At 40.7% G+C, this 144,179-nt stretch overlaps 1 protein-coding gene and 2 long non-coding RNA genes across 14 annotated transcripts; 2 read left to right on the forward strand and 1 right to left on the reverse strand.

The window, feature by feature from the left end:
- Positions 1-29,764: 29,764 nt before the first annotated feature.
- Positions 29,765-32,153, reverse strand: LOC140524842 (uncharacterized). Its single transcript, XR_011973852.1, has 2 exons — positions 31,941-32,153; positions 29,765-31,077 (listed from the first exon to the last, which is right to left on the reverse strand). It is a non-coding gene; the product is annotated as an uncharacterized lncRNA (long non-coding RNA).
- A 143-nt stretch (positions 32,154-32,296) lies between these two features.
- LOC140524834 (golgin subfamily A member 3-like) lies at positions 32,297-103,519 on the forward strand. 12 transcript variants are annotated; one of them, XM_072639662.1, is made up of 13 exons: positions 32,299-32,602; positions 56,844-57,087; positions 61,541-61,739; positions 62,115-62,311; positions 65,259-65,377; positions 66,672-66,765; positions 92,962-93,162; positions 93,498-93,695; positions 96,683-96,799; positions 97,089-97,228; positions 98,118-98,211; positions 99,045-99,205; positions 103,157-103,519. In XM_072639662.1, exons 5-13 carry the CDS (start codon positions 65,355-65,357, stop codon positions 103,251-103,253), a joined length of 1,125 nt encoding a protein of 374 aa, XP_072495763.1. In that variant the 5' UTR covers positions 32,299-32,602; positions 56,844-57,087; positions 61,541-61,739; positions 62,115-62,311; positions 65,259-65,354; the 3' UTR covers positions 103,254-103,519. The 12 variants fall into 12 exon arrangements, with proteins under 12 accessions (XP_072495768.1, XP_072495763.1, XP_072495761.1 ...); XM_072639663.1 differs by lacking the exon at positions 32,299-32,602 and adding an exon at positions 56,115-56,408; XM_072639660.1 differs by lacking the exon at positions 56,844-57,087.
- LOC140524840 (uncharacterized) lies at positions 67,724-75,168 on the forward strand. The gene is made up of 2 exons (XR_011973850.1): positions 67,724-70,994; positions 71,637-75,168. It is a non-coding gene; the product is annotated as an uncharacterized lncRNA (long non-coding RNA).
- Positions 103,520-144,179: the final 40,660 nt, after the last annotated feature.

Here is a 144,179-nt window from a genome sequence, read left to right on the forward strand (position 1 = left end):
CCCGTCCCTGAAGCCTGGTCGTATCTGTTTCTCTCGGTGCTGTGGTCGCAGCCGCAGCAGGTCTGGACTGGGCTCCGTGTCTGCAGCGCCACGGACCTTTTGCGGGAGGTTTGCAGGTCCCTCTGTGGGTGGAGGGACTCACGTGGCTGCTGGAGATCCCGTCCCTGAAGCCCGCTCGGATCTTTTCCTCTCGGTGCCGCGGCCGCGGCAGGGCTGCACTCAGCTCCCAGTCCCGGCGCCCAGTTCGCAGCGCGAAGGACTCCCCTGGAGAGGTTTGCAGGTCTCTCCGGAACAGAAATCTCCCTTGCTCCAATGTTCCGTGGCCTCTGGGTACACAATTCGCCGTGAGTTACTTCCTTTTAGCCATTCGATGTGTTGTGGGTTCAGAGCTATGTGTATGTGTGTCTTTCTACTCCGCCATCTTGGCTCTGCCCCCCTTGGTGCAAAGATCTTTACGCATTTGGGGAGGCAGGTGCCTGCTTCCTCATTTTAAGAAGAATTTTACCCTGGCCTTTTGCTTCTGTTTGTTTAAAGACCAGCTATTTCTTGCTGCTCTTAATGAATAAACACTTGTTTGGATTTTTAGTCATGTGCTTTCCACTGGCCCTATTGTCCCAAATTCATGAATACCCACACATTTCCCAAGAAGGAGCCAAGGAAAGGTTTCTAATTGATTTCCTCTTCTGTCATAATGGATTCTACTTTCTGAGAGCTGAGGGGGGATTAATTTGCCTCGCCATCAGGGAAATGATTCATGCTGGTTAGCACCAACCCTCTTTTGGGCTTGCCTCTGGTAGCTTGTACAGAATCACAGAGCTATTAAATGTCTAAGGCAGAATTTCAACTGGCTTTAAGTCTAGTGTTTTACAGATTTTTTTATTTAAGGAGAATACTAAAGCCTTTAGCAACATCACTGAGCTAGTGAGTGAAGTAGGGCATCTGCTTGTGAGCACTTCTGTTGTACTCCTTCTGGAGATGACTGCTACAGTGACGCAGGCCCTACCACAGTAACATAGCTAGCACTTGGCACTACACCTAGCATAGGAATGAATGCTCATTTGATGATTTATGTGGTTTTTGGTTGGTTGGTTGGTTTTTGTTTTGTGAGGCAATCAGGGTGAAGTGACTTCTACAGGATCACACAACTAGTAAGTGTCAAGTGTCTGAGGCTGGATTTGAACCCAGGTCCTCCTGCCTTCAGAGCTGGTGCTTTATCTACTGTGCCCCCTAGCAACCCCAACATGGTATCACTGACAAAATTGAGCAAGGTGGCACTTAAACCGTCAAGCCAAAGGGTCCCAGACAGGCAGAAAATGTCTAACAACCAGCCATATAGGGAAAAAATGTACCAGCATTTTTGCCATTACTTTCCAGATGACTGACAAACAACAAGCCCTGATTTATAGTATTTGCTGATTTCTAAGGTGTAAATACTTAACACTGAAAATTTAACAACCAGCTCTCATGAGCCAGTTTGAGCTAGCCCCAGCACACCCCTGATCCCAAGTAGGGGAAAAATAGAAGAGACAGGGTCACAAGAACAGCACTGTTTTTGCTTTAGATCCTGTCTATGTCATCCCAGGTGGGAAGAAACTGAGATGGACTGGATGAGAGTCTATATTACTATGCTCTATGCCCTGTCCAAACATGAAAAATAATAACCTTCCAAAAACTCCACTCTGGTCCCTCCTCATGGCACGAGGGGGACCCTGGGTTCTCTATGGCCATGAACACAGAGTGCAGGATTTGGCAAATTCTGTCATACTAAAAACTGGATTTCAGAAGGGTCACAATGACGTAGTATAGACAGCTTCATTAAGTAGACCAGTAGGACCCTTGGTAATGGAAACACATGAAGAAAAATTATGTATAAACCTGTTCCTAGTCTTATGGGGGTCCCTTCTGGTTCTGCATTGATCATAGCACTTAAAAAAACTAAAGTCCCTAAAGGGTGCTAGAATCACACAAATTTTAGACCTTCTATTACCTTTACCTTAGTTCTCAATAAAAGTGAGATCCTTGCCTAGTGACCAATATGCTAGAGGAACTGAATCATAGAAGTCCTGGCATATTTGCTAAAAATGATACTAGAAGACAAAAGAGAATTGTAGCAACAGTTGATGTAGTTAGTTGATTTCCTTGAACTAGGCCTGGAGTCAGGAGGACCCAAGTTCAAATCCAACCTCAGACCCTTACTAAGTATATGATCCTGGGAAAGTCACATCACTTCTGTTTGCCTCAGTTTCCTCAACTAGGGGTAAGAACAGCACCTGCTGCCTAATGAGAAACAAGTGACATAATAAGTATAGAATGATTAGTACAGTGCTTGGCACATAGCAGATGCTAAATAAAGGCTTATTCCCTCCCTAGTCCCCTTCCTGCTCATCAAAAACATTATTTCGTGGATCACTTCTTCGTGCATTACTTAGGAGGAATATTTGCAAAGAGACAACCATGAGCATAATTATAGCTTTTTGTCATATGTTGCAAATAATTTGGGGGTAAAGAAGCTCTAACAAGAGCTCAGGAAGACCCAACATTAAATCAATATGCCCTCTAATAGGAATCAGTTAGGTGATATGGTGGATAGAGTGCTGGACCTCGAGTCAGAAAAACTTAGTTCAAATCCAGACTTACTGGAGGTATGACACTAAACAACTCACTTAACTCATGTGTGTAGCCATGCATGCCTGTCTACCTCAATGACATCCACTTCCCAGGGTTGTTCTAAAGATAAAATTTGGTATTTGTAAAGCACTTTACTAGACTTCAAGTGCTATATAAATTCTTGCTATTGTTATTATTCGATCTCTCTCTGTTCTATGCCACGAGGTAAGTGCAAAAAAAAAAAAAGTGGAAAACATGGAGGAAAGAAGAAAAGCTAAAACCTTGAAGACTATGCAGAAACTTCATGCCCATTTACCATGAATATTTTGAGAAGTGTGAGGAGACTTTGGACATAGTGAGCTTCACATAACATTTAAAAGAATGAAATATATTGTATTGTAATAGAAAGGAAATACTGGCTACTGATATGATAATAATTTTGAATGCAGGGAAAAAGAAGATTTTACAGGAAGTGTACTGAAACTCAGTTAAGCCAGATCATGGTAAGAGTATGTAAAGATTAAAAACTAGGAGAAGAGCAGACAAAAATAAATGGGAAAGACATATTAAGATTTTTATTATTAACTCTTTTCTCTGTCAATGGCAGAGGAATCACTATTTGGGGACTTTAATATCAAAATCTCCAAAGTATAACACGGGGAAGTAGAGTTCAGAGTGGACCAGGACTCTACACGGTGGAGATATATGCCAGAGTTAACACAGTTGGGAGAGAATCAGGGGATTTGAACGATGTCTGAAACATGGAATGACGCCAAATGCTTGGAAAAATCAAGAATTTTAAAATAATATCCCCCCTTGTCCCTCCACCCCACAAATTTCCAAAAGGCAACTGAGAGAATAGCAATGCTTTCCTACTGAACATACGTTCCCATGTCAACAAATATTGTATGTGAATAATATGGACACACATTCAAGGATACAGTTCCAGAGACCTGGAATGGCCTGAACAGAAGTGTGTTTTCATAGAAGGACATAGAGTAGTCTGGTTTGAGTGGAGCAAAACAGGCTTAGATGAGGAGAAGAGAATGAGATAAAGCAAGAAAAGTAAGATGATACCAGATAATTTAGGCCTTGAATGCCAGGGAGAAGACTTTGAATTTGACAGGATATACCAACATATTGAAGATTTTTGATCAGTGAAGTTAAATGGCCAGATCCATACATAAGATTATTAGTCTGGACTACACTAGAGGATATTATTGAAGATGGTATAAGAAGGAAAAAGTAGACATTGGCAAATTATCCTACAGTAGAACCGCACAGAAGTCTGTCCCATAGTTGCCTGAAAAATGCAGAAACTATAAAATCCCACTGTACTCATTATTTAAACTATGAATTATTTGATTCAAGAGGAAACTGCCCCTTTTGTTGGCTCTTCTCCAATAAGATGTCTCCTGTCACTGCTCTAAAACTCAGAGAGTCTTGTAACCACGTGGATGACTTTCTAAGAAAACTGCTTTTCACATTGAAAGAGGCTTAAAACAGAACAATGAGTGATCAGCAAAAGTCTTTGCTGCTGTCAGAAAGGATGCCCAGCTCTGAGTCCCAATGGAGGAGGGATTTCCTATAAATGCTGAGTCTTTCCAGATTTTCCTGTTTATAGATGAAATTGTACTAGTAGGTTAAAGCTCCAGAGTTTTATACTCACTCAGTAGAATTGAGAAGAATGGAGGAAAAACCAAGGGGAGAAAGAATGTGCCTTGGGTTGAGATCTGTAATTAGTTAGATCACTAAATCTTATATTTAGAGGTAAAAAGTGACCCAAGAGGCCTTCAAGTCTGACCTCATTTTCTACAGGAGGATACTGAACCTCAGAGAGGTGAAGGGAATTAGTCATGGTCACACTGCAGATAAGGGTCTGAGGTAGAATTGGTACCAAGATTTTCCTAACTCCAAGTACAGTTTCATATACAAATATGTATATTTATGTGCACATGGTGGTATATCATAAAGCTAAGTGGCATAGTGGATTGAGCACTGGACCTGGAGCCAGGAAGACCTGAGTTTAAATCCAGCCTTAGATACTCGTAAACTGTATGAGCCTGCACAAATCATACATGTGTCTGTGTGTATGTATGCATATTCAATGCATACTCAAAATCAATATAAACACATTACATGTATTATGTGTAGACATTGTATATGTGTGTATATATGTGTGTGTGTATACATATATGTGTATATATACATGTATATATATATATATAAGTATATACACACGAATATGAGTATGTTTACACACAATCTTTTTTTCAGTATTTTTCCAGTGATGATATATTGCTCTGAATCCCATGGTCTCCAAAAGAATTACATTTGAGGGTTAGCCGCAGAGCAATGGAGACCTACCTGATAGTCAGAAACAGGGTGTACTAGGCAATATGAGGAATTATGCCTAGGGGAGTAGATCACCAAAGAGTTACATGATTTGGAAAGAAGATGGGCGTAGACTGAGAGACAAGCAATGGACAATCCACACGCTCCACCTACATAACAATGTAGGAAGAAACACGGAGAGATTCCCAGCAGGTTGAGTAGAGCTCTTTTTCAGTGGAATTTATGGGAGGTCTTTCGAGAAGAGTAACATAGAATGAGAGGGCTGGGTTTGCCAGTATAACTTATATCCTATTAATTGAGCTGAATTACCCACGTTGATGAAATCATAAATCATAGAACTATCCAAGGAAGAGCAATTACCCCCCACATACATATGTGTGTGTGCATACACACATGTATACGCACATATATATATGTGCATATTATTTTTCTGTGTTATTTCAAAGTAGTTTATGTGTGTGCAGGCAAGCAAGTACTTACTAAGCACCTGATATGTTCCAGGCACTGTGCTAGGTGTGGAGAAACAAAGACAAAAATGAAATCCTACCTTCCCTCCAGAAATTTAAATCTCTAGGGGAAAGATGGCACCATATGTATATCTGTAACTATTATGTACAGAATAAATGTAATGTCATTTGGAAGACAGCACTAGCAGCTAGAAAAATCAGAAGATGCCTCATGTAGAAGGTGGCATTTAAGCCAAATTTGGAGGGAAAGAAAGATTCTACAAAGTGTGAGGTCAGGAGGCAGTGTGTCCCAGGCCTGGGGAACAGTGGAGGTTAGCATTTGAAAAGTACAAAGATGGTTGATGAAATGACTTGTGTGATCAATAAGCAAAAATACCTGTTTGAGGAGTAATCATATTCTCTTCTGAAGTTCAGATTTAATGTTGTTATCTCTGTTTTATACACGAGGAAAGGAGAACTTAGTGAGGTGCTGTGATTTGTCAAAGGGAATACAGTGAATAAGGGTTAGAACTCACACCCAGTGCATCTGACTCCAAGCAGGCTGCTCTTCCTGCTGGCGTCATTCTAAACCATCTCATCATTCTAATCACAATGCTCATTGAAGGAAGGCCATTACCAATACAAATGAGTAACCTACAAATAAGGACAAGAAGGAAAACAATAAAACCTTAGAGGGCAGAGAAGAGACACTGACCCTTTGAGAAAGAAGTTCTAAGGAATTCTCATGGATGAGAACTTTAGAGTTGTCTGCCCAGCATTTGTGACATCAGAAGAAAAGATCTTGGTCTTTTGGATAGACCCAGCTTATGTCTCTGCATTTATACAGAGACCACTGACTAATCTCTCTATTGACAGTTTCTATATGAGCTATCATCTATGTGTTTGTAGGTCCCTTGCAGCCTGTCTCCATTATGAAAGGAATAACAAGGGCCTTGTGTGGTCTTAAATCTGAGGACTCTGACTTTCAGGCTTTGGAAGTGATCCCTAAGGAGATGAGAGGAAAAGGTGAGTAGGAATACCAGCAGTGTCCTTGGATCCAGTTAGAGAGAGTGCCTCCTGCCCATATAGATATAAGAGAGCCATTGAATCCTTGGAAGGAGGGTTTTGATTTTGAGCTCCAAAATGGCAGTATTGTAATATGGAATACATGGTGTGTATGTTTGTCTTAACTACATGTGTGTATATAATGCATGTGTATATATGTGTGTGCAATTACATGTGTGTATATAATACCTGTGAATAGGTATGTCAATGCATGTGTCTATATAATACATGTATATATGTGTGTCTACATGTGTGTACGTTGTACATGTGCATATGTGTATAACTACATATCTGTATATAATACATGAGTATATGTATGTGTGTGCATGCACGTGTGGTTTGAAAGAGACAGACAAACAGAGAGAGAGTATCTTGGTAGGGCCTCACCCTGATCTCTAAGGCAAACCCAAGAAATAAGATAAAAAGAGTTTATTACCCAAAAACCCAACAGTATCGGGGGCAGTTTTTGGTGTATATATGACGTGTTTATAATGCTCCCTGTTGGCCTTCCCTCCCTGTTCAAAAAGAGTCCTCTATTGAATTACAAGTTCCTTGATGACAGGGATTGTGTTTTTCTCATTTGTAATCCCACATTTAGCACAGAGCCTGGCATACAGGAGATACATATTTAATGTTTATTGAAATGAGCTAAAGTGAAAAAGGCATGCATAAAGATATAAATATATACACACTGAAATAAATACATACATGTGTATTAACATATACATATATGTGTGTAACGTCAGTTACTTGGGATGAGTAAGCCTCAGCGACTCCATTTGAAAGCCATAGACTTTGAGTATGTAGCAGTTAATGTTCATAAGATGTCCTATGCATGTCTACTAATCTCATCTCCTCATAATTACATGTACCAATCAAAAAGATTTTTCCTTAATATACAAGTTGCTTATTGCTGTCTACAAAAAGCAGTACCAGTTTCCATAGAGCTTGGCGCACCCAATGCTGTTGTAACATCAGCATGTTAATAGCCACCTTTAGTTCCTTAAGGGGTAAGTTATGGGTAATTTCAGACACCCTGGGTCAACATGGAAGACATTTTTGTAGGGACAAGACTTATCTAGAACCATTCACCCATTGCACCCACATGTAAGGCCAGCTCTGCATGAGATACCATCATTCTATTCGGACCCTGTGCATGAAGATTTGCAGTCTTGGTCTGGAGATCTCTGCTGGGATGGAATAAATTGCCGTGGTATAAATTGTTCCCCAGGTTCCACTGATTTGACTCTGCATCAGCTCATAGGTGTCTGATCAGGGTTCTCTGAAAATATCCCTTTTGTCATTTCTAGATGTAAAATAATATTTCACTGCAGTCATTTACCATAATTTATTGAGCCATTCCTCATTTGATGATGGCCTCCTTTGTTTCTAGTTCTTTGATTCAGTGAAAAGAGTTGATACAACTATTATGTATATAAGGGTCCATTTGCTTTTCCTTTGCTCTCTTTTGGGATATGTACCTAGCAAGAGTATCCTTAAGAGTATGTATACTTCAGCGAATCTACAACTGTTTTTCAACCTAATCACCTTTTGCCTTTTAATGTATTTTTAAAATAGTTTTTAATTGATATCTTCTGCGTCAGACTGTAAGTTCCTTCAGAACAGGGATCATGTTTGGGACTTTCTATGTATATTCAGGCGTTAGTACAGTTTCTGGTACATAACCAGTGTGCTTCATATATGCTTATTGATTTGACTGATTTTTACATTAGTTAGATTTTCCATACATCCCTCCAGCATTCCATAATAGTTTGAGGAAAGAGAGCTATTTCCTATTTCCCTAAAAACTGGAAATCATTCCAGGGCTTGAAAGTAAGGGTAGTCTGCCTTTGGTTAAGATGGGAGGAGGGGAGAAACATATCCTGTTAGAAACCCGTCTGAGAGCCTTCTGTGATCCCTCTCAATAACAATTTTGGGGATACTATGTTTAGACAAGACACTATCCTTAGTCTCATGCTAGATGAAGGGAAAATTTATGACTATTGTACCTACAATAAGAACTTCTATAGAAATCTTTCCAGAAGCCTGTTAACATCATGTAACTTTTCTTTCAAGGCTGCTCTTGTTGTCCATTTTAAATTTAGTCTTGATATAAGTGCTGATGGAGACACAGACTACCCAGTATGATTGAATCCCGGCTTAAATAGATAGACAGCCCTAGATGTAGGAATTGTCACCCCATCAAATAGTTTTACAGGTGGAGGAGGGAAGGTAGTAAGGTGAGCAGTTCGGATCAGGGGATTTACAAAGATAGGTAAAGGGACAGACCTAGGAAATTTCTTTGGTGATATTCACATTCACACTTATGGTAGGTGTATTGAACAGACAGTCAGCTGTCAGTATGTGCGAGGTGATGGTCATGCAAAGGTGAAAAAATAGACAGTTCTCAATTACACAGACTTTCTTAAAGCAGAGGGATAAGACACATTCTTAATGACCTTAGTGCAACATCGAATGTGATAAGTGAGCTGGAGACATCAGAGTTGTTCATAGGTAATTCCTTCGTCACCCCCAGAAATTTTCATGAACTGTAAGGAATGATAAGGATAGTATCTTGTATTTATTAAAGGTTGTGAATGTCTCCTCGAAATACTTTGATGTGAATTATGTAATTTCATCCCCGTCAATGACAAAAGAGATATTTTTAGAGAAACCTGACCAGATCTAATGCAGAGTGAAGTGAGCAGAACCTAGAGAACTATTTATACCATTGCAACAACAGGATAAATAAAAAATAACTCCGAAATACTTAAGATTTGTGAATAGATAAGGCCAATGTTATCTACATCAGACTGTAAATTCCTCAAAGATTATACAGAGTAAAAGCAGTATTATCAACTCTGAAAGATGTAGCTACTCTGATCAATACAATAACCCAAGGAAATTCCAGAGGACTTATGATAAAAATCCTATTCACCTCTAAAGAGAGATCTGGTGAAGTCTGAGTGCAGATTTAAGGGATTTTTAAAATTTCCTTTACATTTCTTGTTTTTATCTTTTTTTGAAACATGGCTAATATGGAAATGTGCTTTACATGATTTAATATGTGTAATTGATATTGTATTGCTTGCTTTCTCAATGGGTGAGCTAGGAAAAGGAGGGAAAGAATTTGGAACACACTTTACAAAAAAGAATGTAAAAAATAAAGAAAAAATTAGTAAAAACACATATTCTCCTGTAAGACAGAGGTTGTCTTTTTGCTCTTTTGTATCCGCAGTACTTAGCACAATGCCTGAGACAAAGTAGGCATTTAACAAATGATTGTTGACAGAGGATTGCTTGATTTATAGGAGAAGCAGAATAGTATAATGGATGGAACACAGGACTTGGAGTTAAGAAGCCTGGGGTTAAAGTCTCATCTGAGAAATTTACTAGCAGTGTTGAACCTGAGAAATTTAATCCCTCTGGGCATCAACTTCTTCATCTGTAAAGCGAGCATGTTCCACTAGTCTCCATCTGACAGATAAGAAGGCTGATGGACAGAGAAGTAATGTTATTTTCCCAAGGTCACACAATATCAGGAAAAAGGCTAGAACCCAGGTTTTTGGACTAAAAATCTTATTGCCTTCCAAAGAATTCCTATAGTGTTCTTTTATGGACTGCCATGAACTTCACTCTGTTAAAACTCAGATCCTGTGATGTCCTGAAAGATGAATATTTGATTTTCTTTTTCTTTCTTTTGTAAATTGGATTGTGACAGATTCACCTTTGTGCAACTGGAAGACAGGGGAGAAGTCAAGCAGGAGATGCCCCAGATTGGAGAAATGCTCTTTGGTCTGACTGCTCAGTGCCCAGAGGAACCTGAATCTTATGACTGTTACTATGGTCACGGAGGAAGGGGAAACCCAATTGATCCTGTGAATAGGTATGGGGGATAATAGCTGTGTGATATGGATGTCGTGTAAGCACACAGTAGTGGCACAAGGTCAACTGGCATAGGTTCATTACAATGAAGCCCTGACTCATGAAGATAGTGAGGATCACGAATACTTGTAGAATAGAGCTCCATAGCTTTGTGTGTGTATGTGTGTGTGTCTGTGTGTGTGTGTGTGTGTGCATGCGAGAGAGAGAAAGAGAGAGAGAGTGAGTGAGAGAGAGAGAGAGAGAGAGAGAGAGAGATGGGCTCTGTGGAAGTCTGGTGACACCTATGCACCCCTTCTCAGAATAGTGTTTTTGAATACATGAAATAAATTACAAAGTGCTATAAGGAAAGCCAATTATATTGAATTATGTGTATATATATATATATCCTATCCAAGTCCACAGGCCCCTGAAATCTATTCATAGCCGTCTTGGGGATTTCTATATTCTTTGTTAAAATCCTCTGCTATGAGTGATCCTAAGCTTGTCTTATCACCAAAGCCCATCGTGAAGTACTAGGATATCCACTAGACTTATTTACAAATGTGGGCAAAGGAATATTCATGTTCTAAACGATCTCTGTTTATATAGAACTAGATAGTTGCAAAGTATGTGAAGAAAATAATGTGAGAAGTGATCAAATCCCGCATGTCCAAGTCCTTCTGTCCCTTCCCCAAATTATGTCTGCCCCTCCTCTGTCCTGCTTCTTTGTTTTCAAGATTATCTTCCATTTAGACTACATATGAATTGTACGTACATAATAATTTACTGCTTATCTCTCCCATTTTAATGTGAGCACCTGGAGAGCAATGACTATGTTTTTGCCTTTCCTTTTATCGCAAGTGCTTCTATGTTGCCTCCTTGTCGATGTCAGACTACTCCTGTTCTCTGCTGGATAAAAAAGGAGAAACAAAGAGAACAAAACAACCTTATTTTGAACTTATTGGGACGACAAAGTTGTTGTTCAGTCATTTTCAGTCATGTCTGATGCTTCTTGATCATATTTAGGGTTTTCTTGACAAAGATACAGAAACAGATAGTCATTTCCTTTTCTAGATCATTTTAAGATGAAGAAACTGAAGCAAGCAGGGTTAAGTATCTTCAGGGTTAACTGAACAAATTGGCTGAAAATCACACAGCTGGTGAAAGTCTGAGGCCGTATTTGAAATCAGGTACTCCTGACTTCAGAGCTGCTACTCTCTGCACACAGTCATAAACGCTTAGAGCTGGAAGCATCTTTAATTAAATGGAGTTCATTTCACATTGATTGTCTGCTAAGTACCAGGCCCTGCACTAACCTGGGTCTTGGAGCTTGTCTAGTCCAGAAGTTTTTTAAGCCAACCTCTTCCTTTTATAGATGAAAAAATCATGGTTCAGAGACATGAACGTGACTGTCTATTTAGTGAGATTTTAAGGGTCTAGAAAGGGCCACCAATTCATCTAGGAGGTCACTTTCACATTTGATTCTTGAATTAGGTGCCCAAATGTCTCCAACTGCATCAGAACTAGGGTTATCATCTTTTATCATGCTCATTTTGTTCAGCTGTGTTCGGTACAATAACAGTCACAAATCTTATGCCTACATAGCTTGCATAGCTCAAGGTTCTCTCCTGGGTTTTCTGCCCTTTCATTGTATAGTGCCACACTGGGAACATCATCAGCCTCCATGGGTTTTAATCATCACCTCTACGCAGAAATCTCTCTCTTGCTTGGAGTCCTACATCACCAGCTGCCTACTTGGGGCATTTCAAATGTGTCATTCCACGGCCATCCGAAACTGGAAGTCTTCACTATCTGGCGCCAATCTACCTTCCCATTAATACACTTTTCTCCCTTTGACATGCTCTACATCTAGCCACACTCATCTACTGACTGCTTCCCACACTTGCCATTCCACCTACCTAGCACGTACTAGTTTCCATGATTAGAATGTTGCCCCTCCTCACCCCCAACTTTGAGTTTCCATGACTTCTTTCATGTCTCATATCCAATGCATGCTTCTGCAAGACACCTTCCTGGGCACTCCAGCTGTTAGTGCTTTCTCCATTGAGATTAAGTGTTTTTTGTTCCATATGTAACTTGTGTGCACCTGTTTTCTGAACTTGCTCTCATTAGAATTTAAGTTTTTTGGTAGAAGGAGCTGTTTTTTTACCTTACTTTGCACCCCTGTAACATAACATAGTGCTTGGCTATACGAATTGTCAGAAATGTCAGTTTGAGTACAAAGGGACACATTATCCTACTTGAACTCTGCTCAACTAACCGAACAATCATGTTGTTGGTTATATCACATTCTGTTTTAAAGTATTCAACAATTGTGGGGACACCAATAAATTTTCATTCAATATCTGCATCAGCTTATTACACAAGTTGCACACTCCTGACACAGTGAGCAGTACAGAAGAAAATGATGACAGTTTTTGTGTTTTGGTTTGGTTTGGCTTTTTTTTGGTGACCATTCTAACTTTGTTTCTGCAAAGAATTCCTTGGATGTTTCCCCTACCCCAGGGATTCATAGAATATAGTTTTAGGGATGCTATTTTGATATGCTTGGTTTACAAGAGAGCACTGTTAATACATTGCTTTTTTCCATGAAGGAGGAGCGGTAGGAGTTTATTTTTAAAGAGAAAACAAAGTTGAGTCTGAGCACTTGATACCTTTGAAAAAGAAACCTTTTGCTTTGTTGCAGGTGTTGCTTTTCACATCATTGGTGATTGGAACAAGGGAAGAAATTTCACCGTGAGTTATAGAGGAGTCCAAAATTCAAAGTGACATGTGAGAATCACAAAATACAATGTAAGTGATCCCACAGAGGCTGTTGCTCAGGTCAAGCTAGCAGGGAATCATTGAGTACAAGTTACATGTTCACATGGCCCTTCCCTCCAAATGGTTGAATAATCTGTTTAGAGATAGTAAATAAACAAAAGAAAAAATAAACACACAAAAATGTGCAAATACATTTGTGTTTCTATGTGTACATATGTATGTATAAATGTATGTATAAATACAGATGAAATAAAAATCAAGTATTTTATAAAGTAATTATGAAATAAGAGAAACATAAGAAAAATTAATATGGGAAAAGTAAATACAAGAGCCCTAACAAAACTCTAAATAATTCAAATGTGAACTATACTGAATTTTTAAAAGTTTTACCGATGCCTTTGTTTTTTACACAATTTTTCCCCACCACCCCAATCCTCCGTACAAATAACGAAATTAATTCATTTGCATGGACAAAAGTGGTCCAATAATATACGTATATTCTGCCTCCATAGTCCCTTAGATTTTTTGTCAGATGTGTTTCATTATGTACTTTCCAAGGACTGATGACTGTGACTGATCTGAGCCTGACTACCTTATCTAGGTTATGGTAATCATTGCATATGTTATTCCCCCCCAATCTATTTATTTGGCTCTGAATTTTGATCTTCAAATGGAGGCTGGATGCTCACCAACATCTTATGCTGATGGTGTTTATGCTTCACTTAGAAACAAGAGAAGATGACTCTAAACTTCCCTAATTCCATGCAATTGTTATTTTCTATGGCATTAGCTCCTACTGGGAGCACCATTTCTCAGTATATCAACCAAAGAACATTCACTGAACATCTATTTTGTCTTTTAGGCACTCTGAGGCCTATCAACAAGTATACAATGGAAGGAGGTGATATTAGATGAAGCCAATTGAAGGGAGTAGGAATGTCTAAAGTGGAGCAGAGGAGGCTTCAGTGGAGCATGAGAGCTCAAATACATGAAGGATTGTAATATTGAAGGGTTATACTTCTATACTATATATTGCTTCACCTAAGAAGATAGAGCTAAAAACAATTTTAAAAATTGCAAAGAGGCAAATTGAGTAGAAATATGAGGGAAAATTTACTAGAACGTTAAGTGGAATAAGTCACCTTCTTGGGATATAATAAATTCCCTGTCAATGGAAGCATTTGTGTCAAAATTGGATGACCACTTACTGAGGAATCTATAGAGGCAATAGGATAGACTGTTCAGGGATAGAAGGGTGCAGGCTACCTCTGTAATGCCTTCCAACTGTAAGAGTCTATTCTTCCAAGAAGGCACAGCCATTGTGCCTAAGTCATTGGTTATCTAGCAGAAGAGATAATCAACCAATAAACATTCGTTCAGTACCTGTCATGCACTTTACACAGTGCTCAACTCTGAGCATAAAAAAAAAAATAGAATGAGTCCTTTCATGAAGGGGCATACATACACAAAGAAGAAGAATTAACAATACAAGGCATCATATAATAAGGGTCGAATGAGTGGAAAAAACAGGGTTTCCCGCAGAGTAGGCACTTACTGAAGCCTTGTAGAATTGTATTCACGTGATCAAAGAAAGGAGAGATCACCTGAGATCATCCGGAAAATCTTCATGGAAGAAGTAAAATTGGAGTTGAACCTGGTCTAAAAAAATTGTCTTAGTTTCAATTAAATGACAAGGCTAAAAGCCAGGTAGGAAAAGGTGAAAAGTAAGGATCAGACTTAAAAAGTTTCGTAGGGAAAATCTTCGTGCACGAGATGGGCTCTGAGTTGACTTTTGAAAAATGGACAGGATTTACAAATGGAAAGATTTTGCGGCACTGCAATAGCATGATTTGCAAATGAAGAAGATGCAGAGTCAAGAAAGTACAAGGGGACGATCAGTGAAGAAACATGGCTAAATTAAGGGCTATATGTAAGAGAGAAAAAAGCTTGAAATGGTTGATTTATAAATACTGAAAATGAGGATCAGGTCAAAGAACTGGGAGAACAAGGGCAGGTTGGGCTGCCAGGTGAAATAATAAAAGTATGATTAATAATAATAGTTTTCATTCTTGTACCTCTTTAAAGAGAGGACAATCAGATAGAGAGAAATAAATGATACATACATACATAAATACATACATACATACATACATACATACATACATACATAAATGATAGATAGGTGGATCGATGAGAGAGAGATAGCATTTACCAATCACTCAATATGTGCCAGGTACTGTGCCAAGTTGTAGTGATACAAATACAATAAAAGAGAAGGCCTCTGCCTTCAAGGGGCTTACATTGCAATGTGTGAAGACAACACATAAACGCAGTGCTGGAAAGTGGAGGAGGGGGATGTACATCCTGGAGTAGGGGAGAGACTTTATAATTACAAAGTGCCTTCGCACTTCCTTTTCTAATCTGAGCCTAGTAATAACTCTGTGAATCTGTTATGTGATATATATATATATATATGTATATACATGCCTTCAGACATGACTATGTTCTAATAGAGAAATTGTCGTTCCTATCAGACATTAAAATTCAATAAATTCAATTAATTAACAATTTATTCAGTGCCTGTTGTGTAAAGATTACTATACCTGATTCTAGGGCAGATATAAATTATGAAAGACCAATATGCTGAGTAAGGGAGGTGATCATACTGTCTTCCCCCACACCACTCATAATACAGCTAGTGTACTGTGTCTAGTTCCCTGCATCACATAGCACAAAGAGCTCAGTTGAGTTGGGGTATGTCGAGAGAAATGTGACTAGAATGGTAAAGGAACTGAAATCCCTACTAGATGACTGGCTAAAGGAATTGGAGATGTTTAGACTGCAGTAAAGAAGACCAGATTAGAGGAAGATACAGGGATCTTCAAATCTATCAAGGGCAATCATTCAGAATAGAAATCAAAGGTTTGTTTTACTTGACTCTAGAAGGCAAAACTAGGACTAATGAGTACAATTTATAAGGAAGAATATGTTGGAAAAACATACGTTTCCTAAATATGAGGGTCATGCTTAAATGGGCTGGGAATGTTCAAGCAGAGGCTATCTGGTCACCATAGCTGCTACAGGCGCTAGCTTTGATTTCGGTAGAGGCTAGACAGGACTATCTCCAAAGTCCCTCCCAACTCCTCAGGTACTATATAATCTAGCAGAGGATTCCATTTCAACACATTATGTAATACGAAATTGTACTTGAAGAGGCATTCTACTTAACAAATTTCTCTGTATGAGGTAACGAAGTAGAAAGAGTGCTCAACTTAAAATTTGAGAAGATCTGAGTCTGAATCCTGACACTGTCAGTTTATTTGTAAGAACAGGCAAGTCATGTCACTCTCTGAGTCTCAATTTCCTTATCTTTAACATGGGGGTGATAATATCAAACTACCTGTGTCTCAAGGCTGTTATAAGGAAAGCCTTGGTAAAATGTAAAGTTTCACTATACACCCATGAATTATTCTTGGTGACAAGGACGTAACATTTTGAATTGTTCATTGTTTTGCTTTTGCTTCTTTAGGTAGAGGACAGAGTCTATGTGAGAAGCTTCTGTGCTCCTGTGATCAGACTGCTGCCAAATGTATGGCTGCTGCAACATTCAATGAAAGTCACAGGCACTGGCGTATATACAGGTGCCAGGAGAATGGAGCACTGTGTGAAGACAGTAACTCTCAATGGCCTTTGCCTCCCACTGGTTTAGTGACCAGGAGCTAAACTTTGATGAAAACAGCAGTGAAGAGTTGTTGCTTCTCTCACACGGGGTTTCAGAAGAAAGAAAAGATTTCTGGGAAACTCATTTGACAATGCTGGTTCCACACCAGGCCACAGACAAGTATTTGAGTTTCCTTCTTCAGTGAAAAACACCAAAAGTAGGTCATCTACATCTATATTATTTCAAATTTAAGCTTTTTGAAGCCTTGGATGCCTCACCTGCTGAATCATCATAATAATGACTCTGCTACATTTTCCTCCCACAGGCATGATGGAAAGATTGATCGAGAAAATAAAGAAAGTGCTGTGAAAGTTACAAGTCCTACACACATACACGTGAAACATTATTATTGCCAGACTTCTTAGAATGCAAGACCAGAGGGCTCTGGATGTACCATTTTGTCTGATTTGTACTGCATGTATTGTATCATGGGAATTAAAGAAAAATTCAAATTAATTGTGTTTTTAGAACTTCACTTTAGATGACGATGCACAAGTGCTCCTGGGGGCATATATGGGAGAGTGAGTGAGAGGATCACTACCAGAACACTTAGCCTTTGAATGCTATTCCTGGCAAAGTTGAACCAATGATAAACCTGAAGTTAGCAGTTTAGGTAAGGGAAGTTTTACTTAAGTTATACCACTTACTTTCAGGCAACTAGGTAGCACAGTGGAGAGAGTGCTGGATCTGAAGTCAGGAAATCATCTTTCTGAGTTCAAATCTGGCCTTAGATACTTATTGTGTGACCCTGGGTAAGCCACTTAACCCTGTTTGCCTCAGTTTCCTTCCTCATGTGTAAAATGAACTGGAGAAGGAAATGGCACATCATTCCCACATCTTTGCCAAGAAAACTCTAAACAGGGTCATGATGAGGCAGACACAGCTGAAAAACAATTGAACAACAAAACCCTCCACTTATATAGAAGTACACACGTGACTGAGTAACTAGTCATTTCTCAGTCCTAGAGGTAGAAATGTAATGTGGTGCACTGAGAAGAACTGAGCTGGGAGGCAGAAGACATAACTCATGGTGCAGTCACTGAGCAAATTACTATCCCTCCCTGTTCCTCCATTGAGGGAACTGGACCCTTTATTAGCTCTAACAATATACGAGTACAATTCTACTCAATTTGAGTAAGATTCACCACCAGCATCAAGAGCTTTCTTTTATGGGGTTGTCTATGAGGATCACAGTTTAGTCAGTGCAAAAAAAGATACTTCTTTAACAATAAAATACGTTCTCAACACTATGAAAAGAAATTTCAGTATATATGATTAGGCTTTTTTTGAGAGGATGAAGGCTTTCAGAGGTTTTGTGTAATTATGAACTATATGCTTCTATTTTACAACTTAAAGCCTACAAACTTTAGCTGGGAAAATTTTAAAGCTCTTATACGCTTACACCTTGGATTGGGAAAAACATATACAATCTGAAAATACAATGATTAGAATTAGAAGGTACTTCAGAGTTCATGTGGTCGGTGCCACCCTTATTTTATTCACGAGTTTTTATATATTTGGTGTTCATCCAAAATCTGCTCCAACATTCTTCATGATGGAGACCTTGTTACTTCTTAAGGCAATCTTTTTGGACCCTTTGTTGGGAAAGTCTTATCTTGAGCAAAACCTGCACCTTCACCTTCCGCGATCCCATTAATTTTGCATTCTGAGCCAAGGCATGCCATGAAGTGTAACATTAAATAACTTCCAGCACAAGGCACTCTAAGGAAACCATTTTTCTTCCATTCTCAACACTATCACTTTACTCTGCTGTCATTTGGAAACCACCAAAATACCTCGCCCACCTCCAGAAGTGCAGGACTCAAATTCTATCTAGAATTCCATTTCTTTAGATAAATGCTTTGTCAGTCTATGAAGTTAAAAAAACTTCTCATCCCTATTCCCAGCTACCAGATAAAGATTTTTAAATATTAGTCCTTTATATGTAATGGAAACATAACCTTTCTAGAGAAGAGGTGTTGAAAACTATGGAAAGAATGTGTCTACAACATGAGCTTTTTGAGGCATCTGAAAGTGATCAGAGGAGGACCAAAGCTGGAAAGAACAGTGGAGGCTTGAGGGGCTGAATATCTATGAACTGATAATTTATGAAATTATGAAATGGGGGCAGGCATATCCAGTGTTTCGGATAGCTGCCAGAAAACACCATAAGTTGACAGTGAGAAAAGAGGTGGCAATAACACTTTAATTAAACCGAGGATGGGTCAAAAAATCCTGTAAAAGCAGAGACAAATGATGAAGAGTGATACAGAGACAGATCTCATGGAAACGTATGGAGTGGAAGGATGGCAAGGGGTGTGGAGTAAGGCATAGGGAAGGGGAGAGGCAGAGAATGTCACTCATGTAACTATGGGCTAGAGTTGGCCAGCAGAGGCCTGATTCAGATGGAACAGTACTGGAGGTGAGGAAGAAGCAAGAGTTTATTTTTTGTGGAAACAGACCAACTATCTATGACAGTTTGGAGATAGTTCATGGACATATCCACATCATCTCAAAGTCATCAGCACCTCTTGGATATTCTGCTGATGTGAAACTGCAGAGTCTGGATTTTGTCTGGAATTCACATTTCCCAGCATCAAAATCTTGACATCACAACCTAGATGGTTTCCTCTGATCTAGCACATGTTACCGAGATATAAATTTTCGTTAATGTATGATATAATTTGCAAATCATGCTCCTTTGACCTTTAAGACAGTTTGTACATAACTTTCAGGCTCCTCTTTGCAACCTCATTTCCTGGTATTGTCCCTTTATAGCGGTTACCTATAAATTTACTTACTATATTGATTAGAAGGAGAGGACCAGAATAAGGTACAATTTTCACACAATCCACTTCATTTGTTGCCTAATTTTACCAAAACTGTGTCCTGCTTAAACACATTTCCAGCTGGAGCTAAGTCATTAGGAATTCAATATTCCCTAGGTTGAGGTGGCTCAATATCAGTCCTTTAAACAAGTACTTTTTTGCAAGGTATACTTAGGTATTTTGGAACAAACAGCTTGGTTACTTTGTGAAAGCTCCAATGCAATTGTAATTCTCTCTCTTCCATTCTATTTCCAGGCTTCCCAGTCTTTCTCTGAGACCCAGCTAAAATCCCATGTTCTGCAAGAAGCCTTTCTCATTACTGCTACATGTAAGTGACTTCCTTCATTCCTTATCTAATATTTCACTTGATTATATTTTGTTTGCTCATAGTTCTTTGCCTGTTGCTTGGTTATCTGAAAGTTAAAAGGTCATAGAAGGCCACTTACCTTCAGATGAGTACGACATAATTTAGAAAGTGATGGTTTGGGTGGGAAAAGAAGAAAAAGGAGGAAGGAGGGTAAGGGGAACAAAAGGGAGAGGGAAGGCTCCTGCTCCAGGGGTGGGGGAAATCATAGCTTAAAAACTAGAAATTGATCTGTAGAGAAATATTTCAATTTGCCACTTTTAGAGATGAGGAAACTGGGGCCCAGAGAAGAAACTGTCTGAAGTTAGCAAATGTTTCTTCTACCCCCAAGTCTGGTGCCGTTTCATTGGTTAGAGATTTTAGAAAAGTTAATTGAACAAGCACATTTTATATATGCTAAGTTCTCGTGATTCAAAGAAAGGCAAAAAATAGATCTTATTCTCAAGGACTTCGAATTCTAATTGGGGAAGCAACATGTTCAGAAAGAACCCAGTTTTTATGTAGTCAAACCTATGCCTAAAAGAGTCCCCACTGCGATATAGTCTATGGGAGGTCAGGTGGCCTTTGGAAAATCACTACTTTACACAAGGCAGACCATTTCAAATTTGAAGAGTTCTAACAATTATTTTTTTTCGGACTGCAAGTCCAAATTTGTCGCTGAGACTTCTACCCACTTATTTTGCTTCCACCCTCTGGAGCCATATGGAACAATGTAAATCCTTTCCCATGTGACACAGTTTTAAATGTTTAAAGACATTGTGTTCCAGTTTTGTCTTCTACAAGTTAAATATCTCCAGTTCAACTGACCTTTCATATGGTGGAATCACTACCATTTACAATCCAGTTTGCACTTCTTTAGGTGCTGTCTAACTTATTTATGGCCTTTCAAAAAAGGAGAACTCAGAATGGAACCCAATGCTCCAGATGTCATCTGACATGGGCAGAGTGCATTGGGACATCTCATTACTAAAAGCTACAATTCCCTTAACGCAGCTCAATCACATTGCCTTTTTTGATTGCCGCATCAGTGTTGACTCAGTTCGACCTTAAATTCTGTTAAAACATTTTCCCCCAAAATAATTATTACCCATGCCTACTTAACTTGTACCTGTAGAGTTGTTTATTGATGGAAAGTACAAATGGTTACAATTTTATTAAATTTGTATCCAATTTTATTTTTAAAAATCCAATCCCTATATTCTATTGTGTTAAGATCTATTTTGGATGAATATTTTTTCTTACATTTTGCTAGTTATATCACACAGTTCGAATAATCTAATAATTAGTCATATCCGTCTATGTCTTTGGGTCATTGACAAAAGTATTAAACAAACTGAGCAAAGATGCATGGGACATGGTAATAGAGAATTCTTTCCTGGTTGGCATCAGCTCATTAATCAATACTCTTTGAGGGATGTCATTAATGTTCCAAAGTCATCTAATGTCACTTCTAAACTTATCTCTGCCATCTGATTATACTATACTCTCGATCTTCTCCATCAGAACAACATGAGATAGTTTATCAAACTCTTCACCAAAATCTAGTGTGAGAGGGTATGGGTTCTTTTTGGTTGACCCATGGAGATAATGAGAGCTTATGTGGGTCTGTCTAGATTTGACTTTCAGGGAGGCAAAAGCAGATATTTCTAGAATCTCTTCCTTCCATCCTTCTCCAAGGAGTCTTTGATTCTTGTCAGGAAGGAAAGCAGGAGATTGGAGGTAGTAACTAGTCACTCTGCTCTTCTTAGAAACGGTTAAGATTTATAGTTTCTTCCTTAAATACTGAAAGTCTAGGGGAAATAATTTTTAGGCTTAAGCTACTCTTTTAAAAAAATTTATTTTGAGTTCAAAGTTTTCTCCTTCTCTTCATTCCCCTCCCCCCATTAACTGAGAAGGTAATATGATACCCATTAAAATCATGTAAAATATCTTCACATGACTTATGTTGCAAAACAGCAAGAGAAATGAAGTGAGAAGATATATGCTTCAATCTTCATTCAGAATTAATCAGTTCTCATTCTAGAGGTGAGTACCATTTCTCATCATGGGACTTTTGGAATTACCTTGGATCACTATATTAATTAGAGTAGCCAAGTCTTTCATCGTTGATTAATGTTACAACAATGCCATTACTGTGTACAGTACTGTGTAGTTCTTCTCACTTCATTTTCATCAGCTCCCAGATTTTTCTAAAACCATCGAGCTCATCATTTCTAACAGCACAATAGTATTCCATCACAGTCATATACTACAACTTGTTCAGTCATTCCCCAACTTATGAGCAGCTTCTCAATGTTCAATTTTTCACCACCTTTAGAGCAGCTACAAATGTTTTTGTATATATGAATCATTTTCCTTTTCCTTTGATCTCTTGGGGTTATAGAACTAGTACTTCTACTTCTGGGTCAAAGAATTTGATAGCTCTTTGGTCTTAATTCCAAATTGCTCTCCAAAAAGGTTGGAACATTTCATAACTCCACCAATAGTGCCATAGTGTAACTACTCTTCTACATCCCCTCTAACGTCTATTATTTTTGCTTTCTCTCATATTAGCCGGTCTGGAAAGCATCTCAGACTTGTTCTGACTTGCGTTTCTCAGATTCTTAGTGATTTAGAGCATTTTTATGACTCTTGATAGTTTTGATTTATTCTTCTGAAAACTTGTCTGTACCAACTGGATAATGGTTCCTATTTCTATAGATTGGGATCAGTTCCCCATATATTTGGGAAATGAAACTTTTATCTGAAGCAACTTGATGTCCAATATTTTCCCGTTTCCTGCTTTAACTCTAATTTGGACTAAATTAGTTTTATTTGTTTAAAATTTTATTACATGCAATCAAAATTAGCCATTTTACTTCCCTTGCTATCTATCGATTTTTTGGTCATAAAATTTTCCTTATCTGCCAGGTAACTTTGTCCCACGTTCCCCTAATTTGCGTATGATATCACCTTTGTCTTTCAACTTTTTCTCAGTACACGGTGTGAGAAATTGGTTTATGACTGGTTTCTGCCAAATTGCTTTCCAGTTTTCTCAGAACTGCTTTTTGGTCAAATAATGACTTTTTGTCCCCAAGGTTTGAATTTTTAAGTTTATCAAATTCTAGATGGCAGTGGTCATTTACCTCCCTCTATTGTGCACTTAATCTTTAACACTGTTTTACTATTGTCTTACCCAATGCTAGATTGTTTTGATGACTGTCACTTTGTAATATAGTTAAATCTACCTTCTGCCTGTATTTTCTATTGATTTCCTTGATATTCTTCACCTTTTGTTGTTCTACACAAATTTTGTTACTATTTCATCCAACACTATAAAATAACAGGGTAATTTGATTGGTATGGCACTGAAGAAATAAATGTCAGTAGAATTGTCTTTTGAGTTATATTGGTTTAGCCTGCCCACAAGCAATGAATAGTTCCCAGGTTATTTAGATCTTTTTATGTGAAAAGTGTTCTAAAATTGTATTCATATAGTTTTGTAAGTGTGTCTCTTCAAGTAGACTCCAAGTATTTTATACTGTCTGTAGTTATTTTAAATGGAATTTCTCCTTCCTCTTAATACTGCGTTTTGTTGGTAAAGTTTGGAAACGGTGATGATTTATTTGGGGTTTATTATATTTCCTGAAAATTTTCTGGAAATTTTAATTGTTTCAATTTGTTTTTTTTTGCTTGATTGTCTAGTTCTTCATTATCCACAAAGAATGACAGTTTTGTTTCCCCACTGTCCATTTTTATTCCTGCAATTTCTTTTTCTTTTATTATTATAGCTACAATTTCTATTGTAATAATGAATAGTGGTGGTGATAATGGACATCTTTGCTTCACACTTGATCTTCTTGGAAAGCCTTCTAACTTATGTCCATAACAAATGTATGCTCTTGGTTTTAGAGTGATACTACTTACCATTTTAAGAAAGGCTCCATTTATTCCTATTCTTTCTGATGTCTTTAATAGGAATGGATGTATTTTGTTAAAACCTTTTTCTGTATTCATTAGTATAACCATATGATTTTGGTTGTTTTTGTTACTTAGATGTCAACTACACTTATAGTTCTAGTGATGTAAAACCAGTTCTGCATTCCTGGTATAAATTCCACCTGATCACAGTGTTATGATCTTTGTGATATATTGCTGTAGTTTCCTTGGCGTTTTTTTTTCTTTGAATTAGGAGTTCTGGAATTTGACAGTAATATTCCTAGGAGTTTCTATCTTCATATTTCTTTCAGGAGATGATTCCTGAATTTATTTTTGATTTTCTATTTTGCCTTTTGATTCTAGGAAATCAGTATAGATTTTCCTTAAAATTTCTTGAAATGTGTCTAGGTTCTTTTTTATGGCTTTTAAAATTTCCTCCCATTGATCTACTTTTCAATTCACTTGTTTTTCCAATGAAATACTCATTTTTTCATACATTTTCATTCATTTGTCTTTATTCTGTTCCCTGATGTCTCATGGAGCCATTATCTTCTATTTGCCCAATTCTATTTTTTTTGAGGCAATTACGGTTAAGTGAATAACCTAGGGGCACAGAATTAGCAAGCGTCTCAGGCTGAATTGGAATTCAGGTCCTCCAGTCTTGAAGGCAAGAAAGTATTCTATCCACTGTACCATCTAGCTGCTCCTTAATTCTAATCTTTAATTAATCATTTTCTTCACTGAGGTTCTAAGGTTCTTTTTCCATTTGGACAATTCTACTTCTTAAAAGGTTTTTTCATCAGCCTAGTTTTGTATCTCTTTTACAATTTGCTCAATTAAGTTTTGTAAGGTATTTCACCCTCCCTCAACCCGTTATTTTCTGCTCATCTTTTACCAAAATGTTTCTCTTTTCATAATTGTCTTGCATCGCTCTCCCATTCTTACTTGGTTTTTAACATAATTTTTCTTTTGCTCTTTCTTTATCTCACTCAGAAATAATTTTTGAGCTTGTGTCTAGTCTGCATTTTTTCTTTGCGGCTTTGCTTCCAAATCTTTTTCTGCCAATGGCTTCTGAGTTTGTTATTGATTTGCCATTGCCAAAGCAGCTTTTTATGGTCAGGGTCTTTATTTGTTCTTTGCTCATTTTTCCAGCTTTTTTTTTATTGACTTTGAACGCTTTATATTAAAGTTGGGAAGTAGGAGAGCTGTCCCTAGCTCGTTTTTTCTCAATCTGCTGTTTTCACAAATAATTCTTTGTGAAAATTTAGGGTTTCCAAGGTGTTGGAATGCAGAAAGACGCAGTCAATGCTACAACCTTCAAACCAAAGATCTGACAACACCACTGCACTCCTGCATGCCACCCCCACCAATGTCAAAGACCTTTTTTCATACCTCTTAAGTAAGCTGTCCTGTTCTGAAAAAAATATCTTACCCTGAGCTTTTGTTAGCTATACTACTCCAAAATTTAATTTGAGGGATTATTTTGAAGTTTTTGGTGTGGAATGTTAGGAGAGTTCAGCAGGAATGCTTATCTTGGTTGCACCCTCCCAGCTTCACTTTGGATAACTATTCCTTAATGGGAAAGAGGGTCCCAAGCACTGTGTGTGTGTGTGCGTGTCTCTCTCTCTCTCTCTCTCTCTCTCTCTCTCTCTCTCTCTCTCTCCCTATCTCTCTCCCTCTCTCTCTCTCTCTCTCTCTCTCTCTCTTTCTCACACACACACAATGTGTAGATGTGTGCATTCACTAGTGCATGTATAGGACGATACATTTAGTTATATCTACACATACACACAGGCATATATGTATGCACATATGAACGTACATGTGTGCATACACACATATACATATCTCCAAGTTTGACCCCATTCTGACGAAATGTGTATTTCACAATGGACAAATATAGCATAGCAGATAAATCCATTTGTCCAGGTTAACAAATTGGAAATTAGAGAAAAAATATGTAGAATATATGACAATCAATATACACAGTAGATGAGTCCTCCCATTGGGATTAAAAGAATTCAGCTCAACCAAGTGAGAGAGTCTCAGATATCTCCTATTCTGCACTCTTGTGATTCCAGTCTTCATAATTTTTCGAAGATCCCTGATAGTGATCAAGCAATCATTTTTTCCTCCAGTATCTGAGGATGTGTGTGAATCAATACTTGGACTGATTAAAGACAACAAAGTGACCTTATTATCTTAGACCTCACGTTCCTAGTAGCCATTTTTGCTCTGTTTTTTTTTTTCTAATCCAAGTCATGTTCCTTGGCAGAGAAAACAGAAGCAAAATAAACATTGGAGAAACACTTCAGCCCATAGACCTCTTGCCAGTAATTGTCTCATCCATCTGGAAGAGCTGTCTTTATACCTACCTCCACTCATCCTCTTTCCTCTCACATGGCTTTAGAAACAAAAATTCTCATTTTCATGCATTTAGCTTTCGTGGGCTAACTTGCTTCTGATTAAGGTAAAAGAGGATTCTTCAGATCAGCACTTTAACTTTGAGCTCATGTGAGACTAAATCAGTCTTAGAAATTCAAAGCTAGTAATTTATAAATTACCAATTAATTTAATAAAAATGACTGTATAAAGAAACAGAACTATGGAACTATAACCATCACTATATAACTATATATAAATATGTATATTCATATATGTCTGCATACATGTATATAGATATATAGATATGTATATGTCAATATATATAGATAGGTAGATAGATATGTGTATATATATCTATATATAGAGATGTATATATGTGTGTGTATGTGTAGATACACACACACATACACACATATATACAACTGTATATATGTATGCAGTTATATGCAGGAGATCTTCCCTGTGTGAACATGATTGGTACCTGGAAAATGCCACTTCAAGCAAATCAATGGACAATATAGACCGGTATGTTTCATTGAAACAGTGGGAAAAATTTTGTTTCTGACCCTTTATTATACATTTTATTATTCTAGGACACTGGCTCTGGAGTCACATCATTTCACTCCAAATCACACCTCTGTCATTTGCTACTTAGGTGACTTTCAGCGTTAATTAACCTCCTTCGCCCTTCATTTCCTCATCATAAAATGAGGACTCAATAACTAAAAGCTGGAGGACACTAAACGATTTTTAAGGTCTCTTTCAATTCTACACTTACAATCCTGAAAAATGAATCTAAAATCTACGAACAGAAATTTATTTTATTTTATGTTTAACACAACGTTGGTGATGACTGCAACCCAGAGGTAATTCTTAGAATGAACAGAGATTAAATGTTACCAGAGAAAAAAGGGTTTCATCAATGTCCCCAAGATCTTCTTATATTCGTATCATTCGCTTCTGAAATATCTACTGACAATTAGGAAGAAAAGGACCAGACAAAGACAAAATAGGATGGTCTTGGAAATATGTCAGTCTTAAGTATGAATGGTGGCATCTAATTGTATAAGTGGTCAATCCCTGAATATATATTCATGTTACAATTTTGGTTTGCCTCATCAACTTCCAGGGGAGGCAGCGTTAACGGATCTCTGTAGCATGAAATTTTGTGTTCAGATTGTGCCAGTAAAACGCACTAGACTATTACCATCACCTTTCAATTATTTGGGCAATATTCTGTGATCATAAATAGCAAGATAATTTCTCATCTGCGGACTGGTTAAAGTTTTCTCACTGGGAGTCCCCTAAGCAGCTCCCATGAAACAAATCCAGACTCAAACAAAATGTAACCTCATAACTTGGAGGACTCAAATAATAAATACCCAAATGATGACTAACATGTATTTGTATGTATATGAATACATAGCTTTTTCTGACTAAAATAAAATAAATAATAAAGTATTTAAATAGATGTATGCATACATACACAAATATGGAATTCATTGCTTCATTACTTGGCCATGAATTTATCTATTTATAATTACTTCTAATAAATAGGTTTGTGGGGGTGTGTGTATAAAAAATGATCAATTTTATTTCCCCACATTTTGAATTAAGCACCACTGTGTGCTAGAAAGTGCACTGAATTCCAAAAGGCGTCCCTTGTTTCAATGGAGAGTGGCAGAGCCCATTAAAGGCTCTGCCCGAACCCCAGTAAGCGTTCCTTGTGCACGAGTTGAACCTCAGCTATAGGGCAAGGAGAGGGGAAAGCTCAGCAAGCTTAAGGGAAAAGAAAGCTCACCTTGACTTGGAGAGGACTTGAGATGTCAGATTATCCTCTGGAGGAGTCGCCAAAAATATGATGAGGGTCAAGAAAGGTTCAGGAAGCGCTAGAGATCCCTGTCAACCTAGTCTGGAAAGGATTCACTGGACTGAAACAATCTTAAGTCAAGTAGGCAAAACAGTTTATTATTATTACACTTTTTAGCGGGCAAGAATACTTAGGGAACCTGCCATTTAAAGGAATTATAGATAAAGTTTATACAGATTATTGTATAGTAAGATGGGTGCCAAATACGCTAACTAGGTATTCTGTGGTGTGATTAGGGAGTAGTCAGTTCTTAAAAGAACATGTACTTTAGGTATGTACTGTGTAGGTATTTTACTCAATATTTATCGGGAAATAGCCCAAGGGGGAGCTACATGGAGGTGTGGTTTTAAGTCTGAAACGTCACTAAGTCAAACGATAGTCAGGATTGATCATAAAAAATCATACTTCTGTCACCAATGTCTTCTTAGACAAGATTTATGTAAAGGAGCTCACATAAATCTAAGTTGAAGATGCATATCACTGGTCAGCGAGGAATTAATGTCGCCATGAACCAGTGCACAGCTAGTTTAGTCAGCACGCAGCTGGCTCTAAGTGATAAATTCTATAGGTGCAGCTGGCTACTATGGTAGGAAGGGAAATAACGGTTCCTGCTGGGGCAGGCTGTCCTTGAACTGGAGGGAGACTGACTGAGAGAGTGTTTTGAGGTTAGAGAGAAATGTGATTTTTAAGAGAAATGTGATTTTTAAGAGAAATGTGATTTTAGAATTGGGGTCCAAGCACATGCACCCAAGCACCCCATCATAGTCATCCACCAGTTGTAAGTCCTCACTGCGTTATTCCTGCTCTCTCAGGGGAATTTGTGGTTAGCTCCTCAACCACAGCATGAAGTCTCTGGAATATTTAGGGTCTGGTTCTTCCTGCAGGCAGGACTGATGTGGGTAGAAACAGTGCCCTGAGAGGTAAAGTAATATTGATTGACTTTGTGAAGCCCTTGGTGCCCTAAACATCTCCCCTTACCACAACCTCCCCTTATCCTGGACCATATGATTACCCATTCTCACCCCTCATCCTGGGGAAACAAAAAATTCCTGTTCCTACCCCTGATCCTGGGGAATGGGATTTCCTTACCATGTGTCCATCATAGTCCTCACCCTGTGTCTTTATCTTGCAAGACCCTAGATCTCCTACACCCACAAGGAAACCCTAAAGTCATCCTACATAAAACTGGTCCTTTTTCTAAAGCAAGGCCTTTGTTTAGCTCCTCACTAAATCTCAGCTTCTGCATCAATAAACCTCCCAATGGCTACAGAGAAGATCTAAGTGAATTCATTCACATTCTGAAGCAGTTCTCCCATCTCTCTTTCTTCAACAGGACCTGAGAGAATTCCAACACATGTTGGAATGATTACATGTAGAGGGCATGGCAGACTTTTTGATGATCTGTTTTCCTGGACAAACATTAGTCACTACAATTCAAACTGCTTCCTTTTTTCCTCTGTTCTCTAAGATGGTGTCTTCTTTTTCTTGACACCATTGCAGTCATAGTCTGTGGATTCTCCTGGTTCTGTTTACTTTGTATGAATGAGGAACAAAGAATGAATGGGAAAGCTTTTATTAGACGTTTATGAAATGAACTGGGAATACATTTAGAAAAGTAAGTCTGTCCTCAAGGAGTTTATATTTGAAGACAAAAAATAGAGGACATTCCAATTGTGAGTCAGATGGAAAGAGCTTCATTGACCTCAGGTTGCAGCATACAAAGGACCACAGGTGAGTATTTCTTAGCAATAAAAAGTTCAGAGGTTTCACTCTGGTGCTGGAGTTGCAGTTTCGCTTTTAAGCAAGGCTCCCTGACTGAGGCCAAAGTATTTGAGGCTGAACAGTGAGGAGCCAATTTCCAGGAAGGAAGGAGGGAAAAGATGGGGAGCTATGAGAAGGCTTTGGAGGATGCCTTTAGGAGGGGTTGGAAGGAAGATCAGTCATGCTGGTCACTCATGGCAGGTAGGTCCATGGTCTCTGCCTCTCATTATATATATATAATACACACACACACACACACACACACACACACACACACACACACACATCCCTCCACTGTTTAGATTGATCTGGTCCTAGTAGGTGCCATGGCTGCATTGACATTGAGGCTGAAAACCAAAATTGTTCCACCTTCATGGTAGCAGTCTTGTCCTTTGTGGAAATGGTAGCATGTGGAAAGTCTGATCTGACAACCAAGCTCTTGATCATGGATAGATCTTTCCTGTCATCACAGGATTCCCATGTGAAGACAGGAATAGCCATTTACTACCTTCAGCAGGGGGAAGCAGCTAGATGATTAAGTGAATAGAGTGCTGGGTTTTGAGTCAGGAAGACCTGAGTTCAAATGGCCTCAAACATTTACTGTGTGCCCTTGAGCAAGTCACTGAACCCAATTTGTCTAAGAGCCAACTAGGTGGCTCATGGTGTAGAGTACTGGGCCTTTAGGAGTCAGGAAGCTCTTAGGTCACATGGCCTCAGACATTTACGACCTGTGTGGCATTCTGCTCCCACAGTTCCTCATCTCCACAGAGTGGGAAGGCAAGCTTCATTTCCTAAATCTCTTGGACTAATCTCGAAGCTTAGTCATCAGAATTACAATGCTACTGTGTTTGGGCGTTTCATTTCCACTGTGATTTTCCTTTTTTGTGCTGTCCTCCTGATTATGTTCACTTAATTCAATTAGTCCACATACTTTTTCCCATCTTTCTCTGAATACCTGTCATGCACTATTCCCCTTTTGTTTTCTTTTCCATTTTTTTTCAGACCTGGGATTTTACTAGCAATTCTAGGTGTGTTAACTCCTTCCACTTGCGTAGATTCAATAACTCATCCGCAATCTTAGGGGCTTCTAGGAGAGCTGCCTCAGAACCCTGAAAGGTTAAATGACAATCCAATGGTTATACAGTTTGAATATGGCAGGGTAGAACCTGAACTCTCATTTTCCTGAACTCAAGGTTAGCCTTCTATCTACTGTGGCCTCCTGTGTCTCATCATTTTTTTCTGTGCAAATAATCTAGCACTTTCATGTAGGTATGTATTAGGTACATTTTGAAGAATTTATTTTATTGCTTTTTTCAGAAAGATATCTACCTTTTCTCGTCCAATTGCCCTACTCCTCATTGAGAAAGAAACCAAATCAAAACTCCTATTATGTGCTTGTCAAGTCAAGCAAAATAAATTTCTGCATTGGCCATGTTAAAAAAAAAATAGTCTCATTCTGTACTCTAGCCTTACTTATAATCAGCTGAACCTGACATATCTTTTCCCAAACAACTGCTGTAACTCCCTCAGCCCCCACTCTAATAAAAGCATCAATAGGGCAATTGCAGTTCTGCACAGGCTGGGCTCGAACCCAGGGCTGCCTGGTTAAGGCCAGCTCCACCCTCCCTGTGCCAGGCTCCCTGTCCCAGAGGAATCATTGCCCTGTCCTCCTGAAGGGAGAATCAGAGGAGAGAGGAACCTAGACTGCGTTTGTCCCAGGGCGTCCATCAGGCATCAGAGCACCAACATGGTGCTGGCTTTCAGTCTGGGCTTCACAGAATTATTCATGGCTGGCAGACACTTGGGAAGTTATCAAGACCGAAGTCTGCGTTGTACAGAAGAAGGAACTGGGGCTCAGAGAGGAAGTGCTTTGCCCACCTTCACAAATGGAAACAACAGAGCGGGTCCAGGATTCGACGTTCGAACCCAGTTCCTCCCAATCCACATGCCCCACCCTCCCCTTAGGTTTCACCTGGCCCCCATCGCCTTCCCCCGTCTTCTATGCATCCTGTCACAGCTCCAGGCTCCAAAGAACCTCCAGCACAGGAAGCAGCCAGCCCAGGGCTCAGCCACCCTCGCGATCTTGAGCTGTGGACCCCTCCCGCGGAGACCTAACTGACCTGGCACGTGTGCACTCGCCCAGGCTTAGCTTTACCGTTGGGCCCATGCGCGTGACTCCTGCATCTGGAGAACGCGTGCTCATTTCGGTCCCCCTCGAGGCGTTGCTAGGGCTACAGCCGTCTCTAGGATCGATTCCTTGCTGTTACTGGCTTAGGAGTCACTTCACTTGGAGCGGTTGACGTTCTTTTTGGAGAATAGGCGAGGGCCCAGAGGAGGCCAATACATCAAGGGAGAACTCCTCGTGACTTCCCCCACCCTCTCTGTGACCCCCTGCCAACATGAAGAACATTTCTAACATCTTTAGGAGGAGCGTTGTGTCCCCATCTTCCTCCTCCTCCTCCTCCCCCCGCGCAGGGACAGCGGGGTCCCACCCTTCGGCCCGGATTCTTACATCATCAGAGTCAAGGACCTCGATAAGATACACAAAGCTGCCGAGCTTGGGGATGTGAAGAAGGTGCAGGAACTGCTGCTCCACGAAAAGGCCGGAGTCGACGATCTGGATAAAAAGGGCAGGTGAGAGGGCGGTGGGGGAGAGTGAAGGGAAGGCCCCCAGGAACAGCCTCAGACACCCCCCCCTCCACGGGGGCGCCTGTGCCTCGGCTACCCCTTGGCCAAGCTCTTCCCCTCAGCATCTGGGACAGAGCAGGGTCAGGCTCTGCCTGCTGGAGAGTGGATCCCAATCGTGACCACTGGCGTCCCCTCCCCCTCCTGCCTACCCATTTTGAATGAAGGGAAACTCCTTCACTTTTTCCTTTAGCCAGCCTCCAGCTGACTTCCGCCTCCTCAGTGGTGAGGTGGGAGCAAATGCTACCCTGTTCTAGTGAAATGTTGTTTTCAGCCTTTAAGTTGTGCCTGACTCTCTGGGAAGACTTTGGGAGATTTCCCTGGCACAGATACTGGAGTGGTTTTCCATTTCCTTCTCCTGGTCCTTTTACAGATGAGCAAATTGAGGCAAATAAGGTTAAGTGACTTGCCCGGGGCCACACAACGAATATTTGCCTAAGGCTAGATTTGAAGCCAGGAATATGAGTCTCCCTGATCCAAAGCCAGCACTCCTATCCCCTGGGCCACCTAGCTGCCCCATCTGGAGAAATATGGTCACTGTATGTGGAATGTAAAAGCAACAAGGCAGAAAAGAAATTTCTGCTTTTATTAATCGCGTTCTATGTGTCAGTCACCCAGCTAATCACAACCGATAGAAAGAAATCTGGAGGCTGTCTCTGCTTGCTAGGAGGTCAGTCGAATGGAGATGGTAATCTACAAGGGAGGCTAGGAAGGAGAGGATCAGATACTTAGGAGGAGATCCGGGCAAAACTAGTGTTACAAAACGAAGACTGTAGGGAATATCAAGCAGATAAGTGTTCTAGTTTGACAAGGCTTCAAAGAGATCAAGTCGGATGAGAAATGAGAAAAGACCATTAGATTTGGCAGTTAAGGCAGCATTGGTATCTTTGGAGATTTTACAAGCCAGACTAATGTTAAAAGAAAGAGTCCAGAAAGGAAGTGGAGACACGTGTTTTCAGGAATCCTCTTAGAGCACAAATTAGGCAAAAATGCCAAGAGAAATGTGAGATGAGAGTGAGGACAGGTTGACGAAGTAAAGATGTTTTTGGGAATGGGGAAGGAGGGAAGTAGCCATTAGGCAGGGAAAGATTGAAGAAAGCAAGAATAGGAATGAGAGAGGGGCGATACGCTGGAGGAGATAAGATAGAATGCGATGAGTTGGACCTATAGAAGCATTTTCTTTTTTTTTTTTTTCTTCTTTCCTTGACTTGTCTAATAGCTTTTTTTTTTTATTTAACTTTTAACATTTATTTTCACAAAATTTTGGGTTACAAATTTTCTCGCCTTTTATCCCCTCCCCCCCAAACCCAGGCATTCTAATTGCCCCTGTGACCTATCTGCTCTCTCCTCTATCCTCCCTCCCTGCCCTTGTCTCCGTCTTCTCTTTTGTCCTGTAGGGCCAGATAGCTTTCTTGACCCCTTAACCTGTATTTCTTGTTACCCAGTGGTAAGAACATTACATTTGGTCCTAACACTTTGAGTTCCAACTTCTTTAGCCCCCTCCCTCTCCACCCCTTCCCCTTGGAAGACAGGTAATTCAATATAGGCCAAATCTGTTTAGTTTTGTGCCAGGCCTAGAGGCCTGTGGGCTACCCGAGTCTTACCTTACCTCTATCGGAGGTCTTCGGTTGGCCAAACCGGATGCTCGTATGAGAGAAAGGACGTTCCAGAGTCGAACAAGGGTTGAGCTTTATTTCAGGGTCTAGTTACAAGTGCAGGGGAATTCTTCCTTAGGAGGGAGCGAAGAATCTCCCAAGGAGGCAAAGATCTTATAATAAGAGATTGGAAGTAGAAGTGTAAGTGGGGAGAGAGGGGGAGGGGAGAGAGGAAAAGCGGAGCCTTGTTGTCCTCACACGTGGCCCCTCCGGCCAAGAGAACTTTCTGGCTTTCCTGATCCTACTTAAGCTCTCCAGCCGCATAGTTTGCATCTGAATATCGTGCTGTTAGGTGTGCCCAGGTCCGGGACAATCTCGAAGGCGGGGAGAGCTCTCTCCCATCACGTTTTTCACGGGAAGAGGCGGAAATACACGAGATAGCTCGGTTCACCTCGATTCCCAGTCGTTTCCTGGGGGGGCCTCGTGAGAACTCTAAGATTTAGAAGTTCCCACCTTTACCCGCCCGAGGCTGTCCACATGGAATTGAGCTTCCATCTCCAGCAGTTTTGCAAATGATTTCCATACTAGTTGTGTTGTATAGGACTAACTATATTTCCCTCCATCCTATCTTGTCCCCCATTACTTCTATTTTCTTATGGTCCTTTCCCTCCCCATGAGTGTCGACCTCGTATTGCATTCTCCTCCCCCTGCCCTCCCCTCCATCTTCCCCACCACCCTGCTTGTACCCCTGTCCCCCACACTCCTGTATTATGAGATAGGTTTTCCTATCAAAATAAGTGTGCATTATATTCTTTCCTTTAGTGGAATGTGATGAGAGTAGACCTCATGTTTTTCTCTTCCCTCCCCTCTTTATCCCACCACTAATAAGTCTTTTGCTTGCCTTTTTTATGAGAGATAAATTGCCCCATATAACTTCTCCCTTTCTCCTCCCAATATTTCTCTCTCACTGCTTGATTTAATTTTTTTTTAAAGATATGATCCCATCCTCTTCAATTCATTCTGTGCACTCTTTCTCTATGTATGTGTGCGTGTGTGCATGTGTGTGTGTGTACTCCCACCCAGTGCCCAGTTACTGAAATGTTTCAAGAGTTACAAATATTGTCTTTCCATGTAGGAATGTAAACAGTTCAACTTTAGTAAGTCCCTTATGACTTCTCTTTGCTGTTCACCTTTTCATGGTTCTCTTCATTCTTGTGTTACAAAGTCAAACTTTCTTTCCAGCTCTGGTCTTTTCATCAGGAAAATTTGAAAATCCTCTATTTCATTGAAAGACCATTTTTTCTCCTGAAGCATTATACTCAGTGTTGCTGGGTAGGTGATTCTTGGTTTTAGTCCTAGTTCCTTTGACTTCTGGAATATCCTATTCCATTCCCTTCGATCCCTTAATGTAGAGGGTGCTAGATCTTGTGTTATCCTGATTGTATTTCCACAATACTTGAATTGTTTCTTTCTAGCTGCTTGCAATATTTTCTCTTTCACCTGGGAATTCTGGAATTTGGCCACAATGCTCCTAGGAGTTTCTCTTTTTGGGTCTCTTTCATGCGGTGTTCTGCGGATTCCTTGAATATTTATTTTGCCCTCTGGTTCTAGAATCTCAGGGCAGTTTTCCTTGATAATTTCATGGAAGATGATGTCTAGGCTCTTCTTTTGATCATGGTTTTCAGGTAGTCCCAGAATTTTTACATTGTCTCTCCTGATTCTATTTTCCAGGTCAGTTGTTTTTCCGACAAGATATTTCACATTATCTTCCATTTTTCGAATCTGCACGCTATGTTCTGAGATATCGGTCTTTCTCATAAAGTCTTTAGCGTCCATCTGTGCCATTCCAGTTTTGAAAGATCTATTTTCTTCAGTGAGCTTTTGAATCTCCTTTTCCATTTGGTTAATTCTGCTTTTGAAAGCATTCTTCTCCTCATTGGCCCCTTGCACCTCCCTTGCCAACTGAGTTAGGCTAGTTCTCAAGGTGCCAATTTCTTCAAGATTTTTTTGGTTCTCCTTTAGCAGGGAGCTGATCTGCTTTTCATGCTTCTCCCTCATCCCTCTCATTTCTCTTCCCAGTCTTTCCCCCACCTCTCTAACTTGATTTTCAAAATTCCTCTTGAGCTCTTCCATGGCCTGAGCCCATTGGGTGGGCTGGGACACAGAATCCTCGATTTCTGTGTCTTTGCCTGATGGCAAGCTTTGTTCCTCCCCATCAGAAAGGAAGGGAGGAAGTGTCTTTTCTCCGAATAAGTACCCTTCAATAATTTTATTTCTTTTCCCTTTTCTGGGCATTCTCCCCAACCAGTGACCTGACCTCTGAATGTTCTCCTCACACCCACCTCGCCTCCTGGTCCTCCCAGCCAGCGTTTGGGGACTGAGATTCAAATGCTGCTTCCCGCCTTAGGGTTTTTGCGGGGGCAGGGCTGCTATTCAGTGTGAGAATTAAGTTCAGGTGGTCAGGGGCAGGGCCGCCTCTCTGGCTCAGTTCCCTCAGGGGGTTTATGCACAGACCTTCCACTATGGATCCAGGCTCCCGCCCGTTTGGGGAGCTCCTGTCTGTAGCCGCCTCTCAGCTTCTATCTCCTGGGGGGGCCCGGCCATGGGGGCACCCCACTCCCCTCTCGACCCGCCAAAGAGACTCTCTCACCTATCCCCGTCAGTCACCTGTTGGTGGGGGTCTTGTGCCGCCGCTGGAGATCCCGTCCCGTAGCCTGCTCGGATCTTTTCCTCACGGTGTCTCGGCCACGACAGGGCTGCCCTCTGCTCCCAGTCCCGGCGCCCAGTCCACGGCGCGAAGGACCCCCCGCGAGAGGTTTGCAGGTCTCTCCGGAACAGAAATCTCCCTTGCTCCAATATTCCGTGGTCTCTGGGTGCAGAATTCGCCCTGGGTTGGTCCCCTCTAGCCGTTCTGTGGTTTGTGGGTTCGGAGCTATGTGTATGTGCGTCTTTCTACTTCGCTATCTTGGCTCCGCCCCCTGAAGAAGCATTTTCATGTGGGATGAATGAAGGAGGAGATACTGACAGAAGGCATTTGGATGATGTTAGATGAGAAGAAGTGGGGACAGGGTGGTCTCAAGTAATAGCCTCAATTGTTTTCAGCCAAATATGAGACAAGATTTTTAGCTGAGGAGGTGCAGAGTGAAATATGGGAGCTTTGAGGAGGGATGAAAAGGTTTGGAAGAGCAGCTGTGGTAAGTGTAAGGTGACCGGTTTTTCAGGTGTAGTTTATAGAATCAGCTTCCTTACTCTCTCAGCATACCTAATATAGCTATCCGATTAAATGTGTATGTTTGAGTTTCTCATGGGGTATGGACTGGATATATGGTGTCATGCTATAGGGAACTCCCTTTGCACTGCAGGCCAGTATCTTTCAGCAAATTAGAATCTTAGATAGTTACTTAGATCCCTGAGAGGTTAAGTGACTGGCCTAGGTCACACTGCCAGTGGGAGTCAGAGGTAGTTCTTGCCAGCTCCAAGGCTTGCTTTCTCTCCCCTGTGCTGTACTGCCTTTCTGGAGTGTAATTGACGACGCAAGCAAGGGGATCTTTAAACATGAGTCACAGAAATTATCCATGGGAAAATTAAGTTCCAAGTGTATTTATAAAAGACATATATGTTTTATTTTGTCTGTGAAACATTGGAAGTCTGTGGAATCCAGGATGGGCATTTGATGGTTCCCAGCGCATTATTCATTTGCCCCAATCTACGTTTGTACATTTTCATAATTGTTGAAAATATACACAAATTATTAGATGTGTTCTTAGAAACAACGAAATGCTGTCCTGTTGTTACCATACCCCTATGTTGAATGTAATTTCCAACATTAGTCATTCATTACCTTTCAAAATTAGAAGTGATAACTATATATTGAGTTTCAATTAATATTTTTGCTTATCCTAAAAGCCAAGAAATGCCAGTATTGGCATGATCCTTGTGAACCGTTGCCTTCACAATTACAGGCCCAAAGTAGGAATGGCTGAGAGAGAACAGCCTCATAGGTTAAAGCAGCTGAGGTACTGGCTCATTGAAATGGCTGAAGTCAAAGGCTTTCATGATTGTCTGGCTATCCTCATTGACCTTGTTCTGATACATAAGCTGTGATTTGCAGACTAATATAATAACTTTTGCCCTTCCCATAAATATATATTGTTTTATTGAGATGGTTATTAAAAAGCATTTCAGCAGAGTAATGATAACGGAAATGAGTGTAGTCACCTATTTGTTTAATATACAAATGTAGTCTAAAACTGAAGAAATACAAAAACATACAACCAGTCACTGTACAGTTTGAAAAATGCTAGTCCCTTTTCAAGGTTGAGATACTTTTCACTGTGTTCAGTCGTGCTGAAAGAAGTGAACCCTAGCCCGTTGATCCTGCATGGTATGGCAACTAGATAATTATTGCCTAGTTGGAAGATTAACTGTAATTACCATGGATAGAGACATTCCCAGAATGATGAATGTTGTAATTGCTAACAGCAACTACAGGTGAAGTGAGGTTGAAAGTTGTCACAGACTTTTGTCGCCCCTGTCTTTGTGGTTATATTCTTCCCTAAAATACACAGCAACCAAGGTGCCCTCCCCACATAGTGCCACTCAGGTAGTATGATGGCTGACCCACTTATCTTTCACTTTCTTCATCTTTCCCCTAACAATAAACATTTGAGGCTGTTTTGCTTCCTTCCGTTCTCATTTCTTTTACCACTCATAACTAAGTTTGTTATTTCTCAGATGTATATCAACACATTTTTAAATTCCTTTCCCTCTCTTATCAGTGCCCTCCTAGGAATATCTCTATCTACCCAGGCTCTTTTACCCTGCTTCCCTTTTCCCTTTGTGCCTTTTATGAGTAAAATGAAATCCTACCCTAATCATACCTGATAGGGATGGGATACAACTGGATTAAGAAGAATTAGTGCAGATGGCAGAGTAGAAAGACACACGTATGGTAGCTCTGAACCCACAGCCCATAAAATATCTGTAAAGAAGAACTCCCAACAAATTCTGGAGCAGCAGAAGCCATAGAACAATGAAGCGGAGGAGATTTCTGTTTCAGAAAGCCCTGAAAAACCTAGGAAAGGTCTGTCGCGCCCTGGACCCGGCGCCCAGCTCAGCCCTACCTTGGCCTCGACGCACCGAGAGGAGCAGATCCAGGCAGGCTTTGGGGAGGGAGTCTCCAGCAGCCTTGCAGATCCCTCCAGCCACAGGCGCCAGGGTGAATGAGGGAGTCTTTTTGGCTTGCCAGGAGGGGAGTAGGGAGTCTCCATAGCTCGGGCCCCCTTGGGAGGCAGCAGCGGGAGCAGAAACGAACAGGGGCTCCCCAAGCAGGCAGGAGCCTGGATCCATTGTTGAAGGTATCTGCATAAACCCCCTGAGGGAACTAAGCCCTGTGTGGCAGCCCTGCCCCCACCTGAGCACCTGAACTTAATCTCACACTGAATAGCAGCCCCGCCCCCTCCCAAAGCCCTGAGGCTGGGAAGCAGCATTTGAATCTCAGACCCCAAGCGCTGGCTGGGTGGATCTGGAGGTGAAGTGGGTGTGAAGAGGACATTCAGAAGTCAAGTCACTGGCTGGGAAAATGCCCAGAAAAGGGGAAAAAAATAAGACTATACAAGGTTACTTTCTTGGTGAACAGGTCTTTCCTCCCTTCCTTTCTGATAAGGGAGAAAAATGCTTACCATCAGAGAAAGACACAGAAGTCAAGGATTCTGTATCCCAGCCCACCCAATGGGCTCAGGCCATGGAAGACCTCAAAAAGGATTTTGAAAATCAAGTTAGAGAGGTGAAGGAAAATCTGGGAAGTGAAATGAGAGAGATGCAAGTAAAGTATGAAAAGCAGGAGGGGCGGAGCCAAGATGGCGGAGTAGAAAGACGCACATACACATAGCTCCGAACCCACAACCCATAGAATGGCTACAGGGAAGTAACTCACGGCGAATTCCGCACCCAGAGGCCACGGAACATTGGAGCGAGGGAGATTTCTGTTCCAGAGAGACCTGCAAACCTCTCGCGGGGGGGTCCTTCGCGCTGCGGACTGGGCGCCGGGACTGGGAGCTGAGTGCAGCCCTGCCGCGGCCGCAGCACCAAGAGGAAAAGATCCGAGCAGGCGGGTCCCTCCACCCACAGAGGGATCTGCAAACCTCTCGCAAAAGGTCCGTCGCGCTGTAGACACAAAGCCCAGCCCAGACCTGCTGCGGCCACGGCTGCGGCACCGAGAGAAACAGATCCGAGCAGGCTTCAGGGACGGGATCTCCAGCGGCCGCACAAGTCCCTCCACCCACAGGTGACAGGGGTGGGTGAGAGAGTCTCTTTGGCGGGTCGAGAGGGGAGTGGGGTGCCCCCATAATACAGGCCCCCCCCCGGGAGGTAGAAGCTGAGAGGCGGCTGCAGACAGGGGCTCCCCAAACGGGCGGGAGCCTGAATCCATTGCGGAAGGTCTGTGCATAAACCCCCTGAGGGAACTGAGCCTGAGAGGTGGCCCTGCCCCGATCTCAGCACCAGATCATAATCTCATACTGAATAGGAGCCCTGCCCCTGCCAAAAGCCCTGAGGCTGGAAGCAGCATTTGAATCTCAGACCACAAACACGGGCTGGGAGGATCAGGAGGTGAGGTGGGTGTGAGGAAAATATTCAGAGGTCAAGTCACTGGCTGGGAAAATGCCCAGAAAAGGGAAAAGAAATAAGACTATAGAAGGTTACTTTCTTGGCGAACAGGCATTTCCTCCTTTCCTTTCTGATGAGGAAGAACAATGCTTACCATCAGGCAAAGACACAGAAATCAAGGCTTCTGTGTCCCAGCCCACCCAATGGGCTCAGGCCATGGAAGAGCTCAAAAAGAATTTTGAAAATCAAGTTAGAGAGGTGGAGGAAAAGCTGGGAAGAGAAATGAGAGACATGAAGTCAAAGCATGAACAGCAGATCAGATCCCTGCTAAGGGAGACCCAAAAAAATGTTGAAGAAATTAACACCTTGAAAACTAGCCTAACTCAATTGGCAAAAGAGGTTCAAAAAGCCAATGAGGAGAAGAATGCTTTCAAAAGCAGAATTAGCCAAATGGAAAAGGAGATTCAAAAGCTCACTGAAGAAAATAGTTCTTTCAAAATTAGAATGGCACAGATGGAGGCTAATGACTTTATGCAAAACCAAGAAATCGCAGAACAAAGAGAGAAGAATGGAAAAATGGAAGATAATGTGAAATATCTCATTGGAAAAACAACAGACCTGGAAAATAGATCCAGGAGAGACAATTTAAAAATTATGGGACTACCTGAAAGCCATGATCAAAAGAAGAGCCTAGACATCATCTTTCATGAAATTATCAAGGAAAACTGCCCTGAGATTCTAGAACCAGAGGGCAAAATAAATATTCAAGGAATCCACAGAACACCGCCTGAAAGAGATCCAAAAAGAGAAACTCCTAGGAACATTGTGGCCAAATTCCAGAGTTCCCAGGTCAAGGAGAAAATACTGCAGGCAGCTAGAAAGAAACAATTCAAGTATTGTGAAAATACAATCAGGATAACACAAGATCTAGCAGCCTCTACATTAAGGGATCGAAGGGCATGGAACAGTATATTCCAGAAGTCAAAGGAACTAGGACTAAAACCAAGAATCACCTACCCAGCAAAACTGACTATAATACTTCAGGGAAAAAATGGTCTTTCAATGAAATAGAGGATTTTCAAGTATTCTTGATGAAAAGACCAGAGCTGAAAAGAAAATTTGACTTTCAAACACAAGAATGAAGAGAACCATGAAAAGGTGAACAGCAAAGTGAAGTCATAAGGGACTTACTAAAGCTGAACTGTTTACATTCCTACATGGAAAGACAATATTTGTAACTCTTGAAACATTTCAGTATCTGGGTACTGGGTGGGATTACACATGCACACACGCTCACATACATAGAGACAGAGTGCACAGAGTGAATTGAATAGGATGGGATCATATCTTTAAAACAAAATGAAATCAAGCAGTGAGAGAGAAATATATTGGGAGGAGAAAGGGAGAAATTGAATGGGGCAGGTTATCTCTCATGAAAGAGGCAATCAAAAGACTCATTAGTGGAGGGATAAAGAGGGGAGGTGAGAGAAAAACATGAAGTCTACTCTCATCACATTCCACTAAAGAAAAGAATAAAGTGCACACTCATTTTGGTAGGAAAACCTATCTCACAATACAGGAAAGTGGGGGATAAGGGGACAAGCAGGGAGGGGGGGATGATAGAAGGGAGGGCATGAGGAGGAGAGTGCAATTCGAGGTCGACACTCATGGGGAGGGATAGGATCAAAAGAGAATAGAAGTAATGGGGGACAGGATAGGATGGAGGGAAATATAGTTAGTCCTATACAACACAACTATTATGGAAGTCATTTGCAAAACTGCACAGATATGGCCTATATTGAATTGCTTGCCTTCCAAAGGGAAGGGGTGGGGAGGGAGGGAGGAAGAGAAGTTGGAACTCAAAGTGTTAGGATCAACTGTCGAGTAATGTTCTTGCCGCTAGGAAATAAGAAAAACAGGTAAAGGGGTATAGAAAGCTATCTGCCCCTACAGGACAAAAGAGAAGATGGAGACAAGGGCAGAGAGGGATGATAGAAGAGAGAGCAGATTGGTCATAGGGGCAATTAGAATGCTTGGTGTTTGGGGGGGGAGGGGATAAAAGGGGAGAAAATTTGTAAGCCAAAATTTTGTGAAAATGAATGTTAAAAGTTAAATAAATAAATTTAATAATAAAAAAAAAAGTATGAAAAGCAGGTCAACACCTTGCTAAAGGAGACACAAAAAAATGCTAAAGAAAATAACACCTTCAAAAATAGGCTAACTCAGTTGGCAAAAGAGGTTCAAAAAGCCAACGAGGAGAATAATGCTTTCAAAACCAGAATTAGCCAAATGGAAAAGGAGGTTCAAAAGCTCACTGAAGAAAATAGTTCTTTCAAAAGTAAAATGGGACACATGGAGGGTAATGAGTTTAGGAGAAACCAAGAAATCACAAAACAAAACCAAAAGAATGAGAAAATGGAAGATAATGTGAAATATGTCATTGGAAAAACAACTGACCTGAAAAATAGATGCAGGAGAGACAATTTAAAAATTATGGGTCCACCTGAAAGCCATGATCAAAAAAAGAACCTAAACATCATCATCTTTTCAATTTTGAAAGAATCCACAGATCCGCTCCTGAAAGAGGTCCATAAAGAGAAACTAATAGGAACACTGTGGCCAAATTCTATAGTTCCCTGGTCAAGGAGAAAATATTGCAAGCACCTAGAAAGAAACAATTCAAGTATTGTGGAAATACGATCAGGTTGACACAAGATCTAGCAGCTTCTATGTTAAGGGATAGACGGGCTTGGAATATCATATTCCAGAAGTCAAAGGAACTAAGACTAAAACCAAGAATCACCTACCCAGCAAAACTGAGTATAATACTTCAGGAAAAAAAAATGGTCTTTCAATGCAATAGAGGACTTTAAAGCATTCTTGATGAAAAGACCAGAGCTGAAAAGAAAATTTGACTTTCGAACACAAGAATGAAGAAAAGCATGAAAAGGTAAACAGCAAAGAGAAGTCAGAAGGGACTTACTAAAGTTGAACTGTTTACATTCTTACATGGAAAGACAATATTTGTAACTCTTGAAGCTTTTCAGTATCTGGGTAGTGGGTGGGATTACAGACACACACACGCACATGAGCACACACACAAACAGAATGCACAGAGTGAAACGAAGAGGATGGGATCGTATCTTAAAAAAATGAAATTAAGCGTTGAGAGAGAAATATATTGGGAGGAGAAAGGGAGAAATGCAATGGGGCAAATTATCTCTCATAAAAGAGGCAGGCAAAAGACTTTTTAGTGGAGGGGAAAAGAGGGGAGGTGAGAGAAAGACATGAAGTTTACTCTCATCACATTTGACTCAAGGAAGAAATAAAATGCACACTCATTTTGGTATGAAAACCTATCTTACAATACCTAAAGTGGGGGAGAAGGGGATAAGCAGGGTGGGGGGGATGATGGAAGGGAGGGCAATGGGAGGAGGGAGCAATTTGAAGTTAACACTCTTGGGGAGGGACAGGATCAAAAGAGAGAATAGAAGCAATGCGGAGCAGGATAGGATGGAGGGAAATAGAGGTAGTCTTTCACAACACGACTATTATGGAAGTCATTTGCAAAATTACACACATATGGCCTATATTGAATTGCTTGCCTTCCAAAGGGAATGGGTAGGGAGGGAGGGTTGAAGAGAAGTTGGAACTCAAAGTTTTAGGAATAACTGTTGAGTACTGTTTATGCTACTGGGAAATAAGAAATACAAGTAATGGGGTATAGAAAATTATCTTGCCCTACAGGACAAAAGAGAAGATGGGGATAAGGGACGGGAGGGATGTTAGAAGAGAGGGCAGATTGGTGATAGTGGCAACTAGAATGCCCAGCGTTTTGGGGTGGGGGAAGGAGAGAAATGGGGAGAAAATTTGGAACCCACAATTTTGTGGAAATGAATGTTAAAAGTTAAATAAATTAATTAATTCAAAAAAGAATGATATAAGCACTGATATGCTTGTCAGGTTTGGTAAAAGCACTTGACATCAATGACCTTGTTTGCCTAAAGCCAAAACAATAGCAAAAATAAGGTTGAGAACTACCCTTCACATCTTCAACTCTCTTTGCCAAGTCTTCAAAGAAATTCCTTTTTCTGTTAGGATAGGAATTACACTCCTGGTTGCAGTCATAGGACAGAAAAGGGCTAAACTATAGAAAGTATGATAGTTCTCCCACTTATGTGAATACAGTGTGGTGAAAGGGCTCACTTTTGTAAAGGGAAGGCAGGTCATTCCATTTCATTTCATTCTTTAACCTGGAAGGAAGACCTACATAGGTAAATTCATTCATACACATGCATATATATATACATATATATGTATATATATATGTATATATATGTACGTATGCACACAAAAATACACACTTGTATATGTATATACGGATACGGTACAAAAAATACTCCAGAGCAAAGCAAATTACTTCAAAATTGCTAATAGCAAATCAAGCCAAAAAGCAAAAGAAATCCATTTTTTCCCTTATTAGATAAGATTAAGTACCTTGTAAAAATAAATCTAACTAAAGTTTGGTAAACTTTTTAATGAAAATGTAAAGTTTAAAGAAGCCAATGTAAAGTTGTGAAGGGTAAATTTGGCATAATTCATTGAATTCCTCCAACTACACTAAATTCTTGTATGGAATGACTAGATTAAAACACATGATCATCTATACTATACATAACATTTTAAAATTTTTTATACAAAATTGCTACCCAGTTTAATATTTCTCAGAAATGGCACCCATTGCATATGTGAAAAATCATAGATAATGGGAACTGCTATTAGACTGTACGAAGCTATTCATCTTCCACAAATAAAAGCCAGTGATTACACAAACTGCAATTTTGGACACAGAGCAAGAATTGTTATTAAAGGGTAAAAAATAAATACTGAGATAAATAAAAAATTAGTAGGGAAACAAAAACAATTTTTAAAAAACAGAGTTAGTATCACATAAAAATAATTAATGCTTAAAGCATAATGATACTTTTAAAAATAGGATTCCTGTTCTAAATTTTATAGGAAAATAGTGCCTGATCTTTGGAATTTCCATGGATCTCTTCTAACACTAGGAGGAAAAGATGTATCTCCAGTCACTGGTCCAAGTTATCTGGCTGGCTCCTCAGAATGCAAAGTCTCCCTGTGTTCATTGGTAGGAGGTAGAGTTTGGCTTGTCTGGGCTCTTGTCGTGTTGGGTGAGGGGATAGTTGTAGAATGGTTGGCTCCCTGTCTTACATCATGGAGGGCAACAATGAATGTTGTCTCTGGCCTTGTAAAAGTTGGAGGTCTCAAGGAATGTGTTTGATATTTGAGAGTTGTGTGGGGTTTGAGTATATTCTCCACAAAGGTAACAGACAATGTTATGGGCCCAGATATCCCTTTTGTGGGTGCCAAGGACAAACATGTATTGGGATGATCCTTATACCAGGATGGTGCTGGGCAGCTGAGCCAGATTCTCTTCACATCTGAGAGTCTGACCTCTCTGGTGTAGTGACCTCAGGTTGTCCTGGAGTTGGTGCAGGGTTTTCTCCTGAAAGTTGAAGGAGAGAAGGACATGGAGGCAGGAGGACTGGTGCCCATCCCTGAAGCTGAGGCAGTTGTACAGAGGACATCTGGTGGAATTGCTATAGATATTGATCCCATACTGGAGTTCTCCATGGTAGTTGTTGGTGCTCTAGATGGGATGATTGGGAGAAGAGAGGAAAGTCTCCCAGTCAGGCTGGTTTGTAAAGGAGTACTTGAGTCAGAGGTAGCTGTTGTTTCATCTGAAGTCAAGGCGAGCAACAGGCTCCTGGTTGCCACGTTCACTCCTGCAGATGTCTTAGGTACAGCAGTGGCTCTTCTTGAAAAATAGGTTGACTGTGTGTGAGAGAGGGTGTCTTGATTTCTGGCCAATTGTCCCAGTGGGAATCTGGTCGCTGGTGTCCTGAATTGAAGATAGTAGAGGATATATTCTATATGGGATTCATAGACTGAAATGCAACATGATAATCAAGTCTATTAAATGTCCAATGTAAGGCACAGGTTTTACAAGTATTAAATCTAGAGCTCTGACTTTGACATTTTAACTTCTCTTAAATGTACTCACTCCCTGCAACAATGAAATAATCAGCCTACTTTGGCCAAGAGTAGACTTCAAGTGACTGAGTCTGTATCTCTTAACAATAAGAAAACAGCAAAAGGTACTAATAAAGCAATTTATAAAACAACTAAATTATGATTACCCCAACCTTATTTTTTCATTAAAAAAATTAGCAATACTAACAACTGGTAAAAAAAATTAAAATAATGATAAAAGCATGGCACATCCTTATCATCAGAGGACAAAATGCCCCATGGTATAGACATCAAGCCTTCATGAAACATATAAGGCCTAGCAAGAATATCAGGAAGATGAAAAACTGCAAAATCTCTTCTTAGACATTCAAAATTCCTAATTTGTGTGACACTTCAAAAAGCAAGTTGGAATGATCGTGGATTGTCATTCGATTATGCCTAGTTTTACTGAGATGTGTTCTACTGGAGGACAATGGAAAAAATAGCTTCATGGGTTAAATGAGTCATTTGGAGTTTTTCAAATAATTATTTAACAAAATAAAATTAAACACATTACGTATTCTATTTGACACAAATCATGTTGTTAATGACAAACTATTTCCAAAAATAAAAGCTAAAATGTCAACATTTTCAACTTACAGTTGAGAGATTCAGTCTCTTTTCAACCAAACCATTATTTGGCCATTTCCTCACCAAATTCCTGTTACTATATAAGTTTGTGTGTATATGTACATGTGAATATACACATATATGTATGTATTCATCTATTCATATACACACACATGTATTCAGATAGGGAAATCCAGCTACTTCTCTATAACTCTGTTGACGGTCTCCAAAAGAATCTGCAACAGAAAAATTCGTCATCATCAAGCCCACCTGATGATGAACCTCAGACTAAAAAGGACATGTCTTAACAAAAAAAATTTTTGAATGATTCTATTCTCCTTTCCACAACTGCTTTGGAAAATATGTATCTGTATATGTGTATGGGAAAGCTGCCTCCTCAAAAACCTTATCTCAGAACAGGAGGTAAGGAAACTTATTTCTCTAATTGCAAGCTCAGTTCACATCTTTGGGATAACCCCATAGAGCCTAGCAATGACCTTGGTAAAGTAACTGCTAGAGAACTAGAGAATTCTCTGACCCACTGGTATTTAAATTTCCATGGGTTCAGCTTTTCAGTGATAAGCTTATTCCCAAAAGCAAATTTTTTTTTTTTTTCTGGACCAAAGTAGACTCTAGTCATCAAAATCTGGAATGTCATTGTAAGAGTAGCCCGTGTAGCATTTGGGAACATAGTAGGCAATGCACAAAAGGTAGAATCCTGGCAGGAATACCAGAATTTCAATTACCAGAACAGAAATGACTCATTCTGCCCCACCTTTGCTGATATATCCAGCTAATAGCAGAGCGCCTATGACATTGTGAAAGGTGCCAATCATAAATAGTACTATGGCAACAGCAATAACCTTGTAAGGGATTTTGGGAGGGCTCTTCTTAAAGTTTTCGAATTTCCCTGATTAAGTGATGAAGTTTTCATTATTTTATATTTATCATATTATTTGTATAAGTAATACCTTTATTGAAATCAAATGAGAACTTTCATTGACATACGTTTCAAAAAAAAAAAAAAAAAAGAAATGCTTTGTAGTGAAGTCCCAGTAAAGCTTTGTTGTTTTACGTAAGATGAATCATTTTCAAATCTCTCCATATTTGTTTTGGTTTACTAAACTATGTTTAAGCTAATATTTATAGATGCTCTGATCTTTTCTGTGTTCTCTTTTGTGAATTTACTATTACAAATTTGGGAATTTTCTTTTCTCGAGACTAAATACAAATAGGATCATTTTCTATATAAGGATACTTTGTTTTGGTACTTTCCCCACATGCTATATATATTGCAACATTTACCTCCTCTCTATCTATACTATACTGTTTCATTTGTCTCTGAAAAGGAAACTATACTGTTTTAATGGTGATCGGGAGAGCTCTCCCATTTCATCTCTTCCCACTTCTGTGAGGTCGTAAGAATTAAAGAACTGCATGCACTTAGCTTTTAAGGGCATCATGTCTATTAAGATCGCATCTTCCTACAGACAGGAAGAGGATACCTTTCTACAGTAAGGGGGGAAGATTAACAAGGGCTTGAAGGAAGCCAGAAAAATACAGAGGGAAAGGACTCCAGGGATGGAAGACAGTCAGTAAAAATATATTGAGTTGTGAGATGGTGAGTCAATGCAAGGAAGAGCAAGAAGGCCAGTGTCACTGGCAGAATGCAGGAGTAAAGTACAATTAGATTGACAAATAAAAGGAGGGACAGGCTCTGAATGTGAACTAGCACTTTCTATTTGATTCTTGAGGGAACAGGAAGCCATTATATTTCATTGAATGGTAAAATGACATGGTCAGACAAGAGCTTTAGGAAAATCATTTTGGTGGCTGAGTAGAGGATGGACAAGAGTGTCTTATGACAAGAAAATCCACAAGAAGGGTACTGCAATAGTCCAGGAATGAGGTGATGTGGGCTTGCACCAGGAGGATGATAGGGTCATATGAGTAAAGGAGCATATAGGAGAGGTGTTAAGAGAGCAAGACCTATATTCCTTAACAAAAGATTGGATATGGGTTTGGGCGTGAAAGTAAGTAGTTCCGGGCTGTGAGCCTGGGTGATTGGAAGATGGGGAGTGCATGAAACTGGGAAATTGAGACGAAATGAATTTTGGGGGGGAAAGGAAATGAGTAGAGTTTTGGATGTGTTGCGATTCAGATACGGACAAGACAACCAGTTCAAGATTTCTAACAGGCAGTTGTCCAAAAGGAGTAATGAGTTTGCAGATCACTAGAGAGGCTAAAGGTAGATGAGTATATCTGAGAATCACCGTTCTGAGGACGGATTTCCAGGAGCTTACAAAATCTCCTAGAAAAAGAAAAAACAAGGGCCCAACTCAGAGCCCTAATATACAATACCCAAAATTCGCATTGATGACTTGGGTGAGAATGTAGCAAAAAAGATTGAGACAGGATTCAGCCAAAGAACCAGGAGAATATTGTCATAAAAATCTAAAGGGAAGAGAATATCAATGAAAGTAGGAGAATGGAATGAAAGGCTGCAATGAGATGAAGAAGAATGAGGATTGAGAAAAGGTCATTTCTTTTTGCAATGACGAGTTTTATAGTAACATTAGCGAGGACAATTTCATTTTGCTTATGAAACTTAGCAACCAGACTGTAGAGATAAAAAGGGAGTGGGAGAAATGGAAATGGAAACACCTTTTGTAAATAGCTATCTCAATGAACTTGAAGAGAAAAAGGGAAGAACTAAGGAAGAATATTATCAGGGAAAGAATGAAAAACTGAAGGTGCTTTTTTTTGTGGGAATTCATGTTTTGCAGATAGGTTAGTAGGGAACTAGATGACAGTGCAAATTGACATGGTAGTTTGGCCTCTCGCAGCACATCAGTGTGGAAGACCATCAGACCATCCCAGGGATGTTTCTTCTGGCTGAGAGCACAGCTAACTCCATGTCAAGTCCTTTGTGAGGGTCTAGGCCAGAGTCAGCTGCCTACATAACTCCATCACACACTCCAACTACTTCCAGGGTCAGGCTTCAAGGAGAAACAGAATCATCCTTGGTTTTGACTTCACCAGCACCTGCTGACTCCATCACCCGCATTGATGGGGCTCTGCCTGGAATGAAAACAAAGGTCCTCTAGTCCTTGACCTCTGCTGAAGCTACAGATCTGACCAGGATTGTTAGATATTATGTCTATTTTGCCCCTTTGTCTCCAGTCATTTTCTCTGAGGGATACTTACAAGTCCAAGGCCATAAGCTTGAATATTCCTGGAACTGAAAGCCCAAGTGTCATCCTCAGCAGCAAGGTCACAGATGTGGGCTTTCTTTATTTTGAGACCACTAGAACCAAGGGCTTCTGGGTACAGTGGGAGAAAGTAACAAAGGTGCTTCACTGATCACTCCTTTACCTGGATCTCCTATGTCCTCAGCTTCCCTTTTGGGAGAAGAACCAAGGAGGTTAGGTACCACTCTTTGCTCCCTTCCACCGGTGATTGCGGCTAACCATCTGCAGTCCCAATTGGACACTCAGAGAGGACCTGAGTTCTCCCTTTGGCCACAATGGAGCAAAGTCCATACTGTCACAGTCAAGATGACTGGAGATATCTCTGTGGCTCCAGAGTGACAGCACAGGAGCTCAAGTGAACTCAACCCTGCTTCTTACCACCAGCAGCAGTTGCATGGTTTTTCCTGGACAAAGCACAATTTCTCCCTCACCTACTAAAGGTGACGCCAGTGATCTCACCATCACTGAGACAGATGCCACCCCTGCATGGCCATGGACACTCTCTTCTTCAACTTCCCTAAATTCAACTGAAACGATTCCCTTTACAGTGAACATTAGCTCACCTGCCCCAAGACCTGATACCATAAGTCTCACCTTTATCACCAAAATCCCAGATATTGACCCTCTCAGACTGTGGCCACTCTCAGCACTGATCTCCCAAGTAGAGTGTCAGAGAAAAGCACAAATGAACCATCGACCACCACTTCTACTGAAGATCAACTCTTCTCAAACACTAATCCTGGAGGTTCATTGGTGAACACGACTGGCTCAATTTTGTTGGGACTGGTGCTCATATTGTTCCACGTGCAGGCAGAAGGGAGCTCAGAGGTTCCGCTGACTACAGAGAGCATGATTCCATGCAGGATGATAATAAGTATCACGTCAACTCCTCCAGGGCTCAACACAGCAGCTGAATTGAGCTCAGCCATACCTCCTCCAACAATTGCCCAAGAGACTCCAATAAGTCCTGAGGTCATTCTGACTGCCAGGGATATAAGCCCTTCCTCTACTTGGCAATGGGTAGGAGGGGGGACTGCAGGGTCTCCTGTCCATATGAGATGAGGTTCAAGTGTGTCTGCTGTGTCCCAGACCATCCTCTCTGAAATTCAAAGTTCATTTATCATCACCAAAGCCCCTTAGGAGATTCACACATAATGTCCATTGTCTTGTACTGCAATCGAGGTCACTAACACAGTTACTCTATCAGATTCCACTCTGATCTCAGGGCTGGAGGAAGGCCAGGATTCCAATGGTGCCATCTCATGGACAGAACCCAGCAGGACCTATCTCACCTTGGATTGCCCTTCAGAAAACCCCATAACACATGGCACTAGTCCTGTGGACACACGCTGACTAAGCATTATCCACTGGGCCAAGTGAGCACTTGCTTGAAAGAGGCACCAGTGCTGCTACTTTTCTTTTCAAAATGCTTGCTGAAGTCACTGTTCCAGCACCACAGAAAACTACCCAGGAGCTTGAAAGTCAAATGCATTTCTGCCCTAGATGGTCACACTGCCCTTGCAGTGGACACTGGCCTTATTGGGAACCTTATCTCTGCATTGTCAAAGGTCACAGCTTATATCAGCAAAGATAGGGAAACTGTGAAATTGAGCTCCTCTGGCAGTAAGCCTTCAAGGAATTTGCATCTAATGGGGGAGACAAGGCATAGAAAGGAGTGGTAGCCAGTGAGATGCAACTGAGTTATACATCATGAAGGAGTGTTACCTGGGGAACAAGTGGAGTACATGGACACATGACATTAGAGAAGAATGAGAGACAGGATTGGGTAACATTTTCAGATCTGGAGAGGATCCGGGGGATGAAAGTGTACCCGTGTACAAGAGAGAGTGAAATGAAGCATGACCTTGAATTTGATAAAAAAAAAAAAAAAATAGATGAGTAGGGTGACACACCAATGGGGATCGCGGAAGTCCAGGGCAGACGTTCTAGGGACTAAGCTTGAATCCTGCAAGACTAGTCTTTAGTGTGGGCATCAGGACAGTAATGACGTTCGAGGAGAAATGGCCAGAGCTTAGCTTCAGGGCCAGAGCAGAGCTGATGAGAGTACTCTACAGGAAGAAGTGCCTGTGATGTGCATTGGAGAGGAAAGCGAGGTTCAGGTGATTGGGTGTTATCCCAAGGAATGAAAGAATCCCACTGAGAGGAAATGTATATCCCTATGAGAATAACACCAAACCTGTCCACATACTAACCAACTCCTCTGCTTGTAGTATTCTCCAGGAGCACAGTTCATGGATTAGTGAGTCTAATGTGACAAGCAAATGAAAACAGTCTACCAGCATCCTCATGCCTAGCTCCATAGTGAGAGATTCTGTTTCTGAGACTGTAAGAAAGACAGTTAGCATAGAAATCCCTCCAGGCTCAGCTCCCATTTGGGGTACACTTCTCATTGCGGCCATGATCACAAATGGGCTCAGATCTGAGACACCCAGAGGATCAGTAGATTTTGTCATAGAAATATCAGCTTCACCTGAGAAATCCTCTTGTTTGTCCTGTAAACCTCCCACGTTCCTTGAATCCAGCAGAGCCCACAGTCAGCCAAGGATCTAGTGAGCCTTGGAAGGCCATACTATTATGGGATACTCGGGCAGGAGCAGAGGCAAATTCAGCTGCCTTGTCTTTCACTGCTCCCAGCACCATGCCAACAGATGGTGGAGGGGACACAAGCCCTTTCTTGGTGTCTACAGAAGGGCCAACAGAACGTCAGACAGTGTCCAGCCCCTTCCTAGAAGACACAAACATTCTGCAAGCACTCACAGGGAGGACATGCACTTTCTAAGCACGTGAGTAAGCCACTGCCCTGACACAATCTCCACTTCTTCTCTGCTCAGCCTAACTGAAGTACTCAGCTACCCAGGACTTTGCCTTCAACCTCTTTGGGAAGCCTGAGGAATTAGGCTAGGAATGTAGCTAAATGCCCCAACTCAGCGTCCATATGCTCCTTGATCATCCTTCTTTATATGAGAAGACATAGGTTCCTACAGAAACTGACATATGAAGAACCATTTAAACCATGTGCACAATCATTTAACAATGTGAATGGCAAGAACTACTATACAAATTGAGCTGAATGCTGTGAAATACTAATGACCTTCTTGTTCATTTAGAATAGATATTGAAATTTATTTCCCTCCCTTCATTGGAATGTTGAAGTGTATGAAATAATTATTAGTATGAAATATTAGTATTAAATTTAGTATGAAATAATGCATTTAATGTAAAAACTTTTTGATGTATCGGCTAGTTGTGCTATACGTTTTTGAATCTTTTATATTAAAGGAAGTCTCTAGGAGGGAGATGGATATATTTCAAGATAAATATTACCTAAAAAACAAAATGCAAACATCACTTTATCACTAATTAATGTAAAGTTAAAACAATTTAAAGGAGATGTTATATATCAATATATGAAATAATTTTAGAGAAAGACGTGAATATTTACGAAAATGTAATTTGTCCGGACCAACAGGAGAGAAAATAAAATAGTTAGTCCCATCTTAATAAAGAAATTGAAAAAGCTTTTAATGAGGTCCCTAAGAGAAACTCCCAGAATCACCTGGATTCACAAGTGAATTCTATCAAACATTAATCTACCTAACTCGAAAGATGCTACCAAGGGTTGGTACTCTCCCAACTTGCCCAGTCATGGATCAAGCCCTTTAAAACAGAATTCCCCTCACTCTCTTTGGCAGTCCTACTGCACCTTCTTCCACACAACCAGGGCTTTTATTGAAACTCTACCTGTTGTGGTCGTCCTTTGTTTTTGAAAGACTTGGACTCCAAGGCCTCTGAAGGACAACAGAGAAATGATAACATGACTTGCACTAGACACTGTTTTGAATGAGGGAGGGCTGTGCAAAGTCACCAGCCTCACCTTTTCCTCCTAAGTCTTCTGGATCCTGTGGCCAGACATTAATGATGATGACTGGAGATTGGCCAGGATGCAATGGGAGATTTTGGTCTTTTCTGCTAAGTCCTATTCAGGGACTCTCTCAGACAGTGCTTATGCACATTTAATGAATAGGTCCCCTTAAGAAATAATCTAGGAATGGCCCCTTTAATGAGCAAAAGAAAAAAAAATGAGTAAATCTCACTGGAAGGAATCAGCAAAAGTGACTACTGATAATCACTCTTCTGTCAGAAAAGTTCAGAAAAATATTAAGTGGAGTTTGGGCAGGGACTTATTGGTGTGCCATGTATGAGGGCACTTGGTTTAAAGTTTGGAGAGAGAGAGAGACAGAGACAGACAGACAGAGACAGAGAGAAGGAAGGAAGGAAGGAAGGAAGGAAGGAAGGAAGGAAGGAAGGAAGGAAGGAAGGGAGGAAGGAAGGGAGAGAAAAAAAGAAAGTAAGACAGACAGAAAGAAAGAAAAAAGAAAGAGAAATGAAGAAAGAAAGGAAAGAAAGAAGGAAGAAAAAGAAAAAAGAAAGAATAAGAAAGAAAGAAGAGAGAAAGAAATATGCTCTGTTAACATCACGTTAACTAGTGACCCACTGGCCATCCAAATTTACCTTCCTTTGGAGAGGAGACGGAAGGAGTCAACAAAAGCTAGAAGATGAGCTGAGGTACCCAGCTAGTTGAACCCCCATTAAGACATCTAGATCTACTCACAGGTCTGTGTTTGTCCTTAGTTTTAGAAGACCATGTCGTCAGAGAAATGATGACATGACTTGCAGCTGACTTTGTTTTGAGTGAGGGAAGGCTGTACAGCCTCACCAACCTCACTTTCTCCTGCTGAACTTTCTGGGTCCAGTGACCAAATATGCATCAGGATGCCCAGCATGCAATGGGTGAGGCACTGGGAATACAGAAAGAGGCCAAAGACATTGCCAGCTCTGAAAGGAGCTCACATTCTAACACAGGAGACTCCATGCAAATAACTCTATACAAAGCAAGCTATGTACAGGATACATAAGGAATGAAAAGAGAAGAAGAGCCCTGGTTGAGAGATCTGGCCGGCGAACCATCTCTGAGTCCCCATTTCCAAAGGTGAGCTTCTCCTCCTCCAGCACCTTTGTCTAATGATAGTGGTGTTCCTGATGAGGATACTGCTGTTGCAGAACCCCTTGGTTCCCCTGATGGGTTCAATAAGTTGGACTCAAGTGGGGTGTATAGAGATCATCATCATGCCTTAGGAGGGTTAGGACATGGGAAAATCTGATCAGATCTGACCTGTCTTAGATGGTCCTAGAGAATTCAACTGGGGGCTCAGTTGACTGAGGGATCCCTGGGGTGGGAAAGGAGGCTCCTGTGTGACCAGGCCCCTGGGGTTAGTAGTTATGGTGGACTGGGAACACTGGGGTGGGTTCAGTGGAATCCATTGAACTGGGTTGGGCAGAACTGTCTGTAACCCATTCATGGGGTAGGATTGATTAGGTCAGTAATTGTGTCCCATCTCACCAGGACTGAGGGGATGGGGCTTGAGGGCTTGTAGGCACTGGCATTCCAGTGCCTAGGTTGAGCCTGTGTCTTGGGGAACTTGGAACGTTCGCTGCTTACCTGTTCCTCACTGGGAGCCCTCACTTGTCTTCACGATCCATCGACGAGGCAGAATGGAGGCTCTTGAAGGACGCTGGTGACCCTGAAGCTGCCAAGGGGGCCGGAGACTGAGTGGAAGTGTAAGCTTCAGTGGGAGGCAGTGTGCTTCCGGGTGACGATGTGGTGGGAGAAGGGAAATTTGGGGGCGTTACGGTGGGAGGCGAGGTGGGGGGGGGGCTAATTTGTGGGACAAGGGGTCAGGAAAGTGGCCAGCACTGGTCTGGGAGCTGCTGGGTGCTTTGTCTGTCGTTCTGCTGGTCTGCTGTCTCGTTCACTTCCGGGAACAGTGGACTAGGGCATTGTGCCATGGCATTGGTGGACACAGTAGCTACCTCGCCTAGCCCAGTGCCCTCCATCCTTGGCACTCAGGGGACACAGATAAGGTGAGACCATGGAGGCCCCAGTGATCTGCCTTCCTTCTGCCCCAGCCTAGCATCCTTAGTACAATAGCGTGCCTACAGCTGAGTGCTCAGAATCACAAGAATACTCCTGCTTTTCTTGTCTCCTTGCCTCAGGGGTCACGTCAGAGGCCCTTGCCTTCATCCCTGAGATCCACTTCAGCCCAGGGCTGCCAGCTACTCTTCAGATGGCCCAGAAGCAGCGAGGCAGCCTCCCATGTGGGAGGGTCTGTCGCCCCCTTTCAGCCTGGCAGGACCCCCTGAGCTCTCTGAGCCACCATTTCCTAATACGTCAGTGAAAAATATGTTCAAAAACTTTCACAGCATCTAAGTGCCAGGAATATGGGGAGGAAAGCAGGAGGTGAGCTCCAGAAAGTGCTGTGGAAATCTTAAGGCAGGATGTAAATGCTGTTAGAAACTTTTCATTGTAAAAGCAACAATAGCCAGGTTGAAATCCTGCACTGGGCTCTTCCTTGCTATATGACCTTGGGCAAGTCATTGTGTTGAGGTTTGGGGGTGCTTGGAACTTGAAAGAGCAACCCCTGTCCTTCCCGGAGAAATTGAACCAAACCTTCTTTGTCAGTCAAAGACAAAGATGATTATAGGTCTCCCATTTGCAGTAGACTTCTTGGGAATCTGTGTCTTTGTGACTTACACGTGGGGCAGTTAGAACCTGAGCCCTGCGGATAAGGCCCAGATGCAATTCGGGCACTATCTGTGTGATTAAGGAAATTTATGGTTCAGATTCGCACCTACAATAAGACCCATTTGAGAAGAAGAAGCTGGATAATTTATTGATTTACAGAAAAGGCAAATGCATGAACAGTTTAGAGCTATAGCAGAAATAATTAATATAGCCTAATACCAATATAATTATAGCAATATTAACATAGATATAAGAGGAAATAGAAAAACATCACCAATTCAGGAAAGTACCGACACCTGAATTTTCTCACCTGGGGAGTCCCGGGATACAGCTTTCAGGGTCTGAATTGGGAGCAAGTAGTCCCAGGCAGAGCGTCCTCTCCGTGGGTGAGATTCCAAGAACTTACACTAAGCAAGGAGATTTTATAGGGACCTAGACAAAGACGGCTTTTTGCCAACGGCCCCGCACACTGTTCCAAGCTGGTCGGGAACATGGCCATGGGAATACAGATGTTTGTCCATCAGGGAGATATCATACAGGGGTCACAAGATATAAGTTAATTAGTCATATACTGGGAAGATTAGCCAAATCTTCCAAGTATTATCTATGTGTTCCAGGAGTGGCTAGTTCCCAAAACATTAATACATGGCTGACTCACCTATGTTATATTCCTTGAGAGGTCACCAAAAGGACAGAGTGAACTTACTTTATTCAAGGGATATGAAATATTCCTTCACTATCATGGACACAAGTTGGATCTTATGTTCAGAAAGACTGTGATAGGGATCTAGGCATGGTCAAGTAGTTTCAGGTGAGTGGAGGAGGGGTTTAGGGGAGGTCTTGAAGGGAGTGACCAGTAATTTCGGTGAGTAGCGTCAAGACAGCAGAAACCAAGAGAAAAGCATGTTGATAGCATGAAGAATGGGAAGTAGCTGAAGGTTCCCTGGAAATAAGACAATGGAGGGAGAGGCTAGGTAAGGGTAGCTGAAATTTGGGCCCAGGGATAATGAAAGACTTCTGACTTCAGCCAAACACCTGTTTCTGAGGCAGGAACATGAGAAATAACTTATTCCCACTCTGGAGGGGTGAAGATAGCACCCTCCAGAAACAAAAGTAAGCCTTAAAAACCTTTACCTGACTATAAAGATCCTCCCCTATCTCCCCATTGACTGGGGAGTGCAGGATGTACAATTTCCAGTACCATGTTCCCCCTTCTGCCACAAGTTATGTATGACCATGAAAATGGACATTTACCTTTCCTAGAGGAGGAGAAGTCAATATTTGTAAGCTTCATACTCATGAGAATTCCAAGCTATACTTCATGTTTATTCTACTTAGCTGCCTTCCAACGTCAAAACAAGTTCCAAACCAGTTGGACCCATGCTTTGCCTGTAATCTTCTCTATGAAACATAACTCCTTCCTTATGTCTCCCATTCTACTGGTGGCTCTTCTGAACTTAGGGAAACAAATATCATCGTGATATATCTCAAATTTCCCTCTTCCTCTGCTAGAAAATAATCTAGTACTAATTGTTGTTGATAGTATCTTCTACAATCACTTTATTTTCCTGCATTTCTTTGCAAGTCAAAACACTCTCTGGCCTGGATCACTTTGGTTTCATTCCGTATAGTACATAAGGTCTGTGGAAAGAAAAATTGTACTCATTCCTCCCAATCCATCCTCTTTTATTTATTCAAATCTTGTTTCCACATCTATCTCCATTCTGATGAATGCTCCCTCACTCTACTATACACATTCTTCCTTTCATCCATCTCCCCTTTAAGTAAGTATAGATTATTTTGAACAAATATACAAATGAGGAAAGGGAAGAGGTTGATCAACCCATACACAAATCAAAGGGAGCAGTCGCTTTGGTAAGGACAGATACAGAGACCCAACAGAAAAAGATAAACAATAAATTGCACATTTAGAAGTCTCATCTCATACAGCAGTCTAGGGGGTGGGGGAGACATCATCAGATCTGCATGTTCATCCAAGTCATCTTCAACTGAGGAACTTCTTGGCTGTCTTTATGTAGAAATCCTCTATCTTCGGTCAATTCTGCTACAAACGTCATCTTGACACAATTGTAATTTTCATTCACCATTTATACCCTCATTTTTCTTAAAGAAGTGTACGCTATTTCTCCTGTTTGGTGACCCCAATACAGCTAAATGAACATTTCTGAAGGATGCTTTTCTTGTTCTTCCATCAAAAATTTTTTTTCTTAAAAATCAGTTTCCTCTTTTGTGGCACTGCAGTGCCAAATGTCAAAGTACCAAATCTTGTATGATTTTCAAAATCTCTCCACCAGATAAGGGTTTCCCTGAGAACTTTCCAAATATAACAAATTATGAACTTTCTCTTCCCCAGCACTCAGGCTTTATAGATAGACTGTGTCCATCTCCCCATCACCACCTAGTCCAGTGTTTTCTGTAACACCAAAAGATCTCTTCACCTTTTTATAACCAAGGTTCCAGGAGCCTGTATCGCATTTATCCCTCCTTGAACACGATATGCTTCTGATTCCTGCCTCCACCTCTCTCTCTCCTTCTTCTCCTATCCCTTTCCCCTCCTATTTTCCAATAGTGTGAAATGGATTTCTATACCTAACTGAGTTATTCCTTGTTATGCTATTCCTTGCCTGAGCCAGTTCAGAGGAGAATAAGGTTCAAGGTGAAGGTTTAAAATAAAGGTTTTGCCACCTCCCCAATCTTCCTTTTGACTGTAAAACCTCGTTCTTGAATCTCTGTTGTGAGGCAATTTACTTCATTGTGCCTTTCCCTTTCCCTTTCTCCCAGTGCATTCCTTTACCTAACTACTTAATTTTAATTCCTTTAGACGTCATTGGTTGATTTGTGGGACCTTTTCTCCCTGAACCAAAGAGCCCTTTGTCAATAGCAGTATTCTGCCAATGTTGATAGATGGCTGCAGTGCAGAGAGCACAACAGACTCCATAGCCTGAAAACATATAGGGCAATAGTGTAGAAAAGTGGAAAGCAGCTGCCCTACAGATCAGCACCAAAGAAGTATGACTGGAAGCTGGCTTGTTCACGTAGTGCAGGTGGCATGCGCACAATCCTTTGGGTCCACCTGTGTCCTCATGGTGTCAGGAGAAAGAGAAGAAATCCCTTTACATGTGGGTGTCAGCTTCTGGTAGGCCTGTGTGTGGACAGAACATTTATTACGCCAAGTCCAGGACTCTATACATTGCAACCAAGCTGCCCCAGGAATACCTAAGTTCACATCCTACCTCAGACACTTCCTGGTTGTGTGCCCTTGAGGAAGTCACTTCATTGCTATATTCCCCAGAAAATTCTGTAATACACATTCCCAGTGAGCTGGACCTAGCTCACATACATGCAATTCTCTACACTAACAAGACCACAGATCTAGTGTGAGATAACCAAACAATTTTGTATGAGATGTGTACTCATATGACATGATAGTAAGCACTCAAGCATTTCTCTGTTTTTGGTTTGTGTATTAAACTTGGTTTTCCTGAAAATTAGGTTAAAAGAGGCAAAGTGCCTTGGTAGCATTTAATTTCCATTGTTCCTTCCCTTCAGGCTGGCCAAAGCTAGCGAACATGCATGTATGAGGACCAGGAATGTGAATTCTGATTTTATGCTCTAAAGAATGAGAAGGCTTTAACACATGCTAAAATAATCCTGATGCAGGACTCCAATTTGTGATTTCCATAAATGTTAAACCATAATATGCAAAAGAATTTTCTTAATTGAGTGGGTGGTAAATACAGTAAGACAAGAGAGTTGACAAGCAATTAATTGGAATATGACCTAGGATATCCATGTTTTCTTTACCATGAACATGACATAACATATGTCCAAGGAATATGTATTTAAGATAGTGCCTTTTGGTGAGGAGCCTTGTCCTTGGTAGTCATTAATAGAAGAATGCCCTGGTCTTCTTCATCTTGCCTTATTGACACAGTAAGAGGCATTGTGGGAGTTTACTCAGAGAGCAGAGAAGAGATATCTGTGAGGCCAAGTGGCTACCCCTAGTTGATTAGTTCAGGCTCTGCCCCTTATTGAGGTTCACATGATATTAAATGATTATCAATCAAATGGCAGCCCAAAAAAGGGCAAGTGAACACTAGAGTTTTTGTGTTGGATGAAGGTGGCTTATGGAGTTGATTTCCCACAGGGAAAGGTGACTATGCCTCAGCGAGAGCTGTAGTTGGATGCCCAGTAGCAGAAGCCCCTGGAACTCATGAAACAGCTCATCCTGGTCCAGGAAACTGCATATCCGGGAGCAGACCCTCAGCGAGCTGCAGACTGACCATGAGGAGCTGCAGGCCAGGCTGGAAAAGTACCAGGAGAAATTCATCAATCTGGAAGATGAGGTGCTTCTCTCTGTTTTTTCGTGGGGGAGAAGTTAAGGGATGCTTCAGGGATGGAGTGTGGGGAATGGCAGGAAAGATGGGCTGGTGACTGTGGGGACTGCAGTAATATATTGGTCAGTAATTGGGTTTTGTGAAGCTGGTTTCATGGGACCTTGTGCACTCATCTCATGCTTTAGCACTGCTGACTATTGTCTGGTATTGTGTTGAGCAGAACTCTACTGATACAACTTCTGTACATCTGTAACGTGTTCTATTGGTGTGGTCTATTTCCTTGAACACTATTCTGAGTGATAAATGTCCATGAAAATATTTTACTCACTAAAGTCCCAAACCAGCTCAGGTCACAGTGAGCCTTTGAATTGTGATTTTTCCCAGCTCCAAGAACCAAGAGGCTTCAGAAAGCAAATACAGCGCCTGTAGAATGTATTTCAGAAGTTGTCTCTGGAGTTACATCAAGGGCAAGATAAGGTGAACATTTTGGGAGAGGCCAATGCAGCCCTTCAGGAAACCACAATATCTTGGTAATGGAATCAATCAAGAGGGTAGCAGATTTAGCACAGCTGAACGTGCAGGTATGTGAAGCCTTATGCTAGTGGGTTGCTTCTCCTGGATCTTCAAATCAATACACATCTTTCTTTAGGAAGAGTTAGAAAGGGAAGACTTTGACAGTGAGGCATAAGTAAAATGACTCTTTCTTCCCATCTCTCCTTGTGCAAACAGAATTTCCACAGTGAAAATGTGAACATTTTTCCTGGTAATTTTACTCAAAAAGGTTTTCTTAAGGTACAGCTTTATTGTCTAGGAGTACATCAACAAAAGGACTGACTCATGGGTTTGTTTCTATATTTCTTTTTTGGGGGGGGGGGTTACTTAGAACGGAAGAGGTTGCTATTGTCTCAACCATTGCTGAGGGTCATTCCTTAGCTCCTTGGTTTGAAAGTTTCTTCTGGGAACAATAGTACCGCACTTTTTAAAAAAAAAACCGCTTATTTATTTATTTTTAGTTGTCAACATTCATTTCCACAATATTTTGAGTTCGAAATTTTCTCCCCATCTCTCAGCTCCTCCCACCCCATAATGCTTTGCATTCTGATTACCCCTTCCCTCAATATGCCCTCACTTCTATTATACCCCCTCCCTTCCCTTACCCTCATCTTCTGTCTTTTCTGGTAGGGCAAGATAGATTTCTATCTCCCATTAACTGTATTTCTTATTTCCCAGTTATATGCAAAACCAGTTCTCAACATTCGTTCCTAAAACTTTGAATCCCAACTACTTTCTCTTCCTCCCTCCCCACCCATCCACACTGAGGAGGAAAACAATTCAATATAGGCTATATGTGTAGCTTTGCAAAAGACTTCCACAATAGTCGTGCTGTGTAAGACTAACTGTATTTCCTTCCATCTATCCTGCCCCCGTTTATTCTATTCTCTCTTCTGACCTTGTCCTTATCCAAAAGTGTTTTCTTCTAATTATTCCCTCCTCCCATTTGCCCTACTTTTTATCATCCCCCCACATACCCCCGTCCTCTCATTTACCCTCCTTTCTATCATCGCCCCACACCCCACTTCTCGCCTACTTTCCTGTAGTGGAAGATAGATTTTCATACCAAATTGAGTGAGCATATTATTCCTTCCTTAAGCTTAGTGTAAAGAGAGTAAGCTTCCCTTTTCCCTCTCTCTTCCTCCCTTTTCTCATCCATTGAAAAAACTTTTTTTGCATCTTTGATGAGATAATTTTCCCCATTTTATTTCTCTCTTTATCCTCCCAATATATTCCTCTCTCAGCTGTTTTATTTTTTAGATATCATCCCTTCTTATGCAAGTCATCCTGTAATCTCTCACTCCATATATCTATCTATCTAAATATGTATATATGTCTCAGTGTGTGTGCGTGTGTGTTTGTCTCTGTATGTCTTCGTGTGTATGTCTGGTACAATCCGTTCAACTACACAAATACTGGCAAAAGTCTCAAGAGTTACAAATATTATTTTTGCATGTAGAAATGTAAACAGCTGAATTTTAGAAACTGCCTTGTGATATCTCTTTCCTATTTACCTTAGCTTCTTTCTCTTGATTCTTGTGCTTGAAAGTCAAATTTCCTCTTCATCTCTGATGTTTTCATCAAAAATGCTTGAAAATCCTCTATTTCGTTGAATAACCACTTTTTTCCACTGAAGTATTATCCTCAGTTTTGTTCATTAGGTGATCTTTGGTTTTAATCCTAGTTCCCTTGAATTCTGAAATATCATATTCCAAGGCCTTTGGTCCCTTAATGTTGAAGCTGTAATATCTTCTGTTATCTTGATTGTATTTCCAAAATATTCAAATTGTTTCTTTCTAGTTGCTTGCAATAGTCTCTCCTTGACTTGGGAACTCTGAAATTTGGCTACAGTATTCCTAGGAGTTTCTCTTTTCAGATCTCTTCCAGGAGGTGTTTGGTGGTTTCTTTCAATTTTTATTTCACCCTTTGGTTCCAGAATATCAGGGTAGTTTTCCTTGATAATTCCATGAAAGATGATGTCTAGGCTCCTTTTTTGTTCATAGCTTTCAGGTATTCCCACAAATTTTAAATTATCTCTCCTGGATCTATTGTCCAGGTCAGTTGTTTTTCCAGTGAGATATTTCACAGTTATCTACAATTTTTTCATTCTTTTCTTTTGTTTTGTACTTTCTTGGTTTCCCATAAAATCATTCCTTTTAATGTTTGCTCCATTCTAATTATTATACAACTATTTTCTTCAGTGAGCTTTTGAACCTCCTTTTCCATTAGGCTAATTCTGCTTTTTAAAGCACTCCACATTCCTTTCTCCTTGGTGAAGGAGCTCTCTCACTGACCTTTGAAACTGTCATTGGTGTTTGTGGATTGAGCTATCTGGGAAATACTGCTGCTGGTGTTTCCCTGAAGGCTATTCTGGATCCTGTCCCTGCCTCGCCATGCTGTCCATGCAGGGCTGTGTGCCAGTCTGAACCTGGTATGATAGACCTTTCCTGGTGGCTTTCCAGACTGTCTTGGGCTGCAACTCTGTTGTTTTTTAGTTTCTTCAGCTTTAGAATTTGTTTACTCATTTTTACAGGTATTTTATGGGGTATTTGGGGGAGCTTCCACAGGTCCTTCTTTCTCCTCAGCCATTTTGACTTCACACCCATCTTCCATACTGCACTTCTCAGGGACTTGGCCAGGGAATCCATTACAGACCACTCCTGCTTGAGAAAGCTAAAAAGTAGTACTAAAGTCTCTCCATCCACCAGGCTATGTCATCCATTTTTACCTAGTTTCTCTGGGAAAGCATCTTAGTCTCTGCACAGAAACTCAGAATGCTGTGGCTTGCTTTTAAGTGGCACATTGAAATGTCCAGGGTCTAGGTAGCCAGTGCCTAGGAGAGCATACAGTCCCCACCCTAAGGTCTCCTGCCATGGTAGTGCTGTCATCCAACAGAGTTCTTGTTTTTACACTGATTGTGATTTCCCAGACACTTGACAGGACAATGTGCCGCACCACTTCCTTCCTGTGGTCTAGGTCCACTGCAGGTTTGCCGAAAAAAAGAAGAGGAAGACCTGAAAATCAGCCTGTTTATTCAGGGCTTGCAGAGGACACTGAAGACTGAGAAAGCCAATGTTCAAAGCCTCAAGGAGCAGGTATGTGGGTGCTCAGATGGATGTGGGTGAATGTGACTGCTTCTGCTGCCTCTGAATCTCAGACCAGCCCTCACCAGAGGCCATGTAGGCTTGACCATTGCCAGATCTAGAAATACATATTACAGAGATGGTAGTGCCAAAGCCTTTCTAAGCCTTTCAAGGAGTACTGTTGAAAGGTCCTTCAGTCTACACCAGAAGTAAAAAGCTCTACTTATTTGTCTGTTCATTGCACAAAAAATGAAATTTAATAGGCTTCTTAGCCTGACTCTTACCTTCCCCTGCCACAGGCAACAGCACCCAATGTCAAAGCCATATACAACCTCTATCATTTCAAAGCTACCACCTCGGGAGTGAGTGAATTTAAGAAGGAGCTGCAGGCCAAGGAGCAGCTGGCTATGAAGCTCCAAGCAGACACACACAGGCTGCTGTGAGGATTGCCCCACTGAGAATTATCTGGAGTCTGACACCAGAGTTCAAATCTGTCTTTAGGAACTTAGAGCACTAAGCCTTAAACCTCTGTCTGCCTCGGCTTTCTCAACTCTTAAGATGGGGATGTTGATAGCACTTACTCCAATGGGATTGTTGTGGTTATCATATGAGATGATCATTGTAAAGTGCCCTGCACAGTTCCTGGTACATGGTAGGCACTGAACAAATGTAGCCATTCATGGTATTATTATTAACACATCTCTGTATCTCCTGAGGTCCAGATGCCAGAGACACAGGCACAATGTCTTTTCATGTCTGGGTCATTACCAATGCAGACTTTCCAGGTTTGACCATGCTTGCCCTTGGACTTGATCTCTATCCAGCACTGGGAGGATGGGTATGATCAGGAGGAGAAGCTCAGTTTCAGTTTGGCTCCCTTTATGGGACAACTCCAAAAAGCAAATTTTAGCTGATTTAAGGGATAGACAGTGTTCATGCCAGCATAAAAATGCCGTGGTGGCAATACTTGAAGGTAACTAGAAAGGGCGTAGTAAATCACCCTTAAAACAGATCTGGTGTCTGTGAGCAGAGCAGACAGGACCAAGTGAAGATCATCAGGCAGGCTCATCAAAAACATGTAGTCATCAGACATCTGTGCTTACCTGTTTCTTGGAATCTGTGTGCTCATAAATCCCCAGTGCTCTGACATTATTGTATGTCTTCTATACATGACTTACACAATGATGCAGAATATACTGATAGGTGCTGTCGTTTCTAGACTGGATATAGACTTTTATAGCCAAAAGAAGTTGTAGATCAGCAGAGAAATAATATTTTTGCTTGGTATTCTTGTGTCCATCCCTAGGATGCAGGAGGGAAAACACCGACAGGAAGTGTCCCAGTTGAAGCTGGAGTTGGCAGAAACTCAGGCTGAGCTGCAGCAAGACAAGATGAACAAGGTAATGCCCCCTGACCTGAGCTCCATCATGGGACAGAAGACCCTCTCCAGAACAGGCCTTGTGGTTAGGCTGCATAGCCTTGACCAGCAGAATCATGTTCCCTCTGTAACTGACAGTTTGTAGTTAGTTAATCACCCTAGAGGAAGAGGCTTTGTGATGGAAAGATCTTTAGGGCCCCAACAGGTGGCAGCTTCTGGACTTTATCCTGCTCAGGAGAAGTGGTGTGAGTGTAACCCAACCCAGAAAGCTGCTCCTGAATATCTTTGGTCAGAGGCCGAAGGTCCCAGTCTCCATTTGCTTTGGGCTTTAGCACACCCAAGGCTTACTCTGTATGGGCTCTTCCTGCTATATCTTTAGAGGACTTTCATAAATATGAGAAGTGCTGTACTTCATCCCTCTGAAATAAATGTACCAGTAACATAAAGGTGAAACCTGATGATCCACTGGATAAAAAAGAGTTGCTTATGATGCGAAAGGTCCTTCATGGAAAACTCTACTACTTCATATGTAAGAGGGGTTATATTGTTGATCATGAGCTTGACAAATCAATATAATTCCCAGGAGTTCCCACACGTCAAGTGCTTTACAAACATGAAAATCCAATGTAATTCTTAGCTACGACTTGGGGGGCATCAAACACGGGCATTTCACTTGCTGATTTTGGAGTCCCTCCTGTCAGTAACTGGGAAACATTATGCACATTTAGAAAGCTTGGGTTTCCACAGGTGTGCCATTATTTTCCATCTCTCTCTGTCTGTCTGTCTCTAAAAGTTAGGCACTACTAACATGAATAACACCTTTGTTTTTCAGAGTAAGGAACTGAAGGGAGAGAACAATGACTCCTGTGACTCCTCCCTGTCCCTGCCTCCCTTCGAGAGGGGCTGCTCAATCCTGAACCCGCTGTCAACAAAGATAAACTCTACAGCCTGCACATCTCTCTCCAGCAACTGACGTAGGACCTATTTGTTTATCATTCATTATAAAAAAGGAAATATGTTTGGAACATGCTTTCATGTCACTTATGCTAAATGCCCAACAAGTGGGTCTGCCAGGCTAAAAACCTCTTCATTCCCTTGTGTCCATGCCATGTTGCTACCTCTCACAAGATGAAAAAAGTTTCTGACTTGAATAGAATCACCTATGGACTCCCTCTGACAACTCACACCTGAACAAAATTCCTCTTGACCAAATCCCCAACACAGGGTGAGCCTCTAGCCCAGGGCTTCCCAACCTGTATCCCATGGGCCCTGTGCTGCCCACCAGAGCATTTCAGGCTTGGTCACTGGAAAATGTAGAGGAAAACATCCTTTGTATGAAAAGGAAGTCCTGGGGCCCACTGCTTCTAGCCCCAGGGCCCGAGGGCCACAGTTTGCACAGGCGTGCTCCAACTCCTACCAGGAGGCCTCCCCTTGTGTGGCAGCCCTGGCCAGAGTGGGATATCTCTAAGTGATTTTGGTTTTTCCACTCATCCGTGCTTTATTGATACATACTGTATGTGCACCCAGGATTGAAAACAGGAGATACAACTTAGGAGAGTCTTACAAACGAATCTAGTATACACACACATTTAATAGATAAAGACAGGTATATTTATGTTTTAGAGGGATTCAAAGGAAGGGAGAATGAATTGGACCATTCTCAGAGGAGTTTGGGGTTCTCCTCTGCAGAGACTGCAGACAATGGCTTCCAAGGCAAGGGGAATAGCATGAAGGAAAGCAAGACTAAACAGAACTAAGACACCAGAGAAGACCAGCTGACCTCTACTACCAGGAGAGAGGCTTCTTTAATCAGTAGACAGACATAGAGACAACTGGGTCACCCTCTTCCTCACCTGTTAACCTTCTCACTGAGACTGCTTTCTTCCTCTACAGTTCAGGACTATTTGAATCTATGTGAAATGCCAGATGGAGTCAAGAAGAGTTGGACAAGACAGAACGTCACAACCCTACATCGTTGATCAATATTCCTTGTTTTGACCAGTTTGGAGGATGCCTTTAATTTCTTTTAATTGGCATATCTTTGATTGTGAGGGAGGATGAACAGAAGAAAAGGCTCACTTTTAAATTTTAACTTAAATTTTTAAATTTAAACTTCTTAGAAGATTTTATCTCATTGTGGAAATAGAGGAAGATTAAACAGGGTTTGGTACTAGGGCTCCAGCTGTATGATCTACCTGAGAGCCAAGAGGCAGCCCCTCCTACTGCACTTTTGTTTTCTTGACTAAGCAGAATCCATTTTATACTGAAATAGTTGTTCAACAAGAAGATGCCTGAGTTAACAAAGGTACCTGACTGCCTTTGGCAACTTCAGGGCACCAGGCACAGTTGAGCTCTTAAGGTACTGGGAAAAACAAGGCAGATGTCACTGGTGAGGCGACAAACTAGGATTTGGGGAAAATCATGGAGCACGGGAGAGGACCAAAGGAGGGCAAATGTCCCGATCTTCTACAAAGGAAAGAGAACGAAGTCTGCACATGGAGAATAAGGAGGGTCACCTCTGTTGCTGAGAAATTATAGATCATGCTATTCAGAGGGTGGCTAGAAAATGGCTAGAAAAGCAGGAAGTGTCAGCGGCTGGTGTTAGCTTTCCCAAAGTCACACCCAGTTCATTTCATCTCCCTTCTTCTCAGAGTCATTAGACTGCTCAGGAAGGGGAATGCTGGAGTTATCCTTTATCTAGATTGTAGCCAGTCATTTGGGCAAGTTTCCCATGCAGTCCTTTCCAAAGCGAGTGAAGAAAATGGCTAGAAGGTAGTACGTTCAGATGGATTTACAAGAAGATGAAAGACCAGACTCAAGTCGTAGTCATACCTCAGTGACTTAGGCATAGATGGCATGCTTTTCCAAAACAGTTAACGGCTATAACAGTCAGGATGCCAAAAGATCTCACATGGTAAAATTATTAGGTCAAATCTAGTAAGATGAAATTATTTTTGGTCTCTTTAATTAAGAATTTGACAAACATCAACCAAAATGACTACATCTATCAAAGTTAGAAAAAAGAGAGAAAAGAGAATTGTGTATGAAACCATGAATCCCTTTTATACTTAGTTTGGGTAATTTTAAAGTGTATTTATTTTATGTGGCTTACATATGTCTGTGTCCCCTTTCTGAACTTGATTCTCTTCTTTGCTGGATGTTTTTAAATGTGTTTTGTACCTCATTTTTGTTTTATTTTTGGCATCAGTATCTTCTTGTTACACTTGCCCCCCAAGTATTTAATCCTTCCTTCTAATCCTCCCTGAAGCAAACGTAATCCGCCCCCATTCTCACAGACTAAGATAATAGGAGGGAGGGGGAATCACACATCTGTTATCGCTAAAAATAGTATGATTCTGCAATTATAATCTGTACCAAGAGGATGGAGGCCTGCTTCATTACTAGTCTTCTGAGTCACTGATTCATCATTGCATTGGCCAGAGTCTTAAGTCTTTTGGAGGAATTTCTCTTTACAACATTGCTGTCAGTGTATGTAATAGTGCTTCAATCTGTCAGCTCATATGTCATCCTAGATTGCACTTTATCCCTTTTATAACTCTATACTGTGAAGCAATGTTCTCTTCCATTGATATGCCATGTTTTCAGTCATTCTGTAATGGATGAACATGCCCTCAGTCTTCAGTTCTTTGCTGTAGCAACAAATGCTACCATAAACATTTTGCATGTATTAATCCTTTCCTTCTTCTTTGGTCTCTTTGGAGTATAAAATTATTAACTAGAATAAAATAATTAAGGATCAAAAAATCTACTTCACTAATAAATTACAGGGACAGGTATTATTAGGCAGTGATTGTCCTGAAAGAATCTGGCCTTTTAGGGCACTCCAAGCTCCAGGTGAGTCAGTAGTGTAATATGGCGGACAAGAGAGCTAGAGTGATCTTTGCTGAAATAAGAAATGAACATACCCAGACCTAGGAAGGCAATCATCTCTCTGTACCTTATCCCAGTAAATGCATATCCAAAAGGCAATATGAAGCTCATTGGTAAAGTAGAAAGTGTCGTCATAATGATTGGTGGTCTTCAGGCCCTGCCAGCTTATTTAGGGAGGAGCAGGCCATGAGTAGCTGGATAAAGAGGATATCTGCAGGAATTGTGGCAGTGTTCAAGTATTTGATAGGCAGTCACATGCAAGAGAGCAGAGTCCCATGCAGCAGAATGCCAAACAGTAGAATTAGCAGTGTCACCAAAATTCCAGCTGACACAAAGGGGAATGGGCTTTCTCAAGACGTGGTCAGTTCTCTATCCCAGCAGATCCTTAGGGAGAAGCTAGCTGAGAGGCCCTAAGTTTATTCACTTTAGGGGGTGTTTTTGTCAAAGTTTGAGGTGGCAAGTGTGGATGCCTAGGTCTTCACAAGTCATCATTTCTGATGTATGTGTTGTCTATTGTCTCCGGATAGAACCTTTGATCCCTTAGTGGATGCATGTTTCCTTTGAATATTTGTGAGATTTTGAAACATCACAAGTTGATGGATTACACTTAATGAAGCTACTTAGACTCTGCTGATTTTGTTTCTCGTGGTGATTGGTGAAGGGATAAGGGTGTTGTGGGTTTCTTATGTCTAATCCTATCATATGTTCCTCTTTTCAACAGATAAAAAGTTTTGAAGTATAATTTCATTTTCGTCTAATTTTGGGTTTTCTTAAATGGTTAACTGTACGATCTTGTTCCAGTTGATGTTAAGATACAGTAGAAGGTTGAGAACCCAAGTCTATATTCAGCCACATCCAGTTGTTAACAAGGGCTTTCTTCTTGCTTTGGAAGCTAATATTTTAAATGTTGTTGTAGAAAATGATTATAGCTCTTTCTGCTGTTCCTGTGTTTTGTTTTACATAGTATTTATTCCTTTGACCTGTTTCCTTTGGTGAAAAAAGCAACAAATAGATAGTCTTCAACACCAAATGGAAGAACACAAGACCAAAATACATGAATCGATGCCTTCATGGACTCATGGATGGAATGTTACTTAATGGACCTCTCCATTACCTGCCCATCTGCTGCTTCTAGGGAACTTGAAAATTCCAGCTTTGACTGAAAGGAACAGAACCACCCTTTCAACACCCAGTCAGTAATGAAACAATGACCTTGCATCTGAATAAGCTTTCTTTTCCTCCAGAGAAGAAAACATTTCTTTCGGACCTTTTACTTTATTTTTCAAGTACATACATCGTATATAGTTGGTTGTCTATAAATAGTAAAATTACAACGATTTCATTGTTGCAAAATCCCCTTTTACAATTTCAAAATTACTTGGAATGTCTTTCTTGTTCTTCTGACTCATTGCCATGTTGAAGTCTGCTGCTAGAAAATCTGGTATACGGAGTATTTAGGGAAGCTGACGTACTGGTAAGGCTTTTAGTAAAATGATTATTTTCTTTAGTATACCTTTCCAACAAAAAAATGCCTGTATGATAGGGTTTTATTTTGTTTCCATCACCTTTCTTTCTCAGCTGTTTGCAAAAGCACATTACTTCTCTTTCAGTGGGACCAGCCTTTCTCTCTCTGGCTGAAACACCAAACTTCCTAAATGGTAGTTGGGTCCCCTGTCCCAGCAGGTCCTGAAGGACTTTAGGTCCCACACAAGGAGAGGAAAAAGATGGGGTAGATCTCTGGTCATAGTTCCAAATTGCTTTGCAGAATGGTTAGATCACCTTAGAGTTCCACCAACAACGAATTAGTCTTCCAAATTACTCGCATCTAATCCAACATTGATCATTTTCCTGTTTTGTCATGTTAGGGAATCTTATAGGCATAGCTTGTGTTTATTTGCCTCATTTTGCGCAAAAGTGATTTAGAGCATTTTCCTTATGAATATACGTAGCTTTAATTTCTGTCTCTGAAAATTCACTCTTCATATCTTTGACCAGTATTCAGTTGGGGAATGAATTGTATTCTTGTTAATTTGGCTAAGTTCTCTATTTATTTTAAAAATGAGTCCCTGACCACAGACACTAGTTTTCAAAATTATTTCCAGTTTTCTATTTCCCTCCTAATCTTGGATGACTTACCTTTGTACAAAATCCTTGCAATTTAATGGAAACAAAATTATCCATCTTGCATTTCATAATGTTCTCTATCTCTTGTTTGGTCATAAAATCGTGCATTCTCCATAATCTGAGAGATAAACTATTTCTTACACCCCTAATTTGTTTATGCAATCAATCAGCCTTTATACCTAAATTGGAAAACCATTTGTACTTTATGTTGGTATATGGTGTCACATGTCCAAATTTTCCTTGTTATTTTCCAGTTTTTCTAGCAGCTTCTGTCAAACAGTGAGTTCTTATCACAGAAGATGGCATCTTTGGGTTTATCAAACAGGTGATTACTGTACTCATTGACTACTGTGTCTTGTGAAGTTAACCTACTCCACTGATCTGCTGTTTTATTTCATAGACAGGACCAAGTCGTTTTGATGATTGCTGCTTTGTAATGCGATTTAATATCTGTTGTAGTACGTCAGCTTGACTCATATTTCTTTTCCTTACATAGCTTGATATTCTGGATCTTTTATATTTCCAGATGAATTTTGATATTGTTGTCTAGGTCTTCAAAGTAATATCTGGTTGTTGATTGGGATGGCACTGAAAAAGTACATTAATTTAGGTTGAATTATCATTTTTAGTGCATTAGCTCAGGCTACCCTGGAGTAACTGATGTTTTCCCAGTGGTTTAGATCTCACTATATTTGTGAGAAAAGTGTTCTCTGATTGTGTTCCCACAGCTCCTAGGTTTATTTTGGCAGGTAGGCTCCCAAATATTTCATAATGTATACAGTACCTTCAAATGGAATTCTCTTTCCATCTCATGCCATTGGGCTGTAACGTGCAATACAAATAATTTTGATTACATTAAATTGAAAAACTTTTGCATAAGCAAACCAAAAGCAACCAAAAGTAGGAGGGAAGCAGAAAAATGGGAAAAACATTTTTGTAACTGTTGTCTCCTATCCAAATTTCTAAAATTATGATTTCTAAAATATATGGAGAGCTGAGTCAAATGTCCAAGAATACAAGTCATTTCCCAGTTGACAATTGGTCAAAAGATATAACCAGGCAGATTTCAGAGGAAGAAAATAAAACTATCTGTATTTATAAGAAAAAGTGCTCTAAATCACTATTGTTTAGAGATACACAAATGAAAACAACTCTGGGGTACCACATCACTTGCGTCAGATTGACTACCTTGACAAAAAAGAAGATGATAAATATTGGAGAAGATTTGAAGAGCCGGAACACTAATTCAATGCTGGCAGAGCTGTGAGGTGATCCAACCATTCTGGAGAGCAATTTGGATCTATGACCAAAGGGCTACAAAAATGATCTTACTCTATGACCCAGCAGTATCTTTTCTAGGACTCTATCTTAAAGAGAACAAAAAATAGGGACAGGTCCCACACGTACCAAATTATTTATAGCAGCTCTCTTTGTGTTGACTCAGAACTGGAGATGGAGGGGACACACATCAGATTGGGAATGGATGAACAAGTTGTGGTGTATGAACATAATGGAATTCTATTGTGCTATAAGATATGATGAAGTGAGGTTTTCTGAGATGTCTCATGTCCGAAACTGGTCCCCTTCAGACACAGCAAGAAGGACCCTTCCTGTCAATCTCCCCAGTCTCCCCAGCTAAAAGACTGGTGTATTCCTTCTACTCGTTCCACTTCTCCTCGATATATCCTGGGCCAATATTCTCTGGAGTTTTCAAGATCAACAAGGCATGGTGACAGCACTTACAATGTACTCTGCCATCTTGGATCCTGGAAGTTCAGGTAGGCAACTTTCAAATGTTCAGTCTGTGTGCTGATAGGCCCAGAAGTAGCTGCTGCTGCTGTAAAGGCAGCAGCCTCCTCAAATCCTTCAAACATTTACTTTCCAAGGCTTCACAGTCACCATTGCCCTCACCTTCTCCACAGCATGCAATGGCTTCTCATTGCCTGAGAGCTCATCTGTAAAGAGTGGTTAGTGTTGTGAGAGATGATCTCTGAAGATTTCTCAGGAGTGAAGCAGGCCTCCTCACAGAGTCAATTTTTTCTTGTCCTGTTGACTTGTAAAGAAATATCTCAATATATTATGTACTTTCCCAGACTTCCCCCACCCCACCATGTTATAGGCACATAGCTAGGAGAAATAACACCTCTCCCCCCCCCACCTCCCTCCTGTCCTTGTCTCCAGGCAAGTTTGTGCAACTGTCTTTGTTCTCTGTCGCTAGCGTAGATTTCTGTGAATTGTACCCTCAGGGCTTGCACCAATGAGCCCTGAGGAAGGGGGTTAGTGAGGAGAGGATTGTTGTTAGAAGTTTTAATCTGCTGAGCTGAACACACCTCAGCTCTCTTAGGTTCCAGCACTCTGAGGGAACCCTTTCTTGAGAAAGTCAATAAACGAACTATTCTCTTTGCTAATATCTCTGACTCTCTCATTCATTGCTAAGCGTCTCTGTACCCTACACAGTACGTTGTCTTCCCCATTGGCCTGGAAAGTTTTGGAGCACAGGCTCTTTCTTTCCCTTCTTTGTATCCACATCACTCACCCCAGTGCCTGCCCTGACTCTGTTAGTAAATAGACATTTATTAAAATCCTCCCATGTGCTAGTCCCCTGCTAAGCTCTGGGGATGTGAAAACAAATGACAGACCCTGATTACAATGTAATGGAGACAAGAAGCAAAGAAACATGTACTAACAATCTCTATACAGGGTAAGTAGAACATAATTAACAGAGGGAAGAGACTGAGAAAGGCTTCCAGTAAAAGATGACATGTTGGCTGGGACATAAAAGGAAGTCAGGGAGGTTCGTAAGGTAGAGTGGTGGGGGGGAGGGAGGGCAGAGGTCCAAGTATGGGGGGCAGCCAGAAAAAATGCCTGGAATTGGGTAGTTGAGGGTCTGCGTGATGAAACATCCAGGAGACCAGCATCACTAGATACAAGAGTATGAGTTGAGAGGTAAGGTGTGTGAATACCAGCAAGTTAGGAGGGTCCTAGGTTATGCGGGGCTTAAGGTCATACAGCATTTTGTATTGGATCCTGGAAGTGAAAAGGAGCCATTGGAGATTATTAAGTGGGCAAGTGGGAAGCAGTTTATGTGAAAATATAGGACCATTTTTTTAGGAAAAACACTGGAATGGCTGACTGGAGGTTAGATTGGAGTGGAGAGAGACGTGAGCAGACTTCAGAGACAGCACATATTCCTGCAAAGTATTGCAATAATCCATGTGAGATGATTAGCCCTTCACCAAGTACCACAGGAGAAAAGACTTGTAGAAGAGATGTTGCAACAGTGAGATTGTCAGGCTATGGTAACACTTTGACTATAGGGATTGAGAGATTGTGAAGCATCCAGGATTAGTGGACTAGACTGTGGTCTTATTTGTTACAGGGGTACAGAAAGGAGTAGTGGAAAATGGTTTAAGGATAAAGACAATGAGTTCAGTTGTGGACATGGTGAGTTTCATGTGTCTACTTGATATTCAGGTTGAGATATCTGAAACGCAGAGACACAAGATCAGTAGAAAGATTGGGGCAGGAAAGTTAGAGTTGGGAACCATCAGCATACAGATGATAATTGAATTTATGGGAGTTGATCAGATCACTCAGTGAAAGTGTATAGGGAAGAGGGCCCAGGATAGAACCTTGAGAGTCACCTATGTTTGGAGGAGGAACCAACCCAGGAACCTGAGATGGAGCAATCAGAGAGGTTAGAAAAGAACCTTGAAAACTTGTAGAAGAGAGGGTATCAAGGAGGAGAGAATGGTCCTGGGGTTCAGAGGCTTCAGAGTGGTCAAGAATAATGAGGACAGAGAAAAGGCTGCTGAATTTGGCAACGAAGAGATCCCTGATAACTTAGGAGGAAGTAGTTTTTGTGTCGTAATGAGGTCATAGCAGGATGGTGAAGGCTTAAAAAGAGAGAATGGTGGAAGGGTCTTTTGTAGTGGCCTTTCCATGGAGTTTAGCCACAGAGGACAGAAAAGAGAGAAGATGAGAGTTAGAAGGGATGGTAGGATCAAGTGAGGGGTTTTCTTGGAAGGGGGAGATGAGGATATATTTGTAAGCAGCAGAGAAAGAGCAGGAGTGAAAGACTGAAAATAGGAGGTGGAGACAGATGGTAGAGTGGGATAAACTGTTGGTGGAGATGAGATGGAAAGAATTCCCCCTTTTCAGGTGTTAGACTTGGTGAGAAGACAGGAAAGAGGGGCAGAAGACACGTGAATGAGGAGCTCATGGGGAAAGCTCTCAATATTTTCTGTACAGTATGAGGTGAAGTTCTCAGCAGAGAGAGTATAAGGGGAGGGAGAACCATAGGACGTTTGAGGAGGGATGAGTAGGTTTGTAAGATTCACTGTGGAGAGAAGAAGAGTGAGCTGATGAGGGAGGTATAGAAGGTTTGCCTAGAGCAGTGAGGGCCCGGTTGACGTGGTGTTACCAATTTGTCGTGGACCTAGTCAGAACGATTGTGTGACTTTCTCCAACTTCATCTTGTAGCATATGTGTAGTATGCATAGTGGGAAAGGGGGGGACTGATCGAAGGCTGAGTTTTGAAAGGGAATAAGGAAGGAAATGATGAAGGGGCTAGGGATACAGGAGTGGGCTACAGTGTGGAAATGAATTGGTTTAATAAGGAGTCAGGATGAAAAAAAGAGGTGAGAGTGAACAGTAGAGGGAGACAATTGAGGAGTAAAGGAATCAGAGCTCATTGGGGTAGGAGAGGAGGAGGTTTGGAAGCAGAGTTGAAGAGAAAGGAGCAAAGTCTGATGCTTAGGTGGGACAGGGCCAGCATAACAGGTGAGGCTGGAGGGAAGCAGAGGGATGACTTGGCTAGAACTAAGTTAAGTAAAGAAGGTGGCAGAATTTAGGTGGCGAAGAGTCATGTTTACATGGCAAGGAGGGAAGTCAGAGAGCATCTTAACTGAATAGAAGAGGGGCACCGAGGTGAGCTTAGGAGAGGGACCATAGGTACGGGGACCAGTAAGAGAATGATATGAGGGGCCTGCGCCAGAGGTTAGGGTTCCTAGGTAAGAGCTCTAGTGAGGCTTGGGTAGTGGGCAGAATGGGGCTGGATTTAGGCCAGCTAGATATTGCATGCTGTACCCCAGAGTAGTATTAGTCATGGTCCCCAGTGAGCCCCTTTGGTGGATTAACTTACACATATCAGGGAAAATGTGTTTATGTTAGGCATTGAAGGAGAAAGTGAAGTGGTAGGGGTGGTCTCCCTAAGATGGAATTGCATTATTGAGGAGAAATGGGGATGAATAGCCTGCTGTCTTTGCTTCCCTGCAGCCTTCACATGTGCCAATCAACTACTCAATCACAGAATTCCCTAGAAAAAGAACCCAGGCAGGAGGCTCATCTCCTCAAACTTGTGACTTTTCAGGGCTGAACACCATCTTTGAGATCACCCTCTTTGTCAAATGCTCCAACAGAGTCAGTTGCCATGGAGGTACTTCCTTCACTTCAGTCCACCAGCCAACATGTTCCCACTGAGACAACTGGCCAGTAAATCAAGACACCCTCACACACAATCAACCTCTTCTTCAACGAGAACCCCTGCTGTACCCAAGACATCTGCAGGAGGGAACATGGCAACCAGGAGTCTGTTGTTCACCTTGACTTCAGATGAAACAACAACTACCTCTGAGTCAAGCACTCCATTACAGACCAGCGTCCCTGGGAGAATTCCTTCTCTTCTCCCAATCATCCTGTCTAAAGCACGTACAATTACCATGGAGAAAACCAGTATGGGATCAATATTTATGACAATTCGACCAGATATCCTCTGCACAACTGCCTCAGCTTTAGGGATGGGCACCAGTCCTCCTGCCTCCATGTCCTTCTCTCTTTCAACTTTCCATGGCAAAGAACCAGGAGAAAACCCAGCACTGAATCCAGTACAAGCTGAGGTCACTACCCCACCGAAGTCAGACTCCTAGACTTGAAGAGAGTCTGGCTCAGCTGCCCAGCACCATCGTGCTATAAGGATCATCCCAACACATGTTCTTCCTTGGCACCTACCAAGGGATATCTGGGCCTATAACACTGTCTGTTTTCTTTCTGGAATGTACACTCAAACACCACACAACTCTCAAATATCAAACACATTCAGAGGGATCCCCAACTTTTACCAGGCCAGAGACAACATCCACTGTTGGCTCCCATGATGTAAGACAAGGAGCCAACCTTTCTCAAACTATCCCCTCTCCTCTCACGACAAGAGCCCTGACAACACAAACTCTACCTCCTACCTCTGAACACAGGGAGACCTTGCATTCTGAGGGGGCAGCCAGATCAGTTGGACCAGTGACTGGAGAAACATCTTTTCCTCCTAGTGTTAGAAGAGATCCTAGATTTTTCATCACTCTTGCAAACAGACAGCTGGCTAGTTATATGGCTTCCATAAGCACCCCTTCATTTGAGATGAGTCGGGGATGGGGAGCAATGGTGACAGGGCATCTTTTCCTGCTGAGACCTCAGCTGACCTCAAGGCAAGTCATGCTGGAGTGTCTAGCACCAGGCCAGATGGCAATTCCACTCTACACTACACCCTCCTTTCCTGGGATTCAGGCTTGGAGCAAAAACAGTCTTGTGTCCTGTATCAACAGTGGCAAGTCATGCTACTTTTAGCAGCAGTAGCTCTGTGACTCATATAGGAGAAAGAACTGACAGCACCTCATCTTCTGCTACATCTGAAGTCATATCTCTTGCCATGACTGGAATGGCAAACATCTTTACTTGGCCAACAATTCACCATTCTGCTTGCGCTTATGGACTCATATTACTAGGACTTGAAGGGAATTTAGTTGTCTAGTACAAATATTTTAAAGTAGAGAAAACTCTAAAGTAGATGTGAACCTTTGACCAAAGCCTCACAAGGATAAGCGTTAGCAGTGTAGATTGAATCATATTCCTTTGACATACTTCCTGAAATGTGGTACCCAGATTTTCCTGTCTAATTGCTTTCTCCAGTGAAGCCTGTAGGGTAATAGCAACTTTGGAGAATTGTGGGTAAGGGCTTGGGCAAGTATCAATCAGTCAGTTAATCTGAGCTTAATTTTCATTTGTTATCTTTTTGCAAGAGAGTTGGGGTTAAGTGTCTTTGCCAGGGTCACATGGCCAGTGTCAAATATCTGAGGCTGGATTTCACTCAGGTCGTCCTGATTTCAGAACCAGTGCTCTATCCCACTGAACAATCTAGCTGACCCCGGGTCTAACTGTCTATCCTAATTCATTCCTGTGCCACAGATATCAATAAAATTGCAAGTAAGGATCAGTACCTTCTCCTCTTATCTCTGTTCTGCAAGTCGTCCTGGGATCTGCATGAGTCAAAAATGAATCTTGTCATGGGATTGGTTCACTTACATGGGCCTCACAGACAAACGTGGCCACACTAAGGTTAGCATAGCAGTGTATAGCAGTCTCTGATGGAATCCTTACACCATAGGTAAGGCTTATCCAGGAACTGAAGCTGAACTAATGAATGCAGGGGAAAGTGAGGCAGTGGTTTGGGAGATGTCTTGAATATAGAAGGCGCCATGTTAAGAGGCAATAAAAATCTGTCTAAATGAGGCCAAAATTTGTCCTTCAACACTTAGGCACACTTCAACCAACTGTCAACTCCAACTAACTTACATAAGCACAGAATTCTCCAACTTAAGAATAGTGACATTGGATAATGTCAGTGGATCCGACTTGGGAAGAGACTAAACAGGGTCCACCAGCATCCCCAAGATTGTCTCTATTGAGAGAGATACCATTTCTGTCACTGCAACAGAGATGATCATCATAGAGACAACTCCAGGTACAAGAGCCATTGAAGCTCCACCTTCTCACTGTGGCCACCATCACAGTTGGTTTCAGGCCTACAAAACAGAGAATAATCATGTACTCTTTCACAGAAGCCTCAATATCACATGAAACATTGGCTGGAGATGCCTTGGGCTTGCTGAAAGCCCAATACTTTCCTTGCCTCCAATAGAGGCCATAGTCAGCTCAATCTCCAGCAGTCCTTTTAAAGATAAGTACAGCCAGGACAATGTTTTCTGCATTCCCTTTGGACATGCTTCTATCAGAAATATCCCCTAGGAAGAGTCCCACTACCACCCAGGCTCCATGGCCCACTGGATTTGATTCTACCCATGTCTCTGTCTGAATAACAGGAATTGAAATCAGGCCCATTTTTTTCTCTACCTTCAAATCCTACATCCATCAGTGCCATGGGAGTTGGGCCAAACCCAGATATGTCTATGATGTGAATCACCCCAGAAAAGTAGGATGCCTGCCCTAGACAGTAACACAGTCAGGGTCAGTGCCCTGTCCTCCATTGCTCCCAGAATCATGCCAACATCTCCTGGAAGAGACACACGAACTTTTTTGGTGTCTATAGAAAAGTCAATGGAGTGTAAAAGAGTGGGCAACAATTTCCTATAGACCACATGATACTCTAAGACAAGCAGCCCACAGGTCAAGGAGCAACTTGAATGGCTTTATATGATCTCCAACTCTTGTCTGCCCAGCCTCAGTGAAGAGACCAGTTACTCCAGGACTTTCTTTTCACTCTCTGAAAGAAGTGTGATGAGCTCAGAGAATCCCACTTGTATCACTTGCGACTGAACCTACATAGCCCACAGCTTTTGAGAAGTATACTGTTTCTGTTACACCAGTGGCTACATGCAGTGCTGATTCTGCTTTCTCCACCAGGACCCTAGCGTGAGAGCTACTCCAACAGGCCACACAGCTCTCTCAGAGCCCAGTGAAATTGCATCAGGGATGTCTCTCCTGATGAGCTGAGAGCTGGCCTCTTGACAAGTCCTGTGGGAGGATGAGGTAAATACCTGATAAATCGGAGATTATCAATAAAAGAAGGACACTAGAATTAATAGTGATCCCTTAAGAATCAAGGGCATCATGTCTATTAAGATCACACCTTCCTATAGACAGGAAAGGAATACCTTTCTACAGGAAGGGGGGAATCTTAACAGGGGCTTGAAGGAAGTTAGTAAAATGAGGAGGGAAAGGACTCCAGGGATGGAAGACAGTCGGCGAAAATGTGCTAAGTTGGGAGATGGTGAGGCAATGCAAGGAAGAGCAAGAAGGCCAGTGTCACTACAAGAAGATTGGCAAATAAAAGGGGGGGCAGCCTGTGAATGTCTCTGAATGCCAACCAGCACTTTCTATTTGATTCTTGAGGGTAACAGAAAGCCATTGTATTTCATTCAATGGTAAAATGGCATGGGGAGACCTGGGCTTTAGGAAAATCATTTTGGTGGCTGAGTGGAGGATGGACAAGAGTGTCTTATGACAAGAAAACCCACCAGAAGGCTAATGCAATAGTCCAGGAATGAGGTAATGTGGGCTTGCACCAGGATGATGATAGGGTCACAGGAGTGAAGGAGCATATAGCAGAGGTGTCAGGAGAGCAAAATCTGTATTCCTTTTCACCAGATTAGACATGGGATTGGGAGTGAAAGAGAGTAATCTTGAACTGTGAGCCTGGGTGATTTGGAAGATGGTGATAGCCTGAAATTGAGAAACTGAGGTAAAATGAAGGTTTACAGGGAGGGGCAATGAGTAGAATTTTGGATGTGTTGCATTTCAGATGTGTACAAGACACCAAATTCAAGATTTCTAACAGGCACTTGTCCAACAGGACAGATTTCACACCCCCTGAAGGAGGCACTCCCTCTGTTGCACCAATGAATGACTTCAGAACTAGGTGACAGTGGACATTGACATGGCAGTTTGGCCTCTAGTAGCACATCAGTGTGGGAGACCATCAGATCATGTAGCACTGCAGCATCACAGGCTGGCACACTCATCCCAGGGATGTTTCTTCTGGCTGAGAGTACAGCTCACTACATCTCAACTCCTTTGTGAGGGTCTAGGGCAGAGTTAGCTGGCTACAGTACTCCTTGCCACTCTCCAAGTACGTCCGGGGTCAGGCTTGAAGGAGAATCAGACTCATCCTTGGTATTCACTTCACCAGCACCTGCTATCTCCATCACCAGCATTGCTGGGGCTCTGCCTGAAATAAAAACAGAGGTTCCCTGGTTCTTGACCTCTACTGAAGCCACATATGTCAACAGGATTGGTAGATATTATGTCTACTTTGCCCCAGACCTTCTCTCCTTTGTCTACAGTCACCATCTCTGAGGATACTTACAAGTCTAAGGCTATGAGCTTAAATATTCCTGGAACTGAAAGCCCAAGTGTCATCCTCAGCAGCAGGGTCACAGATATGGTGTCTTTTTATCTCGAGTCCCCTCCCAACCAAGAGCTTCTGGGTACAGTGGGAGAAAGTAGCACAGGTGCTTCACTGATCACTCCTTTACCTGTATCTCCTATGTCCTCAGCTGCTTTTATGGGAGAAGTACCAAGGGGGTTAGGTACCACTCGTGGCTTACTTCCACTGGTGATTGCAACAAAAAATCTCCAGTCTCCATTGAAGAAGAAGGCTGGGGATATCGCTATGACTCTTACAGGGCACAGCACAGAATCTCAAGTGAACTCAGCACTGCTTCTTACTACCAGCACCACTTGCATGGTTTTCCCTGGACAAAGCACAGTTTCCCCCTCATCTACTGAAGCTGAAGCCAGTTATCTCACCACGGTGAACATCAGCTCAACTGTCCCAAGGCCGGATATCACCTTTATCACCAAAATCCCAGATATTGGCCCTCTCTGTCCTGTGGTCACTCTCAGCCCCGAGATTCCAAGTAGAGTGTCAGAGAAAAGCACAACTGAACCATAGACTACCACTTCTACTGAAGATCAACTGTTCTCAAACACTAATCCTGGAGGTTCATTGATCACCATGGCAGGCTCAACTTTTGTGGTGACTGATGCTCATATTGTTTCACAAGCAGACAGAAGGGAGCTCAGAGGTTCCTCTGACTACAGAGAGCATGATTACATGCAGGACAATAACAAGTATCAACTCAATTCCTCCAGGGCTCAACACAGCAGCTGAATTGAGCTCAGCCATACCTCCTCCTACAATTGCAGAGGAGACTCCAAAAAGTACTGAGGCCATTCTGACTGCCAGAGATATATACCCTTCTTCCACTTGGCAGTGGGTAGGAGGGGGAACTACAGTGACTCCTGTCCATATGAGATGAGGTTCAAGTGTGTCTGCTGTGACCCAGACCATCCTCTTTGAAATTCAAAGTTCATTTAAAATCACCAAAGCCCCATGGGAGATTGACACAAAGCATCCATTGTCTTGTACTGCAATCAAGGTCACTAACACAGTTACTCTATCAGATTTCACTCTGATCTCAGGGCTCGAGGAGGACCAGGATTCCAAAGGTGCCATCTCACGGACACAACCCAGCAGGACCTATCCCACCATGTTTTGCCCTTCAGAAAACCCCATAACACATGGCACTAGTCCTGTGGATACCCTCTGACCAAGCACTATCCACTGGGCCAAGGGAGCAATTGCTTGAAAGAGGCACCAGTACTGCTACTTTTCTTTTCAAAATGCTTGCTGAAGTCACTGTTCCAGCACCACAGAAAACTACCCACGGGCTTGAAAGTCAAAAGCATTTCTACCCTGGATGGTCAAACTGCCCTAGCAGTCCGCACTGGTCTTGTTGGGAACTTCATCTCTGCATTGTCAAAGGTCACAGCTTATATCAGCAAAGATAGGGAAACAGTGTGAAATGGAGCTCCTCAGGCAGCCAGCCTTCAAGGAATTTGCATCTAATGGGGGAGACAAGGCCTAGAAAGGAGTGGTAACCAGTGAGAGGCAACTGAGTGCCTCATCATGAAGGAATGGTACCTGGGGAACAAGTGGAGTACATGGACACATGACATTAGAGAAGTATGAGAGAGAGGATTGGGTCAAATTTCCAGACCTGGAGAGGATCTGGGGGATGAAAGTGTACCCATGTACGGTAAAGGAGAGAGTGAGATGAAGCATGAGCTTGGATTCGATGAAAAAATATATGAGGAGAGTGATGCACCTATGGGGACCATGGTAGGCCAAGGCTGAATTTCTGGAGACTAAGCTTGAATCTTTCAAGACCAGTCTTTTGTGTGGGCATCAAGGAAGTAAGGAGGCTTGAAAAGAAATGGCTAGAGCATAGGTTCAAGGCCTGAGCAGGGCTGATGAGAGTGCTCTACGGGAGGAAGTGCCCATGATGTGCATGGGGGAGGAAAGTGTAGCTCAGGAGATTGGGTATTATCCCACTGAGAGAAAATGGATATCCCTGTGACAATAACACCAAACCTGCCCGCATAAACTAACCAACTCCTCTGCTTGTAGCATTCTCTTCCAGGAGCACATTTCATGGGCTTAGGGAGTCTGATGTTACCAGAAAATCAGCAGAGTCTACCAGCATCCCCATGATGAGCTCCACAGTCAGAGATTCTATTTCAAATCCCTGTAGGCTCAGCTACCGTTCTGTGTACACTTCTCATTGTGGCCATGATCACAAATGGGCTCAGATCTGAGACACCCAGTGGACCAGCGGATTTTCCCCAAAAAACTTCAGTTTCACCTAAGAGGTCCTCCAGAGTGATCCTGATTTCTCCCATAAACCTCCCATGCTTCTTGACTCCAGTAGAGTCCACAGTCAGCCAAGGATCTAGAGAGGTTTGAAAGGCCACACTAGTGGCATGGGATACTCAGGCAGCAGCAGAGGCAGGTTCAGCTGCCTTGTCCTTCACTGCTCCCAGCACCATCCCAACAGATGGTGGAGGGGACACAAGCCCTTTCTTGGTGTCTACAGAAGGGCCAAAAGAAAGTCAGACAGTGTCCAGCACACTCCCAGAGAACACAGACACTTCTGCAAGCACTCACAGAGAACACATGCACTTCCAACTACATGAGTAAGCTACTACCCTGATAGAAGTTCCACTTCTTCTCTGCTCAGCCTAACTGAAGGACACAGTTACCCAGGACTTTGCCTTGAACTTCTTTGAGAAGCCTGAGGAATTAGGCTAGGAATGTGGCTAAATGCCCCACCTTATCGTTCATAAACTCTCTGATCATCCTCCTTTACATGGGAAGACACAAGATTAAATAGAAATTGACATATGAAGAACCACTTCAACAAGGTCCACAATCATTGAACTGTATGAATGTCAAGAACTGCTATAGAAATTTAACTGAATGCTCTGAAAGTCTAATGAACTCTTTATCCATTTAGAAGAGATATCAAAATTTATTTCCCTCCTTCCCTTGAAATATTAAGGGTCTATCAGTATGGAATATTGATTTAATGTAAAAACTTTTTGATGTATTGGCTAGTTGTGCTACACATTCTAAAATCTTTTATTTTAAGGGAAGTCTCTTCGTGGGAGATGGATATATTTGAAGATAAATATGTAAAAAACAAAATGTAAAGATATCTTTATAACTAATTAATGTAAAATTGAAGCAATTTAAAGGAGATATTATGCTTAATAACGTGCCAATGTATGAAACCATTTTAGAGAAAGACATGAATATATATATAAATGTAAATAGATCAGATCAACAGGAGAGAAAATGAAATACTTAGTCCCATCTTCATAAAAAAATTGAATAAGCTTTAAATGAGGTCCTTAAGTGCAACTCCCAGGATCACTTGCATTGACAAGTGAATACTACCAAACATTAATCTATTTAGCTCTAAAGATGCTCCCAAGAGTTGGTACTCTCCCACCTTGGCCAGCCATAGATCAAGCTATCTAAAACAGAATCCCCCTAAGTCTCTTTGGCAGTCTTACTGCACCTTCTTCCACACAACTGAGGCTCCTATTGAAACTCTACCTGTTGTATTCTTCCTTTGTTTGGGAAGGACTTGGACTCCAAGGCCTCTGAAGGACATCAGAGAAATGATAACGTGATTTGCACTAGACATTGTTTTGAGTGAGGGAGGGCTGTGCAAGGTCACCAGCCTCGTATTTTCCTCCTAAGCCTTCTGGATCCAGTGACAAGATATTAATCATGATAACTGGAGATGGGCCGGGATGCAGTGGGAGATGTTGTTTTTTTCTGCTAAGTCCTATTCTGGAATTCTCTTAGAGAGTGATTATGCATGTTTAATGAATAGAATTCTTTAAGAAATAATCAGGGAATGGCCATTGTAATGATCAAAAGAAAAAAATATGAGTAAATACGACTGGAGGGAAAGAGCAACAGTGACTACTGATAATCATTTAAACCAAGAAGGTTCAGAAAAATATTAAGTGGAGTTTGGTCAGGGACATATTGGTGTGCCATGTATGAGTGTACTTGCTTTAAGGTTTGGGGAGAGAGAGAGAGAAAGACAGAGAGACAGAGACGGAAGGAAGGAAAGAAAGAAGAAAAGAAGGAAGAATTTAAGGAAGGAGGGAAGGAAGAAAGGAAGGAAAGTGAAAGAAAGACAGAAAGTAAGACAGACAGACAGACAGAGAGACAGAAAGGAAGGAATGAAGGAATAAAAAAGAGAGAAATGAAGAAAGAGGAAAAGAAAGAATGGAAGGAAGGAAGGAAGAAAGATAGAAAGACAGAACAAAAGAAAGAAAGAGAAAGAAAGAAAGAAATATAGCCAATTAACCCCACGTTTATTGGTGGCCCTCTGGCCATTCAAATTTACCTTCCTTTGGAGAGGAGAAGGTAGGGGTCTACAAAATCGAAAAGATGAACTGAGGTACCCAGCTAGCTGCATCCCTATTCAAGCATCTAGGTCTACTCATAGGTCTGTGTTTGTCCTTAGTTTTTGAAGAAGACCATGTCATCAGAGTAAAGTTGACATGACTTGCAGTTGACTATGTTTTGAGCGAGGTTAGGGCGTACCGCCTCACCAACCTCCCTTTCTCCTGCTGAGCCTTCTGGGTCCAGTGACCAAATGTTCATCAGGATGACTGGAGATGACCCAGCATGTAATGGGTGATGCACTGGGAAAACAAAAAAAGACCAAAGACATTGCCTGCCATGAATGTAGCTCACATTCTACCAGAGGAGACTACATGCAAATAACGATATGCAAAGCAAACTATAAAGAGGATAAATAAGGAATGAAAAGAGAAGCACCCTGATTAAGAGAGGTCTGACCAGGGAATCATCCCTGAGTCCCCATTTCCAAATGTGAGCTTCTTCCAACCTCCTCTAGCACCTTTGTCTAGTGATGGTTGTGTTCCTGATGAGGATACTGCTGCTGCAGAACCCTGCGTGGGTACCCCTGAGGGGGTCAACAAGTTGGACTCAAGGGAGGTGTACAGAGATTGTCATCATGCCTTAGGAGGGTTAGGACATGGGAAAATCTGACCAGATCTGACCTGTCTTCGGTGGTCCTAGAGAATTCAACTGGGGGCTCAGTTGACTGAGGGACCCCTGGGGGTGAGGAAGGAGGCTCCTGTGTGGCCAGGTCCCTGGGGTTGGTAGTTGTGGTTGACTGGGGACACTGGGGCTGGTTCAGTGAAGTCCATTGGACTGGGTGGGGCAGAACTGTCTCCAATCCATTCAAGGGGTAGGAGTGATTAGATCAGTTAAGATGCCCCATCCTTAGAACTGAGGGGGTGGGGCTCAAGGGCATATAGGCTCTGGCATTCCAGTGCCTAGGTTGAGCCTGTGTCTTGGGGAACTTGGAACGTTCGTTGGTTGCCTGGTTCCCGTTTGTGCACGGTTCACTGGGAGCCCTCAGTTGTCTTCAGGATCCACAGAGGAGGTGGATTGGAGGTCCTTCAAGTACCCTGGTGACCCTGAAGCTGCCAAGGGGGCCGGAGACTGAGTGGGAGCACAAGCCTTAGTGGGAGGCAGTGTGCTTCCAGGGTGTTATGTGGTGGGGGATGGGAAATTTGGGGGCGTTACGGTGGGAGGAGGGGTGGTGGGGGGCCAATTGGTGGGACAAGGGGCCAGGAGAGTGGCCAACACTAGTCTGGGAGCTGCTGTGCGCTTTGGCTGTCGTGCTGCTGGTCGGCTGTGCCGTGCACATCTGGAAACAGTGTAGCGGGGCGTTCTGCCATGGCATCGCTGGACACAGCAACTACCTTGCCTGGCCCAGTGCCCTCCATCCCTGGCACTCAGGGAACACAGATCGGGTGAGACCATGGAGGTCCCAGGGACCTACCTTCCCCCTTCCCCAGTGTAGCGCCCTTAGTACAGCAGATTGCCAGTGGCTCAACACTCAGAATCACAAGGACTTTCCTGCCTTTCTTGTCTCCTTGCCTCGGGGGTCACTTGAGAGGCCCTCACCCTGGTCCCTGGGCCTGCTTCAGCCCAGGCCTGCCTGGTTCTCTTCAGCTGGCCCAGAAGCGGCGAGGCAACCTCCCGGGTGGGAGGACCCATCTCCCCCTTCCAACCTGGTACGGGCCCCTGAGATCTCTCAGCCACCATTTCCTAGTATGTCAAAGAAAAATCTGTTCAAAAACAGTCATAGCTTCTAAGTGCTAGGAATATGTGGAGGAAAGAAGGAGATTAGCTCCAGAAAATGCTGTGTAAACCTTAAAGCAGCATGTAAGTGCTGTTAGAAACTTTTCATTATAGAAGCAATAATAGCCAGGTTGAAATCCTGCACTGGACTCTTCGTTGCTATGTGACCTTGGGCAAGTCATTGTGTTGAGGTTTGGGGGTGGTCGGAACCTGAAATAGCAAACCCCTGCCCTTCCCAGATAAACTGAACCAAGCCTTCTTTGACAGCCAGAGAAAAAGTTGATTATAGGTCTTCCATTTGGGGTAGACTGGTTAAGGACATGTACATTTGTGACTTACACATGGACCAGTTAGAAACTGAACCCTGGTGATAAGGTCCAGATGGAATCTGAGCACTATCATGGAGGCAAGTTGGGTCTTATATTCAGAAAGACTGTGGTAGGGATCTAGGCATGCTCCAGTAGTCTGGGGTGAGTGGAGAATGGATTTATGGAGGGTCTTGAAGGGCGTGACCAATAAGTTGGCATCAGGACAGCAGAAACCAATAAAAAAGCATTTTGCTAGCATGAAGAATGGGCAGTAGTTGAAGGTTCCCTGGAGGTAAGACAATGGAGGGCTAGGCTTGTAAGGGTAGCTGACATTTGGGCCCAGGGATAACGGGCCCAGCCCATTGATGACCTTAGCCAAACACCAGCTTCTGAGGCAAGACCATGAGAAATAACTTATTCACACTCTGGAGGGGTGAATAGAACAGCCTCCAGAAACAAAAGTAAGCCTTAAAAACCTTTACCTGACTACAAAGTCTGTCCCCTAGGACCTCATTGACTAGGTAATACAGGGTGTATAGTTTCCAATACCATGTTCTCCCTTCCCATACCTGTAGGTATGGGATGACCGTGAAAATGAACCTTTAGCTTTCCTAGAAGAGAAATCAACATTTCTTAGCTTCTTATTCATGAGAATTCCAAGCTACACTTCACATTTATTCTACTTAGCTGCCTTCTAACCTCAAAACAAGTTCCAGACCAGTTGGACCTTTGCTTTGTGTGTTACCTTCTCTGTGAAACATAACTCCTTCCTTATGTCTCCCATTCTACTGATGGCTATTCTGAACTTAGGGAAATGATTTCTCCATGATATTGCTCAAATTTCCCTCTTCCTCTGCTAGAAAATAATCTAGCACTAATTCACGTTGATAGTGTCTCCTACAGTTAGTTTATTTTCCTGTATTTCTTGCAAGTCAAAACTCTCTGGCCTGTATGGATCCCTTTTGGTTTCATTTCATATATTACGTAATTTCTGTGGAGAGAAAAATTGTACTCATTCCTCCCAATTCATCCTCTTTTATGTATTCAAATCTTTTTTCCACATCTGTCTCCATTCTGATGAATGCTATCTCACTCTCTTTTCCATACACAACCTTCCTTCCATCCATCTCCCTTTTAAGCAAGAATAGATTGTTCTCAACAAATGTAGAAAGAGGGAAAGAGAAGATGATGATCAACGCATTAATAAGTCAAAGGGGCAGTCCCTTTGGTAAGGACAGATATAGAGACCCAAAAGAAAAAGATAAAATATAATTGCACATTTAGAAGTCTCATCTCACACAGCAGTCTAGGGGTTGGGGGAGACACAGTCTGAGGCAGATTTCTGATCTGCATGCTCATCTAAGTCATCTTCAAAAAAGGAACTTCTTGCCGTCTTTATGTAGAAATCTTCTATCTTTTGTCAATTCTGCTACAAACTTGATCTTGACACAATTTAAAATTACCATGCAGCCTTCATACCCTTATTTTTCTTATGGAAGTGTATGCTATTTCTCCTGTTTGGTGACCCAAATACAGAAAAATGAATCTTTCTAAAGGATGCTTTTCTTGTTCTTCCACCAAAACAAAATTTTCTTAAGACTCAATTTCCTCATTCATGGTACTCCAATGCCAAATGTCAAAGTACCAAATCTTGTATGATTTTCAAAATCTCTCCACCAAATAAGGATTTCCCCGAGAACTTTCCAAACCTAACAAATTATGAAATTTCTCTTCCCCCAAAATCAGGCTTTTTAGATAGACTGTGTCCATCCCCCCGTCACCACCTAGTCCAGTGTTTTCTGTAACGACTAAAAGGCCCCTTCATCTTTTTATAACCAAGCTTGGAGGAGTGTGTGTAACATTTATCCCTCCTTGAACATGAACTGCTTCTGATTCCTGCCTCCACCTCTCTCTCTTCAATGAGAAGCACCCCCTTCTCCTAGCCCTTCCCCGTTCAATTTTCCAACAGTGTGAGATGGATTTCTATACATAACTGAGTTATTCCTTCTGGTGCCATTCCTTGCTTGAGTCAGTACAGAGGAGAATAAGGTTCACGGTGAAGGTTCAAGATTAAGGTTTCCCACCTCCTCCATCTTCCCCTCAACTGTTATAGTTCATTCTTTATTCTTTGTTGTGAGATAATTTACCTCATTGTACCTTTCCCTTTCCCTTTCTCCCAGTGTATTCCTTTTTCTAACCCTTTAATTCTTATTCCTTTAGAAATCATTGGTTGGTTTTGGGGACCTTTTCTCCTCCATCCAAAGAACCCTTTGTGAATACCAGTATTCTTCCAGTGTTGATGTATGGCTACAATACAGGGAGCACAGTAGAGTCCACAGCCTGAAAACATAGAGAGCAATAGGGTAGGAAAGTGGGAAGCAGCTTTCCCACAGATCAGCCACAAATAAGTGTGACTGGCAACTGCTATGGCCATGTAGTGAAGCTCGCATGGGCACAATCCAATGGGTCCACCTGTGTCCTCATGGTGTCAGGAGAAAGAGAATAAAACCCTTTTCATGTTGGAGTCAGACTCTGGCAGACCTGTGTGTGGATAGATATGAAATCATTTCTTCATCACTCGAAGTCCAGGGTTCTATATTTTGTTCAACCAAGCTGCCCCAGGAACACCTAAGTTCCAATCTTACCTCAGACACTTCCTGGTTGTGTGAACTTGAGGAAGTCACTTCACTGCTGTATTCCGCAGAAAATTCTGTAATACACATTTCCAGTGAGCTCGACCTAGCTCATATACATGCAATTCTCTACACTGACAAGACCAGATTTAGTGTGAGAAAACCAGAAAATTAGGCATGAGATGTGTACTCCTAAGACATGATAGTCAGCACTCAAATATTTGTCTGTTTTTGGTTTGTGTTTTAAACATTGTTTGCCTGAAAGTTGGGTTAAAAGAGGCAAACAGGCTAGGTGGCATTTAATTCACATTGTTTCTTCCCTTCAGGCTGGCCAAAGATAGAGAACATGCATATCTAAGGAGCAGGAATGTAAATTCGGATTGTGTGCTCAAAAGAATGAGAAGGCTTTAACACATGCTAGAACAATCCTGATGCAGGACTCAGATTTATGATTTCCATAAATGTTTAACCATAATATGCAAAAGAATTTTCTTAACTGAATGAGTGGTAAATACAGTAAGACAAGAGAGGAGACAAACAATTAATTGAAATATGACCCAGGATATCTGTTTTCTTTACCATGAAAATGACATAACATAGCATATGTCCATGAAATATATATTTACGATAGTGCCTTCTCTTGAGGAGCTTTGTCCTTGGTAGTCATTAATAGCAGAATGCTCTGGTCTACTTCATCTTGCCTTGTTGACACAGTAAAGGGAATTCTGGGAGTAGAGAAGTAGAGAGTAGAGAAGAGATATCTGTGAGACCAAGGGGCTACCTCTAGTCAATTAGTTCAGGCTCTGCCCTTTCTCGAGGTTTACATGATATTAAATGATTAGCAATCAAACAGCAGCCCAAGAAAGGACAAGTGAACACTGGAATTGTTGTGTTGGATGGAGGTGACTTATGGAGTTGATTTCTCACAGGGAAAGGTGACTATGCCTCAGCGAGACTCGCTATTGGATGCCTTGCAGCAGAAGAACCTGGATCTCATGAGACAGATCACCCTGGTCCAGGAGACTCTGCACATCCGGGAGCAGTCCTTCAGCGAGCTGCAGACCCAACATGAGGAGCTGCAGGGCAGGCTGGAAGAGTACCAGGAGAAAGTGATGGACCTGGAAGATGAGGTGGTTGTCTCTGCTGCTTCTTGGGGGAGATGTTAAGGGATGCTACAGAAACGGAGTGTGAGAAATGGCAGGAAAGATGGGCTGGTGACTGTGGGGACTGCAATAATGTACAGGCTAGTGATTGGGTTTTGTGATGGTTGAAGCTGGTTTCTTGGGATGTCGTGTTGAGTACAACTCTATGGATACAACTTCTGTACATCTGTCACATATTTTATTGGTGTGGTCTATTTCCTGGAACATTACTCTGCCTGATAAGTATTCATCAAAATATTTTACTCACTAAAGTGTCCAACTAGCTCAGATCACAGGGAGCCTGTACCGTAATTTCTCCCCAGCTCCAAGAGCCAAGAGGCTTCAAAAGGCAAATACAGCGCCTGAAGGATATCAATAAGAATTTGACTCTGCAATTACATCAGGAGCAGGAAAAGGTTAACATTTTGGAACAGGCCAATGAAGCCCTTCAGGAGAAAAACAATGTCTTGGAAATGACTTCAATGAAGAGAGAAGCCGATTTAGTAGAGTTGAACCTGAAGGTATTTGGAGCTTTATGCTAGTGGGTTGGTTCACCTGGATCTTCAAATCAAAACACATTTTTCTTTAAGAATAGTTTGGAGGGAAACAATTTGACTGTGAGGCATGAGTAGAATTACTATTTCTTCCTATCTATCCTTGTGGAGATAGAATTTCCACAGTGAAAACGAGAACGTTTTTCCTTGTTTCATAAGGTTATAGTATATATGGTAATTTTACTCAACAAGGTTTTATTAAGGCACAACTTTAACCTCCGGGACTAAATCAACAAGATGAGTGACTCATGAATTTGTTTCCTTCTTTGTTTCTTCTTCTTCTTCTTTTTATTTTACTTAGAAAGGTGCTATTGTCTTGGCCATTGCTAAAGGTCTTTTCTTAGCTCCGTAGTTTGGAAATTTCTTCTGGGAAAAATTGCACTACACATATATTTTTTTTAAGTTTTTTTTATTAATTTTAGTTGTCAACATTCATTTCCACAATGTTTTGAGTTCCAAATTTTCTCCTCATCTCTCCCCTCCCCCATCCCATAATACTTGGTATTCTGATTGCCCTTTCCCTCAATATGCCCTCCCTTCTATCGCACCCCTCCCTTCACTTATCCCCATCTTCTCTCTTTTCTGGTAGGGCAAGATAGATTTCTATATAACATTAACTATATTTCTTATTTCCCAGTTATATGCCAAACAGTTCTCAACATTCCTTCCTAAAGCTTTGAGTTCCATCTTCTCTCCCTTCCTCCCTCCCCACCCATCCACACTGAGAAGGAAAGCAATTCAATATAGGCTATATGTGTATAGTTTTGCAAAAGACTTCCATAATAGTCATGCTGTGTAAGACTAACTATATTTCCCTCCATCCATCCTGCCCCCTATTTATTCTATTCTCTCTTTTGACCTTGTCTCTCCCCAAAAGAGTTTGCTTCTAGTTACTCCCTCCTTCCATCTGCCCTTCCTTTTATCATCCCCCCACATATCCCCGCGCTCATTTGTCCCCCATTCTATCATCGCCCCACACCCCACTTATCACCTTCTCCTCTACTTTCCTGTAGTGTAAGATAGATTTTCATACCAAATTGAGGGAGCATGTTATTCCCTCCTGAAGCTTAATATAAAGAGAGTAAGCTTCACTTTTTCCCTCTCAACTTCCTCCCTTTTCTTCTCAATTGAAAAAATATATTTTTACCTCTTTTATGTGAGATAATTTCCCCCATATCATTTCTCCCTTTCTCCTCCCAATATATTCCTATCTCACCTCTTAATTTTATTTCTATAGATATCATCCCTTCTTATTCAATTCACCCTGTTCTCTCTCTCTCTCTCTCTCTCTCTCTCTCTCTCTCTTTCTCTCTCTCTCTCTCACTCTCTCTCTCTCTCTCTCCAGACAAGTGTGAGTATGTGTGGCACAATCTGTACAACTACACAAATACTGAGAAAAGGCTCAAGAGTTACAAATATTATCTTTCCATGTAAGAATGTAATGATTTGAACTTTAGAATGTGCCTTGTGATTTCTGTTTTCTGTTTACCTTTGCATGTTTGTCTTGATTCCTGTGTTTAAAATTCAGATTTTCTATTCATTTCTGGTCTTTTCATCTAAAAGGCTTGAAAATCCTCTATTTCATTGAATACCCATTTTTTTCCACTGAAATATTATCCTCAGTTTTGCCCTTTAGGTGATTCTTGGTTTTAATCCTAATTCTCTTGAATTCTGGAATATTATATTCCAAGCCCTTTGATCCCTTAATGTAGAAGGTGTTAGATCTTCTGTTATGCTGACTGTATTTCCACCATACTCGAATTGTTTCTTTCTAGGTGCTTGCAACACTTTCTCCTCGACCTAGGAACTCTGAAATTTGGCTGAAGTATTCCTAGCAGTTTCTCTTTTCGGATCTCTTTCAGGAAGTGATTGGTGGTTTCTCTCAATTTTTTATTTTACCCTCTGGTTCTAGAATATCAAGGCAGTTTTCCTCGATAATTTCATGAAAAATGCTGTCTAGGCTCTTCTTTTGTTCATGCATTTCCGGTAGTCCATACGTTTTAAATTGTCTCTTCTGGATCTGTTTTCCAGGTCAGTTGTTTTTCCAGTGAGATATTTCAAATTATCTACTATTTTTTCATTCTTTTGGATTTGTTTTGTAATTTCTTGGTTTCCCATACACTCATTCACTTCCATCTGCTCCATTCTAATGATTATGCAACTATTTTCTTCAGTGAGCTTCTGAACCTCCTTTTCCATTAGGCTAATTCTGCTTTGTAAAGCATTCCACATTCCTTTCTCCTTGGCAAAGGAGCTTTTTCATGACCTTTGAAACTGTCTTTGTCATTTGTGGATTGAGCAATTTGGAAAATGCTGCAGCTGGTGGCTCCCTGAAACCTCTTCCATATCTCGTCCCTGCCCCATCATGCCGTCCACCCTGGGCTGTGTGCTACTCTGCATCTTCTGTGATAACACTTTCCTGGTGGCTTTCCAGGCTGTCTTGGGCTGCAATTCTCTGTCCTTTTATGGTTTCTGCTGCTCCAGAATTTGTTTAGTCATACTTGCAAGTATTTTATGGGCTATGTGGGGCGCTTCCACAGCTTCTTCTTTCTACTCTGTCATTTTGACTCTGTCCCCTATCACTCAGGCTGCCTTTATCAGGGACTTGGCCAGGGAGCCCACTAGAGACCATGCTTGCTTGAGAAGGCTAAGAAACACCACTAAATACTCCACATTCTGCAATCTCTGTAGTCCATTTTTACCTAGTTTCTCTGGAAAAGTATTTTAGTCTCTTCACAGAAACTCAAAACTCTGTGGCTTGCTTTTAAGTGGCACGTTGGAATGTGCATGGTCCTGCTTGGAGCTAGTGCCTAGAAGAGCATACAGCCCCCACTCTAAGGTCTGCTGTTGTGGCAATGCTGTCACCCAACACTAGTTCTACTTTTTACACTAACTGTGGTTTCCCAGACACTTGACAGGACAATGTGCCACCCCTCTGCCTTCCTGTTGTCTAGGTCAAGGTGGTTCTCCAGAAAAAAGTAGAGGAAGACCAGCAAATCAACCAGCGGATTCAGGCATTCATGAGGGCGTTAAAGACTGAGAAGGCCAATGTTCACAGCCTCAAGGAGCAGGTATGTGGTTGCTCAGGTGGATGTGGGTGGATGTGGCTACTCCTGCTGCCTCTGAATCTCAGAACAGCTCTCACCAGGGGCTATGTGGTTTTGGTCGTTGCCAGATCTGGAAAGACATATCACAGAGATGGTAGTGTCAAAGGCTTTCTCAGCATCTTTCAAGGAGTACTATTGAAAGGCCTTTTTGTCTACACCAGAAGTAGAAAGGTCTGCTTATTTGCCTGTTCATTTCACAGAAAATGCAACTTAATAGGCTTCTTGGCCTGACTCTTGCTTCCCCTTGCCACAGGTGGCAGCAAGTAAGATCAAAGCCGTTCACAACAAGCTGCATTACAAAGCTGCCACCTTGGAACTCATTGAACTGAAGAAAGAACTGCAGGCCAAGGAGCAGCTGGCTAAGAATCTCCAGGCAGACACACATAGGCTGCTGTAAGTATTGCCCCACTGGGACTTGTCTGGGCTCCGACTCCAGAATTCAAATCTGGCTTCAGGCACTTAGTGCTCTAAACCTTCACCCTCTGTCTGTCTCAGCTGTCTCGACTCTTAAGATGGGGATGTTGATAGCATCTGTTCCAACAAGGTTGTTGTGACGATCATATGAGATGATCATTGTAAAGTCTTCTGCACAGTTCCTGGCCCATAGTAGGTGTTGAAGAAATGTAGCCATTCGTGGTATTATTATTATTACATTCCAGTATCTCCTGAGGTCCAGAAGCCAGAGACACAGGCACAATGTCTTTTCATGTCTGGGTCATTGCCAATGCAGTCTGGGTCATTACCAATGCAGTCTTTCCTGGTTAGACCATGTTTTCCCTTGGACTTGATCTCTAATCAGCACCGGGAGCATGGGTAGGAACAGGAGGGGCTCAGGTTCAGTTTGGCTCCCTTTCTAGGTCAACTTCGAAAAGAAGCTTTTAGCTGATGTAAGGGATAGGCAGTGTTTATGCCAGCATAAAAATGCCTTGGTGGCACACTTGAGGGTAACTAGAAAGGGTACAGTAAATCACCCTTGAAACACATATGGTGTCTGTGACTAGTGCAGACAGCACAAGGTGAGGATCATCAGGCAGATTTATCAGAAACATGTAGTTATCAAACATCTGTGCTTAAGTGTTTTTTTGGAGTCTGTGTGCTCATAAATCCCTAGTGCTCTGGAACATCACTGTACGTCTTGTATACATGACATTAAGAAAGATGCAAAATACAATACCAGGTGCCATCACTTCTAGACTGGACATAGATTGCTTTATAGCCAAAACCAGTTGCAGATCAGCATAGAAATGCCATTTTTACTTGATATTCTTCTGTCCATCCTTAGGACACAGGAGGAAAAACACCACCGGGAAGTGTCCCAGTTGAAGCTGGAGTTGGCAGAAGCTCAGGCTGAGCTGCAGCAAGGCAAGATGAACAAGGTAATGCCCCCTGACATGAGCTCCCTCATGGAGCAGAATACCTTCCCCAGGACAGGTCACGTGGTCATGCTGCAGAGCCTTAGCCAGCAGAATCATGTTCCCTCTGTAGCTGCCAGTTTGTAGTTAGTTAATGTCCCAAGAGGAAGAGGTGTTGTGATGGAAAGATCTTTAGGCCCCCAACAAGTGGCAGGTTCTGGAATTTATCCTGCTCAGGAGATCTGGAATGAAACCCAATCCAGAAAACTGCTCCTGAATGTTTCTGTTCAGAGGCCAGAGGTCCCAGGCATCCTTTGCTTTGGGCCATGGCACGCCCAAGGCTCACTCTGTATGGGGTCTTCCTGCTATGTCTTTGGAGGACTTCCATACGTTTGAGGATGATTGCTGTAATTCATCCATCTGAAATAAATGTCTCAGTAAAATAAAGGTGAAGCCTGATGACCCATTGTACAAGTAACAGTTGCTTATGATGCCAGAAGTGCTTCATGGAAAATCCTCATCTACTGGTTCATATCTAAGGGAGATGATATTGATGATCATGAGTTTGGCAAATTCATATAATCTCCATCAGTTCCCACATGTCAAGTGCTTTACAAACATGAAAATGCAATCCAAATATTAGCTACAGCTTAGGGGCCATCAAAACACCAACATTGTACTTGCTGAGTTTGGGGGCCCTCCTGTCAATAACTGGGTAACATTGTGCACATTTAGAAAGCTTGGGTTTGCACACATGTACCATTATTTTATCTCTCTCCCTCCTTCACCCCTGCAGTTTTTCTCTGTGTCTCTAAACGGTAGGCACTAATAACACAAATAACACCTTTGTTTTTCAGAGGAAGGAACTGAAGGGAGAGATCAAATCCTTCCCTGTGACTCCCATTCAACTTCCATCCTGCCCTGTCCCTGCTTCCCTTCTAGAGGAGCTGCTCAATACCCAGCCCACTGTGAGCAAGGAGAAGCTCCACAGCCTGCACATCTCTCTCCACCAACTCAGGTAGGACCTTTTGTTTATCATTTATTATGGTATGTTTGGAACATCCTTTCATGTTACTTATGCCAAATGCACAACAAGTGGATCTGCCAACCTAAAAATCTCTTCCTGCCCTGTGACTGTGCCATGTTGCTTCCTCTCACAAGATAACAAAAGGTTCAGATTTGAACAGGATCACCTATGGACTCCGTCTGCCAACTCACACCTGAAGAAAATTCCCCTTGAACAGATCCCCAACATAGCGTGAGCCTCTAACCCAGGCCTTCCCCACCTGTGGTTCATGGGCCCTGTGCTACCTACCAGAGTATTTCAGGTTTGGCCACTGACAAATTTAGAGGAAAATGTGGAGAGGAAGTCCTTGGACTCATTGCATCCAGCTCCAGAGCCCGAGGGCCACAGGTTGCACAGACCTGCTCCAAACTCTACCAGGAGACCTCCCCTTGTGGGCAGCCCTGGCCAGAGTGGGATATCTCTAAGTGATTTTGTTTTTTCCACTCATCTATCCTTTATTGATACATACTGTGTGTGCACCTAGGATTGAGTATAGGAGATAGAACTTAGCAGAGTCTTACAAACAACTCTAGTATATAGACACACATAATACAGAAAGACAGGCACATTTAAGTTTTAGATCGATTCAAAGGAAGGGAGACTGAATTGGACCATTCTCAGAGGCGTTTTGGATTCTACTCTGCAGAGACTGCAGACAAGGGCTTCCAAGGCAAGGGGAACGGCATGAAAGAAGGCAACACTAAGCAGACTTAAGACTCTAGAGAAGACCAGCTGGCCTCTGATGCCAGGGGAGAGGCTATGTTAATCAGTAGCTAGACATAGAGACAGCTAGTTCACCCTCTCCCTCACCTGCTTGCCTTCTCTCTGAGACTGCTTTCTTCCTCTGTAGTGCAGGACCATTTTAAGCCATGTGAAATGCCTGATGGGGTCAAGAAGAGTAGGACACTACAGAACGTCACAACCCCACATCATCTGGTCAATATTCCTTGTTTTGACCAGTTTAGAGGATACCTTTACATTCTTTTCATTGGAATATCTTTGATTGTGAGGGAGGATGAACAGAAGAAAAGGCTCTCACTTTTAAATTTTAACTTAAATTCTTAAATTTAAATTTTAACTTAAATTTAAACTTCTTAAAAGATTTTATCTCAATGTGGAAATAGAGGATGAAGAAACAAGGATCGGGACTAGGGCTCCAGCTGTATAATCTACCTGAGAGCAGAGAGGCAGTCCCTCCTACTGCACTTTTGTTTTCTTTACTAAGGAGAATCCATTTTATACTGAAATAGCTGCTCAAAAGGAAGATGCGTCAGTTAAGAGAGGTACCTGATTGTCCTTGGCGACTTCAGGGCACGAGGCACAGTTGAGCTCTCAAGATGGGAAAAATAAGGCAGATGTCACTGGTGAGGCCACAAACTAGGATTTGGGGAAAATCATGGAGCACAGGAGAGGACCAAAGGAGGGCGAGTGTCCTGATCTTCTCAAAAGGGAAGAGAGCGAAGTCTGCACATGGAGAATAAGGAGGGTGACCTCTGTTGCTGAGAAATTATAGAGCATGTTATTTAGGGAGTGGCTAGAAAACTGCTAGAAAAGCAGGAAGTGTCAGCGCCTGGTGTTAGCTTTCCCAAAGTCACACACAGTGCATTTCATCTCCCTTCTTCTCGGGGTCATTAGACTGCTCAGGAAGGGGAATGCTGGAGCTATCCTTTCTCTAGATTGTAGCCAATCATTTGACCAAGTTTCCCATGCGGTCCTTTCCAAAATGAGTGAAGAAAGTGGCTAGAAAGTAATACGTTCAGATGGATTTACAAGGAGATGAAAGACAAGACTGAAGTCGTAGTCATACCTCAGTGACTTAGGCATAGATGGCATGTTTTTCCAAGACAGTTAACACTTCTAACAGTCAGATGCCAAAAGATCTCACATGGTAAAGTTATTAGGTCAAATCTAGTAAGATGAAATTATTTTTGGTCTCTTTAACTAAGAATTTGACAAACATCAACCAATATGACTATTTCTATCAACGATAGAATAAAGAGGAAAAAGAGAATTGTGTATGAAACATGAATCTCTATTATATGTAGTTTGGGTAATTTCAAAGTATGTATTTATTTTGTGTGGCTTACATATGTCTATGTCCCTTTTCTGAACTTGATTCTCTTCTTTGCTGGATGTTCTTAAATTTAAATTTAAATTAAATGTTTTGTAGCTCATTTTTTTTTATTTTTGGAATCAGTATCTTCTTGTTACACTTGCCCCCCAAATATTCATATCCTTCCTTCTAATCCACCCTGAAGAAAACGTAATCCGCCCCCATTCTAACAGACTAAGGTAATAGAAGAGAGGGGGGAATCACACATCTGTTATCACTAAAGACAGTATGATTCTGCAATTATAGTCTGTACCAAGAGGATGGAGGCCTGCTTCATTACTAGTCTTCTGGACTCATTGATTCATCATTGCATTGACCAGAGTCTCAAGTCTTTTGGAGGAATTTCTCTTTACCACATTGCTGTCAGTGTATGTAATTGTGCTTTAATCTGTCAGCTCATATGCCTTCCTAGATTTCACTTCCTTTTATAACTCCGTACTGTGCAGCAACACTCTCTTCCTTTCATATACCATGTTTTCAGTCATTCTCTAATGGATGAACACACCCTCAGTCTTCAGTTCTTTGCTGTAGCAACAAATGCTACCACAAATATTTTGCACGTATCTATTCTTCCCTTCTTCTTTGGTCTCTTTGGAGTATAAAATTATTTGCTAGAATAAAATAATTAAGGATCAAAAAATCTACTTCACTAACAAAGTAGGGGCAGGCATAATTAGGCAGAGATTTTCCTGAAAGAATCTGGCCTTTTAGTGCACTCCAAACTCCAGTTGAGTCAGTAGTGTAATATGTCAGACAAGAGAGCTAGAGCGATCTTTCCTGAAATAAGAAATGAACATACCCAGACCTAGGAAGGCAATCATCTCTCTGTACCTTGCCTCAGTAAGTACACATCCAAAAGGCAGCGTGAAGCTCATTGGTAAAGTAGAAAGTGTAGTCATAATGATTGGTGGTCTTCAGGCCCTGCCAGCTTATCTAGGGAGGACGAGGGCATGATTAGCTGGGGAAAGAGGATATCTGCAGGAATTGTGGCAGTTTTCAAGTATTTGAAAGGCAGTCACATGGAAGAAAGCTGAGTCCCATGTGTCAGAATGCCAAACAGTGGAATTAGCAAATCACCAGAATTCCAGGTGACACAAAGGGGAATAGGTTTTCTCAAGAGGTGATCAGTTCTCTATCCCAGCAAGTCTTTTTGGAGAAGATATCTAACAGGCCCTAAGGATATTTGCTTTTGGGGGTTCTTTGTCGAAGTTTGGGTTGGCATGTGTGGATGCCTACGTCCTCAGAACTCATAATTTCTGGGGGGGTTTCAAGAGATGATTTTTGATGTATGTGTTGTTGATTGTCTGTGGATAGATCACCTTTGATCCATTAGGGGATGAGTGATTCCTTTGAATATTTCTACGATTGCAAGACATCCTAATTTGACAGATTACGTTTAATGGAGCTATTTAGTCTCTGCTGATTTTGATTCTCTTGGTTATTGGTGAAGGGATAAGGGTGTTTTGCTCTTTTTTTATCTAATTCTATCATATGTTCCTCTTCTCAACAGATAAAAATTCTTGAAGTATGATTTCATTTTCATCGAACTTTGGGTTTCCTTAAGGGCTTAACTGTACGATCTTGCTCCAATTGATGTTAATATATAGTATAAGGTTGAGAACCCAAGTTTATATTCAGCCACATCCAGTTGTTAACGAGGACTTTCTGTTTGCTTTGGAAACTAATATTTCAAATAATTGCGATAGAAAATTATTATAGCTCTTTCTGTTGTTCCCGGGGTTCATTTTACACAGTATTTATTCCTTCGACCTGTTTCCTTTTCTTAAAAGGCAACAAATGGATAGTCTTCAACACCACATGGAAGATCAAACGATCAAAATACATGAATCGATGCCTTCATGGACTCATCGATGGACTGTCACTTAATGGACCTCTCCATTACCTTCCCATCTGCTGCTTCTAGGAAACTCGTAAATTTCATCTTTGCCTGAACCACCCTGTCAACACCCAGCCAGCAGTGAAGCAACGACCCTATATCTGAATAAGCTTTATTTTCCTCCAGAGAAGAGAACATTTCTTTGGGACATTTTACTTTATTGTTCAAATACATACATTGTATATAGTTGGTTGTGTAAAAACAGTAAAATTATAACGATTTAATTGTTGCAAAATCCCCTTTTGCAATTTCAGAATTCTTGGATTGTCTTTCTTTTTCTTTTGGCTCATTGTCATGTTTAAGTTTGCTGCTAGAATATCTGGTATAAAGAGATTTAGGGAAGTTGACATGTACTGGTAAGGTTTTTAGAAAAATGATTGGTTTTTTTTAGTATACCTTTCCAACACAAAAGTGCCTACATGACAGGGTTTTATTTTGTTTCCATCACCTTTCTTTCTCAACTATTTGCAAAGGAACATTGCTTCTCTTTCAGTGGGACAAACCTTCCTCTCTCTAGCTGACGCACCAAAGTTCCTAAGTAGCAGTTGGGGTACCTGTCACCAGAAGGTCCATGAAGGACCTTTTGTCCCACACAAGCAGAGAAAAAAGATGGTAAGTGGGAGGATGAGGGAGTGCATAAGAGGGAGGGAGGGAAAGGAAAGGGGGATATGGACAAAGATTGGCAATAGTTAGTGGAGGGCACTATAGTTTGGCTAGCTCTTGGCTTGTATTCCTGGATCCATCTTACCTTGGCAGAGTGGTCAAAGACAGGATAACAACAAGGATCTCTCTTCTCTCCATCAGTTGTGAAAACCTGAGGTTTATACCTGAAACTGACAGCAGGTGAGAGTCGCCCCAGCCAAATGAAATCAGTGAAACCATGGAGAAAAGTACAATCCCAGGAGACTGGACTTTATGAGCATGGTAGGCAGTTTTACAAAAAAAAAAAAAAGGGAAAACTTCCATTTCTGTCACTTTCCTGCTCAGGAGTCATTGTTTCTGATGCACAGGAATGGAAAAAATTAAGACACCACATCAGTTTAGACTTCTGCTTGCTCTGTCTTTGCATGGTGCTCTGGAAACATAGAATACATTCATTCATTTACAAATAAGCATCCCTGGATAGGCCACACTTCAGCTCCTCCCACTACTCCACCAAAACTAAATATCATCAGATGGCTACGTCAGAAGGCTAGCAGTTTGCGAAATTTGGATTTGGTTGAGTTTTATTTTTTAAAAAACCGTAGAAATACAGTTGCAGTAAAGAGTTGGAGATTTCTGTGTTTGTAATCTTTAGGGATGAGAGGGAGTAATCCCTGAATGGGGACTTCAGATGACTATTCTGCATAATAACTGGCCTGCAAATGATGTAATGCAGGGGTCCTGATCATTCCAGACATGTTTATGTGTACTCTGTATGTGACAGAAGCATAATTGCTCTCATGGAGTAAACAGTACTGTATTTTTAAGCCATTCATGGTGTTCTCTTTTTTATTTTTAATTTTCAAAGTTCACTTCTATACGTTTTAAATTTTCTCCCCCTCCCTTCCCAAGGCTGCATGCAATCTGATATAGGCTTTACACATACATTCCTATGCAAAACATGTTCATATCAGTCAGATTGCATGTCAGAATTATAACGAATGGCAGAAATCATGAGAAAGAAAACAAAACAAAACAAAATAAAAAAGAAAATGGTCTTCTTTGCTCTCCATTATGACTCTTTAGTTGTTTTCTCTGAATGTGGATAGCATTTACCATCATAAGTCCTTTGAAATATTTAACCTCCTTGCGTTGCTGACAAGGGCTAAGTCTATGAAAATCAGTCATCATACACTGAGGCTGTTTCTGTGAACAATGATCTCCTGTTTCTATTCACTTCAATCAGCATCAGTTCATTGAAATCTTTGAAGGATTTTTAAAATTCTGCCTGTTTGTCATTTCTTATATCTAAATAGCATTTGATTATATTTATATGCCACAAGTTGTTCAGCAACAACCCAACTGATGGCCATCCCATGAATTTCCAGTTCTTGGACATCAGAAAAAGAGGTGTGAAAAATGTTTTTATATGTGTGGTTCTTTTCCCATTTTATAATTTCTTTGGCATACAGCCCTAGGAGTATTATTGCTGGGTCAATGGTTATGCACATTTTTGTAGATCTTTGGTCAAAGTTCCAAATTGCTTTCCAGCATGGTAAGATCAGCTCATACTTCCACCAACAACGAATCAGTCTTCCAAATTCCTCACATCTATTCCAATACTGATCATTTTCCTCTTTTCATGTTAGCCAATCTCATAGGCATGATGGAATACCTCACAGTTGTTTTTATTTGCCTCATTTTATACAAAAGAGATTTAGAGCATTTTTCTTAGGAATATAGATAGCTTTAATTTCTTCCTCTGAAAATTGCCTATTCATATCTTTGACCAGTTATCAACTGGGGAATGAGTTGGATTCTCCTTAATTTGACTCAGCTCTGTATTTATCTTAGAAATGAGTCCTTTATTACAGACACTACTTGTCAAAATTATTTCCAGGTTTCTACTTCCTCCTCATCATTGATGACTTAGGTTTGCACATAAACTTTGCAAGTTAATGGAAACGAAATCATGCATCTTTCATTTTGTAATGTTCTCTATCTCTTGTCTGGTCATAAAGTCCTGCATTCTCCATAAATCTGACAGATAAACTACTTCTTGTTCCCCTCATTTGTTTATACTCTCAATCAGTCTTTATACATAAATCAGATAACCACTTGGACTTTTTTTTTTTGGTATATGGTGTCACACATTGTCCTATGTCCAAATTTTCCTTGTTATTTTCCAGTTTTTCTAGCAGCTTTTGTGAAACAGTGAGTTCTTATCACAGAAGATGTCGTCTTTGGGTTTATCAAACAGTTGATGACTGTACCCATTGACTACTGTGTCTTGTGAAGCTAACCTACTCCACTGATTTACTGTTTTATTTCATAGAACAGGACCAAGTCATTTTGATGATTGTTGCTTTATAATACAATGTAAGGTCTGGTATGGTACACCAGCTTGGGAATATTTCTTTTCGTTTCATAGCTTGATGTTCTGGACCTTTTAAATTTCCAGATGAATTTTGATATTTTTTTCTATCTCTTCAAAACAATACTGGTTGTTGATGGCACTGAGCAAGCAAATTAATTTAGGTTGAATTATCATTTTGATTGCATTAGCTCAGGCTATCCTCGAGCATCTGATGTTTTTCCATTGATGTAGATCTCATTATACTTGTGGGAAATGGGTTCTCTGATTGTGTTCCCATAGCCCTTAGGTTTATTTTGGCAGGTAAGCACCCAAATATTGTATAATTTCAATGGAAGTTCTATTTCCATCTATTGGTCCTGAGTTTTAAAAGGCAAAATGGAAAATTTTGATTACATTAAATTGAAAAGCTTTTACACATACAAACCAAAAGTAAGAGGGAAGCAGAAAAATGGGAAAGAATTTTTGTAACTACTGTCTGTGATAAAGGCCTGATTTCTAAAATATATAGAGAACGGAATCAAATATCCAAGAGTACAAGTCATTCTCCAATTGACAAATGGTCAAACAGACAGTTTTCAGAGGAAGAAATGAAAGCTGTCTGTATTCATAACAAAAAGTGTTCTAAATCCCTATTGCTTAGAGATATTCAAATGGAAACAACTCTGAGGTATCCAGATTGGTACCATGACACAACAGGAAGTTGATAAATTTTGAAGAAGATATGGAGAGTTGGAACACTAATTCATTGTGGGTGGAGCTGTGAGCTGATCCAAGCATTCTGGAGGGCAATTTGGTACTATCACCAAAGGGCTTCAAAAATGATCTTATTCTATGACCCAGCAATATCTTTTCTAGGACTCTATCCTAAAGAGACCATACAAATAGGAAAAGGTCCCACATATAAAACATTATTTATAGCGTCTCTCTTTGTGGTGGCCCAGAACCGGAAATCGAGGGGACACCCATCAAATGAGGAATGGCTGAACAAGTTGCAGTATATGAACATAATGGAATTCTATTGTGCTATAAGATATGATGAGGTGAAGTTTCCGGGATTGTCTCATGTCCTACACTGGTCCCCTTCAGACACAGCAAGAAGGGTCCTTCCTGTCAATCTCTAAAAGACCGTTGTATCACTTCTGCTGGTTCCACTTCTCCTGGGTATATCCTGGGAAAATATTCTGTGGATTTTTCAAGATCAACAAAGCATGGTGACAGTATTTACAATGTACTCTACCCTCCTGGATTCTGGAAGTTCAAGTAGGGAACTTTCAAATATTCAGTCTGTGAGCTGACAGGCCCAGAAGTAGCTGTTGCTGCTGCATCTGCTGCTGCTTACTCAGGCCCTGTGCTTCTCTCTCTCCCAACTCTGCCAGACTCCCAATGGCCTTTTTACAAACCTCAGTCTCCTTGAGGTCTTTGCAGCTTCTGCCACCAATAATCATTCTCTCTTCCTTGATACCCTCTTCTCTAGATTTTTGAGGTTCTCCTCCCACCTCTCTGACTTCTCCTACTCCCCTTCCTTTGTTGGATACTATTCTAAACATAGGTCTCCCTCAGGGTTCTGTCCTGGGCCCTTCTCTTCTCCCTCCACACCACGTCATTTGGTGATCTCATCAGCTCCCATAGATTTAACGATTTTCTCTATGCTGATTCCCAAATGGCCCTTTGCTGTCCCAATATTTCTGCCAATCTCCAGTCTTTTATCTCTAAGGGCCTTTCAGACATCTCAGACTGGATGTCTACTAAACATATGGAACTAAAAATGCAGAGAGATGAACTCATTATCTTTCCCCCTAGACCCTTCCCATCACATACCTCCCCCAAGAGTGCAGAGAGCAATTCCACCCTCCAAATCCCTCAGGATCATGACCTAGGAGTCAGCCTGGATTCCTCACTATGTCTCACCCCCTTGGCAACAAGCTATTGGCAAGGCCTGTCAATTACACCCTCACATCATCTCTCCCATGTCTGCACTTCTCTCCTGTGACACTGACACCCCCTGTTACAGACTTTCACACCCAGGACTATAAAAATAACCTTCTGCGGGGGAGGGGGGGAGGGGAGAAGGGGAGAGGAGGACATTCCTATCTGCCTCAATCCATGCTCTGTTCAGCCACGAAAGTGATTTTCTAAAGCTTAAGTCTGATCATATCACCCCTGTCAATACTCAATAAAGCCCAGGAGTTTCCTATTGCTGCCAGAATCCAATACAAAATGCCTCATTAGGCATTCAAAGCCCTTCATAACCTGGATCCCTTCACCTTTTCCAGGTTTCTCCCACCTTACTCCCCAGCAAGTATTCTTCCAACGGGTGACACTGACTTTGTGCCACTTTGACAAAGAAGACCCTCCATCTGTCGTCTCTGAGCACTCACTCTGGCTGAACCCCATGCCTGAAAAGCTCTTGCTCCTCTACCCTGACAAGTGACCTCCCTGGCTAAAATCTCACCCTCCACAGGAATCTTTCCACAGCCACTAGACTGTAGTACCTCCCCTCTCTCAACTGTCTTGTATATATCTTGCTTTGCAAATATTATTTTATATTTTCTTCTTCACTATAATAATTCACTTAATAAAGATTTCTTAAGTGTGTCTACATGCTGGTGACTGTGCAGTCAATCTCGCAGTAAAAGAGATCTTTCATTCTTTTCTGTTAAAACTACTTTTCTATTAACTGGGGGCAACTATGTGGCAGGTGGTCTGGAGTCAAGACTATGTAAGTTCAAACCGGCACTTTTCTGCTGTGTGCTGATCAAGACAGAGTAAAATGAAAGTAATAATACCAATCTCCTACAATTGTTGTGAGGATCAAAGGAAATATTAGTTAAGAGATTAGCACAGTGTCTAGCACATAGTGGTGGTTAACTCAAAGTGTGGGGAAATAAAATTGATGATTTTTCAGACACATACACACACACAAACATCTGTATTAGAAATAATTAGAAGTAGATAAATTCGTTGCCAAGTACTGAACCAATGAATTCCATATGTGTGTATGTATGCATACATATATTTAAATACTTTCTTATTTTTTTGTTCTAGTCAGAAAAACCTTGTATTAGAATAAGGTATACATATATATACATATATATATACATATATATATATACATACATATATATACATATATATATATACATATACATATATATATATATATATATATATATATATATATATATATATATATATATATATATATATATATATATGAATACATACAAATATATGTCACTCATTATTTGGGTATTTATTATTTGGGTCCTCAAAGTTATGAGGTTGCATTTTGTTTGAATCTGGATTTGTTTCATGGTAGCTGATTAGGGGACTCCCAGTGAGAAAACTTTTACCAGTCCACAGATCAGCAGTTATCTTGCAATTTGTGGTCATAGAATATTGCGGAGAGAATTGAAAGGTGAAGGTAACAATCTAGTGCATTTTACTGGCAGACTCTGAGCACAAATTTTCTTGCTACAGAGATCTGTTATACTGCCTCCTCTGGAAGTTACTGGGGCAAACCAAAATTGTAACATGAATATATTTTCACGAATTGACCACTTATACAATTAGATGCCACCATTCATACTTAAGACTGATGTATTTCCAAGACCATCCTATTTTGTCTTTGTCTGGTCCTTTTCTTCCTGATTGTCAGTAGATAGTTCAGAAAAGAATGATATGAATATAAGAGGATCTTGGGCAAATTGATGAAACCCTTATTTTTTGGTAACATTTGATCTTTGCTCATTCTAAGAATTACTTCAGGGTTGCAGTCATCACCAGTATTGTGTTAAACATAAAACAAAATAAATTTCTTTTCATAGTATTTAGATTCAGTTTTTAGGATTGTAAGTGTAGAATTGGAAGAGACCTTAAAAAATCACTTAGTGTCCTCTGAATTTTAGTTATTTAGTCCTCATTTTAAGATGAGGAAATGGAGGGTAAAAGTTAATTAATGCTGAAAGTCACCTAAGTAGCAAATGTCGGAGGTCTGATTTGGAGTGAAATGATGTGACTCCAGAGCCAGTGTCCTAATATAATAAAATGTATAGTATAGGGTCCCAAACGAAAATTTTCCCACTATTTCAATGAAACATACTGGTCTCTATTGTCCGTTGATTTGCTTGAAGTGGCCTTTTCCAGGTACCAATCATGTTCACCCAGGGATGACTGCCTGCATATAACTACCCTAACCCTAAATATATATGTATATACAGATATATAGATATAGATATAGATAAATAGATAGATATAGATATAGATAGATATGCATATACACATATATTTGTATATAGTTATATAGTGATTGTTATAGTTACATAGATCTATTTCTTTATACAGTCATTTTTATTAAATTAATTGGTAGTTTATAAATTACCAACTTTGAATTTCTAAGATTGATTTAGTCTCAGATGAGTTCAAAGTTAAAGTGCTCATCTGAAGAATCCTCATTTACCCTAATCAGAAGCAAGTTAGGCAAGGAAAGCTAAGAGCAGGACAATGAGAATTTTTGTTTTGAAAACTATATGAGAGGAAAGAGGATCAGTGGAGGTAGGTATAAAGACAGGTCTTCCAGATGGATGAGACAATGACTGGCAAGAGGTCTGTGTCTGAAGTGTTTCTGTAATGTTTATTTTGTTTCTGTTTTCTCTGGCGAGGAATATGACTTGGATTAGAAAAAGCAGAACAAAAATTGCTACTAGGAACATGAAGTCTAAGATAATAAGGTCACTATTTTATCTTTAATCAATCCAAATATTGATTCACATACATCCTCAGATACTAGAGGAAATTGATTGCTTGATCACTCTCAGGGATCATTGAAAAATTATGAAGACTGGAATCACAAGAGTGCAGAGTAGAAAACATTCCCAATTTTTTGAAGGGAAAAGCAAGGAGTCTTCCATTTCATATATTCCAACACAAACCAGTTACATTGATTGCAGTGAGTAGAAAACGTACAAAACATTATTTAAAGAGATAGCTGTGAACCCCTAAAATGGAAGAGATGATCACAAAGACAAAGCATAGCTTCATCAACATTTTTCAGGCTTCTACTCTATGCCACAATACTAGGCACAATCCTAGCTTTTGGAGATACAGAGTATGCTTCCTACCTTCAAAACTCTACTCCAGGAGTTTATATGAGGGGAGACACTAAGTACACATATGAGTATATAAAAATTTTTCAAAAGAAATAGAAGGTAGGTGGAATGGTGCTAGCAGTTGGAATTGTAAAATGCTTTGTTTTGAAAATATTTGCCTTGCATCTTTAAGGAAGAGGAATTTTCTGAAGTAAAAGTTAAGAGAGAGTGGAATAGCAGCTAAAATAAAGGTTGGAGATGCAATTCTGTGTGGGGATTTAGCTAGACTATCACGTGATGGAAGAAAGCTGCAGTGAAGCAAATAGTCAGGCTGTAAAGGACTTTAAAGTCAAAGAGATGAGTTTGTATTTTATCCTAGAAGCAATAGGGAGTCACTGGAATTGATTGAGTAATGGGATAGACTGTGATGGAGCATTCAACAACCTTTTGTTAAGTGCCTATTATGTACTCAATATAGTAGTTAGTATATGAAATACTAGGCATCCAAAGGCAAAACAAAACAAAGTACTCCCTGCTCTCAAGGAGATCACAATCTAATGGAGGACACATGAACAAAATACACAGAGTGCAGGACAAATTGGAGATAATTGATGGAAAGTACTCACATTGAGAAAGATGGAAAGTACTCACATTAAAAGAGATCTGGAAAATTTTCTTATACAGGGTGGGATTTTAGCAGAGACCTTAGGGGGTCCAGGAGACAGAGGAGAAGGGAATAATTCTAGGAATGGGAGCCCGCCAGTGAAAATGTCTGGAGAGCAGAGCAACGAGTACAGACCAGCGCTGAGCAGCAGGGTCAGGACCCAGAACAGGATTAAGGTGCCACTGGAAGCAGCTCCCACATTGCTCAACCCACTAATACCACAGACAGCTTCAAAGGTCAGTGGGAAAGCTCCTTCACCCAGAAGAGGGGAGTGCCATCTGGACCTTCAGCAGCAGGCATGGCAGCTGCCACTTTCTGAGCCCTTCACCCAGAGCCCTTGGGGAATTAAAGGGTTGATCTAATCTCAGCCCTGAGTGGCTGCCCTGGGAGACCTCTGCCTAAAGCCCATGAGGGATTTGAGCCTCTGATTTGATTCTTAGACCTGAGCTCCACCCAGGGGTGAGGAGGAGCAGTGGTGTGGAGGTGCAGCAGAGGTGTAAAGGATACGGAGAGGGATTTCAATTGCATATGCTGGGCAGAAAAGTTTTTGGTTGCTCCCAGACCAGAAAACAGCTCAGGAAAGAAGTAAATACCTCCTCCTTGTTTGTATACCACCTTGGAGGATGTGAGAAAATACAAGTCACCAGAATAGACCCTCCTCTCAACAAAGGAATCAAAAGTCAAGTAACTGCCTGGGAAAATGCCCAAAAAGGAGAAAAAATAAGACTTTAGAAGGTTATTTTCTTGGTGAACAGGTATTTTGTTCCATCCTTCCAGATGAGTAAGAACAAAGCGTAATCTCAGAGGAAGTCAAGACTTCTTCATCCAAAACTATCAACATAAATATGCCATGGGCTCAGGCCATGGAAGAATTCAAAAAGGATTCTGAAAATCAAGCAAGAGAGTTGGAGGAAAATTTGGGAAGATAAGTGAGAGCAATGGAAGGAAATCATGAAAAGGAAGTCAACAGCTTACTAAAGGAGACCTAAAGAAATACTGAAGGAAATAACCCTTTTAAAAATTGACTAACCCAAATGGCAAAGAGGTCCAAAAAGGCAATGAGGAGAAGAATGCTTTAGAGAACAGAATTAGTCAAATGGAAAAGGAGGTTCAAAAGCTCACTGAAGAAAATAGTTCTTTAAAAATGAGAATGGAACAGATGGAAGCTAATGACTTTATGAGAAACCAAGAAATTACAAAGCAAAACCAAAGGAAAGAAAACAATAGAAGATAATGTGAGCTATCTCATTGTAAAAACAATTGACCTGGAACGTAAATCCAGGAGAGACAATTTAGAAATAATAGGACTACAAGAAAACCATGATCAAAGAAAGAGCCTAGACATCATCTTTCATGAAATTATCAAGGAAAACTGCCCTGATATTCTAGAATCGGGGGGGGGGGGGGGAATAAATATTTAAAGAATCCACAGATCACCTCCTGAAAGGATCTGAAAAGAGAAACTCCTAGCAATATTGTAGACAAATTACTGAGTTCCCAGGTCAAAGAGAAAATATTGAAAGCAGTTTGAATATGGTGAAAATCAAATCAGGATAAAACAGGACCTGACAGCTTCTAAATTAAGGCATCCAAGGGCTTGGAATATGATATTTCAGAAGTCAAAGAAACCGGGATTAAAACCAAGAATCACCTACCCAGCAAAACTGTGTACAATACTTCAGGGAAATAAAATGGTCATTGAATGATATAGAGGACTTTCAAGCGTTCTTGATGAAAAGACCAGAACTGAGTAGAAAATGTGACTTTCAAACACAGGAATCATGAGAAGCATGGAACGGTAAACAGGAAAGAGTGAACATAAAGGACTTTGTAAAGTGGAACTGTTTACATTCCTACATGAAAAGGTAATATTTGTAACTCCTGTGACTTTGGGTAGTGGGTACTTGGAGGGATGGCACACACACAACACACACAGACGCAAACATACACGCATATGTGCGTGTGTGTGTGTGTGTGTGTGTGGACAGAAAACACAGGGGGAGTTAAATAAGAAGGGATGATAGTTAAAAAAATTAAATAAATTTGGGGTGTGAGTGAGGAATATATTGGGAGGAGAAAGGGAGAAATGGAATGAGGTCAATTTATTACGCATCAATGAGGCAGGAAAAATCTTCAGTGGAGGAAAAAAGGGAAGCCTACTCTCTTCACATTTGGCTTGAGGAAATGATATGCTCACTCAGTTTGATATGAAAGTATATCTTGCACTCCAGAGGGCAGGGGAGAAGAGGAAAAATGGGGTGAGGGGGATGATAGAAGGGAGGAGAAATGGGAGCAGGGAGAATTAGAAGTAAATACTTTTGGGGAGGGACAAGGTCAAAAGAGAGAATACAATACTTTGGGGGGCAGGATAGGATGGAGAGAAATATAGCTCGTCTCCAACAACATGACTATTAGGGAAGTCTTTTGCAAAACTACACTTATACAGCCTATATTGAATTGCCTGCCTTCTCGGTGGGGATGGTTGGGAAGGGAGGAAGGGAGAGAAATTGGAATTCAAAGTATTAAGAACCAATGCTGAGAACTGTTTTTGCATACAACTGGGAAATAAGAAATACAAGTAACGGAGTATAGAAACTTATCATGCCCTACAAGAAAACAGAGAAAAAGGGGATAAGGGAAGGAATGGGTGTGATAGAATGGAGAACTTATTGAGGGAAGGGATAATCAGAATGCAAGATTTTATTGGGTGCGTGTAGGGGAGAGATGGGGAGAAAGTTTGAAAGTTAAATTTTTTTGGAAATGAATTTTGAAAACTAAAAATAAATGAACAATAAAAAAGAAAAAAAATGTTGGAGTTTCGAGATGTACTATGTAAGCAACAGCAAAGAGACCGATGTCACTGGATCATGGAACATAAGGTGGGAAGTAAGGTGTAAAGACTGGAAAGGGAGTATGAAGGAAGGTTATGAAGATATTTGCATGTCAAAAAATTTATATTTGTTCAGGAGGTGATGAGTCAGAAGATTTTGACCAAGGGTTGACATGGTCAGACTTGTACTTTAGGAAAACCATTTGACAGTTGAGTGGGAAGAGACTAGAAAAAAGGAGACCTATGAGGAGGTCATTGAAGTAGTGTAGACTAAGTGATGAAGGCTTAATATGGTGACTAGGTAACTAGAGACAAGTGTTCAAATATGAGATATGTTGCACAGATGAAAAGGGTAACATTTGGCACTTGATTTGTTATGTGAGATGAACAGAGTTGGGGGGGGGCATAATTATAGTTTTATGAGCCTGTAAGAGTGGAACAACAAGCGTGAATTAATGGTGATGCTTATAATAGGGAAGTTGGATAAGTGGGATTTGGAGGAAAGATGATAATTCTGTCTTGGCCATGTTGGTTTTGAAATGCCTTTAAGACATCCTGTTTGAAATGTCTACTAGGCAATTGGTGATGTCAGAGTAAAACTCATGAGAGCAAGGGAGGAAGGGAAGGGGAGAGAGAGAGAGAGGACAGACTGGGTCTGAGTATATAGATTTGGGATTAATATTAAAAGAAATGATAATTAAGTCAGCTCCTATTGCAGTTGAATGTTTACCACAAGAGAAAATGTAGGGAAAGAATTCCCAGGACAGCATCTTATGAAAGACCCACAGTTAGAAGGCATGATATCGATAATTAAAAAGAGACCTAAAAGGATTGGTCAAACAGGAAAACCAAAAGAAAGAGAATTGACGAGGAAAGGATGGTGAAGATTATAAAATGCAGCAGAGAGGTCAAAATGTATGAGGACTTAAAAATAAAAAGACTATCAAATTTGTCAATTAAGAGACCATTGGTCATTTTGGAGAGAGCAGTTTCATTTTGTAATAAATTCAGAAGCCAGATTGAAACACTTGAGGAATGAGAGGAAATTAATGTAATGAGCTTTAATTAATAACATTTTTGGCAGTTATTAAACTAGTACAACACAGAAACAGTATTTTTCTTCTAACCTTTGGTGCAAAAGAGCTCATTGATTGGGTTGCTCAGTGTCAGAAGTTGGGCAGAGTTGGTGAAAGTGAGAGAGAAGAGAAATTCGTAATCTTTAAACTTCCAGTTTTGAGAGAGAATGTGACATTCTAAACATTTTTCAGGTTGATGAAGGGAGGAAAAAGACTGGGAAGAAGCTGATATTGTGAAGGAGTTGTCAATCTCTTTCATGTCCTTATCCCCAGTTTGACACATTAGAGACTTCAGGAATTTTTCTTTAGGTGAGATCTGAGACTCTCTCTCTTGGTTGAGCTGAGTTATTTTAATCCCAATGGGAGGAATCATCTATTCTCTATATGGCTTGCCATATATTCTACATATTTTTCCCTGATTTGCAATTTGTTAACTTGGATAAATGGATTTATTTGCTATGCTATATCTGTCCATTGTGAAATATGCATTTGGTCAGAATGGGATAAGTCTTGGAGATATGTATATGTGTGTATGCACACATAGATGTACATGTGTGCATATACACATATGAACATGTATGTATGTGGAGATATATCTAAGTGTATCTTCATATACATGCATTTGTGAATGCACACATCTGCACGTTGTGTGTGTGTGTATGCGTGTGTGTGTGTGTGAGAGAGAGAGAGAGACAGACAGACAGACTCACACACACACACACACACACAGAGTGCTTAGGACCCTCCTTCCCATTAAGGGATAGTTATCAAAAGTGGAGCTGGGACGGGGGAACCAAGATGATGGAGTAAAAGGAGCATTCCTGCTGAAAACTTTCTTAATATTCCACACCAAAAAACTTCAAAATAATCCCTCAAATTAAATTTTGGAGTAGCATAGCTAACAAAAACTCAGGGTGAGATATTTTTTCCAGAACAGGACAGCTTACTTAAGAGGTATGAAAAAAGGTCTATGACACTGGTGTGGGTGGCATGCAGGAGTGTAGTGGTGTTGCCACTGAAGGCTGTAGCATTGACTGCATCTTTCTGCATTCCACCATCTTGGAAACCTTAAATATAGAGACTCAAAGAATCATCTATGAAAACAGCAGATTGAAAAAAAATGAGCTAGGGACAGCTCTACTACTTCCCAACTTTAATATAAAGCATTCAAAGTCAAGAAAAAAAGCTGGTAAAATGAGCAAAGAGCAAATGAAGACCCTGACCTTAAGAAGCTGCTATTGCAATGGTTAAGATCAAGAAAAAACTCAGAAGCCATTGACATAAAAAGATTTGGAAGCAAAGCCTCAAAGAAAAAATGCAAATTAGACACAAGCTCATAAATAATTTCTGAGCGAACTAAAGAAAGAGAAAAAGAAAAATTATGTTAAAAATCAAGTAAGAAGTGTAGAAGAAAAATAGGGAAAGAAATGAGAGCGATGCAAGAAAATTATGAAAAGATGAGCAGAAAATATGAAGTTGGGGGGGGTGATATACCTTAAAAAACTTAATTGACCAAATAGTAAAAGAGGTACAAAACTAGGTTGATGAAAAAAATTTAAGAAGCAGAATTGCCCAAATGGAAAAAGAGCCTTAAAACCTCACTGAAGAAAATCATTCATTAAAAATTATTATTAAGGAGCAGCTAGATGGTAAGGTGGATAGAATATTTACTTGCCTTGGAGTCTGGAGGACCTGAATTCAAATTCAGACTGAGACTCTTACTACTTCCGTGCCCCAGGATTATTCACTTAACTCTAATTGTCTCAAAAAAAAAATAGAATTGGGCAAATAGAAGCTAATGGCTCCATGACACATCAAGAAACAGAATAAAGCCAAATGATTGAAAATGTATGAAAAAGTGAATATTTCACTGGATAAACAACTGAACTGAAAAGTAGATCAATGGGAGGTAATTTTAAAAGCCACAAAAAGAGCCTAGACACATTTCAAGAAATTTTAAGGAAAATCTATCCTGATATACTGGAAACAAAAGGACAAATAGAAAATGAAAAAAATACACAAATCATCTCCCGAAAGAAATATGAAGATGGAAACTCCCAGGAATATTACAGTCAAATTCCAGAACTCCCAATTCAAGGAAAAAATAACGCCAAGGAAACTACAGCAATATATCACAAAGATCATAACACTGTAATCAGGTGGAATTTATACCAGGAATGCAGAACTGGTTCTATATTACTAGAACTGTAAGTGTAGTTGACTTCTCAATAACAAAAACAACCAAAACCATATGGTTATATCAATGAATGCAGAAAAAGCTTTTAACAAAATACATCCATTCCTATTAAAGATATCAGAAAGCATAGGAATAAATGAAGCGTTTCTTAAAATGGTAAGTAATATCTGTCTAAAACCAAGAGCATACATTTGTAATGGAGATAAAGTAGAAGCCTTTCCAAGAAGATCAAGTGTGAAGTAAAGATGCCCATTATCACCACCACTATTCATTATTATACTGGACACTGTAGCTATAATAACAAAAGAAAAAGAAATTGCAGGAATAAAACTGGGCAGTGGGGAAACAAAACTAGCATTCTTTGTGGATAATGAAGAACTAGACAATCAATTAAAAAACTAATTGAAACAATTAAAACTTCCAGCAAATTTTCAGGAAATAATATTAACCCCAAATAAATCATCACCATTTCTAAATATTACCAACAAAATCGAGGAGAAAGAGGAAGGAGAAATTCCATTAAAAAGAACTACAGACAGTATAAAATACTTGGAGTCTACCTGAAAAGACACACTTACAAAATTATATGAATACAATTTTAGAACACTTTTCACATAAAAAGATCTAAATAACCTGGGAACTATTCATTCCTTAAAGGCAGGCTAAATCAATATAATTCAAATGATAATTCTACTGAAATCAATTTATTTATTCAGTGCCATACCAATCAAATTACCATGTTATTTTATAGAGTTGGATGAAATAGTAACAAAAGTTATGTAGAACAACAAAAGGTGAAGAATATCAAGGAAATCAATAGAAAATACATGCAGAAGGTAGCATAGCCATACCTTATTTAAACTATATTAGAAAGTGACAATCATCAAAACAATCTGGCATTGGGTAAGTCAGTAGTAGAACAGCATTAAAGATTAGATACACAATATAGGGAGGCAAATGCCCATTGTCATCTAGAATTTGATAAACTCAAAATTTCAAACCTTGGGGACAAAAAGTCATTATTTGACCAAAAAACAATTCTGAGAAAACTGGAAAGCAATTTGGCAGAAATCAGTCATAGACCAATATCTCACACCGTGTACTAAGAAAAGCTTGAAAGAGAAGAGTGATATCATATGCAAATTAGGGGAACATGGGAAAAAGTTGCCTGGCAGATAAGGAAAATTTTATGACCAAACAAGCAATAGGTAGCATGGGAAGTAAAATGGCTAATTTTGATTGCATATAATAAAATTTTAAATGAACAAAACTAATGTAGCCCAAATTAGAGTGAAAGCAGGAAACTGGGGAAAATATTTGACAGCAAGTTGCTTCAGATAAAAGTTTTATTTCTCAAATATTTGGGGAACTGATCCAAATCTATAGAAATAGAAACCATTATGCAGTTGATATGGACAAGTTTTCAGAAGAATAAATCAAACCTATCAAGGTCATATAAAATGCTCTAAATCACCAATAATCTGAGAAATGCAAGTCAGAACAAGTCTGAGATGCTTACCAGATTGGCTAATATGAGAGAAAGCAAAAATAATAGACGTTAGAGGGGATGTGGAAGAAGAGTTACACTAAGGCACTGCTGGTGGAGTTATGAAATTATCCAACCTTTCTGGAAAGCAATTTGGAATTATGACCAAAGAGCTATCATCCTGTACATATTCTTTGACCCAGAAGTACAAGTACTTGCTCTATAACCCCAAGAGATCAAAGGAAAGGGAAAATGATTTATATATACAAAAATATTTGTAGGTGCTCTAAAGGTGGCAAAAAATTGAAAATTGAGAAGCTGCTCATCAACTGGGGAATGACTGAACAAGTTGTAGTATATGACTGTGATAGAATATTATTGTGCTATTAGAAATGATGAGCTACATGGTTTTAGAAAAATCTTGGAGCTGATGAAAATGAAGTGAGAAGAACTACACAGTACTGCACACAGAAATAGCATTATCATAACATTAATTAACTGTGAAAGACTTGGCTACTCTAAGTAATATAGTGATCCATGGTAATTCCAAAAGTCCCATGGTGAGAAATGGTACTTACCTCTAGAATGAGAACTGATTAATTCTGAATGAAAATTGAAGCATATATCTTTTCACTTCATTTTTCTTGCTTTTTTGCAACATAGCGCATGTGAAAACATTTTATGTGATTTCACATGTAAAATGGGTATCATATTATCTTCTCAGTTAATGGGGGAGGGGATTGAAGAGAGGGAGAAAACTTCGAAATTGAAAATAAATTTTTTAATTTATTTAATTAATTTTACAACATTGATTTCCACAAAATTTTGGGTTCCAAATTTTCTCCCCATTTGTCCCCTCCCCCCACCCCAAAACACCGAGCATTCTGATTGCCCCTATCACCAGTCTCCCCTCTCTTCTATCATCCCTCCCTTCTCTTATCCCCATCTTCTCTTTTGTCCTCTAGGGCAAGATAACTTTCTATACCCCTTTACCTGTATTTCTTATTTCTTAGCTGCAAGAATAATACTCAACAGTTGTTCCTAAAACTTTGAGTTCCAACTTCTCTTCATCCCTCTCTCCTCACCCATTCCCTTTGGGAAGGCAAGCAATTCAATATAGGCCATATCTGTGCAATTTTGCAAATGACTTCCATAATAGCCGTGTTGTGTAAGACTAACTATATTTCCCTCCATCTTATCCTGCCCCCCATTGCTTCTATTCTCTCTTTTGATTCTGTTCCTCCCCAAGAGTGTTGACATCAATTTGCTCCCTCCTCGCACTGCCCTCCCTTCCATCATCCCCCCCGCCCTGCTTATCCCGTTCTCCCACACTTTCCTGTATTGTAAGACAGGTTTTCATACTAAAATGAGTGTTCATTTTATTCCTTCCTTGAGTCGAACGCGATGAGAGTAAGCTTCATGTTTTTTCTCTCACCTCCCATCTTTTTCCCTCCACTGAAAAGTCTTTTACTTGCCTGTTTTGTAAGAGATAGTTTTCCCCATTCCATTTCTCTCTTTTTCCTCCCAATATATTTCGCTCTCACCACTTAATTTCATTTTTTAACATATAATCCCATCCTATTCAATTCACCCTGTGGTCTTTGTCTCTGCGTGTATTTGTGTGTGTGCGTGCGTGTAATTCCACCAACTACACAGATACTGAAAAAAGTTCCAAGAATTACAAATATTGTCTTTCCATGTTAGGAATGTAACTCGTTCAACTTTAGTAAGTCCCTTATGATTTCTCTTTGCTGTTTATCTCTCCATGCTTCTCTTGATTCTTGTGTTGGAAGGTCAAATTTTCTTTTCAGCTCTAGTCTTTTCATCAAGAATGCTTGAAAGTCCTCTATTTCATTGAAAGACCATTTTCCCCCTGAAGTATTATACTCAGTTTTGTTGGGTAGGTGATTCTTGGCTTTAGTCCTAGTTCCTTTGATTTCTGGAATATGATATTCCACGCCCTTCCATCCCTTAATGTAGAAGCTGCTAGATCTTGTGTTTTCGTGATTGTATTTCCACAATACTTGAATTGTTTCTTTCTAATTGCTTGCAATATTTTCTCCTTGACCAGGGAACTCTGGAATTTGGCCACATTGTTCCTAGGACTTTCTCTTTTTGGTTCTCTTTCAGGAGGTGCTTGGTGGATTCTTTCAATATTTGTTTTGTTCCCTGGTCCTAGAATCTCAGGGCAGTTTTCCTTGATAATTTCATGAAAGATGATGTCTAGCCTCTTTTTCTGATCATGGCTTTCAGGTAGTCCCATAATTTTTACATTGTCTCTCCTGGATCAATTTTCCAGGTCAGTTGTTTTTCCAATGAGATATTTCACATTATCTCCCATTTTTTCATCCTTTTGGTTTTCTTTTGTAATTTCTTGGTTTCTCATAAAGTTCTTAGCCTCCATCTGTTCCATTCTCTTTTTTAAGGAGTTATTTTCTTTAGAGAGCTTTTGAACCTCCTTTCCCATTTCACTAATTCTGCTTTTTAAAGCATTCTTCTCCTCATTGGCTTTTTCAACCACTTTTACCAATTTAGTTAGACTATTTTTCAAGGTGTTATTTTCTTCAGCATTTTTGGGGTCTCCTTTAGCAAGGTGTGGACCTGCTTTTCATGGTTTTTTTGCATCTCTCTCATTTCTCTTCCCAGTTTTTCCTCCATGTCTCTTACTTGATTTTCAAAATCCTTTTTGAGCTCTTCCAAGGACTGAGACCATAGAGTATTTATTTTGGATATTTGGGATGCAGAAGCCTAGACTTTTAAGTCTTTCTCTGATGGTAATCGTTGTTCTTCCTCATCCAAAGAATGAGAGAAGACTATGGCCTTATTTTTCTCCCTTTTTTGCACATTTTTGCTACCAGTTACTTGACTTTTGGGTCCTTTGTCAGGAGTACGTTATACTCTGGGAATCCTTAAAATCTCAGTTCCTCCAAGGTGGCACAATCAAGCGTGTACTGGTCTGGGCGCAGAAAGGGATTTTTGTGCCGAGAATCTTCACAGAGTTTCTTCTCCCCAGCCACCTGGCCTCCAGTTCAGCCAAGCCAGCACTGGGAGGGGTGGGGGGGGTGGGATTCAGTCAAGCTGTGGGGGCAGAGCCACCATTCAGTGCGAGACAAAGACCAGTTCCCCCAGGGCCTCTATACAGGGCTGAGGTAAGACTCAGCTCCTCAGTGTCCCCAGGGGTTTTGCAATCCAACAATGGTCGCAGACTGCTGTAGGGGCTGCTGGGCGTCTGCAGTTGCTGCCTGAGGCTGGAGCTATGGGAAGGCCCTTCTCCCTTCTTGACCAGCTGAAAAAACGCCATCACTGACCTTTGTCCCCTGTGGGTTGAGGGATCTGAAAACCTGCTGCTACTGGGACTGGGGATTCTGGGACTGGAGATTCTGCCCCCGAGTGCTGTTCACAACCGGGCAGCCAAGACTAGGCTCCACTCCGTGTCCAGTGTAACAGACAATAGACGGTTCCCGTGGGCCTTTCAGGTCACTCTTGGCTGGAAATCTCCTCCACTCTGTTGTTCTCCACTTCTGCTGCTCCAAAATTTGTTGAGAGTCCCTCTCTATAGGTATTGTGTGCGCTGTTTGGGGAGAGCCTGCATTTTTGTGTCATTCTACTCCACCATGTTGGCTACACCCCCTAAAGTTTTTTTAAATCAGTAGCTTAAACTTAAAAACTATTTCCCCAGATTTACTGTTTTTAAGGGAGAAGCTATAAATCTTAACCCTTTCCAAGAAGGGCAGAGTGGCCAGCTACTACCTCCAATCTCCTGCTTTCCTTCCTGGCAAGAATCAGACTCCTTGGAGAAGGGTGGGAGGAAGAGATTCTAGAAATATCTGCTTTTGCCTCCGTGAAAGTCACATCTAGACAGACCCATATAGGCACTCATAACGTACATGGGTCAACAAAAAAGAACCCATACCCTCTTACACTAGATTTTGGTGAAGAGTTTGATAAACTATCTCATGCTGTTCTTATGGAGACGATCGAGTGCATAGTACAATCAGATGGCATAGATAAGTTTAGAAGTGACATTGGATGACTTTGGAACTGGTTGAATGGCATCCCTCAAAGAATATTTATTAACGAGCTGATGTCAACCAGGAAAGAATTCTCTATTAGCATATCCCATACATCTTTGCTCAGTTTGTTTAATACTTTTGTCAATGACTCCAAGACATACATGGATATGACTACTTTTTAGGTTATTCAAACTGTGCGGTATAGCTAACATACTGTAAGATAAAATATTCATCCAAAATAGACCTTAACACAATGGAATATAGGGATTGAATGTTTTTTTAGACAAAATTGGATACAAATTTAATAAATTGGTAACCATTTATACTTTGCATCAAAAAACAACTCTACAAGTACAAGTTAAGTAGGCCTGGGTAGTAATTATTTTGGGGGAAAAAAGGTTTTAACAGAGTTTAAGGTCAAACTGAGTCAACTCTGATGTGGCAATCAAAAAAGGGAATGTGATTGAGCTTCATTAAGGGAATTGTAACTTTTAGTAATGAGATGTCCCAATGCACTCTGCCCTTCTTAGATGACATCTGGAGCATTGGGTTCCATTCTGAGTCCTACTTTTTTGAAAGGCCATAAATAACTTAGACAGCACCTAAAGAAGGGCAAACCAGATTGTAAATGATAGTGATTCCATCATATGAACGAATGGCAGTTTAACTGGAGATATTTAACTTGTAGAAGACAAAACTGGAACGCAGTGTCTTTAAGCATTTAAAACCGTGTCACATGGGAAAGGATTTAGATTTTTCCATATGGCTCCAGAGGGCAGAATCAAAAGAAGTGGGTAGAAATCTCAACGGCAAATTTGGACTTGAAGTCCGAAAAAAAAGTAATTGTTAGAACTCTTCAAAAGTGAAATGATCTGCCTTGAGTAAAGTAGTGGTTTTCCAAAGGCCACCTGATGTCCCATGGACTGTATCATAGTGGGGACTCTTTCAGGCATAGGTCTGACTAGATAAAAACTGGGTTCCTTCTGAACATGTGGCCTCCCCAATTAGAATCCGAAGTCCTTGAGAATGAGATCTATTTCTTGCCTTTTTTTATATCATAAGAACTTAGCATATATAAAATGTGCTTGTTCAGTTAACTTTTCTAAAATCTCTACCCAATGAAAGAGCACCAGAATGGGGGTTAGAAGAAACACTTGCTAACTTCAGACAGTTTCTTCTCTGGGCCCCAGTTTCCCCATCTCTAAAAGAGGCAAATTGAAATGTTTCTCTACAGATCAATTTCTAGTTTTTAAGCTATGATTTTCCCCACCCCTGAAGCAGGAGACTTCCCTCTCCCTTTTCTTCCCCTTACTCTCCCTCATCCTTTCTCTTCTCTCCCCACTCAAACCATCAATTTCTAAATTATGTCATACTCATCTGAAGGTAAGTGACGAGCAACAGGCAAAGAACTATGAGCAAACAAAATATAATCAAGTTAAGTATTAGATAAGGAACGAAGGAAGTCACTAACATGTAGCAATATTGAGGATGGCTTCTTGTAGAACATGGGATTTAGTTGGGACTCAGAGAAAGACTGGGAGGCCTGGCAATAGAATGGAAGAATGTGCATTGGAGCTTGCACAGAATAACCAAGGTGTTTGTTCCAAAATACCTAAGTATAGCTTCCAAAAAAGTATTTATTTAAAGGACTGATATTGCATCACCTAAATCTAGGGAATATTGAATTCCTAATGACTTACCTCCAGCTGGAAATGTGTTTAAGTAGGACACAGTTTTGGTAAAATTAGGCAACAAATGAAGTGGATTGTATGAAAATTGCACCTTATTCTGGTCCACTCCTTCTAATCAATATAGTCAGTAAATTTATAGGTAACTGCTATAAAGGGACAATAGCAAGAAATGAGATTGCAAAGAGGAGCCTGAAAGTCATGTACAAACTGTCTTAAAGGTCAAAGGAGCATGATTTGCAAATTGTATCATATATTAATGGCAACTCATATCTAGGTAACATGTGCTAGATCAGGGGAAACCATCTAGGTGGTGATGTCAAGGTTTTGATCCTGGGAAATGTGAATTCCAGACAAAATCCAGCCTCTGCAGTTTCAGATCAGCAGAATATCCAAGGGTGCTGATGATTTGAGATGATGTGGATATGCCAACGAACTATCTCCAAACTGTCATAGATAATTGGTCTGTCTCCACAAAAAATAAACTCTTGCTTCTTCCTCACCCCCAGTACCCTTCCGTCTGAGTCAGGTCCATGCTGGCCAACTCTAGCCCATAGTTACATGCAGGATATTCTCTGCCTCTCCTCTTCCCTATCCTTTACTCCACACCACCTGCCTTTCTTCCACTCCATCCGTTTCCATGAGATCTGCCTCTGTTTCACTCTTCATCATTTGTCTCTTCTTTTACAGGATTTTTTACCCCCATACTCAATTTAATTAAAGTGTTATTGCCACCTCTTTTCTCACTGTCAACTTATGGTGTTTTCTGGCAAGTACCCGAAACACTGGATATGTTTGCCCCAATTTCCTAATTTCATAAATTATCAATTCATAGATATTCAGCCCCCCAAGCCTCCACTGTTCTTTCCAGCATTGGTCCTCCTCTGATCACTTTCAGATGCCTAAAAAGCTCATGCTGTATACACATTCCTTCCATATCTTTCAAAACCTATTCTCTGGAAAGAATATGTTTCCATTAAATATGCAGGACCAATATTTAAAAGTCTTTATCTTTTAGGAGGTAATGGGGGTGAGGAGTTTTTCTAACTTAACAGACTGACAAAGCATTTATATAAAGAAATGGAATTCTAGATAGAACGTGAGTCCTGCACTTCTGGAGGTGGGGGAGGTATTTTGGGGGCTTCCAAATGACAGCAGAGTAAAATGATAGTGTTGAGAATGGAAGAAAAATGGTTTCCTTAGAGTGCCTTGTGCTGGAAGTTATTTATGTTACACTTCATGGCATGCCTTGGCTTAGAATGCAAAATTAATGGGATCGCTGAAGGTGAAGGTGCAGGTTTTGCTCAAGATAAGACTTTCCCAACACAGGGTCCAAAAAGATTGCCTTAAGAAGTAACAAGGACTCCATCATGAAGAATGTTGGACCAGATTTTGGATGAACACCAAATATATAAAAACTCGTGAATAAAATAAGGGTGGCACCGACCACATGAACTCTGAAGTTCCTTCTAATTCTAATCATTGTATTTTCAGATTGTATATGTTTTTTCCCACTCCAAGGTATAAGAATATAAGAGCTTTAAAATTTTCCTAGCTAAAGTTTGTAGGCTTTAAGTTGTAAAACAGAAGCATAGAGTTCATAATTACACAAAACCTCTGAAAGCCTGCATCCTCTCAAAAACAAGCCTAGTCAGATATACTGCAATTTCTTTTCATAGTGTTGAGAACGTACTTTATTGTTAAAGAAGTATCTTTTTTTTCACTGACTAAACTGTACTCCTCAAAGACAACCCCATAAAAGAAAGCTCTTGATGCAGGTGGTGAATCTTACTCAAATTGAGTAGAATTGTACTCGTATGTTGTTAGAGCTAGTAAAGCGTCCAATTTCCTCAATGGAGGAACAGGGAGGGAAAGCAATTTGCTCAGTGACTGCACCATGAGGTATGTCTTCTGTCTCCCAGCTCGGTTCTTCTCAGTGCACCACATTACATTTCTACCTCTAGGACTGGGAAATGACTAGTTACTCAGTCACGTGTGTACTTCTATATAAGTGGGGGTTTTTGTTGTTCAATTGTTTTTCAGGTGTGTCTGATTCTTCGTGACCCTGTTTAGAGTTTTCTTGGCAAAGATGTGGGAATGATGTGCCATTTCCTTCTCCAGTTCATTTTACACATGAGGAAGGAAACTGAGGCAAACAGGGTTAAGTGGCTTACCCAGGGTCACACAATAAGTATCTAAGGCCAGATTTGAACTCAGAAAGATGATTTCCTGACTTCAGACCCAGCACTGTATCCACTGTGCTACCTAGTTGCCTGAAAGTAAGTTGTATGACTTAAGTAAAACTTCCTTCACGTAAACGGCTAACTTCAGGTTTATCATTGGTTCAACTTTGCCAGGAATAGCATTCAAAGACTAAGTGTTCTGGTAGTGATCTTCTCAGTCCCTCTCCCATATATGCCCCCAAGAGCACTTGTGCATCGTCATCTAAAGTGAAGTTCTAAAAACACAATTAATTTGAATTTTTCTTTATTTCCCATGATACAATACATGCAGTACAAATCACACAAAGTGGTACATCCAGAGCCCTCTTCTCTTGCATTCTAAGAAGTCTGGCAATAATAATGTTTCACGTGTATGTGTGTAGGACTTCTAACTTTCAGAGCACTTTCTTTATTTTCTCAATCAATCTTTCCAACATGCCTGTGGGGGGAAAATGTAGCAGAGTCATTATTATGATGATTCAGCAGGTGAGGCATCCAAGGCTTCAGAAAGCTTAAATTTGAAATAATATAGATCTAGATGACCTACTTTTGATGTTTTTCACTAAAGAAGGAAACTGAAATACTTGTCCATGGGCTGGCGTGGAACCAGCATTGTCAAATGAGTTTCCCAGAAATCTTTTCTTTCTTCTGAAACCCCCTGTGAGAGAAGCAACGACTCTTCACTGCTGTTTTCATCAAAGCTTAAGCTCCTGGTCACTAAACCAGTGGGAGGCAAAGGCCATTCAGAGTTATTGTCTTCACACATTGCTCCATTCTCCTGGCACCTGGATATACTCCAGTACCTGTGACTTTCATTGAATGTTGCAGCAGCCATACATTTGGCAGCAGTCTGATCACAGGAGCACAGAAGCTTCTCACACAGACTCTGTCCTCTACCTAAAGAAGTAAAAGCAAAACAATGAACAATTCAAAATATTATGTCCTTCTCACCAAGAATAACTCATGGGTGTATAGTGAAACTTTACCTTTTACCAAGGCTTTCCTTGTAACAGCCTTGAGACACAGGTAGTTTGATATTATCACCCCCATTTTAAAGATAAGGAAATTAAGACTCAGAGAGTGACATGACTTGCCTGTTCTTACAAAAAAACTGACAGTATCTGGATTCAGACTCAGATCTTCTCAAATTTGAAGTTGAGCACTCTTTCTACCTCATTACCTTTTACAGAGAAATTTGTTAACTGCAATGCCTCTTCAAGTACAATTTCGTATTATATAATGTGGTGAAATGGAATCCCCTGCTAGATTATAAAGTACCTGAGGAGTTGGGAGGGACTTTGGAGATAGTCTTGTCTAGCGTCTACCTAAAGCAAAGCTACCACCTATAGCAACTATGGTGACCAGATAGCCTCTGCTTGAACATTCCCAACCTATTTAAGCATGACCCTCATATTTAGGAAATTTTTATGTTTTTTCAACCTATTCTTCCCTATAAATTGTACTCATTAGTCCTAGTTTTGCCTTCTAGAGTCAAGTAAAACAAACCTTTGATTTCTCTTCTGAATGATAGCCCTTGATAGATTTGAAGATCCCTGTATCTTCCTCTAATCTGGTCTTCTTTAGTGCAGTCTAAACATCTCCAATTCCTTTAGCCAGTCATATAGTAGGGATTTCAGTTCCCTTACCATCCTAGTCACATTTCACTGGACATACCCTAACTCAACTGAGCTCTTTGTGTTATGTGATGCAGAGAACTAGACACAGTACACCAGCTGTATTATGACTGGTGTGGAGGAAGAGAGAATGATCACCTCCCTTACTCAGCATATTTGTATTTCAGAATTCATATCTGCCCTAGAATCAGGTATAGTAATCGTTACGCAACAGGCACTGAATAAATTGTTAATTTATTGAATTTATTGAATTTCAAGGTCTCATAGGAATGACAATTGCTCTATTCGAACATAGTCATTTCTCAAGGCATATATATATATGTGTGTGTGTGTGTGTGTGTGTGTGTGTGTGTGTGTGTATGTGTGTGTGTATGTATGTATGTATATGTATATCACACGGAGATTCACAGAGTTGTTACTAGGCTCAGATGAGAAAAGCAAGTGCGAAGGCACCTTGTAATTATAAAGTCTCTCCCCTACACCAGGATGTACATCCCCCTCCTCCACTTCCCAGCACTGCGTTTATGTGTTGTCTTCACACATTAGAATGTAAGCCTCTTGAAGGCAGAGGCCTTCTCTTTTATTGTATTTGTATCACTACAACTTGGCACAGTACCTGGCACATACTGAGTGATTGGTAAATGCTTTCTCTCTCTTATCGATCCACCTATCTATCATTTATGTATGTATGCATGTATGTATGTATGTATGTATCATTTATTTCTGTCTATCTGATTGTCCTCTCTTTAAAGAGTTACCAGAATGAAAACTATTATTATTAATCATATTATTATTATTTCACCTGGCAGCCTAACCTGCCCTTGATCTCCCAGTTCTTTGACCTGATCCTGATTTTCAGTATTTCTAAATCACCCATTCCAGGCTATTTTCTCTCTTACATATAGCCCTTAATTTAGCCATGTTTATTCACTGATCGTCCCCTTGTACTTTCTCAACTCTGCATCTTCTTCGCTTGCAAATCATGCTATTGCAGTGCCTCAAAATCTTTCCATTTGTAAATCCTGTCCATTTTTCAAAAGTCAACTCAGATCCCATCTCATGCATGAAGATTTTCCCCTACGAAACTTTTTAAGTCTGATCCTTACTTTTCACCTTTTGCTACCTGGCTTCTAGCCTTGTCATTTAATTGAAACTAAGATAATTTTTTTAATACCAGGTTCAACTCCAATTTTACTTCTTCCATGAAGACTTCCCAGATGATGTCAGCTGCTCTCTCCTTTCTTTGATCACGTGAATACAGTTCTACAAGGCTTCAGTAAGTGCCTACTCTGCTGGAAACCCTGTTTTGGCCACTCGTTTGACCCTTATTATATGATGCTTTGTATTGTTAATTCTTCTTCTTTGTGTATGTATGCTCCTTGATGAAAGGACTCATTCTATTTTTACCTTTTTGTGCTCAGAGTTGAGCACTGTGTAAAGTGCATGACAGGTACTGAACGAATGTTTATTGGTTGACTATCTCTTCTGCTAGATAACCAATGACTTAGGCACAGTGGCTCTGCCTTCTTGGAAGAATAGACTCTTACAGTTGGAAGACATCACAGAGGTAGCCTACACCCTTGTATCCCTGAACAGTCTATCCTATTGCCTCTATAGATTCCTCAGTAAGTGGTCATCCAATTTTGACTTAAATGCTTCCATTGATAGGGACTTTATTATATCGCAAGAAGTTGACTCATTCCACCTAAAGTACTAGTAAATTTTCCCTCATATTATTCCTCAATTTGCCTCTTTGCAATTTTTTAATTGTTTTTAGTTCTATCTTCTTAGGTGAAGCAATATATAGCATAGAAGTATTACCCTTCAATATTACAATCCTTCGTGTAATTGATAATAGCTCCACTGAAGCCTCCTCTGCTCCACTTTAGACTTTCCTCCCTCCCTTCAATTGTCTTCATCTAATATCACCTCCTTCCATTGTATACTTGTTGATAGGTCTCAGAGTGCCTAAAAGACAAAATAGATGTTCAGTGAATATTCTTTGGTTGATACACTGAGAAATGGTGCTTCCAGTAGGAGCTAATGCCATTGAAAATAACAATTGCATGGAATTAGGGAAGTTTAGAGTCATCTTCTCTGGTGTCTAAGTGAAGCATAAATATCATCACCATAAGATGATGGTGAGCATCCAGCCTCCATTTGAAGATCAAAATTCAGAGCCAAATAAATAGAATGGGGGGGGAATAACATATGCAATGATTACCATAACCTAGATAAGGTAGTCAGGCTCAGATCAGTCACAGTCATCAGTCTTCGGAGAGTACATAATGAAACACATCTGACAAAAAACTAAGAGACTATGGAGGCAGAATATACGTATATTATTGGACCACTGTTTTGTCCATGGAAATGAATTAATTTCGTTATTTGTATGGAGGATTGGGGTGGGTGGGGAAAAATTGTGCAAAAAACAAAGGCATCGGTAAAAAACTTTTAAAAATTCAGCATAGTTACATTTGAATTATTTAGAGTTTTGTTAGGGCTCTTGTATTTACTTTTCCCATATTAATTTTTCTTAAGTTTCTCTTATTGCATAATTACTTTATAAAATACTTGATATTTATTTCCTCTGTATTTACACATACATTTATACATACGAACACAAATATATTTACACATTTTTGTGTACTTATTTTTTCTTTTCTTTATTTCCTGTCTCTAACCAGATTATTCAACCATTTGGAGGGAAGGGCCATGAGAACATGCAGCTTGTACTCAATGATTCCCTGCTAGCCTGACCTGAGCAACAGCCTCCGTGGTATCACTTACATTGTATTTTGTGATTCTCACATGTCACTTTGAATTTTGGACTCCTCTATAACTCACGGTGAAATTTCTTCCCTCGTTCCAATCACCAATGATGTGAAAAGCAACACCTGCAACAAAGCAAAAGGTTTCTTGTTCAAAGGTATCAAGTGCCCAGGCACAACTTTGTTTTCTCTTTAAAAACAAACTCCTATGGCTCCTTCTTTATGGAAAAAGCAGTATATTAACAGTGCTCTCTTGGAAACCAGGCATATCAAAATAGCATCCCTAAAACTATATTCTATGAATCCCTGGGGTAGGGGAAACAGCCAAGGAATTCTTTGTGGAAACAAAGTTAGAATGGTCGCCAAAAAAAACAAAACAAAACAAAGCACAAAAACTGTCATCATTTTCTTCTGTACTGCTCTCTGGGCCAGGAGTGCACAACTTGTGTAATAAGCTGATGCAGATATTGATTGAAAATTTATTGGTGTCCCCACAATTGTTGAATACTTTTAAACAGAATGTGATGCAACCAACAACATGATTGTTCGGTTAGTTCAGGAGAGTTCAAGTAGGATAATGTGTCCATCTGTACTCACACCGGCAACATTTCTGACAATTAGTATTGCCAAGCTCTATGCTAAGTTACAAGGGTGCAAAGTAAGGTAAAAAACAGCCCCTTCTATAAAGAAACTTAAATTCTAATGAGAGCAATGTCAGAAAACAGGTGCACACAGGTTACATATGGAACAAAAAACACTTAATCTCAATGGAGAAAGCACTAACAGCTGGAGTGCCCAGGAAAGGTGTCTTGCAGAAGCATGCATTGGATATGAGACATGAAAGAAGTCATGGAAACTCAAAGCTGGAGGTGAGGAGGGGGAGCATTCTAATCATGGAAAGTAGTACATGCCAAGGTAGGTGGAATGCCAAATGTGGGAAGCAGCCAGTAGATGAGTGTGGCTGGATTTAGAGCATGTCAAAGGGAGAAAACTGTATTAATGTTGGGAAGGTAGGTTGAGGCCAGGTAGTGAAGACTTTCAGTTTCAGATGGCCGTGGAATGACTTTCATTACCTGTGTGATTTTGAACCAATTTGTTCAGTTAACCCTGAAGATACTTAACCCTGTTTGCTTCAGTTTCTTCATCTTATAGTGATCTAGGAAAGGAAATGACCAACTGTTTCAGTATCTTTGTCAAGAAAACCCTAAATATGATCAAGAAGCATCAGACATGACTGAAAATGACTGAACAACAACTTTGTATTCTCAATAAGTTCAAAATAAGCTTGTTTGGTTCTCTTTGTTGGGCCTTTTTTATCCAGTAGAAACAGGAGTAGTCTGACATCGACAAGGAAGCAACACAGGAACAGTAAAGACTTGTGATAAAAGGAAAGGCAAAAACATAGTCATTACTATCCAGGTACTCACATTCAAATGGGAGACATAAGCAGTGAATTATTATGTACGTACAAGTCACATGTAGTCTAAATGGAAGATAATCTTGAAAACAAAGAAGCAGGACAGAGGAGGGGCAGACATAATTTGGGGAAGGGACAAAAGGACTTGGACATGATGGATTTGGTCACTTCTCACATTATTTTCTTCACAAACTTTGCAACTATCTAGTTCTATATAAACGGAGATCGTTTAGAACATGAATATTCCTTTGCCCACATTTGTAAAGAAGTCTAGCAGGTATCCTAGTACTTCATGATGGGCTTTGCTGATAAGAGAAGCTTAGGATCACTCATAGCAGAGGATTTTAACAAAGATTATATAAATCCCCAAGACAGCTATGAATAGATTTCAGGGGGTCTGTGGACTTGGATAGGAAATTATATATATATATATATATATATATATATATATATATATATTTCAATATAATTTGCTTTCCTTGTAGCACTTTGTAATTTATTTCATGTATTCAAAACCATTATTCTGAGAAGGGGTGCATAGGTGTCACCAGACTTCCACAGAACCCATCTCTTTCTCTCTCTCTCTCTCTCTCTCTCTCTCTCTCTCTCTCTCTCTCTCTCTCTTACACACACACACACACACACACACACGCACACACACACACACACACACAACGTGCAGATGTGTGCATTCACAAATGCATGTATATGAAGATACACTTAGATATATCTCCACATACATACATGTTCATATGTGTATATGCACACATGTACATCTATGTGTGCATACACACATATACATATCTCCAAGACTTATCCCATTCTGACCAAATGCATATTTCACAATGGACAGATATAGCATAGCAAATAAATCCATTTATCCAAGTTAACAAATTGCAAATCAGGGAAAAATATGTAGAATATATGGCAAGCCATATAGAGAATAGATGATTCCTCCCATTGGGATTAAAATAACTCAGCTCAACCAAGAGAGAGAGTCTCAGATCTCACCTAAAGAAAAATTCCTGAAGTCTCTAATGTGTCAAACTGGGGATAAGGACATGAAAGAGATTGACAACTCCTTCACAATATCAGCTTCTTCCCAGTCTTTTTCCTCCCTTCATCAACCTGAAAAATGTTTAGAATGTCACATTCTCTCTCAAAACTGGAAGTTTAAAGATTACGAATTTCTCTTCTCTCTCACTTTCACCAACTCTGCCCAACTTCTGACACTGAGCAACCCAATCAATGAGCTCTTTTGCACCAAAGGTTAGAAGAAAAATACTGTTTCTGTGTTGTACTAGTTTAATAACTGCCAAAAATGTTATTAATTAAAGCTCATTACATTAATTTCCTCTCATTCCTCAAGTGTTTCAATCTGGCTTCTGAATTTATTACAAAATGAAACTGCTCTCTCCAAAATGACCAATGGTCTCTTAATTGACAAATTTGATAGTCTTTTTATTTTTAAGTCCTCATACATTTTGACCTCTCTGCTGCATTTTATAATCTTCACCATCCTTTCCTCGTCAATTCTCTTTCTTTTGGTTTTCCTGTTTGACCAATCCTTTTAGGTCTCTTTTTAATTATCGATATCATGCCTTCTAACTGTGGGTCTTTCATAAGATGCTGTCCTGGGAATTCTTTCCCTACATTTTCTCTTGTGGTAAACATTCAACTGCAATAGGAGCTGACTTAATTATCATTTCTTTTAATATTAATCCCAAATCTATATACTCAGACCCAGTCTGTCCTCTCTCTCTCTCTCCCCTTCCCTTCCTCCCTTGCTCTCATGAGTTTTACTCTGACATCACCAATTGCCTAGTAGACATTTCAAACAGGATGTCTTAAAGGCATTTCAAAACCAACATGGCCAAGACAGAATTATCATCTTTCCTCCAAATCCCACTTATCCAACTTCCCTATTATAAGCATCACCATTAATTCACGCTTGTTGTTCCACTCTTACAGGCTCATAAAACTATAATTATGCCCCCCCCCCAACTCTGTTCATCTCACATAACAAATCAAGTGCCAAATGTTACCCTTTTCATCTGTGCAACATATCTCATATTTGAACACTTGTCTCTAGTTACCTAGTCACCATATTAAGCCTTCATCACTTAGTCTACACTACTTCAATGACCTCCTCATAGGTCTCCTTTTTTCTAGTCTCTTCCCACTCAACTGTCAAATGGTTTTCCTAAAGTACAAGTCTGACCATGTCAACCCTTGGTCAAAATCTTCTGACTCATCACCTCCTGAACAAATATAAATTTTTTGACATGCAAATATCTTCATAACCTTCCTTCATACTCCCTTTCCAGTCTTTACACCTTACTTCCCACCTTATGTTCCATGATCCAGTGACATCGGTCTCTTTGCTGTTGCTTACATAGTACATCTCGAAACTCCAACATTTTTTTTCTTTTTTATTGTTCATTTATTTTTAGTTTTCAAAATTCATTTCCAAAAAAATTTAACTTTCAAACTTTCTCCCCATCTCTCCCCTACACGCACCCAATAAAATCTTGCATTCTGATTATCCCTTCCCTCAATAAGTTCTCCATTCTATCACACCCATTCCTTCCCTTATCCCCTTTTTCTCTGTTTTCTTGTAGGGCATGATAAGTTTCTATACTCCGTTACTTGTATTTCTTATTTCCCAGTTGTATGCAAAAACAGTTCTCAGCATTGGTTCTTAATACTTTGAATTCCAATTTCTCTCCCTTCCTCCCTTCCCAACCATCCCCACCGAGAAGGCAGGCAATTCAATATAGGCTGTATAAGTGTAGTTTTGCAAAAGACTTCCCTAATAGTCATGTTGTTGGAGACGAGCTATATTTCTCTCCATCCTATCCTGCCCCCCAAAGTATTGTATTCTCTCTTTTGACCTTGTCCCTCCCCAAAAGTATTTACTTCTAATTCTCCCTGCTCCCATTTCTCCTCCCTTCTATCATCCCCCTCACCCCATTTTTCCTCTTCTCCCCTGCCCTCTGGAGTGCAAGATATACTTTCATATCAAACTGAGTGAGCATATCATTTCCTCAAGCCAAATGTGAAGAGAGTAGGCTTCCCTTTTTTCCTCCACTGAAGATTTTTCCTGCCTCATTGATGCGTAATAAATTGACCTCATTCCATTTCTCCCTTTCTCCTCCCAATATATTCCTCACTCACACCCCAAATTTATTTAATTTTTTTAACTATCATCCCTTCTTATTTAACTCCCCCTGTGTTTTCTGTCCACACACACACACACACACACACGCACATATGCGTGTATGTTTGCGTCTGTGTGTGTTGTGTGTGTGCCATCCCTCCAAGTACCCACTACCCAAAGTCACAGGAGTTACAAATATTACCTTTTCATGTAGGAATGTAAACAGTTCCACTTTACAAAGTCCTTTATGTTCACTCTTTCCTGTTTACCGTTCCATGCTTCTCATGATTCCTGTGTTTGAAAGTCACATTTTCTACTCAGTTCTGGTCTTTTCATCAAGAACGCTTGAAAGTCCTCTATATCATTCAATGACCATTTTATTTCCCTGAAGTATTGTACACAGTTTTGCTGGGTAGGTGATTCTTGGTTTTAATCCCGGTTTCTTTGACTTCTGAAATATCATATTCCAAGCCCTTGGATGCCTTAATTTAGAAGCTGTCAGGTCCTGTTTTATCCTGATTTGATTTTCACCATATTCAAACTGCTTTCAATATTTTCTCTTTGACCTGGGAACTCAGTAATTTGTCTACAATATTGCTAGGAGTTTCTCTTTTCAGATCCTTTCAGGAGGTGATCTGTGGATTCTTTAAATATTTATTCCCCCCCCCCCCCCGATTCTAGAATATCAGGGCAGTTTTCCTTGATAATTTCATGAAAGATGATGTCTAGGCTCTTTCTTTGATCATGGTTTTCTTGTAGTCCTATTATTTCTAAATTGTCTCTCCTGGATTTACGTTCCAGGTCAATTGTTTTTACAATGAGATAGCTCACATTATCTTCTATTGTTTTCTTTCCTTTGGTTTTGCTTTGTAATTTCTTGGTTTCTCATAAAGTCATTAGCTTCCATCTGTTCCATTCTCATTTTTAAAGAACTATTTTCTTCAGTGAGCTTTTGAACCTCCTTTTCCATTTGACTAATTCTGTTCTCTAAAGCATTCTTCTCCTCATTGCCTTTTTGGACCTCTTTGCCATTTGGGTTAGTCAATTTTTAAAAGGGTTATTTCCTTCAGTATTTCTTTAGGTCTCCTTTAGTAAGCTGTTGACTTCCTTTTCATGATTTCCTTCCATTGCTCTCACTTATCTTCCCAAATTTTCCTCCAACTCTCTTGCTTGATTTTCAGAATCCTTTTTGAATTCTTCCATGGCCTGAGCCCATGGCATATTTATGTTGATAGTTTTGGATGAAGAAGTCTTGACTTCCTCTGAGATTACGCTTTGTTCTTACTCATCTGGAAGGATGGAACAAAATACCTGTTCACCAAGAAAATAACCTTCTAAAGTCTTATTTTTTCTCCTTTTTGGGCATTTTCCCAGGCAGTTACTTGACTTTTGATTCCTTTGTTGAGAGGAGGGTCTATTCTGGTGACTTGTATTTTCTCACATCCTCCAAGGTGGTATACAAACAAGGAGGAGGTATTTACTTCTTTCCTGAGCTGTTTTCTGGTCTGGGAGCAACCAAAAACTTTTCTGCCCAGCATATGCAATTGAAATCCCTCTCCGTATCCTTCACTAGCTCCACACCACTGCTCCTCCTCACCCCTGGGTGGAGCTCAGGTCTAAGAATCAAATCAGAGGCTCAAATCCCTCATGGGCTTTAGGCAGAGGTCTCCCAGGGCAGCCACTCAGGGCTGAGATTAGATCAACCCTTTAATTCCCCAAGGGCTCTGGGTGAAGGGCTCAGAAAGTGGCAGCTGCCATGCCTGCTGCTGAAGGTCCAGATGGCACTCCCCTCTTCTGGGTGAAGGAGCTTTCCCACTGACCTTTGAAGCTGTCTGTGGTATTAGTGGGTTGAGCAATGTGGGAGCTGCTTCCAGTGGCACCTTAATCCTGTTCTGGGTCCTGACCCTGCTGCTCAGCGCTGGTCTGTACTCGTTGCTCTGCTCTCCAGACATTTTCACTGGCGGGCTCCCATTCCTAGAATTATTCCCTTCTCCTCTGTCTCCTGGACCCCCTAAGGTCTCTGCTAAAATCCCACCCTGTATAAGAAAATTTTCCAGATCTCTTTTAATGTGAGTACTTTCCATCTTTCTCAATGTGAGTACTTTCCATCAATTATCTCCAATTTGTCCTGCACTCTGTGTATTTTGTTCATGTGTCCTCCATTAGATTGTGATCTCCTTGAGAGCAGGGAGTACTTTGTTTTGTTTTGCCTTTGGATGCCTAGTATTTCATATACTAACTACTATATTGAGTACATAATAGGCACTTAACAAAAGGTTGTTGAATGCTCCATCACAGTCTATCCCATTACTCAATCAATTCCAGTGACTCCCTATTGCTTCTAGGATAAAATACAAACTCATCTCTTTGACTTTAAAGTCCTTTACAGCCTGACTATTTGCTTCACTGCAGCTTTCTTCCATCACATGATAGTCTAGCTAAATCCCCACACAGAATTGCATCTCCAACCTTTATTTTAGCTGCTATTCCACTCTCTCTTAACTTTTACTTCAGAAAATTCCTCTTCCTTAAAGATGCAAGGCAAATATTTTCAAAACAAAGCATTTTACAATTCCAACTGCTAGCACCATTCCACCTACCTTCTATTTCTTTTCAAAAAGTTTTATATACTCATATGTGTACTTAGTGTCTCCCCTCATATAAACTCCTGGAGTAGAGTTTTGAAGGTAGGAAGCATACTCTGTATCTCCAAAAGCTAGGATTGTGCCTAGTATTGTGGCATAGAGTAGAAGCCTGAAAAATGTTGATGAAGCTATGCTTTGTCTTTGTGATCATCTCTTCCATTTTAGGGGTTCACAGCTATCTCTTTAAATAATGTTTTGTACGTTTTCTACTCACTGCAATCAATGTAACTGGTTTGTGTTGGAATATATGAAATGGAAGACTCCTTGCTTTTCCCTTCAAAAAATTGGGAATGTTTTCTACTCTGCACTCTTGTGATTCCAGTCTTCATAATTTTTCAATGATCCCTGAGAGTGATCAAGCAATCAATTTCCTCTAGTATCTGAGGATGTATGTGAATCAAGATTTGGATTGATTAAAGATAAAATAGTGACCTTATTATCTTAGACTTCATGTTCCTAGTAGCAATTTTTGTTCTGCTTTTTCTAATCCAAGTCATATTCCTCGCCAGAGAAAACAGAAACAAAATAAACATTACAGAAACACTTCAGACACAGACCTCTTGCCAGTCATTGTCTCATCCATCTGGAAGACCTGTCTTTATACCTACCTCCACTGATCCTCTTTCCTCTCATATAGTTTTCAAAACAAAAATTCTCATTGTCCTGCTCTTAGCTTTCCTTGCCTAACTTGCTTCTGATTAGGGTAAATGAGGATTCTTCAGATGAGCACTTTAACTTTGAACTCATCTGAGACTAAATCAATCTTAGAAATTCAAAGTTGGTAATTTATAAACTACCAATTAATTTAATAAAAATGACTGTATAAAGAAATAGATCTATGTAACTATAACAATCACTATATAACTATATACAAATATATGTGTATATGCATATCTATCTATATCTATATCTATCTATCTATCTATATCTATATCTATATATCTGTATATACATATATATTTAGGGTTAGGGTAGTTATATGCAGGCAGTCATCCCTGGGTGAACATGATTGGTACCTGGAAAAGGCCACTTCAAGCAAATCAACGGACAATAGAGACCAGTATGTTTCATTGAAATAGTGGGAAAATTTTCGTTTGGGACCCTATACTATACATTTTATTATATTAGGACACTGGCTCTGGAGTCACATCATTTCACTCCAAATCAGACCTCCGACATTTGCTACTTAGGTGACTTTCAGCATTAATTAACTTTTACCCTCCATTTCCTCATCTTAAAATGAGGACTAAATAACTAAAATTCAGAGGACACTAAGTGATTTTTTAAGGTCTCTTCCAATTCTACACTTACAATCCTAAAAACTGAATCTAAATACTATGAAAAGAAATTTATTTTGTTTTATGTTTAACACAATACTGGTGATGACTGCAACCCTGAAGTAATTCTTAGAATGAGCAAAGATCAAATGTTACCAAAAAATAAGGGTTTCATCAATTTGCCCAAGATCCTCTTATATTCATATCATTCTTTTCTGAACTATCTACTGACAATCAGGAAGAAAAGGACCAGACAAAGACAAAATAGGATGGTCTTGGAAATACATCAGTCTTAAGTATGAATGGTGGCATCTAATTGTATAAGTGGTCAATTCGTGAAAATATATTCATGTTACAATTTTGGTTTGCCCCAGTAACTTCCAGAGGAGGCAGTATAACAGATCTCTGTAGCAAGAAAATTTGTGCTCAGAGTCTGCCAGTAAAATGCACTAGATTGTTACCTTCACCTTTCAATTCTCTCCGCAATATTCTATGACCACAAATTGCAAGATAACTGCTGATCTGTGGACTGGTAAAAGTTTTCTCACTGGGAGTCCCCTAATCAGCTACCATGAAACAAATCCAGATTCAAACAAAATGCAACCTCATAACTTTGAGGACCCAAATAATAAATACCCAAATAATGAGTGACATATATTTGTATGTATTCATATATATATATATATATATATATATATATATATATATATATATATATATATATATATATATATATATATATATATATATATATATATATATATATATATATATATATATATATATGTATGTATGTATATATATATATGTATATATATATGTATATATATATGTATACCTTATTCTAATACAAGGTTTTTCTGACTAGAACAAAAAAATAAGAAAGTATTTAAATATATGTATGCATACATACACACATATGGAATTCATTGGTTCAGTACTTGGCAACGAATTTATCTACTTCTAATTATTTCTAATACAGATGTTTGTGTGTGTGTATGTGTCTGAAAAATCATCAATTTTATTTCCCCACACTTTGAGTTAAGCACCACTATGTGCTAGACACTGTGCTAATCTCTTAACTAATATTTCCTTTGATCCTCACAACAATTGTAGGAGATTGGTATTATTACTTTCATTTTACTCTGTCTTGATCAGCACACAGCAGAAAAGTGCCGGTTTGAACTTACATAGTCTTGACTCCAGACCACCTGCCACATAGTTGCCCCCAGTTAATAGAAAAGTAGTTTTAACAGAAAAGAATGAAAGATCTCTTTTACTGCGAGATTGACTGCACAGTCACCAGCATGTAGACACACTTAAGAAATCTTTATTAAGTGAATTATTATAGTGAAGAAGAAAATATAAAATAATATTTGCAAAGCAAGATATATACAAGACAGTTGAGAGAGGGGAGGTACTACAGTCTAGTGGCTGTGGAAAGATTCCTGTGGAGGGTGAGATTTTAGCCAGGGAGGTCACTTGTCAGGGTAGAGGAGCAAGAGCTTTTCAGGCATGGGGTTCAGCCAGAGTGAGTGCTCAGAGACGACAGATGGAGGGTCTTCTTTGTCAAAGTGGCACAAAGTCAGTGTCACCCGTTGGAAGAATACTTGCTGGGGAGTAAGGTGGGAGAAACCTGGAAAAGGTGAAGGGATCCAGGTTATGAAGGGCTTTGAATGCCTAATGAGGCATTTTGTATTGGATTCTGGCAGCAATAGGAAACTCCTGGGCTTTATTGAGTATTGACAGGGGTGATATGATCAGACTTAAGCTTTAGAAAATCACTTTCGTGGCTGAACAGAGCATGGATTGAGGCAGATAGGAATGTCCTCCTCTCCCCTTCTCCCCTCCCCCCCCCCCCGCAGAAGGTTATTTTTATAGTCCTGGGTGTGAAAGTCTGTAACAGGGGGTGTCAGTGTCACAGGAGAGAAGTGCAGACATGGGAGAGATGATGTGAGGGTGTAATTGACAGGCCTTGCCAATAGCTTGTTGCCAAGGGGGTGAGACATAGTGAGGAATCCAGGCTGACTCCTAGGTCATGATCCTGAGGGATTTGGAGGGTGGAATTGCTCTCTGCACTCTTGGGGGAGGTATGTGATGGGAAGGGTCTAGGGGGAAAGATAATGAGTTCATCTCTCTGCATTTTTAGTTCCATATGTTTAGTGGACATCCAGTCTGAGATGTCTGAAAGGCCCTTAGAGATAAAAGACTGGAGATTGGCAGAAATATTGGGACAGCAAAGGGCCATTTGGGAATCAGCATAGAGAAAATCGTTAAATCTATGGGAGCTGATGAGATCACCAAATGACGTGGTGTGGAGGGAGAAGAGAAGGGCCCAGGACAGAACCCTGAGGGAGACCTATGTTTAGAATAGTATCCAACAAAGGAAGGGGAGTAGGAGAAGTCAGAGAGGTGGGAGGAGAACCTCAAAAATCTAGAGAAGAGGGTATCAAGGAAGAGAGAATGATTATTGGTGGCAGAAGCTGCAAAGACCTCAAGGAGACTGAGGTTTGTAAAAAGGCCATTGGGAGTCTGGCAGAGTTGGGAGAGAGAGAAGCACAGGGCCTGAGTAAGCAGCAGCAGCTGCAGCAGCAACAGCTACTTCTGGGCCTGTCAGCTCACAGACTGAATATTTGAAAGTTCCCTACTTGAACTTCCAGAATCCAGGAGGGTAGAGTACATTGTAAATACTGTCACCATGCTTTGTTGATCTTGAAAAATCCACAGAATATTTTCCCAGGATATACCCAGGAGAAGTGGAACCAGCAGAAGTGATACAACGGTCTTTTAGAGATTGACAGGAAGGACCCTTCTTGCTGTGTCTGAAGGGGACCAGTGTAGGACATGAGACAATCCCGGAAACTTCACCTCATCATATCTTATAGCACAATAGAATTCCATTATGTTCATATACTGCAACTTGTTCAGCCATTCCTCATTTGATGGGTGTCCCCTCGATTTCCGGTTCTGGGCCACCACAAAGAGAGACGCTATAAATAATGTTTTATATGTGGGACCTTTTCCTATTTGTATGGTCTCTTTAGGATAGAGTCCTAGAAAAGATATTGCTGGGTCATAGAATAAGATCATTTTTGAAGCCCTTTGGTGATAGTACCAAATTGCCCTCCAGAATGCTTGGATCAGCTCACAGCTCCACCCACAATGAATTAGTGTTCCAACTCTCCATATCTTCTTCAAAATTTATCAACTTCCTGTTGTGTCATGGTACCAATCTGGATACCTCAGAGTTGTTTCCATTTGAATATCTCTAAGCAATAGGGATTTAGAACACTTTTTGTTATGAATACAGACAGCTTTCATTTCTTCCTCTGAAAACTGTCTGTTTGACCATTTGTCAATTGGAGAATGACTTGTACTCTTGGATATTTGATTCCGTTCTCTATATATTTTAGAAATCAGGCCTTTATCACAGACAGTAGTTACAAAAATTCTTTCCCATTTTTCTGCTTCCCTCTTACTTTTGGTTTGTATGTGTAAAAGCTTTTCAATTTAATGTAATCAAAATTTTCCATTTTGCCTTTTAAAACTCAGGACCAATAGATGGAAATAGAACTTCCATTGAAATTATACAATATTTGGGTGCTTACCTGCCAAAATAAACCTAAGGGCTATGGGAACACAATCAGAGAACCCATTTCCCACAAGTATAATGAGATCTACATCAATGGAAAAACATCAGATGCTCGAGGATAGCCTGAGCTAATGCAAT

Source organism: Notamacropus eugenii, chromosome 2 (genome assembly GCF_028372415.1).
Source record: "Notamacropus eugenii isolate mMacEug1 chromosome 2, mMacEug1.pri_v2, whole genome shotgun sequence".
Taxonomy (NCBI): domain Eukaryota; kingdom Metazoa; phylum Chordata; class Mammalia; order Diprotodontia; family Macropodidae; genus Notamacropus; species Notamacropus eugenii.

Coding starts and splice junctions, on each gene's coding strand:
- LOC140524834 (XM_072639659.1), top strand. CDS start 88,497: ATGTGGTGGGGGATGGGAAATTTGGGGGCGTTACGGTGGGAGGAGGGG. Junction 96,800..97,088: donor TTCACAGCCTCAAGGAGCAG/GTATGTGGTTGC, acceptor CCCTTGCCACAG/GTGGCAGCAAGTAAGATCAA. Junction 99,206..103,156: donor ATCTCTCTCCACCAACTCAG/GTAGGACCTTTT, acceptor TTTTCTTAAAAG/GCAACAAATGGATAGTCTTC.